A 144,179-nucleotide genomic window follows, 5' to 3' on the forward strand; every position below is an offset into this window, starting at 1 on the left:
CGAAGAGATTGCCCATAACATTTTAAATTACATGAAACCAGTACATATTTATATAGACATGATCAAGAAGAGAAAGAAGGTTAAAAAAAGTGTGGATCCATACCTGTTGTTACTTTGAAGAGTGTTGTTAATTCATTGAATGAAATCGTAACTGAAATGGAAGGGACCGTAGACAGATGAATAGTCTCAGTCCTTGCCCCTTAGATAGGACTTCAATCAGTGAAGTTGTATTGTGCCTTCTTCTTCGTTTTGTCTAAGACTAGGTACCTATTTACAATAATGCAAAACCTAATACACCACAAAATTCCAAATCCTAAGCAATTTTGATTTACGATTAAGTAGCCTCCAAGTTAGCGCTTAGGATTGAGTATCAGGAAAAGGAAACACTAGAAATTTCCAAATCCTAGACAATTTTTCTACTCCAACTTTAACTAGGAATTCAATTTTTTCACAAACTCGTGATTTCTGTCAATTTCTGGACGCATTACTTTAGTATCGCCATTATCGGTTGTAAAAATAATAATAATTGTAGTGTAAGCATAAAATAATTGCGATACTCACTTGGAGGCTACTCAATCCTAAATCCTAGCTCGGAGGCTACTCAACCTTAAACCAAAATTGTGTAGGATTCGGAATTTTGTAGTCTATTAGGTTTTGCATTATTATAAATGGGTACCTATCTTAGACAAGACTACGAAGACAACTTCATTGATTGAAGAGAAATTCATCTCTCTACGGTTCCTTCCCTCAGTTACGATTTCATTCAATGAATTAACAACACTCTACAAAGTTACAATAGAGTAAAACTTTCTTTTATCGATCTTGATTCGTGTATAAATTTCGAAACTATGTACCTAGCTGAACCGGAGAGCCCTGAGAAGTCCCACGATATCATAGAATTATGTTAGGTACCATATGAATAGGCCCGAGAAAACTCCTGTATAGGAATTCATCATCAAGATGGATTGCCCTTACGCGGTCAACGAACTCATACTAATGCTAAGACTTATTAGAAGCGAATTCGGAAATGAAAGAAGTCTAACGAAAGCCCTTGGTACTTGTCTGATCAATCACACTGATAGCTTCAATAGTTACACTTTTTCTTTTTTTTTACCTTCTTCGTGTCTATATAAATATGTAGTAATTTCATGTAGTTTATAGTGTTACTAGAAATATCTTCATACTACATTACATGCAAGAATGAGTTCGAGGTTCTTCAAGAATAAATTAAATAACGTAATCTCTGTTTAATAATGTTTATAATCCTGCTGTTGATGCATGATGCTTACAGCTGCTGTCTTCAAGATTTGAGTGCTTTTATTCATTACATACATACATCATATACTATGCATATATCCACAAGAAAACTATTCCAGGATAACACCAAGATACATCTCCAAATTACACTCCCAGACTCCTTGCATAATTAAAGTTTAAACTTTTACTTAGTGTCAACAATTAAATTAAGAAAGTGTCAACCATAGTTTCACTTTCACATGTTCAATAATTTAGCAATTGTAGTATAGTATACTATAAATTATGCATTTTGATATAGGATTATTTATTGAATGATTCCTTGTTTATTTATTTATTCGATTCAATAAATTGTTACATTAAGTAGATCATTGTTATATATGTGTTCTCAGCTTATATAGTAGATGATTTGGTGTATAGAGTTTAAGTTTATACACAGAAAATTAAATCATCCGTTCTTATAAGTGAAAGCTATAATTCACAAATCGTAGATGGAAATTTGGACAAACCATCAGAATGATTGTAGCACGAGATTAAATGCAATTTATCTTGATTACGAGAATTGTATAGTTCTAACTTCTCGTGCTAGTGCATTTTGTATGTATTGAACAAGACCGAGCAGAGATAGTTGTTTTTGGATTGATTGATAAAAATATATTTTCTAAATTATTAAATGTACTTATATTCTCAATCTTGATATAATTATTATGATCTGTATATATTATTTATCGTTTTGATTTATTAAAAAAGGCGATATTTTGAGATGAGTCAATATTCATGGTAGATTGGATGATAATAATATATATTTGTGAAATAATAAGTTAGTATGATACACCTTTTTTGAAAAACTTATAATTTTTATATGTAAACCCGGGTGGTGGATTTATGAATCCGACAAATGAAATAAGTTAAGCATTGCTCTAAAGAAAATTAATCATTACATTGAATTTGTCGGTAATTTAATTTGTTGATTAGTATTTGCAATTTTAACATGGGAAATTATATAAGTGTTTAATGAGTGACTTCAAAATAAAATTAAAGGAGTGCAATTATGAATTATTAATGGAATAATTTATAATTTGTTATGATAAGAGTAATTCAAATTAGTATTTTGAATCATTTCCATATTAGGGAGCCTCAATAATTAATTTTGTGGCCCTTATCGAGCCCATATATTAAGCTAGAACTCGAAATCCTATTTTCTATGAGAAAGGAGAAGTCACCGTCGAGTATCTCGAAACAAGAGTGTTTTTTCTTTTTCATCTTAGCTTGGGAGGGTATTTCTATAAATAGGAATTTCCTAGCCTATCCTAAATAATCAGTTTTCTATTCAGTACTTATCCATTCAAGTATTGAGAGAGTTCGACTGTGAATTTAGGATTATTTCGAATCTGCTCATGCTTCAAGAGGTATTCCTGATTAATTTCAAACATTTTTTGCGTGAACTATGCATTTATGTAATTATTTATAATTCATGCAATAGTAGGATTCTGATATACTTCCGTTGTGTATACTATTTTCCAACAATGCCATCTGGGAATCACGTTGTTTTATGAACATTATAGTCTTTAGGATGTATAAAAAGGCAAAATTTTACGTTACTTATTTTCAATCAATCTAAACCTACATAAATTAAATTATGGCGTTGTTTGATTCAGAATAAATTATCTCGAGATAATGAATTCTGCAGTTAGCTATCCTTGAGACTTCAATGATGAAATAAATAATTTCGAAACTAACTAATACCTCTAACCAAATATAAAATAAAATAATTATACATTAAAACTATTACTATATTTTACACCTCGCAAATGATAAACATCACAAATAATTTTAGCTCAAATAAGTGCGAGTAACCTGAACAGTGAACTCCATCGTAATAAAAAAGATTGGAATATCACACATTAATTAATGAAAGAAAGATTAAAAGAAACATCACTTCTTTGAAATCCTTCCTTTGTTTGAATAAAACCAAAACAAAAATAATTGAGGGGTCACCGTCATGAGAATGTGGTTGAAAAGTAAAACTAGCCATCATCAATGAATATACAAAAGAGCAATTTATCACACCTTATTATGAAAGACCTACCAACATCATTTGCCAGACCCGACCCGAACCGACCCGACCCGACCCGACCCGGCCCTCCGTTTCTCCAGCTGAAAGTGTACATTTCTGACCGTTGAGATTCGAGCCAACAAAGTGTTTCAGCTACTTCAGGTATCTTCCCAGATTGACATTTTTGCCCTTTTGGTCTGTTCAAGAATTTCTGTTCTTTGTTTTTTTTGTTTTCTTGAATTTGAGCTCAATGGGGTTTTTTATTTTGTAGTCTAGATGACAGATTCGTGAAAATTTTAACCTTAAGTTTAATGTTGCTGAATTGGGTTTGTAGTTTTGGTGTTTCTTGAAAGAGTGGAGTTATTTAAAACCAAATTAAGCTAAAAAGCTTTGAACTTTCTGTTTAAGTTCTTGATTTTTTTACATCAAGATTTAATTTTTGATGAGTTTATAGCAAGTGTAGACCTGTTAATTTTGGTTTAGCTAACAGAATAACGTTTTGTTCATGTTTTACAGGGTAAGGGACCAGGGGTAGGGAGGTCTTAAAGTAACTTGTATGTGTTTCTTGAAAGTGAGGAGTTACAGTTAAATCCACATTAAGCTAAAAAGCTTGAACTTTCTGTTTAAGTTCTGGTGTTTTTACATCAAAGTTCAATTTTTGATGAGTTTGGCTAACAGAACAATGTTTTTTCATGTTTTACAGGGTAGGGGACCAGGGGTAGGAAGGTCTTTGTTCGACAGATGGACCAAACCCCACTTGGGTTGATTGGCATTTTGATTTCTAGTCTGTGATTGGTTTATGAGGTGTGAGAGGAATTTCTTTTTTAAGCTCAACAAAAAATACATAATATCTTGCTTGCTGTGTTAGGTAGTGGATCTTTTGCTACTTGTAATCTTCTGTCCACAACAACATGAATGTTCAAATGGGTGATGATTCGGGAAAGCAACCAAGGCACCGTAATCTAACCCTGTTGAGGATGCTGAGGGGTATTTTCTGTCTAATTGTGTTAGTACTCTCTGCATTTATGGTGTTAGTGTATTTTGGCTTTTGGAGTGCTACTGGCGTGCGAATGATTAGTGTCCATTTTAGCAGAGCGGGAACATCCTTCTTTTTCGGATGTTGGTTAGCTTTGTGGCCCTTTTGGTTTGAAAAGATTAACAAAACCAAAGTGGTTATCTCTGGAGATTCTGTTCCATCTGCGAAGCGAGTCTTGGTAATTGCAAATCATCGAACTGAGGTTGATTGGATGTACTTGTGGGATCTTGCTTTGCGCAAGGGATGTATAGGCTCTCTCAGGTATATACTTAAGAGCAGTTTGATGAAATTGCCTGTGTTTGGATGGGTTTTTCATATCATGGAGTTCATACCTGTTGAGAGAAGATGGGAGGCTGATGCATTGAAGCTTCGTCAGATGCTTTGCACCTATAAAGATCCTCAAGATCCACTGTGGCTTGTTGTTTTTCCAGAAGGCACTGATTTCACGTATTTCCTGTTCCCTTTTAACTTTGACTTTCGAATTCTATTTGTGTTAATGTTAAGTGTGTGCCCATATGTCATGATAAATTAGTGCCTTTTCTCGCTAGCACTAGCGTTAAAGAACTTACTGACTTCCTTACTTAAATACAGAGAACAGAAGTGCATTCGGGGTAAAAAATATGCTTCTGAAAACGGATTGCCAATTCTGAACAATGTACTTCTTCCAAAGACAAAGGGTTTTTATACGTGTTTGGAGGAACTGAGAGGTTCCCTGGATGCAGGTACCACTTCTTTTTCCTTCTTCCTTGTGTAATTATTTGGCTGATGTTAGTAATAGTTTTCCTATTTTTGACCTTCCATAAATCAGGAATAACTTTTTATGAAGCTAAATTGAATTAATTTAGTCGCATATGTTCTCTATTTTCTCTGAATATGGATTCCATATCTTGAATCTAGTATCATTCCTCCATGTTTTCACCAAGATGATCCAAGTATTTGCTATTAGTGGACTTATTTAGATGGAGTTTGCTTTTGGACTAAATATAATGGCAGTACACTAACATCATTTGTTTGCACTTAATGGAGGTCTGAATCTGGATGGTTTAGACTTCAGACCATTAAGTGCATTTGTTTTTTATTAAGGTTTTAACTCTTAATAGCTCTGAATAGGTCTTAATCATTCAGATCTAGAACCAAGTCTTAATAGGTCTGAAAGAATATTCTGAGGCATAATACATAAATATGACCATAAACTTGACATCAAATTATAACTTTGAGTAAACTTTGATAGTGCACAAATAGGACCTTTAACTATTCAATACCTGAACAAATATGACCTCTAATTTTGCAACCCCCATGCGTGAGTTTCACTCGCGCCTACGTGGAAAGCTCATCCAATCACACGGTGCCACGTCGTTAAAAGGGCTGACTTGGAGGGAGGTCATATTGATGCAGTTTTGAATAGTTAAAGGTCATATTTGTGTACTATCAAAGTTTTACTTTTTGTGTTAAAACGACGTTTTTATTATTATTATTACTAAAAATTACACAAATACACAACTTATGTTTCCAATATTACAAAAAATCTCAACTCCCTAAACATATTACAAAAATCCCAACATATACATAGAATGCTATGTATATGTCGGTTATGTTATGCATATTAATAGGGAGAGAGAGTAAAGTAATTTAAAAAGTGGGAGAGAGTGTAATCACTTACAAAAGAGTTGGTATTTATTATTATTATTATTATTTTATTTATTTATTTCTATAGCAGCAGCACCTAGCTTTTTTTTAATTAAAAAAAAAGTCACTAGTAGGGATCGAATCCGCGCAGTAGGCTGAAGGAAGCGCCCAAGAAGAGCAAATAACACCATTAGGCTATCTAAGTGCCTTGTTTCATGTGGTTCAACATTAATAGACGTACATAAATATGAATTTTCTATCTTATATATACAACATAATATTTTTACCGAGGGGGTTCGGGTGAACCCCATGACAACCACATAGGTCCGCCCCTGCGTTAATTTAATAACGTTTGGTAACGGTAATTTAATACTAACATTTTAATAACGTTAATTTAATATACTACTATTAATATCCTTAATAACATTAATTTAATAATATTTTATTAAAATATAATTTGTTTTATTATTAGTATAGTTTCATCTTTAATTTAATATTTAAATAAATTATATTTAGATATATTATATAACATAAATTCGCCCTTTGCTTTATAATATATATACATACCCGCACGATTTTTTCGTATGAGGCTGACCCACCTAATTAATAAATCTTCAATATTGCTCTTTTTCCGCAATGACAAAAGAAATTAGATGTCATTTTCATCTTTGAGCCGAAAATAATGAAAAAATAATAGTGAAAAGTCATTTAAAGGTCATATTTATGCAGTTTTGAATAGTTAAAGGTGATATTTGTGCACTGTCAAAGTTTAAGGTCAAAATTATAAATTTGGTGTAAAGTTTAAGGTCATATTTATGTATTATGCCCTTAGATTTTAAGCTGGACGCGCCCAGTTTTGCGTGATGAACACGCGTTTTTCCACGTAGGATCGGAAGTCATATTTGTGCAGTTTTGAATAGTTAAAGGTCATATTTGTGCACTGTCAAAGTTTAAGATCAATGTTATAATTTGGTGTCAAATTTAGGGTCATATTTATGTATTATGCCATATTCTGATGTTGGATAATATTCGCCACTCTATTCATAATCAACAGTCACCACCACTAACCACCTCTGTCACTGTCACCATTGTCAACCAGCACCCACCACCAACAACCACCTCCACCATCACAACCACCATCGACAACAAATACTGCTACCAACCACAATTGTCAACAGCTATCACACCTACTACCTCTTTTATTTTAATTATATTCATCGCTACCACTGCCGTCAACAGCACCACAATCAACAATCACTATCGGTCAATCCCTACTACCAACCAACTCATCTATCACAACTAGCACCACCACTAATACATCACAACCTCTACACATTCTTTGGCCACCGCCACCATTATCACTAGTAATGCCACCTCTACCACCACTTCTATCAGTACCATCACTACAATTTATCTCTACTAACAACCATCTCCACCATCACAACAAATAACATCTCCAACTAGCGTCAACACATCGTCAATCATCATGCATTCATGTTTCAGCCAACACAATCAACACCTTAAACTACTAACATCAAGCAGCGTCACATCACAACAACCACCACCACCATCAATCGCCACCATCATAATAGTCACTACAATACCAACCATCACAATTATCACCACTAACATTATTAGTCACTAACATCAATCATTGTCACCGCAACCACCATTATAAACCATCTCTACTATCACTAACAAAAATAAATGTTTTTTCTCAATCAAATACTAATAATTTTGTTGTATTAAATTACAAACTTTTTTAATATATAATTAATTTTTTATTTGAATTGTATTTTTTATTTTATTATGTATACAAATAAATTTTTTACACATTCAGATATTGAAAAACAAACAGTCTTAATCGTTCAGTTTTCAGATCTAGAGACAACATCTTAATCATTCAGATGTACATTCAGATTCAGACGTCTGAATCATAAAAAAAACAAATGGAGCCTAACTAATTTCCTTCAGATATGGCTGTGTTTTGTTGCATTTGGTTGTCAGTTGTATTAGAGGAGGAAAACGAGGTTGGGCGGGAGGAGATGACTTTGTAACTTAATTTTTGCGATATCCCGGACATCTTATATTCTGTAAGCAAGCAACATTGCATCTTCTACAGGTTTTTGGTAACTTTAGAGGTAGAATATAAGTCGCGATTTCCACCATGAAGTTAGAATCTGCTCATCTTATTCAGGGATATTCTTAACTCGTAGGTTTACTGTGGATACGATATAGTTGGTATGTTAGAGGCTTTTCATGGGACAAGGGTGTCTGATGTGGATAGGTTTAGTATCTTTTGCTGTTTTCTTTTCCTCCTGATGTATGTGGCGTTAGTGCCTCACATATCAAGTTCTATCTTTTTTATATATGGATAGTTGCGGTCCAGTAGTCCACTCAAGAGAGAGCAGAGTACCGTAGAGCAGATATCCGTCTTAACGTCGTTACTAATATGCCATGCTTTTAATTGCATATGCATTAGCATGAGAAATTCACATGAACCAATGCTGTATTCATCATGGTCATGCTCTATTGGTTTTATAATTCTCATTAATATTCAATTACATAGAGTTTCTTCATGCAGTTATGTCACAAGTATACTTTCATTTGGTTGCTAGTCCATAAATGGCCATTCAATGAGACTATCATCACGCTTCTTTTTGACTGTCCCATTTCGTGCTCTTTCAGTTTATGACATCACAATTGGCTACAAGCATCGTTGTCCTTCTTTCCTGGACAATGTTTTTGGGGTTGATCCAGCTGAAGTTCATATGCACGTACGCTGTATAGCCATAGCGGATATACCAGAATCTGAAACCGAGGCTGCTTCATGGTTGATGGATACATTCTGTGACAAGGATAAATTGCTATCTAATTTTCATTCACAAGGTCATTTCCCTTGCGAAGGAATAGAAAGTGAGCTGTCTACGGCCAAGTGTTTGGCAAACTTCATCTTTGTGATGACATTGACTGCAGTTTGTACCTATTTAACGTTTTTCTCGTCCATTTGGTTTAAGATATATGTTTCTTCTGCCTCTGCATTCTTGACAACAGCTACATACTTCAATTTTCGGCCTTCACCCATTGTATCTTTATAAATGTAGTAATTGCCTTTTATAGTGAGCCTTAATTTAGTAGGACTTATCCTGTGATGTTGTGTTGAATTCATTTTCCGTTGTGATCCCTTGAAGTTCCTTTCGAGCTATATGAATCTTCACTAATTATGTTTATTAATCATAAATTGACTAGTTTTATGTTGGTTGCGAACCTAGCATTGCAACGTGAGCAAGTTCATACCGGTAGAGATTATTTTCAGAAATTTGACCATTACCTTGATGCCACAATGAAATCCAGAAAATAAAGAAAAGCATTGACAAAGGCAGGCAGCTCAGCATATATCATAAGAGTACTTTTAACACAAATATAATAGACTAATTTGTGATTTTTTTTTCATGTAAAAGAATAAATGAATAACAAACAAAAGCTAGTAATTGATATACTTTAAAAGAATCCAAATAAAAATCTTATTATTCATGGTATAAAGGCTAAGGAGTCCTCTAACCATGAGATCTGTTTCAGATTAAGTTCACATATTTAGATAAAATGTTCAGTGCTTATGCAAATTTCAGCATCATGTAATCTCGAATTTCTTCAGTGATTTGGGGGTTTGATGATTCTTTGTAAGATAACAGTCCTGGCGCGACGAATGTCCCTGCTACACACATCGGCTTGCACTCCAAGATCTTCAACATTCTTCATAAAAACATCCAACTTTTTCCTGATCTCTTCTATAGCAATCTTAACAGCATTTTCATCGATAGCAAACTCAGTTTTCTTCAAGAGTGATTCAATCTCAATTTCCAATCGATCTATCAGCACCCTGATACTGTCCAAATCCTTAATTGTGATAAAAGTACCTACTTGCATTGTGCTGACCAATTCTTTCTGCCCTTTGACAGCATCTTCGTAGTTCTTGAGAAGGGAATCTATCCATTTGCCCATTGAGCCCAATGGTATAGACGCTGCAGCAGCCAGAGCAGACGCGACTGGAGGTGCAGCTATAGCAGCAGCCACTACTGAGCAAATCAAAACAGCTGCAAATGTAGCCACAAATATAATGTTTGACACTTTCCTCCAAGCATGGATGTACTTAAGCCTCTTATCAAGCTTGTTCTTTTTCAGCTGCAGCTTTTCGAGCATCACCATTTGCTGTGTATAAACAGACTGGAAAATATGGAAAAACTCCTCCGTGAATGGATCCCCTGCAGCTCTGAAATTCTTCAGTTCCTCTAGAGTTTTGGTGTATCGATTCCCTTCAACCCCATTCTCCTCTTCAAATTGTTGAAGTGCTACAAGAATCAGCAATTGGCTATCCCGAGCTCGCTTTAGGCATTTCTCTAAAGCAGCCAGAAAATCCAGAGTTTTGAGGCTGTTGTCAAAATACTCCTCAACTAGCTCAAACAATTCTTGGTTCTTCCATATGTCTTTCTTGCAATCCAGTATCACCTTTACAACTTCCTGATTCATTTCCAAAAGACATCCAGTTACTTCCTTTAAAGAATCAAACGAAAGTGCTCTAACTTCAACACCATCAGCAAGGGTATTGATAATATGACTGGTTCGAGCTTGTAGAGTTGTATCAAAGGTCTGTAAGTCCGTGTCAGCCCTGCACGCTGCTTCATATGAGTTCAGCTCGGTCTTGTACTGCAGATTGTCGATTGCAGCTGAAGTTTCACCAGGCTTTTTGCTCATGTGTCCTCCCATGTTTTCTCTCAAAGCTCAAATTCAGTACAAATCTCTACACAAGCTGCAAGAACGCAAAATTATTAGAAATAAATTTCACAACTTACGACTGTGACAGAAACCCCAAACAAATAGTCCTCCTTTTAATTTAAGCTAAACTCCAAATTCAGTAACTAGACAAGGAGATGGGAACCAAAAGAAAAACCTGCCAGAACATAATTTTCATACATATAACATCAATAACAAAACAACAAGAAGCTGCAACAACTGAACAAAAAACAAACAAACAAACAGAAGTTTGGAGTACCCAGAAATAGAAAAGATCAAATCTTTATCCTAACAGAATCATACTTCATAGAATCCCCAACTTTGCAACAACATATTCATCAAGATCACAAATGGGCAACTGATAAACTTTCAAGATTCTCAGCTAAAATAAGAAACTTTGTTCAAGAATCTTGAGTTTGGGGAACAAACTAATAAATGCCAAAAACAACAAGGTCCCACCCCCCTAAAAAAAAATCACTTTCACAACAGAACATCAAATCAAAACAAACAACAAACACACAAAGATCCAATCTTTATCCAAAAAGATTCTTACTTCATAGATTCCCCCAAACTTCCCAGCAACAAACTGACCCAAGATCACAATTGGGCAACTCAATTTTCAGCTAAAAAAACAAATTACGGTCTAATCAAGAATGGCTTTTGAAAAACGAAAGAAGGGTAAACAGCAGGTATTTATAAAAAAAAAAAAAAAAAAGGGATGAAGATATTTAGGAGAAGATATTAAGGCTATGGATAAAGGAAGAAATGAAAGCATTAAGAGCCAAGCAAAATGGTTTGATGTCTTTAAGGGGGTTTGAAACAAAATTAGAACAAATGGCTAACTTGCACGCATCATGGAGTTTAATTAAGCTAAATTTAGCAGATGGAAAACACGGGAAGCAATGTTGTTTCTGGTTTAATTTCAGTGTAGATAGATAGATATCTACAAAAATATCATGTATGTATATAAAGAGAAAGAGAAATGTAAAGAGAAGGTATAAAGAGTTAGTTCAAAATTAATGCGGAAAGCAAGGAGAAATGATGAAGCATACCTCATTACATAGTACTTAAGAAACTGTGAAACTTCAGCTTAAAGAAAACAAAAAGAGTAAAGGGGAGAGAGAGAGAGAGAAAGACTATAGAAGAAACCATGGGTCTTTTCTTTTTTAAAAAAAAAAATTAAATAAAGGGAAAAATCTAGGAAATCATTAAAAGCCTAAACAAGGTTGTCTTTGTTATTGAAATGACAAAAACACCCTATGTAGGGTCCGATTCATCATAAAAATAAAAAACAAGTATTCTATTTTGTTTGATCATAGTATTTTCAAAAATATTTTAGACCTTTGATGTACTACTTTATAAATATGATTTATAACCTCAATTTCTAAAAATTAGAAAATAACTCAAATTAATTTTTGCAGCTCCACTATAATACACAAAGTAAATAACATTATTATTGAACATTAAAAAAAGTAAATGGAGCCATGTTTCCGTCTTCCATAACATCACTAATAAACCAAAAATTAAAGGTTGGGGCAGTATTTTAATTTGATTCGTTGTTTTTGTACAAAATAAAAAGTTGGGATAGTATTTAAAAATAAAGTGAGAGAAAAATTGAATCCACAAATAGTGAATATGCCTCAAGAGGTGTTTATCAAAAAATAAAAAATTATGAAAATATATTTCGGAATATGTTTTTGATTTTCATTGCCAAACAAATATTTCAAAATAAAATAAAAACGTATTCCAAAATATTATGAATAATATTTAAGGTCAAACGCCTACTTAAAATTTTGGAAGTAATTTCATTATGAGTTAATTTTTTACGTTTTGAATCTTTTTACTAAAAATATCCATTCAATAGTGCTATTATCCATGCATTGATTTTGTTTCTTCGTTTTTTTTTTCTTTTCATTCAAAAATATAATCTAATGATCAATAAAATGGATTAAAAAACATAACATCACAGATTTAAATTTCAATAAAAATAAAAATATTAGATAATTTCTCCTCTATCTCTCATGACTTGCATCACATTATATAAAAAGAAGAAGATTGTTGTATCCTTAATATTGAATTGACGGGTTCTAATTAAGCTATAGGGTGGTTGATGACTTTAATTTGATGTATTCAAGAGTCAACCTTGATGACCAAGCATTGGATTTTATGGTCCATGACTAAGAAAGTAAAGTTTGGATTAAATTTTTTAAATATCAAATTAAATTAATTTTATTGATGTTTAACTCTGTTAATTCAAATCAATAAAAATTGAGTTTTTCAACTTCAAATTTCTTGGGCTTTTTGTTAGTAAAGTCTTCATCCAAATTATGTAACTTGTGCTTTAAATATTTCTTTAGCCTTATATAATGAAAAAAAATAGAACAATTTACTTAATAGTGTTTCTTAAGAAAATAACACAAAATGAGAGATGAGTGATGATGCTGTATTAAAATATTCAACCAAATAGACAGTAAAGTCGCATAAAACCTATATTACTAATTAATATAATTTTAAAATACTAAGTCATGCTAATGTAAGTATGGTTAATAAGTATCAATAAATGACTAAGTATAAAAAAAAATTGGGAGAATATCCACGAAAATACTTGAACTTTGATCGAATTTTTAGTTGAGCATACTGAATTTTGCGGGGGTTCTATTACCCCCTAGGCTTTTTTTTTTTTATATATTTTAATGGCATATATCAGCCCACTTTGACAAGTATGTGTAATCACGCTTCTTGAGCGCGTGAGAGTGATTAAAAACGTTAAAAACTTTGTTTTTGGGTCAAATAAATCCTCAATTTGCTGACTTTTAAATTTTTTGTATTTTTTAATTTATTTTTCGTTCTTTCTCTTCTCTTTCTTTCTTTTCTTCAATGGAGTTAAATTGGTGCTTCATTGTTGAATTGAAAATAATTTCATCACGCATACACACCCTCCAAATGAGTCATCTTCAACACACTCAATTCAATTACATCAATTTTACCCAATTTCAACACACACACACCAAATGAATATTCTCCAATTCCATCAAAAATAGCAAAATTAACCCACCATTGCCACCACCAAGCAACCCACCATTGCGATTTATTAGGTATTATATCTATTTGTATTTTAATTTATATACATATGATTAGTGTTTGATTTGGGATTTGTAATCAATCGGAAAAAAAGAGAAAGGATGGAATCCCTAATAAAATTTGTGGAGAACTTCATATTGAGATTAAGTTTGCTCGAATTGAATGAAGTTCTCGCTGTTTGGGTTGTTTACACCAATTGTGGTGGCAAAGCTGAAACTGAAAATTGTGTTGTGGCTGCTTGATACTTGAATTGGTAGTATATTGAAGTTCTCTTTTATTAAAGTTGGTCTCATATGAACCTGAAGAAATTTGATTGCAAATAGCACACTAAGGCAGTAGCTAAATACATACTGGAATTTATAAGCATCATTTGCAATGAAGTAGAAAAAACTTTTATCCAGCTCAGAAAAGTTATGTATGCTTTGAAGTAGATCATGCATATTAATGTCTTCATTTGATATAATTGTTATTGTTATTGCAATTGTACTTATGCAATGAATATGTGAGCAAACTATGCTGGAACTGTATGAATTGCAATTTGAACAAAATTATTGAAGAGAATTTTCGATTTGAAATTTGGGAAAAGATTTTCTTAATGAACTAAATAAAAGTCAAATTTCAAGAATGAAGAATCAAGAATTTGGTGAAAAAATGGTGAAAATTTATATTGTAGTATTATCAATGTTGTTTGTAGGAGTAATATGTCTGTAATGGTGAAAATAATGAAAATGGAGAAGAAAGAGCGTGCGTGTCACACCTCCGACAGCCAAATTCGGGTATAGAGTTTTGGAGGGGGTAATAATTCCACTTTAAAAAAGTCTAGGAGGTAATAAGACCCCCGCAAAGTTCAGTATGCTCAACGAAAAATCCGGTCAAAGTTCAGGTATTTTTATAAGTATTCTTCCAAAAATATATGTTATGCATTTTGAATGTGTAAACAAGTGCAACACTAAATAATAGATATTCATCGTTATTGTCATTTTTAGCTGTCTTAAAATTGAATATCTTTTGTTAATATTAACATTGATTTGATTTTGATTTGAACTTTATATGAGCTACAAACATTTCAGGGTATAAAATTTCTTAGACCATTTAATTTTCAACAAAAATCACTATCGAATTGTTTTTTTTTAGGTTTAACTCGAATTATCAATTTGATGCGGTTTATCCTTTTCCTAATACACCATTAAATGCAAATTAGTGCCTTTTAGGCGTGTTTGGTATAAGACTGATTGAAATGTTTCACAAATAACTTTTTAGAAGAAAAAGCTTTTACAAATTACAAAATTTACTTTTCTACAAGCACACCTCAAACACGCATTCTATTTTGTATAAGCACAAAACTTAAACTTAAATTCAATTAAAAAAAAAAAAAAAGGTTTCCATTTGCACAATCTAGGTTGATGGTTTCATCTCTACCCCAAACAGCCCACCCCCACCCCCACCCCCTCCCCTTCAATTCTCACCACCACCATTCTCGAGTCGGACTAAAATACTACGATCTGAATGAACATTGAATCTAACGTAACTTAACCACAAACATTAGCTCATAAAGTAAGAATTACACATCATTTATCGAGCTAAAGACCTATTCCCATCTCTCCACATTGAGTGTGTGTGTGTATATGTGTGTGTGCTGGACAAACTCAACACATTTCCTTTTCTCGTCATAAATTTGTTTAAAAGAAACCATTTTCATTAGCAAAAAGAATACATTATAGCTGAGTGATGCTACATTTTTGTTAGGAACAGCACATTAATTAAGAAAGATCAAGATCATGAAATCTTTTGATCAATAATTCTTTGGTTCACCTATACTACAACTCTGATAATCCACACTAATTAAGCCACCGATTTACTAATGCATGTTGCAAAGGGCATACCATTCTTTGTTAATTCATAAATGTACTAAAGAATTAACGAAGAAAACATACCGATGATAATTAATCTCAAAATGTTAATCCTGAGTCGTGCTTGAGAAGAAGCTTTAGTTTGCTATAGCTGTGGCTTTGGGTAAAAATTATGATGGGAACCAGTAATATTTATAGGCAAATTAGTTATGTGGAACACCAAGCTAAGACAAGTGACTTGCCATGAAAGTCATTAGTTGTTGCTTTCGTTTCTTTTGCCCTTTTTATCTTTTTGGTTCTTTTGTTGTTCAAATAACAGTTGTCATTTTTTTTTACATGTGTCAACTCTCAAGTCTGATTGGAACGGTTTTAAAATCTGTGTACGTAATGTTTAGGTAGAATGGTTTAAGTATTGCTTCATAATTTCCACAATTAATTATGCAAAATGAAAATTTAATTATTTTGGTGACAAAATATAAAAGAAGTTTCTATTACCTGATGAATCGAAAACTACGACGACAATGCAATTATTGCTAATTAAGTTTTCTGCAAATACACCTCTTTATTGTGGCAATAATGTCACCATCCACATTCACTAGATTTTCATTTGTATCAAACGTTGGGCCATCACATCAACAATATTTGGAGAATTATTACTCATCTCCAATGCATGACTCAAATTTATTTAATACATATGATATTCATTATTTAAATTTGATAGATTCCACCTTTAAGTTTCTCATTGAACACATCCTACTTACAATTATATGTACAAATCTACTATTTATTATACACATTTTAAAAGAATATTCACATATAAATCTATATTTTAAGTCAAAAATATTAAATTCAAATGAATTTAGAAGCCTGCGCCGACATATATCGTGTCACAAAAATCTCAATAAATATTAATAAGTGTAAAACCAAGAAACTGTTGGACTAGTAAACACCGCCTGCCCCACCATAAGCTTACTTATGTCCCATCAGTCAATTTAGTTTTATTTAAAGGACAAAAAAGAGTGTTACTTATTCAAGAAAAATATATATACTATTTAACCCAACTAAAGAGTCACTACTTTTTAAAATTAATTATAAACATATCTATCAGTGTTCGGAAAAAGTTGATAATGGCATATCCGTAATTTCAGTGAATTCGAGGGGTATTTCTTTTGTGCCTTTAGAAAAAGGTGGAGAGAGGAGAAGCAAATCAGTTAATGTAACAAAACAGTTAAATCCGCGTGCCTTATTTTCCGTTTCTCAGGGGGATGACACGTCATCAGTGTAGGACGCGTGTCAGTATTTCAGTGGTTGATTATTGAGGTAGGATTTAAAAGGATCCTGCGGTACGTCAAATACATAATACAGAAAACCAATATTTTGGACTACTATTTCTTCTAATTCACGTGCTTCATAACGTTTTCCTTATTCTTCTCTTCGGTTCTCCATTTTTCTCTAACTAAATAAATCAATCAAACATTCATTTCAATTTTCATTCTAGATGGTTTATACACGAACTAAGGAACAGTAAAGATACAACTGGATTCCAATATGCTTAGTAAGGTTTTAAGTTTTAATTTCGTAGAAAGTTACTCTCTCCATCTCAAATTTTCTAATTTGATTTCTCATTTTACTTGTGTTTTTCATTAATCACAATTTTTTTTTTCATGTTTTACCCTTTTCATTAATTACTTTTTCTTCAAATTAAAATGAGGTAATATGGTAAACTAATCATGTTATTAATTATTTTTCTTAATCAATGTGTCATCATCTCAATTTAGGACGGAGGGAGTATAATAAGATGAATAAGATTTTTTAATTTTTGAGTAAGGATTTTGAATTTATTTTTTGATAATAGAAAAATCCTGATAAAAAAGTGGTGGATAATGATTTGCGGCCATATAATAGTAGCAAATTTTTATGGCAAATAAGAAATTTATTACAAAATTTGTTATGTACAGATCGAGCAAATCCAACAGAATACAGATTGGACATAGCCCCAAAATCTTATTAGTCTTCTCAACGTCTATTCAACTTTCCTAAACACTTAGCTTGAAAATAAGTTATTTAAAAATGAAAAAAATGATTTTTTTTTTTTAAATGAAAATATGAAGAACAAGTTCGTCTAGTGTCATTCATGTTGATTGTGTCATTTTTATATTTTAACATACCTCGTCTTCATAAGCTCCTCGTAATACCTTATCCCGATCGCTTCACCCCTACTCCTCACCTCACTTCTCTCATAAAACTTTTCTAGACTATATATAAATATTTTTAAAGTGGTATTTTTTTCTTACTTACTAATGCAAGTTTGAGTAGCAAAATTAATATCAAGAATGAGAGTGTGAGTTATTTTGGATATCAAAGTTTTCAATTACCTATTACGAGCTTAAAGCATCATAAAAAAATATCAAAAGAGCTTTTAAAATTCATAACATATTCAATGGATTTACGAGGAAAGTAATGATAACAATAGATGTCATCAAGGATTCTGGAAAATTCTTTTCATCAATTGAATTGAATTTTTACTATTATTTATCACTAATTTTTTAATTGAATTTTTATTTTTATTTATTATTTTTGACATTTCAAGAAAAAGATAAATTTTCTTTGCTATTTTATCCTTAGTTTAAACTAATTTTACGACACAATAATAACGACCAATTAATAGGGATGTTGTAGTAAAATAATCATATTAGTATTTTCTTTATGGATGTGTCAAGTCAAAATATGACAATTAGAAGTAAAAAAACAGTAGTAGTTATTTTTGCAAAATTAGTGTAAGTTATCTTTTGTTCTTCTTATTAAGGTTATCTTTTTTTTTTTCTTGGTAATTTTAAGGTTATCTAATTGTGAAGATATAGAGAAAGACTTTCTGTATAAATATATGAAATAATTTTTTTGTATCTCTTCAATGAACTTCTCTTCAATACTTAAATAAATATTTTCATGTATAAATTCAGTTGCTTTTTCATTGGATTAAATCTAATCATTAGTATTATTTTAATATTTAATTATCGTTTCTTTTATTCTAAGTATATATATTTCTGTTATTGCTATTTTTCAATCATATCATTATCATCACATCTTGATTGTCTAACTATAACTTAGTTTGTTATTATTACATCTAAAATCACATATAACATATAAAACACAAAAAATAAAAAATAAAAAAAAAATATTTATTTCTCTAGAAGTATTTTCCTTCCCCGAATACACCCTTTTCCTTTTGTCTTCGTAAGTTAGGAACGTATGATATGAATCTAGAAAATAAATTTGTGAGTTCAAATTGAAAATGTTTAGTGATATGATGCTAATATACATATGGTGGTTACTTATAGGGAAGGTGAAAGTATCATGAATAGTTTCTCTTTAAATACATAGTATTACTTAAAGGCTTACATCACCTAAACTATACTCTAATCCATCAGGAGATGTATGGCGAATATTATGGACTTATTTAGTCATAAAATATGGGAGTATTTTTTAGGAAATCTTTTTTACAAAATTAATTTGGCTCTAGATAAAAGGATTTTTCTTACAAAATTAATTTGGCTCTAGAATTTATCTAGTTTTTGAGAAATTTTAAAAGTCAAATTTTAAAATCTCAAAATTTATTAAGAAAATTGTTTTTGGATAGAAATATAGCTACTGATTCTTTTTTTTTAAAAAAAAAATATTTACCGTAAACTTTTATATTTCATAGAAAAATCCATTTATTTCTTTGACACAACAAATTTCCATCCATCCTTTTTGTTCATCTGATTTAGAAATGCATGTTTGCCGTGAAGAAACTGTTCATAAAATGTGAAGAGATTATATTAAAAAATAGCTAATTACTATCGGTGTTATTATTTTGTTTTTTCACCGAACTAATTGTAATTTGACAAAGTGGCTAATAAGTTTTTGATTAGCACATTTTGTTGAATTACTGTGTTATAATTGTAAGATAATATATTATCTAGTTCAGTATAAAAATGATAATTATGTACCAAAATCGTTAGTATTTTTAATAAGTTTTATTACTTTATAATTATAAGTCATGTTTTATGTTACTCAACAAATAATGTGAAATATATTTAGAGGCGTCTCAATAAAATTAGTGGCCTAAAACCAAATTTTGATAGGAGGTCTTACATACATAAACATACATAAAAATACTACTCTTATAGTTTAGAGTTGTCTTATTTGTTCTTGCATAGTAATTGTTTCGATGTATTATTTTAAAAAGGCACTTAACCTTTAACTTAATATATTAATATTATTATTAATAAAAGTGAGGATTAGTTTTAGTTAATGAGATGTTAGCTATTTGTTTACAATGCATTAACTTGAATGTTGTTGTTAAAACTTTATTTATTAATGTAAAGTTTGAGTTGTTTAGTTCAAAGTTCTAAAATATTTCTCGTAAAAATGAGATAACTTTTTTTTTTTAATTATTATTATTATTATTTAGATATTTTTTAAAAATGTATTTCACAATCTTCATTATTATTTCAAGTGAAGTTGAAATTATAGAGTTTACTATTAAAACTATTGAGGCCTCAAAATTTTGGGGGCTTAAAGCAAAGATTTTACTAGTTTAAACCTTAAGCCACCCCTTAATATATTTCTAAGACGGAATACATATACAGATCCCCGAACTATTTTACTTTTCCCGTATAGGCACCTTAATTAAACCAGGTACCTATTGAACCCTTTACTCCTTCACAAATGGTTTCAATTGAGCCCCATTTGCTGACGTGGCAAAAAATGTAAAAAGCGTGTAATACACATGCTGATGATGTGGCGAAGTAACGAATTAAATAACGACATGTGGCATTTTAATTTAAAATAATTATAAAAATAATTTTTTAATAAAATTTAATTTAAATTAAAAATAAATAAACTAATAAATCCCCCAGCCCTTCTCTTCCAAACCCCCCAACCCCCTTCTCCACCCCATATCCCTTCTCTTCCAAACACCCCTCCCCCCAGCCCCCTTCCCCACCCCAGCAGCCTTTCTCTTCCAAACACCACCACCCCCTTCATCGATTGAACATCCCCCCTCCCCCTCCCCCCAGCCCTCTTTGCGGATTGAACACAGAAAGTTAAAAATAAATAAATTGTATCTTGTATTTTTTTTTTAATTTCTTCAATGTGTGTTTTAAAAAAGTCATTAATGGAGAAGAAGATACGGAGAAACCATTAATTATGGTTTCTCACTCAATTTATATATGATTGATTTTTAAAGAAACCATTAATGGAGAAGAAGATATGGAGAAGAAGATGATGGGTATTTTTTTTTTTTTAATTTATTTATAATTTGTTTTTTTTTATTGGTTGATGATTTTTTATGTTTAATTATGTTGATTAATTGTGGTTTCCCACTCAATTTATAAGTGAATGGTTTTTAAAGAAGTCATGATGGAGAGAAGATACGGAGAAGAAGATAATGGTTATTTTTTTTTTAAAAAAAAAAATAAAATTCTTTTAATGTATTTTTTTTATTGGTTGAAATTCGTATGTTTAATTATTTTAAATTAATTATGGTTTCTCACTCTCCCTTGGGAGAGTGCATTACACATGCCACATCATGTCAGCGCCACATCAGCGATTGAGCTCGATTGACACATTTTATGAGGGAGTAAAGGATTCAATAGGTACATGACTTAGTTGAGGTGTCTATGCGGAAAAAGTCGAATAGTTAAAGGGTCTGTATATGTATTTAGCATATTTCTAAGAATTGTGACAAACATATTTTGAACTTCAATCCAAATTTCACTGAACTTGTTTACTAAAAATATTTAAAAATTTATGACCAAAAGCTAGCTATAATTAGAAAATAACTGAAACTTTACCCCTACCCTAAGTTTAATTATGGTTTGAATGACTGAATGTCTTCTAGAAATCCACTTTGAAATGATGAAATAAAGAGTAAAAAGTCTCGTAGAAATGATGGTACTAATTCCATTAAGATTTATGGGACTTGCCTAAGTTAAATAACCTTTTGTTTTTCTTTTCTGTTAACGAATCAAGGGCATAGTACTCCTATTTTTTTTATATTAACAAGTAATTAGTTCTAAAATAATTGAAAAATCGTACCTAATCCAGTTAATTTGCTATTTTTTCAAAAATACATTTCACTAAAATTCGCTAAATTAATATAAGTTAAATAGGGAAGTTTAGGCGATGAGTATGTAAATCGTCTTTACTAAAGAACAATTTACTCTTCATTGTGGGATACTAGTATAAATTTAGTCGAGTTCCGATACCAATACCAAATATCTAACTGAAAACAAAATAAAATGTTGAATTAAGAAGGTTAGACTTATTTAACTAATTCTAATCCAACGAGGGCAGAAGACAAATATATCCTCAATAAACATTCATGAATTAAAATAGATAGGATTTTAATTAATGTTTTTTAATGACCACTAGTTTAATCTCTTTCGTACTTAAACTTTCATACTTTTAATAAGACTCACAAGGCCTAAAGCATTCCCATTTGTGAGGCGAAGACCCAATCCAAAGGTTGGCAGAAACCCAATTCAAAAGGTTCAAAATTTTGCCTCATTTTTGTCACTAATAATAAGTAATTTAATACCAACTCTTACTTCCTAATTTAGATTTCTCCTTTTGGGTGGGTTTAAGATATTTTAGATCATATACTTGTCTTGTCCCTCAATAATTGCTTGTATAAGGTCATATTCGTTGATGTTTCAGTCTATCGTCCTAAATTTTTGTGTTAGATGCTCATATTCTTTTTATATTTAAAAGTTGGCCACTCTTTTTGAAATCAGACCACACTGGCCCTAATATTAGTTTTGTTTTTTGAACTTAATCTTCAGACGAGGTGACTACTTTTGAACTTTTCTTTTTACTCATTATGTTTCTAACTTCTAAATATAAGGCCATAAGTGGTTATTTGTGTAAATTATCCCATATTCTCTCACTTTGGGCTTCTTTCTCTCATCCAACCGTTGGATCTGTGTTGGGCTTCTCTCTCAATCCAGCCCATCAAACAACTGACCTGGTCCAGTTATAATCTAATATATTTGGGTTCCTTAGCTTCCAAATTATGATCAACGGCATTAATCTATGTTTTTAAGTATCTAATTTACTTATTCTGCTCAATTTAACTCATAAAATTGCATGTTTATCCCTTCAAATGACTGGTCTTTAATTTTTATCATTTATCATTCGAACTTATGCCTAGTAGGACATAAGTTCTTTAGAAACTGAGTCATACCTGGACATAAGTTGAAGGAATGCCTAGTGATCCATAAGTTCTTTAGAAACTGAGTCATATCTAGACATAAGTTGTAGAATATTACAACAATAACATACTCAGTGTATTTCCACAAAGATAAGTTGTAAAGATATTATGATATGAAAATATAAACTTATACTTTTCGAAAAAGTTTATTGTGAGAGGCATAAGTTAAAGAAGAACCCCCAAATAGGGAGCAAAAGTGCAAATGGCAGCACTTGATTTACTTTCATTTTGTTGAACTTTAGAATGCATGTTTTAACGCATTGGACTTTTAAGACATTTGATCGTGTAAAAATTATATATTTATTGGCTATTATTTTGATGAGCAATTACGCCGTGTAAAAATTATTCATTCCAAGTGTCTGTACAAAATTGAACGTTTGATACATTTATTTTAAACATTATTTCACAAGAATCTCAACTTATATTTACAAAATAAGAGAGAGTTTATAGTGACAAAGCTAAAATTTATTAAGGATGTTCAAGACTTCAGAATATATCTCTAAGAAGTTATTTTGACTTATATGCACAATATTATTTTCTATTATACATAATATAATGTTTCAACAAAGGGTGTCCGAGTAACCACGATTCAATCAATTTAACTACGCCATTGAGCGTCTGCATGAGAAGTGTGAACAACATAACGTAACTGGTTTCACTGTAGTTCAATGCTAAAAGTAGAAGGGTCAAAGTTATCATATATATTAATTAAAATCATCACTCTCGTGACAAGTAAAGAATTATTGATAAGACAGGCAAAAAGCAATATTATAAAAGCTGGATTACTTGTTTCTATTCTAGTATTAAACAAAGTGTTTTTTTTTTTTTTTTTAACTGCAAAGTACTATTATTAGTCCGTGATATATGAAGCCAATTTTGCCAACTTCCCCTCACATCACAAGTGATCACGAGATATAAAGTGCCACTAATCAGCACCTCAATGCTTGTTCTTAGTTGGTGTCGAGATTCTCTCTAAATTTATTCCTTAATCAATAGTTTTGATTCGCACTCAGAATTTAGGAGTCGTGGGTTCTCACAAAATTCAAATACATATATTGTCATCCAAAAGTTTAAGGTTCTAATTTCTACATGAAAATCAAAGCACTTAGCTACTTTTTTTGGTTTAACAGGTGTTTTTTCCCATCTTAAACTAATTTTTATACATTTCTTATATAATTATACCTATTCTGCATCGGATTTAACAGATGCCGAAGCATCAATATTTTCAACTTAGGTCCACCCCTATATTATATGTTAACTCATCATGTAATAATTTATTCTTTTTCTTTATATAAAAATTATAACAGAAAAAATCACTCAACCGTTGAAATAAAGTAACAATCACTTTTTTCTTAGTTTATAATGGGGAAGTAACTTTATAATAATTGCTATAATCAGGGACAGAGTTTGCCTTAAAGTTATAATCTCGATAGAATCTAATAATTTTGATTCAAATCATGTCTTTATATAATTTTATTTATAATTGGATTAATAAGGTAAAATGTAGCTCGATATTTTTCTATTGAGTTTCTCTTTTATAATATAAATAATAAACTAATTCTATACATCTCGCGTAGTGAATTTAACGAGTAATATAGAACTACCCGATCTGTATATGAACCCCATCTGTCTCACATAAAAAGAGACCAATCGTTATGCTTTCCTAAACATTGTACTAAATCATTATAGTATATATTATCCTGAGACATGTCATGGTGTTGCATGTGAAATGTCATTAACAATAAATAAATAAAAAGAAAATATATAATTATCCCGATATTGTCCGAGATTTGTAAAAAGATATCTAAACTTTCTTTCGACCTATTACCCCATTATTCTTCTTTATTTCGTTGCAAACACACCATTTTGACCCTCTGCGCGTATACACGTGCCACAGGCGCGTGAAATGGCTCGAATTTGACCTTTTTGACCAATTAAAAACTGCCATGTGTAAAATAATTGATATATAATTTATATTCTTTTTTTTTAAAAAAAAATAATATTTATTTTTAAAAATTATCCCTACCCCCTAGCCCCCAATCCACCCACTCTTTTTTCTTCAACTCAATTCACCATTAAAACTTCTCCATTGAAGCTTTTTTTTTTTCAAAAAAAAAAAAATAATTCATTAAAGCTCCATTTTATAATTAAATAATAACATTTAACTACCCACCATTTCTTCTTCAATATAATGTCTTCTTCAACACCATTAAAGCTCTTCAATACAATGTCGCCATTAAAGCTCCTCCGTTGAAGCTTTTTTTTTTTTAAAAAAATCATATCATTAAAGCTCCATTTTCAATTAAATCATATAATTTAACTATCTTTAAAACTCAATTCAATCATAAAACTATTTTTTGAAGTGATTTGAACAAAAAAAAAATAGGCAGAAATGCTGATGGAGTGGGGGGTTAGGGGGAGATGGTGATGGGGTGGGGTGCTGAATGGGGGTGGGGGTAGAGGGAAGCTGCTGGACGCGGGGAGGGCGGTTGCTGGATGGGTGTGGGGTGGGGGAAGAGGGGGTGTGGTGGAGTGTTAAATTAAATAAAAAGGAAAATTTTATTAAAAAAATATGGAATTAAACGTATTTAACACGTGGCAGCACCTGATTGGTGCATGTGTTCTCTCTTTGTTGTGACTGAGATTCAGCGAAAAATGGTGTGTTTGCAACGAAATAAAGAAGAATCGTGGGGTAATAGGTCGAATTCAGAGTTTAGGTGTCTTTTTGAAAATCTCGACCAATATCAGGGAGGTAATTATGTATTTACTCATAAAGAAATTAGTTCTTCATAATCCTCTATATAAGCCCTTAACCGCATCCACAAAAAACACCACCCAAAAAAAGCAAAGCTCTAAAGTAGTACTAAGTCAACATGGAAGCAAAACAAAAGCTTGTCATTTTTGCAACATTGCTCATGGTCTCAGCCATTGGAATTGAAATGGCCCCTGCAAACAATTCCTTTTGTGGCTTAACCATTAATGACTTAATGACATGCAAGCCAGCAGTATCTGGGGCAAAACCATTGCCACCATCTGATAAATGTTGTGCTGCTTTAAGCAAAGCAGACTTGCCTTGTCTTTGCACTTACAAAAACAGTCCAATGTTGTCTGCTTTCAAGATTAATCCCACTCTTGCTATGGATCTTCCATCTAAATGCGAACTTGATTCTCCTAATTGCTCCCCTTAATTAATTAGAGACGGAACTAGGATTTGAAGTTTCGTACTGAGACGTACCCCTCTCTCTTTTATTTGCTAGTGATGAGTAGTGAGTGGTGAATTAATGTTGGTTTAATTCGTTGTTGTTGTGATTTAAGTGTGATGTTTCTAGTCATATGTTTCGTTTTATTGTTTTTACTTTTTTCTTCTTGGAGAGGGGTTTCGATTTCATTTTATGTTGATCAACTTTGTGTAGTTGATCTTGATAGTTATTTTAATGAAGTTCGTCGTTTTGTTTGTTGAGCTATACTTCCAATTCTTCTTTAACCACTTTCAAGTAAAATATATTGACGCATAATATATTCAATCTTAAACAAGGTTTTCTATTTATAAGAACAACACAATCAATCTCATCTCATAAGCAAAGTCACTACTTATTAATTTAAGTAATATTTTCAACATCTATATTCTAAATTACTTTCATATGCATGAGTAGTATTCATCATGAGATCATTATCGTCTAATTTTAAACTAATTAAATAATATTTATTTTTATTTTATGTTTAGAAAAACAAACACTTTCATCAACAATAACAATAAGTTGAACAAGAAGAAAGTGATGTTTGTAATCGGAGCAACAGGACCGAAAAAATCTCATTTTTCTATTGATTTTGCGAAAATTTTTAGCACAATATCATTAAAAAGTTTTACTATACCACTAATGGGATGATCATTCATAGTCATACAAATTTTCAATACTTGTTGTAGAGTACAAATTTTAAGAGTACTTTTTTAAAGAACTATATCTCAAAGTGAAACGTTATCCATAATTAAGATGAAAAGGGTATGTCGAAAGAGTAAACTTTTTGAAACGTACATGTACTATATTTTGAGGAAAGACAGCATCGACGCGTCTGTAGTCCAACGGTTAGGATAATTGCCTTCCAAGCAATAGACCCGGGTTCGACTCCCGGCAGACGCACTTTTTTTTTTTTTTTTGGCTGTTGTTTTTAAAGGAATTTTTTTTTTTTTTTTTTTTTTTTGGCTGTTCTTTCTAAAGTAATTTTTTTTTCTTTTTTTTTTGGCTGTTGTTTCTAAAGTAAATTCTCAACTTATTGGGGTCGTTTGGTTGGGAAAGAGTTATCTCACCATATATATAGGATAACATATTCCATCACTATACGTGGAATAAATAATCTCGATATTAAGTCATACCTCCAACCAAAAGCTGTGTAAAATAATCCTGCAATTTATTCCGAGACTATTATGCCTTATACCTCACACCAAACTACCACTGAGTATCTTCTTCCTTTGTTTTTTCTTTACCATGATTAAAACAGAACATACTCTATCTATTCAAGTTCCCTTTCTTTAATTTGGTTTTGACTTTTGAATATGAAAAATCGTTGAATAGACAACACACATGGGGCTTTATGCCAACTTGTTAAGAATTCATGCCCTACTGATTTTCTTATTTTCGCCTAACTTTTGCTTATCGATGGAACGTGTTGCTTGACGTGTTCCACTGACGTGTTTCAAGGAAGCAGTAAACAAAAAGTAAAGAACACAATGATTTTTACGTGAAAAACACCCGGCTCAAAAGGTGTAAAAAACCACGACCTGCACCTCTACAGGATTTAACCCCAACTTCACTAAAAAACTCTGAGCCTCAACAACGACTGATTATAAAACTCTTGTAACCAACAAATAGAAATTATAAAATCTAATTCCTATAACTCAACAACTAGGAATTATAAACTCTAATCCCTATAACTCAATAACTAGGAATTATAAACTCTAATTCCTAACTACACCCCCCCAAGGTATGTATTCCCAAAGTCTCTGAGTTTTCCCCAACTCGAAGACTAGCTCCTAATTCAGTTTATAACACACTGAAACTAATATTACATGAATAGCTCAAACACAATGAACAACTCTAAAAATCAACGCTAAAACGCTTAACTGGATTCTGTACTGAGGACCAGGTTTTTCAACGTGTTTCTTCAGTGATTGAGTAGCACTTCGTGAAGTCAATCTGTCGATTGAGCTTTTCTGCTTTTTTTAAGTGCATGAATTATTCTGGTTGCTGCATCTTCTAGTTAAACACAACTCTCCAAAGAGTCATTCATTATTTCAAACTCCTACTTTAATTAGAACTCTCATTGCATAGAGTTCTACTTCAAGTGAAAATCCTTCTTCAATTCCAACTCTTGTCTCCTCAGTGTTGTAGTAAAACTCCAACTCTTTTGAATTCTTCAATTTTCAGAATCTTTCTCCTTCCACACATTGGACTCTTAAGGATATGCTTAGAAGTGAAACTCCTTCTTCACATAGGACTCCTTTTTCAACTCAACTTGCTTTCCCTTATCATCAAGTGATTAAATCAAATTCAACTTGTTTTATTCATATTGTCATTCATCAAAACTTCAAGGTTCCAACAAATTCCCCCTTTTTGATGATGACAGACCTTTTGTCTTTGTGCATTCAAACATCTTAACCTGTTGGCACTAAAGTTTAAAACACTAGAATGACACAAGTTAGTCAATGGGTTATAAACATTGCATAACCCTCTTATCTTCCCCCTTTTGGCATCATCGAAAATTATTTCAATGCAATAATATACTAGCCAAAGTGATTTATTATGCTATGCATGGCCACTGGGACAATCACCAAAACAATCAGACAAAGATTTTAGCCAACATAATAATGTATTAAAGAGAGCAAAAATATGAGTCAATTTAGCAAAGATAACCATTCCATTTAACTGTCAGAGCATGTTCCTCATTAAACCTAAGCTAGTACTGAACAAAGCAAAACAACTAAGCATTTAAAAAATATGATATAAAAGTGGGACATGGCTAAGGATACAAAAAGTGAGGAGCTGATGAGAAAGGTGAAACAGGTGGTATCAATTGTGTCCATTTACGAATGACTTCAACATTTTCATTCCTTTATCAATTAAGGTCAAGTTTCAAAGTCATGATCCTAGCCTTAAGTACCTCTTATTCCACTTCATGACTATCTTGTGCAGCTTCTAGTTCAATTTTTTTTCCAGCTAAAGTAATTTTTTTATTTTAAATGAGTGTTAGCTCCTTACTGAAATAGGTAGAGTAACACAGTTCATCTGTAGAAAAACATCTATTGTTGTTTTATATGTCAAACCTGAACTTGGACTGAGAATTCCCCAAAAAATAACCAATTAGGAGCTAAAAAGGAGATCATATCCCTTTTCATTTCTCAGAAAACTTATGCTGCATGTGATTGATGATCAAGCTTGGTAAATCCATGGTACACAACTGATATTTTGGTTGAGAAAGAAGAAGGAATTTCTGGTATAGGATTAACACACTTGTGCATACCCATTTGGAGAGAATCAAAGAAAATTTGGTCAACAATTCATTAGCTTTATCAGACAATGAGAGGATGAAGTGTGTGGAATTGAACAGGTGTGCTCAACTGTTTCAACTTAGATAGCCTATGCTTATGTCAGTGTAGAACATACCTGATAAGAAGAACTTTGTGGTCACAATTGCTTGTTTGTACCTATTTTTCTGCACAATCTAATACAAAATTAGGTTTAAAAAGTCAAAAATCTGGAATTGGGACACACAACTAAATGTGCAAGACTGAATAGAATAACTTTTTAGCTAATAAGATTAAAAATAAAAATAATTATTCTAGTCAATCATTAAGGGGAGTTCATGCAATTTTAATCATCCCCAAGTCTAACCTATTCCTTTCAAAATGCTCTCTACTTAGTGCCGTTGGTGCTTCTCCAGTCAATTAAGTAACCCACATAGTCAACATTTTTATAGCTCTCAAGAGTGAAATTACTTTCATTTGAATACCATAGTCTCAAGCCATTGATTCCCATGAGATATCTCAAGATTCTTGTGACAACACCAATTCTTATGAATTACCAACAAAATTATCATGAGCTTGTGTTGGTGTTATTGATGCATCAATTTCTTGATTTGTTGTTCCCCCTGTCAATATGCCCTCAGTCTGTATAACAGTTGAACCAGGTGGTACAATATGTTCCCCCTGTCAATATGCCCTCAGTTTGTACAACAGTTGAACCAGGTGGTACAACATGTTCCTGTGCATGCACATTAGTTTCACAGTCATCCTCTTTTTTCATTTTTTTAAACCTCCCTTGCTTCCCCCTTACACAAGCACCATAAAACTAGCCATATTTCAAATGATCCATTCCCCCTTTAAATGTGGTGAGTGAAAGAAACTTTATTTTCTTCTAGTCTTATGCCTTGAGAAAGCCTTATCTATGTATAAATTTTGCTTGCCTCCTTTCACTCTCACCTGCAAAACAAAATAGGGGTTAAATTTAGGCACCCAGACAAGCTTGGGTCCTTTCTTATGAGTAAATGGATGAATCAGATTTCTTCTAGTCCATGCAGGAACAGGTTACATGGCTGTTTCTCTGATCAGGTTTACTTATCCTTTTCTTGGTCTGAGATAGTTTATTTGCCAGATTTAGACTGCTAGATCTGCTTTTGGCAGCAACTGAACATTCAGTGGTTGCATGTCCAAGGTTGCCACAAATATAACATAAATCTTTAAGAACATCAAAATTTTTGTGGAATCCTAATCCTGTCTTTTCACTGTAATTTCTTTCCCCCAATTTATGAACAATTCTTGAGGAGTTTGTCCACCTATTTGCCCTTTCAAGATCACGTTTTAGTTTAGAAACTTCTTGACTCAACTTATTTATTTTTTCAGTTAGATCATGACATTCTTGTTTGTATCTAACTAGCTCAAGTTCAGCATTTTCTTGATCTTTACTCATGGCCTTTTTTCCCTTTTCAGAGAGTGTCAATTTTAGAACTTCAAACTTAAGATCACTGTTTGAAGAATCAAGTTGCTCAACCTGTTTCTTGAGAGTGCAGTTTTCCTATTCGACAATGTTCTTGGAAGCTTCTAAATCAATAAAATCAAATTTGATGCTTGCAAGACTGTTGAACAACTCATCCCTATCAGAAGTTGATTCTTGGAAGTCATCAATTAGTGCACTCATCAATGAAATAAGTTTTGTTTTAGAAAATAAATGCAACTTTTGTTTAAGTTCAAGTATACTTACCTCAGAAGCATCATCTTCTTCCTCCAAGTCTGAATCTACAAGAGCCATGAGTGCTGCTTCATCAACTTCATCATCATCTGAGTCAAATCTCCAAGCTGCTACCATTGCATATTCTTCTCTCTTTTTGATTTTTTTTTTCAACTCCTTTTCAGCCCTTTGCTTTCTCCATTCTATTTCCCAGACAGGACAATTCTTGATATGATGATCAGTCTTACCACACTTGTTGCATCCATTTAGATTGTCATTTGACTATTTCTTACTACCTGTTCCCTTCTTCTTTTTGAAGAATTTGCTGAAGTTCTTAGATATAAAGGCAACTTGTTCTTTATCAAGTTCAATTTCTTCTTCACTGTAAGATGCCTTCAGAGCTAAGATATCCTCTGGGGCTTCAAGAACTTTAGTTCCATCAATTTTCATTTCATAAGTTCTTAAATTCCCCACTAATTCATCCAGGGTCATGCCTGCAAGATCCTTATTTGCTTCCCTGATCGCAGTCACCTTAACATTCTACTTTGATTTTAGTAATACCCTCAGTACCTTCTCGACTTGTTCTTCTTCAGATATAGCTTTTCCCAAGGAGGTCAGCTCATTTGTTAAGGTAGTAAGCCTTGTCATCATCTCATGCAAGGTTTCATTCTCCTTCATTTTAAATGCCTCATACTCAGTAAAGAGAAGAGAGATTCTGAATTTTCTTACTTGAGATGTGCCTTCATGAGCATTTACTAGAGCATCCCAAATTTGCTTAGCAGTGGTGCATGTTGATACCCTGTTGTATTCAGCAGGTCCTAATCCACAGGCCAAAATATTTTTGGCCTTAGCATTTTTCTTTAATGCCAATAAGTCATGAGGAGTGAATTCACTTCTTACTTTTTTGACCTGTTTCCCATCTTCTAACTTTATTGGAATAGTAGGACCATCAGTGATCCTATCCCATAACTTGTAGTCTTCCCCTTGAATGAATGTTTTCATCCTGATTTTCCACCAAATGAAATGAGAACCATCAAAAAATGGAGGTCTAATAGTGGATTGACCTTCACTGTGACCAGTAGGTGGTGCAGAATTCATCATATTGATCTTTGTCTTAGGTGCTAGCCCTTTTTAAGACAACCTCGCTCTGATACCACTTGTTAAGAATTCGTGCCCTACTGATTTTCTTATTTTCACCTAACTTTTGCTTATCGATGGAATATGTTGCCTGACATGTTCCACTGACGTGTTTCAAGGAAGCAGTAAACAAAAAGTAAAGAACACAATGATTTTTATATGGAAAACACCAGGCTCAAAAGGTGTAAAAAATCACGACCTGTACCTCTACAGGATTTAACCCCAACTTCACTAAAAAACTCTGAGCCTCAACAACGACTGATTATAAAACTCTTGTAACCAACAAATAGGAATTATAAACTCTAATTCCTATAACTCAAAAACTAGGAATTATAAACTCTAATCCCTATAACTCAATAACTAGGAATTATAAACTCTAATTCCTAACTACACACACACCTCCCAAGGTATGTATTCCCAAAGTCTCTGAGTTTTTCCCAACTCGAAGACTAGCTCCTAATTCAGTTTATAATACACTGAAACTAATATTACATAAATAGCTCAAACATAATGAACAACTCTAAAAATCAACGCTAAAACTCTTAGCTGGATTTTGCACTGAGGACCAGGTTCTTTAACATGTTTCTTCAGTGATTGAGTAGTACTTCGTGAAGTCAATCTGTCGATTGAGCTTTTCTGCTTTTTTTAAGTGTGTGAATTATTCTGGTTGCTGCATCTTCTATTTAAGAACAACTCTCCAAAGAGTCATTCTTTATTTCAAACTCCTACTTTAATTAGAACTCTCATTGCATAGAGTTCTACTTCAAGTGAAACTCCTTCTTCAATTCCAACTCTTGTCTCCTTAGTGCTGTAGTAAAACTCCAACTCTTTTGAATTCTTCAATTTTCAAAATCTTTCTCCTTCCACGCATTGGACTCTTAAGGATATGCTTAGAAGTGAAACTCCTTCTTCACATAGGACTCATTTTTCAACTCAACTTGCTTTCCCTTATCATCAAGTGATTAAATCAAATTCAACTTGTTTTATTCATATTGTCATTCATCAAAATTTCAAGGTTCCAAAACAACTAATATGAAATAGAAGAAATAACTAAGACTATTAGGCTTTGGATGTCAACTAAGATCCTACGATAACATGTCCTACTCAAGTCTCAACATGCCCAAATTGCCTTTGTAGTTCAATGGTTTGACCCTGTGCCACTATCTTTGTCGTTAATTAATCTTTCTTCTTAAATTATGTCCGTTCATGTGTATAACTAAAAAATACATTTAGGATAATATTAGGTAAGTATGTAACAAATTTAACCTATAAAATATATAATAATTTATTTTGTTTGATACATTATATATAGTCATAAAAAGGAAAAAAAATAGCTTTTATTAGGCACGTTAAAAATAATGAACATATAAAAGAAAAATTAAAATTCAATAAAACTTGAACTGGTTGATCTACACCCCATTTTTGTGGCGAATACATTATGATTTGTTTAGATTTTAGAGTTTAAATTGTATGCACCATCAGTGTATAAGTTTTTTATACTATCAGGTAACTTTAGCAGGTCACCTATTTTCCCTAACTCTTTTCTCTTTTTTTTTTTTTTAAATTTAAAATAAAATTAATGAATTAATTTTACCTTTTCCCTCTCTATTCCCTTAAAATCCCCAGTTTCCATCTAAAATAATTATTTCCTTTCCTCTGATTCAGTATAGAATTTTCAATTACATCACGAATGTCTTCTCCAAAAATTTATTGTTTTTTCGATCTCAACTTTCAAGCTTCCAGGTAAAATTGAATTCTTTATTTCTACTTTCAATTGCTTCTCATATTATGCATAGAATAATGTTTCATTAAAATGGCTTCTCATCAACTGTTTCTTCAGAATGACGTTAATCGTGCTCTTTATATTCAAGACGCCATTGAGAAAACTTGTAATAATAGGGCTGGACCGTGTTAGGAGAGGACAGGGTCCAATCGTCATGAAAACTATGGGTGTTATCATATTCGTCGTGACTTTGAATTAATCTAGTTTAATCTAGCTTCAAAGATTAGTCAAATTGATTCTCATGAAGCGAAATATGATAAGTAAAAATAAACAGAGGTGTTTTTTTTTGGTTACTTTTGTTGCTAATATTACAGAATGTGTACTGGGTGCTCAAATAATTGTACCTTATATAGATAGAAGTATCTATATCATCTTTTGTTAACTGTATTGAGGGAAGATGGAATTTTCTTAATAATGTTTTGCTGCCCTACTTATATTTATGCAGTACATGATTAATTTCTTTCTTGGTTATTGATGTCATTGTCCATTACTACAAATTTCTTTCAGAGTAGAAAATCTGGTGCAAGTTCTCCAATAGCTTACAGTGCATGTCTCAATTGATTATAATGGTTCTTTTCCTATTTCTACTGATGACTTCTTTCCAGATGTTAGTTGATAATTTGATCGTATGCCATTTCAATTACCCAATGTCACTTTCTCAATTCTTACGAGTTTTTCCAAGTTGACGTTTTTGTACTTGTTTTGCTTGATTTATCGATCAATCAAAATGGTTGTGTTGGGGTCGAATTTCTATGATTTGGTATGAAAATGATCGCGATCATGATGAATCATGTGATCGTTATGCTGTTTGGTCGATGAACCAGTACGGTGAAATGGAGTCATGGACTTAAAAATTTGTAGTGATTTTGGAGGGAGGATATCATATACTATTGGGTTCATGAGAAATGAGGAATTTCTGGTAGAAAATCATGGTGGGGTTATTCTATCATATGATCCCGAGAGCAAGGGGTGCTACAACTGATCCTGAAAACGCGACTAGTGTCCACTCTCGAATTCAATATGCACACATTAAGTAGCACCACATATTACACTGGTTTCATTCCACTAATAATATCTAAGATTTTCCTTTCCTAGTGTGTGATTAGGTTGCTACAGGAATGATGCATGAATGAATGTTTTATATAAGAGCCTAATTTTTTTTCTTTTTGGTACACTTAAAGTGCAATGTTTATGAATTATGCCTTTGGAATTGCTTGACCCAAGGATATATGAAGTTGAAGCATAAATCCTCGTAACCTCTATATGCCTTTTGGCTTTCAAATCAAGAATGCTTATCAAAGCTCGAGTTTTGTCTTTATCAAAGATACTCAAATGCTACCTTGACCCATTTCTTAATCACCTAATCAACTATCTCGGATTCTCCAAACGAGAAGCTATCTCTGTTTCTGCTAAGTTTAGTTACCATATAAATTTATTTAGAATCCTGATTTATCTGTCAATCTCTTCAAACAGACTGATTTTAAACACACATCAAAATCTTGGTTTCCAAGTACCTCAGTTATTCTTTTATTAACTGCAAAGTGATGCTTCTTTTATTATTTTTTAAAGTTTTTTGAATTCAGTCATTCAATGAATTGAATTGTTAGTTATATCTAATCAATAAGTTGCAGATTTTCTTGGATGAAAATTAGCTAAACACTTAAATAGTAGGGACCAAGTAGGCATAAAAGATATGTACAAGTTGTTTATATGACTTAAATTCATCCATAGGTACCTATGAAGTTTGCCAATTCTCTATAAAATATTATATTCTCACATTGCACAATAATACAAGTTAAATGACAAGGATCTTTTCAGGGACCGAAAGATCCTTTTTAGCTTTAATTTTCTGTCTTTTAACAATTTTACATCTGCAGGTCTGTGTCTTAAATTTTTTCTTAGCAGCACTAAAGGATGGTTGTTGTGCAACATCCAAGCGATCATACATCAGATTTGAAGCAGGGGCTTCTACAGCGAATATACAACTCCCTTGTTCACCCAACCAACGTATATACTCTATGAGATAAACGTAATGGAAGATACCTCAAAGAGAAAAAAGAGACGTTTTACACTTTCAAGTATAAATGTATTAAGAAAATGTACAATTGTAAGAAATGAAATTTTATTTAAATGTATTTAGACTTGATGGACTTGTTAGAACCTAAATATGTAACGTAATACAAGTCAAGATTTTTATGTTTCTCGTGGTACCATCTTGGTATTGTCTATTAACAAAAAGTTATTTGATAAGTGATTTCACATATATTTTATGATCTTTGCATATATCTCTTGTTTTTCCATTTTATCCATATCCGCTTTTGTATAATGTTAAGCAATCTTTGAACTTTTAGAGCAACATACTTATATTCCTCACAAGAAATAACATAATCCACATTTCAAATAAATTTTGCAAAAACACAGAAAACTCATAAGCACCATAAACACAAGTGCACAAATGTGGAATAATCAGTTCGCACATATATTTTTTTTCTGCACATTAGTTCTCTCACCCAAAGTCTCAATCAATATCAAGCTTCTATATGGCAGATTCTAACAAACACTAGTTAACAACATTTAGAGAGGGTGTTCACTAAAGTAAAAACACAATATTTATGAAGACATAATTAATACTTTAACAAATGTGAGCATACCTTACAACTAATTCGTGGAGGTAGAGAGAACTTTCACACCCATTATTAAATAGAATATTTTTTACTCAAAAATAGATGACAAACTTCTATACTGTTCAGTTACCAAAACTATTTTTATAACATACACACGTTAAAATAGATGACTAAAGGATTATTGAGAATTCAAAAGTAAACCAGAGAAAAACTAATAAACTAAAGTGTAAGGAACTGTTTCTTCCTACTTCCTTTGTATCCTAAAGCTCTAAATCTTCTGTCTTCTTACTCACTAACTAGGATGATATTGTTGGAATGGTGTTGAAGCTGCTTTCATCAGATTCTGAAAGAAAGAGTTATAATTCATCAACGTACATCTCAACATGTTAACAACATATAAATGACAAGATCAAGGTAAGAACAGTTCTTTACCGTAAATGAGGTGGCATAAACACAATCAGTGTTCTCAATATGTCTTTGATAAAACTCTGAACATTGCTGAAATTGATTTCAAATTAAATGAAAATTTTTGAAGGTATTTTGTTATTTGAAGAGTACGGTACATGAAAATAAATCAATTAACAAAAATTGCATATAATATTTTTTACCATTGCATGAGCCTCGTCAGATGTTGTTGTAATTTTGTTTTGACTTCGCCATTAGAGTTTGAACTACATATAAAATTTTAAAAATTATTAACGGAGTAACTCCAAATAAAAATAATATGCATCGTGCAAAGAAAATTTACCTTGTCCCCTTTCTCTTACGCTTAGTACTTTTCGTTTGCATTTTTTTGTTTTTGAGTGAAAACCTTTTTGACCTTTTGAGAATAATCTTCTTTTGTCTTTTGAGAAGAAATTGTTTTAGCCTTCTTGGTAACTTCTATACCAGCTTTGTTTCTCAAAGAATTCAGACGTCCTTTGATTATCACTACGGGAGGGTCAAACAGTCTAGTATCTTGTATTATTTCACATGAATTCATTTCACAATCTTTCTCATGAACTTGACTATCCGGTACGCAATCTTTCTCAGATTCATAAGGAAGTTCATCAAGTTCTCCACATAATTGCAGTAACCTTTGATGTGCAAATTGATAATATTTTTCTGACCTTGTAGCTCATTCGGATAGTCCCATAGACTGCATCATAATATTATTAAACAATAAAGTAGAAGGTTTAAAATTTTTTTATCATTTGGAGGATCATTAACTTTTTCTTTGATTGCATTTCTAGTCCATCGATCTAATAAATAATATATCGGAAGAGAGTGAATCTATTTCTTGATGAATATCATTAGTACATGTCCACATCAAATTTCCATGAACTCAAACTTGTGGCACGAACAAGCAACTCTTTTCAATGCAAGATCCAAACTGACGATATATGTAGGCTTTTGTCTTTCACGCTGATGAACTTTATAGAGGTTTATTTCATCCCTGACCTCAATCTTTTCACAGATAAATTTTTTAGACTGAATTAGTTCTTCTTGAAAAATCTGAAACATTTTTTAGTGTATTTCTTTGCTGCTTCATCCTCCATAGGATACGAAGTTTTCAAGATAGGTTTTTAATATTTTGTCTTGTAATCCTTCTCCCTTACTTTATCATATCTACATCAATAGCCTTATCGTATTGCACCACAAATACACTTATACGAGTACTAGAATTTAAATAATCTTTAAAAAATTTATTCATACTCTCACTTCTTTGACTTGTTGACATGCCTGCACAAAAAGTAGTACGCACATATGCTGGTACCCATTTTTCACGAATCACATAAATCCTTTGTAACCCACTATTTTCTCCTAAATCATACATTTTCATTATTTTAGCCCGCTCTGCTTCAAATTCCACAGGAGTGATCGTTTCATGAATACACCAACTAAACTTACTACTAAAATCGTCATTCTAACGGTAAACATGATTTAAATATTCTAGAATCTTTTTCGTTATATGCCATATACAAAAATGGTGTGCACTATCAGGGAATACTGCTGCAACTGCATTTATTATGGCAAAATCCTGATCTGTTATGATTGTATGTGGTGCAACCCCAAACATTGCCTCTTTTCAAGTACGAAGTAACCATTCGAAAGTATCTTGAGTTTCATCCTAAAGTAAAGCACAACCAAACAAAATAGATTGATGATGATTGTTAACCCCGATAAATAGAACAAAAGACATCTTATATTTATTTGTCAGATATATAGGATCAAAAAATAACTACTTCTCTAAAATTCTTATAAGCAATCCTAGATCTAGCATCAACCCAAAAACAATTTGCTAAACGGCCATCTACATTCATCTGTATTGCATAAAAGAAACCCAAATTCTCAGATTGAAGTCTTTGAAAATATTGCAACATCAGTTGTGCATCTCCTTTCTCGAGATCTTTTTGTCTCCTAGTTTGCAGATAATTATGAATATCTTGACCTGTCAAATTGAACCGATCTATACCCCCCGGCTTGAGTTATCAACACTGAGCTATTTTACCTGGACGGACTCCAGAGTTATCAAGTAAATAAATAAGATTTTTCTGGGCTTCAAATTTTTTTCTTTTTGACCGCAAGAACGTTTGACTATTTGGAGATGCAAGTTCATGATTGTGCTTAGCGACAAGCCTACAAACAACCCATTTATCTTCTTATTTCTTCGATATATATAACAACGCTTTGCATCCTTCTCTGGTTTCATCTTGTGATTTATTTCTTTCTAAATCTTTCTTTGAACGAAATTCTTCCTTTGAACAGAGAAACTCTTGACCAATTATCGATTTATCTTTTCTTGATCTAGTCATACGACCTCAACGCACACTAAAATTAGTATGATGAGCATAATCAAGATAAAACTTGAATGAATCATCAAGTGACTGAAATTCCTTATCGATATAGGGGTTGGAAACAATCTGTCCAATTTCATACATGTTAGCTTCTTCTAATGAAACGTCCACTCCTATATTTTGATCATCTGATTTTGAGTTTTCCATTAATCCTGCAAAATACAATTATGAAGTTAGAGAACTTACAAAGTCTATCTGCTTTAAACGTTAATTATAAATCAAAGTTCTGAATTTTACATGTTAATGAAAATGTATCTAGGAGAGTTTTCTAACTATCTCTTAAACAATCAACTATATTAACTACTTCATCGTTCGCCTTTACGTATAGAATTTGATGGTACAATTTTTTTCTGAAATTTTTTGCTCTGCACATTTTCGTGACATTCAAACAATTGGTTTTTGAACTAATTACAGCTTAATGAAGCTTCTAATAATCTTCCACTATCAACAACTAGATTTGTTATGCTAGTAAACAAGAAAAGAATCTAAAATTTGTTTGAAATGTATGATTACATACCGCTAAGAGGAAGAAACTTGTTGTAACCTTTGAAACTTACTTGAAAAATATTTTTTTACAAGATTTCAACCTGTGATGCCTACTTGTACGATGAAACATACAAAAACGTTCACATTGTATTAAATTTGAAAAAGAAAATACTTTATCTATGGAAATAATTTTGGTTGGAATCCAAGTAGGATTCTACTTGCCATAAATATCTTCTTTTTTTTTTACATTTTTTGATATTCTTTTTTTATATATAAATGTTAAAGATAAATTATTGTGGTTCAATATCACCAAAATTACCCGATGGTGTAAAAAACTTATACACTAGCGGAGCATACAATTTAAACTCTAAATTTTAACCTAACACGTCCATTTGACCTGCCCAGAGGGAATCCCTATATCAATAGGTAAATAGTTGAAACAACAGGATCAAAAAGTGAATTTGAACAAAACTAAGGGGTCAAAAGGATAATAGTAATAGGGTTCCCTTTCACATTTGAACACTATATAAACCATCGCCGCACAAACAACAGTACTTGTCTGAAGAACTACTTGACAGCAGCCAGCTAGGGTTTCAACTTTATCTCCATTTTCTCTTCATATTTTTTTTTCTTCTACTTTTTTTTTTTTTTCTTATTGTATATATTGGGTATGTTGTTGTTGTTTTGATTTTAAATGGTAAATGGCCTTCATAATCCCAAATAAGCTGAGTTAATACAAGTGCTTATTTGATTCATGGGAGGCCTAAATTAAACTTAATGGTGGTTTCGCTGATAACGCCTTTTCTTTTTCTTTTTTTTTTCAAGCAGGCGTTTACTAGTAACCATTCCCATACATATTATTATTTTTTTTTTCTCTTTGAGCTCTATTTGACCTTTATTTTCTGTTATGTTTAACCAAAAGAAGCAACTTCTCTTGTGGGTTCAAAATCAAAAGAAAGTAAATACATGAATTTAGTTGAAGTAGATTAATATCTACTACACAGAGACAAAAAAATTAATTATGTATAAATTGAATAATCTTTCGCTGTGGATCCAAATAACTTGTGAAAACTAGTGTTAGTGGAGTAGTTTTATAACTAGAAAAATTAGTTTGATTATTTTCTTGCAATATTATTATTAGTTCCACGACCTCCGGTCAAATTAAGTAAATCAAAAAAGTAAGTGGCCTTAAGTGTTTTACAAAAGATTAAAAAAAAGTAAAAATATAAGTACTAAAAAGTGTTTTAAAAAGTTTAATCTAATATAGTAATTGCTACACAAAAGTATTCTTTTAAATTTTTATTTCAGACACAAATCATTTCTTACACAAATTACATTCGAAAAAGGGTCTAATATAACCTTCAGAAAAATGGTACGCAAATATTCTCCTTCCATCTTTAGGCTCAAAAATATTCTTTCATCCAAAAATGTCCTTCGTAATCTATTGGTTCAAAAATACTCTTCCATCCACCTATTTGAATTCAAAATGCTCTTAATATCAAATTTAAGTTAAAAAATGTCTCCTCCTTTTAACAAATTCTGATGTGAAATATAATTTTATTGGGAAACGTGGGAGTTGGGTAGATTTTAGGATTAGACTTTTTTTCTAAAGTAATAATTTAAATAAAATAAAAATGATAAAATTTATTTAAAATTAATAAAATATGAATAAGTTAAGTAGTTAATCTTAGAAATATGACTAAGAAAATATTAATATTACTAGATTATTTATTTAAAATTTAAAAGAAGAAAATAAATATATAACTTATTTTAATACGACTCTATTTTTTGTAGTTTTTCAAATTTTAAAAGCAATCTTGTAAAAATAAGATAAAAATTAAATATATATATATATATATTAAACACTAAATGACGTAAAACATTTAGTTTGGTAAAAAATTATGTGTTTACAGGAGGGTATTTGTGTACCATTTTTAATAGTTGAAGGGTATATTAGACCATTTTCCGAATTACATTTAAGGACCAAATAGAACTAAAGCCCATACATTGAAGAACATTTTGATCATTTCTCAAACATGACAACTCGCCATTTGACGACATGCCCAAAAGAGAGCATACCGACAGGGAAATTGTTGAAACAATGGGAGCACTCAGTGAAATTGAATAAAAAAGGGGTAATATTAATTAGGGGTGGCAATTGGGTGGATTAAAATTGGTCAAGATAATAAATTAATATGAAATATTTATTTTTAGTAAGATGATCAATTGAAATGATACAGAGGATGTGTAAGATTCGATTGTTTTATTGTTTATTTATAAATTTTATTAGTGAATAAAATTATTTTTTTAAGGGCAAACAACATAAATTTCGACAGTTTAAAGGTTAATTATAAAATTTTTTGACATTTTGAATAATTATTGAAAATTTTAATTTTGGGTGTTGGAATACATAATTAGCTTCTGATACATTCAACGAAAATACATTTTTTTCTTTGTAAGGATACATATTTAAATTTCAATACATTTTTTTGATTTTGGATATGTCGAGATACATAATAAATCCAACGATGTAGTAAAGATAATAAATCAGCTTTTGATATATTTTTTTCTATTTTAAAACTATCGAGATATATAATTAATTCTTGATATATTCAATGAAGATACATAATTAATTGTTATAATGAGTAAGGTGTATGTTTATGTTATTTTTCCCAAAAATTATAGATCTAACTTTCTTTTCTTCATTAAAACTAAAAATTAGCTCACTTAAAAGAACTTTGCAATTAGTGATGTCTAATGTGTAAGACTAAATATAAGGTACTTTTATAATTCAGATTTCGAGAAAAGTTCGAATTCACTTTACTGTAATAAGGGTTGTCTGGTTTGAAAACAAGTTATACCGAGATTAGTTATGTGGAATAAATTATGATGATATAAGTTATATTGGGATTAGTTATGTTGGAATTATTTTTTATTGAGTGTTTAGTTTGTTATATTCAGAGTAACATCCATGGTATAATTTTTAGGAAAAAATTGATTGATTACCAAAATACCCTCCATCTTATTTAACTTTTTTTATATATATATTTCTTTTTAAGCTTTAAATATTCATTCTTAAATTTTTTTTTTATTTTTTTAGAGAAATTAAAATATATAAATAAACATAATTTATATATTTTACAACCATTTTAAACGGTAAATTGTTCAAAATTTATTTATTTATGAATATGTTATACGTTAATTAAACATAATTTATGTTGTGTGAGAATATATTACGTTATATATTATGTTATATATAATTAAACTATATAATTAAACATAATTAACATAATATATTATTATTAAATATATTAACATAATATATATATATATATAATTAAACATAATTAACGTATATATATATTCATAATATTATACGTTATATATTACGTAAGTACGTTATATATTACGTAATATATTATATTCATAATTAATGAATATATTATACGTTAATTAAACATAATTTATGAATATCTAATTTATATATATTTATGAATACATTATACGCTATTCATAATATATATTTATGTTCATAATATATATTATACGTTCAAAACATAATTATTATACAGTTTACCAGTTTATGTTAATTATTATTATATATATATAATTTATTTATGAATATATTATACGTTAATTAAACATAATTTATTATTTATGAATATATATATATATATATATATATATATATATATATATATATACTAGTTTAATCGCATGTGTAAAGTTTGATTATTTAAAATTAAATAATTTTCTATCTATTGCGGAGATTTTTAATAAAGTATAAAAATTTAAATCACTTTTCAAAGTTTCTTCACACTTTTAGTATAATAATGTAAACATAAATATATATTTTAATGTAAGCACATATATATTTTACCATAAGAAGTTTCAAGTGGTTGATGAATCATCACTTTTATGTTTGTCATGCGGTAGCTCTTTCCATTACTGTCAGAATCTAAGAGATACGCATCAATTTAAATAATATTTATGATACGATTATTTTTTTATTAATCCCTACTATCTAGATAAGATACATCACTATTTGAATTATAGGTAAAAACAAATTCAAGATGTTGTAAGCAACATCCTTACTATTAGATAAGACATGTGATTATTTCAGTTATAGGTAAAAATTCATCCAAAATGTTATAAGCAAAGATTTTTTTTTAAAAATCCAATTAGCAATTGTCTATGAAGATTACACAATTAATTATTATTGTAAACCTCATGAATAAGCTAAAAATTTTAAAAACTTACCTCAAATTACAAATAAATTTGTCACTTCAATCCTAAAAACTATCAAAATTTCAATTGATAAAAAACTCTAAATCCAAACATATTTTTTCCCTACGATAGTTTTAAAGGAATGGTGTTAGGACTAATTAAAGAGACAATTTACATAAGTGATATTAATTAATGGGTGATTTTTAAAACTACACAAAAATCATTTACAATAGTCATTATAATTTGTTACCAAATTTTTTTTCCTTTTTTGCCGTTATAATTTTCCGAGTCCTTTTTTATGTACACAAGAAATTTCTTTTTAAACCAAAATTAAGTCTGTTTATTTTTCTTTTACCATATGTTTAGAATTTATTAATTTTAATGACTTTTAATAGGAAATGTTTTATTATAAATATATCAAGTGATATTAATTAATCGGTGGAAAGAATTCAAAGCCTAAGTAAATTTTAAAACTACACAAAATCATATACAGTAGTCATGTACGTGCCATTGTTACCAAACTTTTTTCCTTTTTTTGTTATTACAATTTTAGGAGTCCTTTTTTGTATATACATAAGAAATTTCAATTTAAACCAAAATTAAGTCTGCTTATTTTCTTTTACAATATGTTTGAGATTCATTAATTTTGACGACTTCTAATAAGGAAATTTTTTATCATAAATGTATTTAATTAATTTTTAACTCTTAAATATTAGTAAAAAATAGTGAAAAGACGATTTTGTCTAAAACAGAGACTTTTAATGAAGGGCAAAAAGTTCAAATCACTTTTATAAACATCTTCACACTTTTAATATTATAAATATATATATATTTACAACCAAATGAGTGAATTACATTTTTATTCCGGAATTATTGACTCTAGTCCCGCAAATCAAACAGCCCCTAAGAGTGTTAGATAAGCCGAGAATCTATTCAAAATTGCTTTTTGGCCTTCAGAAGGTAGGGATGTTGTACTACAATATCACTATTGATCAGATAATCTTTGCAAAATTTAACACAAAGTAAATCAAGCAATAAATGAGAGAAACGGCAAAAACTTGCCAAGACCAAAAATTCCTTGGGCATTGTATCCATGAAATTATAAATGTTATGTAATTTCAAATATAAGTTCCCAATAATCTCCTTTGCTGCTAAAAAAGTAAAACTAACTTTTTCCGTTCCAAGAAACACTAGATCCTCTGTTTCTAACTTAACAAGTTAGACCATCAAATACAAAATTTGCACTTGATTCTTCATAACTCCAGCTGTCTTTGCAGCTACTTGTGGTAGAGATATACCAAGGAGAAGATGAAGAAACCACCCATCTATCATACAAAATATTCTTGTGAATGAACAACCAAAATATATCATCTTAATAGCACTTCTTTTTTAATATTCCATGCTAGAAAAGAGTAGGAAATAATCCAAGCAAATCATAAAGACAAAACGTTGCGATCATACTGAGTGCATGTTTCATTTGGATCCCCTTTTCCACTCCAACATTTTAAGAGGACAAAGCAATTATACAACAAATACTTGACAGACAGTATATACTTTAGAATCTAATCCTTTCTTCTAAAATTAATTAGTAATCTAAGACTCCTCAAGTGATACTTTCACAGTAGGATGTCCATCTACTGCAACAAATTTTCTGGATACTCAATTTCCTGCGATAATTATGTTGAATTTACCACCATATCTGTACTTTTTAGGTGTTATAAGTTTGATAAATGCTTTCATTAAATCAGATAACAAGACTCCTAATACTCTTTAAGTCTGGGCAACTTGAGGAGGAGTTTGTCTAAACAGAATAGCAGAGGGGTTGGAACTGTATATACTACATTAAAATATGCTGATGGTAAATTAATTGTAATGCATAACAGAGAGGGGGGGAAGGGGGAGGGGGGAGAGGGAGAGAAGTACCATAGAGAAGGATGCTCCATAATAAGGAAAAGCAGCTGTTATAAATCTCTCATATTCGTTATGTCTGAAGGGTCGAACAGGAATCTGCAAAGTAAAAAGAATTCCCCAAGGCATTAACGCAAATGACTATACGAGGTGCTGTCAATCACCTCCTTTTATTATATTATACATCATTGAATTTCGGTAGAAGACATAGTTAAGATCAATTAAATGCAAAAGTCGTTTATCTTGCACTTCAAAGTTAAAGCAATATTAGCTGTTACCATTATAAAACACTAAAGCAATATGGAGAACACAGGCGTCAAGTGCTTTCATAGCTCAATCTCTTAAAACAAGTATCTTTTATGAACAGCAGGGCACCGAAGAACAACTACATTCACTGCTTTCACCCAACAATGTATAGGAACTAGAGAAACAAAACAACACAAAGTGCAGATATACAAATAATTTTGTCATAACCTAATAAAAAGAAAAAGAATGCTTTCATGATGAGGTGTGCTGCTGCTACAGATACATTTTAGTAAATGGAAGCAGACTAGTGTGTTCTATAAAAGAGTATTAAAAGTGGTATGTATCGCTTTGTAGTTATAAGAGCACCTTAGTAATTCTCTCACATAATAAATGTCCTATTTAAACTTGTGCCCAGAATGTGACTGATACAGAATGTATATCAACTCTTCACTACAAAACATGAAAACGACGACTGCCTACTTCTTCAAGCAAACAACCAGCTTGCAGTGTGGTAACTAAAATATTTTAAAGTTATAGACGCCTCCATAAGAGACGGTGCCTATAGATTTCGAAAGAACGCACCTGTTTTGCAAGGCTCAAGCTTGTCACTCCTAATTTCTTGTACTCAACCTTAAACTGGAATACTCCATAAACATCTGGAACCTTGAATGATGTATAATAGATACCCTGTAGGAATTGAAATTAGAAATATGAATCCACGTGATGAAGCAATTCTACCATAAGGCAATTCTGGAGAACTTAAGAGTACCTTCTGGTCGGTTGACATGGTTTTCAGAACGTAGGGGCTCATCATGTAAAACTGAACTTGAACATCATCTGCAACATAAGGTTCCCAACTTGTTCCAGACCATTCATAAATCTCAAGAGAATATTCCTTTGATCCAAATTTAAGTTTCAGTACACATCCAAAACCATTAAGTATACATGATATAAGATCAACAAATTAAAACAAACTTGTAGTGTAGTAGTACCAGTTCATCATTGATTCTGTATATAGAAGGTTCATCTGCCTCCCCAACTTTGTGATGTCTTACATTCACAGCCTATTTATGAAAGTGTATAGACATAAATTACTAATTCACATATTGAGAACAGAAAATATGGATACCGAAATGCAACCAATTGAAGTGCATTCCTTTTATGACTACGAGAATGGCCAAAGTAAAATATAAAAAAAGAAGCAAGTGGGTCTGAATTAAGGAATTATATCTGATACTGCACCTTGAGATGGCCTCTTTCATGGAAAACCCACTTGCTAATTTCAGTCACAAACTGCTCATTACCAGATCTCCCATGGCTGTGATAATGGGATAAATTTATGGTCAGTGAAGTCGGAAAGCATAAACAATACTAAATCGAGTTGTACATTACATGGAAGAGGACAGGAAAAGGCAAAATTAGCTTCAAGTTGTTGCTTCTCTAGAAGCTTTAAGTGAAAACAAAGGAAATTAAAAAAGAAATCAAATCACATAAAATTACACAGTGGGCAAACTAAAATTGTGCGGATCCGCATAACGGTCCGGTGCATAACCTTCTGTAACCCGACTTCCACATGTCCGCATAACTTGTGCGCTCTGCATACTTGAGTTCTGCGAACACTATATGTATATTAAATTTAGACCTTTTCGCCTTTTGATAAATGATTTTCCTTTATGTTATACTTCATACAACAATCAGCTGAAATTTTGAGTTCAAATTGATCAAATGTTACAATACTAAACTACTACACCAACTTAGAATTGAAGATTGCTTCACTTGTAGACAAAATTTCAAATGAATTAGATGACACAACAACACATAGAAATAAAGGAAACAAATGGTAGAATAGAGAGGGAAATAGTGCCATGTGCTTCAATTCGATTGTGAAAACCATGACACTGATGGCTTCAATTAGCCATATAGAATTGGGCTAACTCAAGAGTTACCGAATGCTTCCACCAAACAAGAAAGATTCTATTCAACATAATCAAATGCTGACATGATTCAGGTTGCAAAATACTTCACAAATCTAATGCAAACTCTATGTGGTCCAAAAGCTAGGTGAACCAAATGTTTATGAGCTATCAGTTGGAGGTCTTCCCATTTTCACCCCCAGCAAACCTCTATCAAAAACTAACTCTAGAGAAAGAACATCCTACTTCTTATTTTTTGAATCAAGTAAAATTTCATTAAATGAGGGCAAAAGACATGCCCGTATACAATAAGAGAATACCAAGTAGAAAACCTTACAATAATTCTAGTTATTGTTCTTATTACTTCCTCTCAATTTACAACAACGAAGGACCTCCCAACATCCAACAAGTATGAATTTTTTTTTGTGGACCTCTTTCTGGTAATCACAACATGAAATACAGGTTCATATAATGACACCAATAGTTGGGAAACCTTTTCCCAGATGATGGATATCTAACTCACATTTCAATGATGTTCTTAGCTCTTAGCACCTGCTTCTACTAGAACATGAAGTCTCAGAGAAGTCTAAGGCTTTTAATTTTTGTTCCCTTTTTCATTTTCTAAGTCAATTCATGTTGAGGCTTCTACACGCATCAGAAGCTCAAGGTACTATCATGTCAAACAAACAGAAGCAACAGAGTATCTACGAGTTCTTACTTGATAGTGCTTCCAGCCTTTTGCACCCCAGATCTAAAGAAGCTGCACATAAGAAAAAGGTTTGTCAATTCGAGCATATCAGGTTAGATATACTCCACCCAAAGTCTTAAAAATTACTTACCGATTGCTAAACATGCTTAAGGAGCCAGATATAAGAATTCGAGCATTATTTCTTGCCTGCAATTTGAAACAAATGTCATTGACCCTTTTTTTTTTGACGTTGTTGTTGATCTTATATTAAACATCATTTAATTGTTCAGCAACAAAATGAAGGACAAAGATGAACTGGGAGTAGCATTATGAGGCAAGGATTGTCAGCAAAGTATTCAGTTTTTACATATGAAAATTGCCATGGTACTTCGTCACCATACTGACCAGATAAAATACATTTCATCTAAAAGTTATCGCTACTGCAAAAGGTCCAATACTTATTGCCTACACCTTCCCAAAAACAACATACCCAGTGTAATCACATAGATAGGGTCTGGGGAGTGTAGAGTGTATGCAGACCTTACCCCTACCTCGTGGAGGTAGAGAGGTTGTGTCTGCCTACACCTTTAATCTTCCATTTTTCTTTTATTTTTTAAAAAGTAAATTATGATTCTTTTTCTGCTAAACTTCCATGCAAGCAACCCTGCATGGTATCATTATCTTTAAAAGCTAAACAGCGTCTGTTGAACAACTTTTGGGATTCAAGGTAGAATTTAAAGAAAATGATTAGGCATATTAATAGGCCACATGTTGGATGACACACCTGCACAACTGAAACAAGACCGATTGCAGATCCAGTTAGTGTTGGTGGAGTTGATAATTTGGATTTAGGATTCGCTGAATACGCTGCAGGAGAAGCTGAGAGGACTTTCAGCACCTGCAAGCATGATCAATGCACCCTTCAACATTCAATAACTATACAGAATATGTCCAGAAATAAAGAACTTGCAGAAACTTACCAAGCTATTGGCCGGATTTACAGAATGACCAATTCCCTTGAAGAGCACAGGAGCCTAGATTTATTAAGCAGAAATATGTGTTAGAAGCATGCTTCTCCATCACAGCAGGACTAGAGAGCTGTATCATCCGATACACAATCACAAGCCCAATGTAAAAAATGAAGAAAGAAACTGGGGACGTTTGTACACACAAAGTTTATGACTCAATATCAAAATAATACCATAAATGCCTCAAAAATGCACACTGTAAAACTCAAAGGTCTGTGTTAGGAGCTTATAGAACAGATGTCGTTAGGTATGATCACCTCAAGAAATTAGTTCCATATAGTTTTATGAGGACTTTGGCCAAATAGTTTCCTTATTAAATTAAATCTATTCCATAGAGACATTATAATGCTACTACTGCATCCACTAGGTCAATCTGGTGGGTTGTATGCGCCTAGATTTAAAGTAGCAGCTTTATTCCAAACTCATCCTCTTTTTTCCGACAATTTCATGATTTACCTTCATTTCATGATTCATGAACTAATTTTAATTGGAAATTTGAGGTTAGCTATATACCTGATAAGTATAGTGCATTGAAAATTATTGAAGATATCAATTCAGAAGCATTTGTGTATTATGGCAAGAGTAGAGAAAGTTCAATTGGTCTAATTTGGCACCTAAGGTTAGATCTAACTCATTTGACACACATATGATACTGTCCCAGGGAACCATGAAAGTGTGGCCTAGGAAGGAATCCTGACAGCTGAGAATTTGAGAAAAAGGAGGATCACAGTCTCTCTTATTAACAGAAATCAAAGATCTAGTAATAAATATTTTCAACCCAAAATGGGAATGGGGTGCCACGCTTATGAACTAATATTTTATTGATCGAGTTGATTCCATGATTAAATAGAAGATTTAACTCTAAGATCATGATTATCCTAGATGAAATGTAGTGCCTTACCTTGATCTTTTCTTTGCCCAAGATTACATCAGACTGAATGAAATTGTCACCAGCAATTAAGGTATGGTCTCCTTCTGTATCAGAAACTGCAAAGCTTGTATGATCAATGACCATAGCTGCCTGATCCTATTATGTAAAACATAAAGAGTAAAAAAACATGAGTCAGCATATCATGCTTAACCCGAGAGGAGTATAGTACACCTATCACAAGGATGCAATTACCCATAAGAAAGAATGTGATTGACTAGATGTAGTGGGTTTAGAAAATCAAACTTTTGTGTTCATCATTTGTTATTAGAGCATGGACCCAATTAGCAACATCCCCATCCCCCCAATGGCGAATCCCATATCAAATTCACTTAACGACAGTGAAAAAGTTGAGCAATGGTTCAATATATGCAATAATCATTCACTTAAAACACACGATTGTGTGTAAACACACGATTTAACCCACATTTGTGTATAAACACCTTTTATAAACTATTGTACAATTCATACAAGGTTGATACATTATATATAATGCTTTTCCCCAAGTATAATGTTGTATAGTATTTTAAATTGAGCTATCTGACATAAATATTTTTAAAAAACTGTATATTCTTGAAAATTTCCCTAAGAAATGGGCCAAATAGATACAGATGACCACTAGGTTGCTGGTCGGAGGTGGCAGGTTTCCTGTGGAATTAGTCGAGGTGCGTGCAAACTGGCCTGGACACCACAGTTATCAAAAAGATACAGATGACCACTAGTTAGTTAGCGATCAAGAAAAAGCTGTAACTGATCAATCGAAAAAAATGTAAGCAACGGAAACGTATTCCGAATACCTCATCAAAATCAACACCACACTCAGTAGCAATCTCTCGAATTAGGTCAGATGCAGATGCATCCGCAGCAAGGATCAAATCATGGCCAGAATCAACAAAATCCAAAATAGCAGCCGCATTAAGAGATCCACCTAAACCTTAAATTTTTTTTTTGAAAAAACACAAAATTAACACTGTAAACTACTGCATTCAGGTCGGATCTATATACATATATAACATAAAACACCAATCAAAACACGTATAATTGAAATCTTACTTTCAATTGTCGGGGAGAAGAGAATTAAGGCGTCATATAAATACTGGCCGTATCTTTGCAAAGCGACTCTAGGATCATCAGCGAGTTTGAAATCCAGATCGTAACCACGGCTTTGGAGTGATTGGAAGTAGAGAGAATGTGATGATTTGACGGACAAATCGTCTAGCAATACCAATACTTTCCGATCTGTAGGGTTTTCAGGGGAAAATGCATTGCAAATAATCGATAGAAAAAGGAATGTGAGGAGCGAGAGCAGAGGTCGAGACATGTTGAAAATGCTCGCAAAGCCACCACTAGGGTTTAGCGAGATTTGAAGATTATAGTTAAAGAGGGATCCCCTTTCACTTCACTTCTCCAGTTGACCCGACGGGAGTTTTTCAGTCTTCCTTCAGCGATAACAAGTCACAGGTTAATGTAATTTCATCCAGTTACTTATCATTAAAATGTTTAATTTTAACAATTTTCACTTTATTCCACCCAGGTCACTAATTGTTTTTTTTTTTCTTGAATAACTCACTAGATTTTACTCCCTAATTTCGCACGCCTATTAAGAAATAATGATTGTGATAGCGATTTTTCCATATTACCTCTATTAGTTGATGTTTAGTAATGGATAATTAAAAATAATTTAGAGAATAACTAATTAATGTTAAGGTTAAAATATGTGATTTTTTCTTGATCTGTTAAAAATGATAAGTAAAAATGAACGTTAAATTAAAAAAATAGTGACAAGTAAATTTGAACAAAAGGAGGAGCACAGTAAAAGACTTGCTAAATTATTTTTTGTTATTAGAAAGGTCACTAGAATAAAAACAAAAGATCGGTAAACTTGAGTGACTTTTTAGTTAAATAAAATTATTTAGTGACATTTGATGATACTTACGCAACACAAAGTTAAGTGATTTAATTATTAGAAAAAGTAGTTTAGTGGCTTTAGTGCAAGAAAATAAACATTGCGTGATCGTCAATGAAATTGAACCCACAAATGTTTGTGTTACCATTAAGAATAGAGGTAGAATTCAGCATAATGCAATAGCTTTCGTTCAACTTGTATGTTTGTGTGCAGTTATTAACGCTTGAAATCGGCAGTTCAAATTCTATACATTCTAAGGTGACTTCTCTTCCAAGGTTATCATAAGAAAGTATTTCTAATAGCATCAAATTTTTGAAAGAAGGCTCATTTAGAAGCTCTATTATATTTAGATCACCAAGACTTTTCAAAACAATAGAGCCCAAAACATATTGAGAAATGGAACACAAATCATAGTTTATTATTTATCCCTCCCCCAAACCCACCGTAGGATCTAAAGATCAAATAAATAAATGGAGAAAAAAAAAAAAAAGAACAAGGACATAAATTACATGTAGGGTATTTTCTAAAGTGACAAGGGTAAAAGTACAATTCATATGAAAGATCTTAAGTTTACTCTTTGGTATATACTTTTGAGGAACATTCACGCCCTTCACTTTGGAGCTCTGTTAAAGGTAAAGGCAAATATAAGGTGATTTGCTAACGGCAAAAATATGAATGAACCAAAGTATAACAAAAGATAAAATTAAGATATTTCATATTGTAGAAGAGTAAATTTGGACACGTTATTCATTTCTAAAAGCGTGAGCAGGTAGCGTTAAGTAGTGGCGGAGTCAATCTTTTAACAGTCACTGCCATGTACTTGCCCTGGTGCTCGGCCAGCGCCAACTCTTGCTCACTAGGTTCCCTGCTACCATCTCCAGAGAAAGTTCCCGCTCCATATGGAGAACCTCCTCTTATTGAATCCATTCTAAACATTCCTGCTCCAAATGTGTATCCTATTGGAACATAGAGCATCCCATGGTGAGCTAATTGAGTGATTGCTGTCCAGCTGCATATAAGAAAAATGAAACATTTCAGTATGTTCCACTGGATCTTCGTTAGCAGATTGTCGTCGACCAGGCTTTGTCCCTCGATAAGTGGATCATCATAAAGAAGAAAAGAGACAAGAGAACAGAAGACAAGGATCTAGAGATTGCATAAGAGCACAGCACAAACTATGTTAGTCTGTGGAGAAAATGTCCTGTTTAAGGAGAAAGCTATGTTATTGTCAGACTACAATACACAGAACTGTGAGAGACAGAAGAAGGGAAAATAAGAGAGATTCAATCAGCCATGCCTCAACCCTTTAACCATGAGTTCTATTCGTGCCCATTTCGTTCAACAAGGGAAAGGTAAAAAAGACGAGAGAAAGAACAAAAAGGAGACAACCAAGACTTCGCAAGGTTGCAAAACCAGCAAGGAAGCCACAGTTATCGAATGACAGTTATGCTTCTATAAGCATGATTCCAAACTATGGACAGGCTTTTTCGAATTATCAAACAATACGTTTGCATGCATATGAACATTAAAATTGTAGACTGTTATCATCTGCAAATAATAAATTATCTAAAACACCTACTTAGCCAAGGGAGGTACTACAGTTATAACAAAAATATTTGATCAATATAACTCTGAAATGACTTGTGAACCAAATATGGTTGGAATGACAATACATACAACTATGGAGTAGTGGCTACAGCTACAAGTTTCTGTCAGTATTACGGATAGTTACTATAGCAGTCAATCAGTTTGCTAACTGAGATTCTACAGTGACCAATTGTTAAGTGCTCTTGATGCCTTAGTTACGTATTACAGAAAAATCTGGTTGCAAGGTAAATTAAGTCCCTTAGGCCTGTTGGAAGATCAACAAACTAAATTTCTCAAAGTATTTTAATTGTTGGAAAATCAATTAGACTGTACCTTCTTCCTCAATTATTCCTTACAAATCATTGATGTGACGGGGTTACCTAAGTTTATTAGTACCAGTTAATCTGATCACCAGTTGAAGACAATCCTTTGGATGCTACGGAAAGATGCATACAAATTTTGTATCACTGGAGAAATGATATTTCAGACTGGTTACTGTATGCACTCTCATCAATTATGTTATGGGTTAGTCTGTTTCTTCATCGGCAACAAGGTGAGGCAATTATCGGAAGTGCATCTATCAATCTGAGTATGTACAACTTTGTCATATTACTCTCCTCTTTTTCGGTTTACATATATGTCACATACACCTTAGCCATTTCCAAATGCATTAACATTCAACTGAAAGTTGCAATTATCATCACTGACACAAAAGAGACGATAATAGTATAAACACAAGTAAGGGATGACAGAAGTCTGACTTACGCGGTGGTCTCCTGTCCACCTCCTTGTGTACCAGTACTCACAAAGAACCCTGCAGGCAATCCAGCAAGCTTTTGTTCGTTCCACAATTTCCCTGTCGAGTCAAAAAATGCCTTCATCTGAGCTGCCATACATCCATATCTTGTAGGAAATCCAAACAAGATTCCATCAGCTTCCACCAACTCATCCACAGATATTACTGGAATCTCATCACCTTTTTGGGGGACTCTCATTTGTTCCAAAACATCTGGTGACAAAGTTTCAGGAACCTTATACAAAACCCCTTCAACACCTTCAATACCATCAACCCCTTTTTTCATCCTTCTTGCCAACTTCTCAATATGTCCATACATTGAATAAAACACAATGAATATTCTCAACTTCTTGAACCCCTCAGCTTCAGATCCTGTTGCTTCACTTATAGGAAACTTGTTCCTGCTTGGCATACAACCCCCTCCTTTACCCATATAGATGGATTCAATCAAGAAACTTAAAATTGTCACAACCCTTTATCTAATTGTGGCTTGTGAATCACATAAAGGGGAGGACAAAGTTATCAGTTTTTTCTCCAAATGGGACTTTTTCCAATTCTTGAAATGAGAATTTGATTGGAACCTTTAGCTATTTTAGATTATCTTGATTCTTGGGTTATTTTGCTGAATTGGAGTTGACACAAGCAGAGTTGACCAGAAGTCCTCAGCTGTTTTTGGAACTTTCTACTTGAAGCTTCGCTGGCAAGTGCTAGACTTGCTGACAACCTCAAAAGTGGATTCCACGATTCAAATGATTTTGAAAGATTTACTCACTCTAGTGACAAATTCCTGTAATACAACTATTCATATTTGATTATGACATATAACTACCTTAATTTCTCTTTAATGAAATATGTAAAAAAAATTATTTCCCTGTCGTTAACAAGTCATTTCGTATTTGCTATTCACGTGTATTAAATTTATGTTGGAGCTTGCTAAAGCAAAAGCAAAATACGAGACGATTTACAAACAACAAAGTTATATACGACCCTAAAGTATAAAACTGATGCAAGTAAAATATTTTGTATTCTAGACGGAACAATATTTTTGACCTTCTTCTTATCGATATTTATCAATTAATTAGTCCTCAATATATAGAGTTTTGTTGTATCGAGTCGTTTGTATCTGTTTAGAAGATCCAATGTAATCATATTATTTTGAGTTGACAGTTAATTCACTGCAATCAGAGCAACTATATTCTATTATCTTAAGATCAAGTTCGTAAGTTGTCAAAAGATTTCCTTTGATACTTAGATCTTAAGAAGACAGCTAATAGTTTTGGTCCTTTTGGGAGTATGATAAACTTGTGGCACATGTTCTGCCAAATTGTTTTAGCTGGCCAAATATCTCACCTATTATAATTGAAACCACTGCAGCTTTATAGCTGTGTAAAACAAGGCACAGGCACTATAGTTGCAAGTTTTGCGCCTTAAAAGGACAACTCAATTTACTAAGCTCTCGTTATGCACGGGGTCAGGACATAAATCATGTTGTATCTATTGTACGCAGCACATAAACAGGAGCTTCATGTAATCTTCTTTATCTAACATAATCACAATTGGCTAGAATATGCTGCAATATAGCATTGTTTAGTATCCAGTCCAGTGTCCCCATCTACTAAAGAGGGTACTAACACTGGCTTATGCAGGATTTTGCTCAAGTGATGTTGGTATATTTGTCATAATTTGGTTTAAGAAAATTGTTTGCCAATTGCTCATACTCGTGCAAATTAAATTTCTACCATCGGAGAAACAAGAACCTCTCTGTTTTAAGTATCACATAAGAAAAGGGCAGAGAATTAACAAACAAATACATTTCTGGGACTCAAAACACTGATGCAGACATTTGATCTTCGGCAGAACTTGTAACACCAGAATCTGAACTCAGAGAATGTGCATAAATCACCACAGGAAAGCCACCTCAGCCAGCGAGCAGGCCCGAGAATATTTCAACAAGCTCACGAATGGCTATACTTAGCAATGTATTCTGACGAAGAAGTCAGTATTCACACAGGATTTCCATATAGAGGATTGCGAAGACCTTATCCTTCCTTCAAAGACCTGCTTCTAGATTTTTTGGATTCCCAAGGAGGCAGACAGCCTTTGTAGTGAGAGTGCAAGAACAGCGATGATATTGATACTTCTTTCTCACCTTGACGCATAGAGATCGAAGACAAACAGTTGAAAGAACTTCTTAGTTTCCTCTTCTCACTGTCATAGTTTTGCGCATTTGTGCCATGTTGCACCGTAGAAGCTTTGAGGGCTTCTGGAAGAATGCAGTTGCACAATGAACCTAGAGGAATAGCCAAAAAAGTTCGTTTTTTTACTTTTGAAGACAAGAAATATACAGTTTTATTAAGTAACAAAGAAGAGATCAATAGAATTCACTTTTTTGCTCCTTTGCAAATTTACTATGACTTCAGTTCAACAAGCAAAATGAAGACAGACAAGATACAAACAGATAGATCGGCTCTGCCACAGCGATCACTTTGTTATAATTCACGTCCATGTAATCAAAAAAGTTGGCTGACATATGTAGCTTGACAGTTGGTTCGTCATATAACTCAGCTTTCCAAATAGCAGACAAGTAAGAGGAGAAAAATGAAACAAAGAAAGAAAGGCTAGCTAAAAGAATGACAATTGAAGTTAATATTTGAGCAATCAGAGAGGCAAGGCAAAGGTTTTGTTTTAGCACGTAGCATTTAAATATTGGGAAATAAACAAGAACTAGAAACACAGTGCAGATGATTGATTACATACCTACTCGAGCTAGCCGATTCACCCATTTAGGTGTCCGTTTCCCAGTCAACCTGTAACAGATATCATCTGAGAAATGATTACAGTTCTTAGCAATTAAATGATATGAGTCACCATTGTAGTTTGCTGATTGGCGCTCAATGAATTCTCTAAGCTGGATAGGATCCAGATATGTTGTTCCCATGAACACCGACTTTCTAAATTTAAAGCCAGGGCACTGTCGAGGTTCAAGCTCAAAGACACCACTTGTTGGATAGTCATGTGCTCCGAAAGCATATTCAACACCATGAACTGCAAATACGATAAAAGCATTTGAAAATATACTAATATTTTATTGATGAAGAGCATTTTGAGAAAACATGTACCAGAATATATTATTGTCTCATCATCTCAAGGAAAAAGAAAGTAGACTAATTGAATTTGTACTTCACTACGGAACTTTTACAAGAAAAACATAAATTCTTACATAATCAACTCTTACACAGATAGAAAAATATGTATTCACGAAGAGAAAATCGCGATGGAAAAGAGTGAGGAGAATTCTCAATTCTGAATTTTTTGATCCCATGCTTTCCATTGGTCAACAACCAACTAAAGTGCTCTATACATCTTCACTACCCATACAAGGTGGAAGAAATTCAGTCCCTCTCTCTCTCTCTCTCTCTCTTTTTTTTTTTTTTGGTGGGGGGGGAGTGAGAGGGAAGCAGAGCAGTCAAAGAAGCCAAATTGTTCTAGAGTGGCTATACTTCACAATTGCTCCTGTGATGCTGCGGAACCATGGCAATTAGGATCTCAAGACGCAGCAACACAACTACTGCTCAGATTTTCCATTATAGTGCTACACAACATACAGCTAGGTGCATTCTCCCTATATTTACTTATTTTGTGTTTTATTAAGTAAGAATGGATTCTTCCTATGTGTCCTTAAGTATGATATGCATGCCAAAGACTAAGGGTCAAACACTTCTGGTGGATTTTTGACAATTGTGACACCTCAAATCAAATAATAACTAATTCATCTTGATCAACAATTGAATTTAATCATTACGCTTAACTGTTCCTGCCTTCATAAAACATCGCCAGCACCATGTTTTCCCTTTTTGAGAGAGTATGTTTCAGCTTTGACTCTAATACTATATGACATGCAATAACTTAATTCTGATGTAGTATCATCACTACAATTGTCATGCCATTATTTCATTGTGTTTACCTTACTCATCAGTGAGATACACAGATGCACGCACACGCGCGCAAGAGAGAGTTCTAGTGAGCTACCACTTTTGTCGTCTTCACTTGTCATTAACACAAGTATTTTTGTTGCTGCTCTAAATTTTGAGAACCATTTAAGATTATGAGTTTCCCAAGGATGGACTTTTAGGCCAACGAGCTTAACATAGAGTAGATGCTCCAAACAAACAAGATGAATGTATCAAGAACCCAGACCAAAATAAGGTCTTGATCTCAAAAACATACATCAAAAATTAAATGTGGACTCACCTTCCACCCCTGTATGGAAGACACCTATGCCTGCCCAGTAGAAATAGCCATTAACGGGTGTCAAGTCGTACACATTAAGGTAAACAGGTGTGTTGCCTGGACTACAGCAAACTGACTTCACTTTGGGAAACATGCAAAAACGTGTTGCAGATTCACCTTGTAAATGAAGAGGCACCGCAGAACACAAGCCATTCTTTAATTTTGATTTCATGATCAAGGCCAAACTAGGAATGCTTCAATACCTAGTTTCTACCTGCAACAAGGAAAACCAACGGTCAACCACTCCAATTTCAACCAATGTAGGATGCACAATCCCACAAAATTAACACACAAATATGTTCGTATCTTATATGTCCACAAAATTGACACACAAATAAGCACAGTGATATCTGAAAATGTTCCGTACAGCATCGTCAAATGATACGGTAATCGAGCCTCAAGTTGGTTAAACGCTAGCTGCATTTTGCTCAGTTTGAGGTGCACAACGCACATGGTAAAATCACATACTATAGGACTAGATCGATGAAAAGATGACACCTAAAGAATTACCTTTGGACATGAGACATCCGCTTTCTTGCATGGGAACAACATCTCTACCCTCTACAGACCCCACCTATGGGACTACTAGGTATTTTGTTGTTGTTGTCAGACAGCAGGGAGCAAACATGTGACTGTATTTAAGTGCTATGGTCTTTGGGAATGTCACCTCAAAGAAGTTTGAATAGTTGGCAACATGGAACTCATATCTAAACCTAGACACTAACTACATCTTAGATCAAAACATTAGCTTTTTTCCCTTTCCCCTAATAATAGAATTGCATCCAGTACCTGAAAGATTTCTCTATTCATTACGGTAAAGTGGACTTAAAAGGAAGGCAGCGAAAATGGTATAGGTACTTTTGAGTAGAATCTATTCTACTGAGATATTTAATACATACAACAATCTAACCAACCTAACATGTAAAGTTTGAAGAAGTAAAATCATCTTTCTAGCTCTAATTTTGCGAAGGAAAATGGACCTGGATTCACCGGATAACACAAACAGAAACAAACAAGTGAAACAGAAAAGGAAAAACATCAAATAATGCGTCGAATCATAATAAGTTATAGGTCTTTAAAACTACACCAACAGCCAACTGGCATAATACTTTGCCGAGCTTCTTTCTTTTAAGACTTCAAATGGTAACCATTTTATCCATAATGAGAACGGAGATTACTGAACTTTGTGTGAAGAACTATTTAACAGGAACTTAAACCGAAGGAGCTTTGGGATAGACAGAGTTCACTGTATTGTCCACAGTAAGAAACGGAGCCAAGATTTGAACTTTATGGATACTAAATTCTAGGGTAGCGTCGTAGCGACACAAGGTGGTAATGACTGCATTATGAATTTAATTTTCATATATATATATATTTAGTGAATTTCTTAATACAAACACGCGGTTTGAACTGAAACTACTGGATTCGGCCGAACACATACATTAGCTTGTACCTCCACTCCACCCCACAATGGACAAAAAAAAGGGCAGTCCGGTGCACTAAATCCACCGCTATGCACAGTGTTCGGGGAAGGGCCCACCACAAGGGTGTATTGTGCGCACCCTTACCTTGCGTTTCTGCCAGAGGCAACAAATAACTTTACCGGTTACTCCAAGGCTCCACAATGGACAAATAACTAGAAAAAAGATTCACATTACTGTAACCGGACAAGGCAAACAAGCATAATGGACTTACTCATTCTCATTTTGGTAAAGTACTAAATTTGGATCTGAACAGAAACATATATATATGCAGTTTATTTTCAAAGAACTCAAGAAATATAACTACACTGAGCTGATGAATCTTTGATACAAGTAGATCAAGATTTACAAAAACAAACCCCAAAACAACAATCTTACAGAAATGCAGGTCACCACATACATTAATACACTAAAAGATACCCAAAAACTACAGAACCCCAAACAACAAAATAAAAGAAAAAAACAGATAAACCCAAATTACCTTTTCAATTTTTTTTGGAAATAACACTCATGAAGGCAAGAAAAGAATGCCTATAACCCAAGATTCCAAAAGGGTGTCCATATCTCAAGGTAAAAAGAGCAAATGTGACTGAAAGTGAATAATTTGTTCTTGAAAAAATATGCACATTGTTCAACAACAGTCCAAAGAGCCTGTGATTGATTTGACAAAAAACAAAGCTGTGGAATTCAGAGAGTAAAAAAGAATTAGGCCAGGTGGGGGGACAATGGTCATTGTGTAAAAAGGAAAGTGAAAGGTGATTTATAAAGGATCCAAAGTCTTTATTTTTTTTTTCATAGAAAGGTACAAAGACTTGCCATTTTAGAGGTCCAAAAAATGAGAGAACATAAATTCTTTTCATGATCATTTTATGCACCTTTTCACAAAAGTAATGAAACTTCATTATGACAATGACATCGCTTAACACAAAAGATTGCTCACATTTATGGAATATTATTACTACATAGTTTTCAAGTCTTTTTAATACAATTTGTTTTCAGTAATAAATGGAATTATCATAAATTCATAATTACAAAAACAAGAAATTTAAGGCCTGTTTTGGTATTGAGGTCGTACTACCTCCGTCCCAAATTTTCTAAGATAAATTTTTTTTTCGTGTTTTACCCTTTGTATTAATTACTTTTTCTTCAAATTAAAATGTAAACATCATGGCTACTATTATAAACTAAGCATATTATTAATTATTTTTTTAATCAATATGTTATCTCAATTTGGAACGGAGGGAGTACTAGATACTGTTGGATTTGAGAGTATACTTACTCTAGTAATCTCTCCGTTCGATTTTACTTGTAACATTTTGAGTTGATATAATTAACGACATAACTATTTTACCATTGTACCTGTTAAATGTTGTTTACATTATATCTTGAAATTAATTTGGAGAAAAAACAATTAATGTTAAGGGTAAAATGGAAAATAAAGTTGTTTTCTCTTAAAAATGAAAAGTAAGAGTAGAAATTCAATTAGGAAATTAGTGACAAGTAAAAGCGAACAAAGGGAGTATGTTTGATTCTGTGATAAAATTTGAAATTAATTTTATTTTATATTTAATTTGGAATATTTAGTTAATTCGAAATAATTTTTACACCAAGGGATCATTTGGTTGGGAAAAAATTATTCTGAAATAATTAATTCTGAGATTAGTTATTCATAAATGATGAGATAAATAATTTCGGTCATACCTAATACCTCCAAACAAATATGAGATACTAAAATAATCCTTTATTTTATCATGAGATTGTTTATTTCTTATACCTCATCGCAAACGAGTAGTTTGTTAGCTAATAAAAATATTTTATGTATTGTGTTTGTTATATTGTTATTGATTCTAAGTCGAGGGTCTATCTCAGACCCTACTAGTTGAAAATATACTAAGTATGTTGTTATCTAATAAGCGGCCTCCTTAACGTAACGTAGTAGTGATTGTTGTCGAAGAATTACTTTTTAATTTTATTTTTAGAGTAATATTGAATTTTGTGTCTCAATCGTGTGCTAAAAAAATAAACAAAATGGAAAGAATAATATTAAAATTTTCTATTTCTTTGGGGGTTATGGAATTACTTATTTTGTCAGTAGTACTATTGTTCTATCCCTATTTCTGTCTTTTACTGTTGACCCTAATTCATAGGTACGGAGTGCTTAATAAAAGTTCAAAGCATGGAATCTTGGACAGGTGCTTTTTGACGAGTCAATTACTAAAAGATGGATTGCTAGCAATAAAATTTACATATATTTTATTTTTTTATTTAGATTTTACTAATTATGTTTTTCTTTAAATTGTTTACCAGAGAAGGTTATAAATATTTTAACTTTTTGATTCAAGTTCAAAGAAGTCATGTATCTCAATAAAAAAGTGACAGGGTTATGGTTTTCCAAATCCCAAAAGGTATAGGAAATTAAATGAGAATCCTTCAATAAATCAAAAAACTAATAATTAAATTTGCCGGTTAAAATCTTAAATTGAATTTGACATGAAGAAGTATTCCTTGTGACATACAGATTTCATGTATACTTAGTATATATATAATGCACCTTTTAGTTTATTTGCATGTTTTCTCTTTAATAATAATAATTCTTCTGGCCTATACAATTTTGCAGTATAAGACATATCCACATAGATTGAACAATGATCAAAGTCAAAATTCCGGTAAGCTTAATTATCACATTAATTCTTGCCTTTATTTATTTGCTTTATTGTTGGATACTTTAATTTAATTGATAAGCTATGTAACCTTTTGAAAAATAAAAATAAAAATTACCCGTTGTAGATGTATGTTTAATAAACTTCTTAATGTATTGTCCAATTTCTTATATGGTGTCATTAGTTGCACGTGTTTTTTTTTTGAGCGGAGAGGAATGAAATGAATCTCACATCGGTGAAAGACGACAATCCTTCTTTCCTTCATATTAGAATTGGGTAAATCTTTTCTTTTGAGCTAGCTTTTAGGATGTAAATTAGAAAACCTAATATGACATGCTATCAAAGTCAAGTTCGATACCATCCAAGAAAATTATGAATAAAACCGAATATGTTATTATTTTTATTCTTAGTCGCAGGTGGTGTTAGTTGATTTATAGTGATTGAAGACCATGTACTTTGTGTTTTGGTCTACGTAAGGTTTACATGAGGAAGGTGTAAATAAAAATCTAATAAATGAAAAAGGTTGCCTAAGAAAGTCCCACACAAAACTGTCCTAGCTTGTTGGGGTACTAATATGATGGGATTTAAGGTATATATACTAATGGTGTAAGTTGTAAAGTTATTTTTATAATATTTTAACATGTTATAATAAGTAAATTTCCATCGACGGCGTAGTTACTTTTTAATTAAAGGGGTTCAGCTAAATCTTGACTAATAAAAATGATAATAATAACATTTTTTTTTTGGATAAAGAGTGTTTAAAAAATAATTACAAAATAAACTTCCATTTGGACATGATATATATAGATGTTGAAGTTGAAACATGAAAATTTAATATTTGAAAAGTCTCAAAATATAATGTTAGCCAATTTTCGGAAACAAATATTGATAAAATCTGATCAAACAAATATTTGAAAATAATTTTTAAAAATCGCTATCAAAATTTATGGTCAAACGCTAAGTGAATTCACATATATAATTATTTCAGGATGCCGTAGTGGCCACTGAAAAATCTAAACAAAATGATATATTAATTGAATTGAACTTGAGGACCGAAAGTCACAAGGGAACCCATAAAGGTGCAGAATGTGATGCTCAGTCTCCAAAAAGGTAATTCTTATTGACTATTTTTTTCACATTTTTACTTGTTATTTTCTTGAGTCATGGTTCCCTCTAATACACTTGGTATATTGTTGTACATTTTCTCAATGTTATTGGCTTAATTTTTATTTTACTTTTTACTTTTCAATAGAGGGAATGAGGATCAATCAATTGATGACAATTCAAAAACTTATCAAAGAGTAGGTGCATATGAATTTTAACCTACATGCTGTGTAAATATATTTTTTACATTCTTGTTAATCCTTTCTTGTTGGTTGTTTTAATTTCACTTGTAGGAAAGTTATAATGCTTTAAAAGCAAAGAGAAAGGAATTGAAGAAGGAAAATCATATTCTTACTTTCCAGATTCAGGAGTGTGCAGAATCCAGCAGGCAACTTAGAATAGAGAACAAGAAGTTGCTGGTCAGATCTCCTCTCTTTTATTTATGAATTTTAGTTATACACACTATTTAATTAGAGACATATAAACTTAAGGGATTACTTAATAAACTGATAAAAAAATGGTAATTAACAAGTTATAACTTTTGTCATAATTAACGAGATAGTAATACAAGTTATATAACATGTGAAAATGGAGCAGAAGGAACTGAAGCAAATATGCAGCAAGGACGAGATCGCAAAACTTGAAGCCATGGACCCTGATAGAAATTCATCACCTCTTGATGATGACGATGAAGAGCAGCACCAGACTTGTTCAGAATCATCGGGCGAGTTCAACCCTTCTCCAGATTCCCATTCAGATGAGGAAGTAGGAGATTCTGATTCACACACACCCATGCAAATGGAAAAGGAATGAACAAATTTTGCAAAACAGAATGATGCACGATGTGCTTGTATGTTCATAGAATTCTAAATACACTAGAGAAGTCATTCATACAATCTGTAGAAGGTTTTAATTTACCCTTTTGTATTAGAGTTTTTGACAATGCTCTTTCTCTCTACACTCTGCATTTCAACTATTTTATCGGACTTGTTACTTTCAACTAGCACAAATATGAGATAACATCAGCTAGTTATTTTTTGTTCACAAACTTTGGTGATCCGTTTCTGATTTGGATCAGATTACAGCAAGAACATTAAGATACACAATGGAATTTGAATACTTTGGTGACCTGGTGACCTACAGCTTGGATTGACACACAAGCATGGTGGCACCAGAGTATACAGACCCTGCATCATCTGCAAAATAACAACACCTGGTATTATCAAACATTATCATTATTAACAAACCTTATGCGAATTGATCTTACTGCAATCCGTAAAATATGGTCGGTCAACATGTGTGTAGCTTGGGAATTATGAAGACGGGACTAGCACACTTAAGGTGAACTATCATTGCTTCTACAGAAAGCAAAATGTTCCATCCTCTACGTGTAATTCATCTATGTTTTTCCAGAAATGTAGGAAAGGATCCAATGGAAAAAACAAAACCAAAAGGAAACAAAAAGGAAGAAAGAGGGAAAAGAAGATTCTTATTTTTTGAGGGAGAGTAGTTGGAGGAGAGAATATGTTCACAATTTAAGAAAACCATGCTGGCCTATTTACGTGTTGTATGTCCGCAATGTGAATTGAGAATGTGTATAATGTCATGCATAAACATAGCACATAATGTGAATATACCTGCTAGTTTGGCCAAACAATACTCATCAGGGACATTGCTTTCTACTTCAACAACTACTTTAGCAGCTGCAACCCCTACTGCTATACTTTGCATGACATCTAAACCAGCACACAAAGAAGCTATTGTTCCGCCAACTAAGCAATCTCCAGCACCTGTAAGCCTCACTACTGAAGCAGCAAGTGCAGGAAAATGGACAGCAAAAAGATTTGACATAGGCTCGCACATTGAAGCACCAAAAATTTGATCCTTTGGGCAAACTTTATGAACAACTTCATACAGTCGTCTACTGAAGTAAGGAGGTTGGTTTCCCCGGAAAGAAAGTTTCTGAAGATTGGACTTGCCTTTGGAGCATAGGAGTACCCCTTCTGATCCAAGTGTTACAACAACTACCTTAACACCTTTGTCTAGTAAAACCCGAATAGCAGGTTTAAGCATTTGGAAGAAAGATTCCTTGGACAGTTTACCACTACTATGATCTCTCCGAATTGGTTTAAATATGTCTCTACCAGATATTGCATTTGCCATGGCTACAAGTTCATCTTCATTAGGTGATGCAAAAGTTACCTGCAAAAACCTTATTATTTTGTTACTATAACAATGATATTACTTATCTAAGAAGAGAAAATCATACAAAAGAACCTTCTGTGCCTCACAAGTAAAGATATACAGCCAATCCAAAAAGAATCTTTCTGACTCGTGCAATTTCCCAATGCTAGGAACTACTTAGATACCAATGTTTTCTGTTAAAGTGCTTTACGCCAAATTGCTATGAGTTACATTCGTGTTTGAAGCTTTCAAGTTCTAATATTCAGCACAATAAAGAAAACTTAGCAATATATTCTTCAATAGAGCATGAATACAAGAAGTTTTCTCGAGAGTTCTTGGCCTCTAAAATGTAAAATAACCCACCTCTCTTTGTCTCATTCACAAAATTGGAAATACTGTGCTCACCTCAAAATTTAGCATCCAGATTCGGTCTAACAATAGCAATGCCTACATATGTTGTTTGAGGAAGCACGCAGAAGGCAAAAACTGGAAAATACAGTTGAAGGGTTTTGCATTTATTATCATATACCAACAAGCTAGTTATCTTCACAGATTTTTGAACTATAAACATGCGGCACACTCTTATTTTCAGGTCTTCTATTCAATACCCAAATGAAAAAGGCATATGAAAACACAAGTGTCAAGAACTCACATACTGGACAACTGAAGCAACTCTTCTAGATTTGGCAACTGATACAGGCTCAAACCATACTGGAGTATTAACCTGAGCGGCAACTGAGAGGAAAATACTTCAAATAGTTCATAAATATCTAAAAATATTACAGAAGTAGTAGATAAAGAGCAAGCAACATTGAGTGCCTTACGCTATTTACATACAAGACATATTAGCGACCCAATAGATAATACAAAATAATCGGCTCAGTATTTGTCCGGTTACATATACACAATGGACTGCATACATTTTACCCTCCCCAGACCCCACTTTGTGCGAATACATTGGGTTTGTTGTTGTTGCTGTTGTACATATACACTATGGAATTACTACAGTGACATTGTATAGAGGGGGAATTTACTTTGACAAGATGCTTCAAGAGAAGAAGGCGTCAAGTTTGCATCAACCATCAGTATTGGAGTGGAGCTTATATTGCACTTGAACTTTTCTATCCACCTTGGAGTGAGAAATTTTTCCTGTTTTACAGGCATTAAACACACATTAATAGTAGGTAACAGGGATATTAACTTTTAACTGCTTCATATATTAAATCAACTCACAATTGATTCTACATGAGCTACACCAGCTGCCACTTCACCTTTTTCATCATAGATATGACAAACAACAGCAGTTTCAATATCCTGATGTCTCTGGATACCTAATCAAGGATGACTAAATCAAATTCTGCAACTGATCTTTAATACATGAACCCTCTTCCCATGTAACATAGTTCAATGGGAAATGCACATATAGGTTGACTTTTCATTAAAAGTTACCCTCTATAGATAATCCAGCAGATTCCCAGTGTTCCAGTAGCATATTTCCTACAAAATTAGAAATACCACGTCCAAATCCTCAATCAGAATATTTTGTTGTTCTAGAACGATGAGACAAAAAGGCTTCTAAACCTGAGAATGGGAAGTTCACAAAAAGAATATTGCAATGGACATAGGAATAAATTTTCCTTACAGGCTATCTGAAAACATTTACGTTATCTCATTATTGGAAATTTCAATGCGGAGTTATATCATAATAAACATATGTGCCTGTAAGACAGTGCTTGACTGTAGATTCCACCCGTAAGGTCATAGCCATGGATAAGGTGGAAATTCAAATGATCTATTTTTGTGCCTGTAAGACAGTGCTTGACTGTAGATTCCACCCGTAAGGTCATAGCCATGGATAAGGTGGAAATTCAAATGATCTATTTTTGCATACTTTGCTTTCACTTGGCATGATACTCCAAACTATAAGATGGAGGAGAACATAACCTACTTACATCATTCACACTAAACGTTGAATTTTCTTGGAATGGATGATTGATGTAGTAACACTTACGAAGATAGAACACCTTTCCAAACCTGACAGCATGTTCTTTCGACAAATCCCATCAGTGAGGATTGTCGAAAGTATCTAACCATGTTTGAGGGAAAATGTATCAGTTATTACCAGAAAACCAACTCAATAGTATATGGGACGAGTGGCAACAGAACCGTGATAACTGTAGAGAGAACTCACCTGGTAAGTCAAATCCAACAGCGCTTATCATAAATGGTCTTGCTTCAAGCTTCGAGATGCAGTCAGCAACGTTCCTAGCCACACCACCCAATGAAAAGATAACCTGAATAGCAGAGTAACAGATTAAGATGCGAATCTTTTTGCGGGCTGCGCAGAGGCTGGTAAAGAAGCCCATTTGCAAACCAGGATTTACAGATTAGGCTTCTGTCTTAATTTAATAACTCTGTAGGACAAATACATATTTTCAGTCTAACATTTTGAATCTAAGTTGCTCGGACTCTTTGAAAATGTCATCGAGTGCATGTCGAATCCTCCCAAAGTAGTGCATTATCAGAGGATCCAACAAGGGTGCGGCAACATTTTTGGAGAGCCCGAGCAACTTAGTTTTGAATTATCCCAATTTAAGAGGAAACAATAGAGGAAACGACAGTGGAACAATCATGTGTGATTTCTATCTGCATGTACTGACATTTAATTGTAGTATTTTCTTGTTGTGGGGTATTTTTAGCATCTTCTTTTGGAAAACTGTCTGATGGCTTTTAATGAAAATTAATGTGTCCTAGTGGTCAATGAAGTGGGTGCAAACCTTGGAGATCAGGGTTCAAATCTCAACATAGAACAAAAATGCAAGGTGATTTCTTTCAATCTGCCTGAACCTTTGTGCTGGTGTGAGATCCAAGGTACGCGATAGAATGATTGAGCTGCATGCAATGTGATCTGGACATCACTGATGGATGACTCAGTAGTCCTTGTATGGACTCATTGTCTTCCCCGCATCCAGAGTTATAGAGGAAATACGAGTGGACTTCAATATGGACTTTGGAGCAAACCATTAAATATTGCAAGCAAGTCGAATGTATAGCAAATGAAATTCTTAAACAATCTCTTAACACATACCTTCCTAAATCAAGCAAGATTTAAGAATTCATCCATTAACTACAAGATACCATATGGCTCCACCATAAAAAGCGAGCGCCAACGACAAGCCTTATTGAAAATGGCCTTGTAAAAGATCTATCTTTCTAACTAAGCAAGGGGCAGCAGCAGCACAAAAGCTCTAGATTGGTGCAAATGACTTTTGGGCTTTTTTTATTTTTCATTGATGTTTCAAAGGCTTTTTAAGAAAATTTCTCATGAACATTTGTGCTGCATCGTCCTTCCATATTTACGAATTTAAGTTCCTCAATAGTTCATTGAAACAAAAGCGATGGTTCATCTAGTTTCTTTAAGCTAGAGGGAGAGATTTCAAGTAATTAACCTAGCGAGAATATGACTATCATTAAGTAATTCTATCACAAAACAAGGACTACTTTGATTTGTGATAGGAAGAAATAAAAAGCCTTTCCTTTTGCACTATATGTATGAAATGTCTGTCGCTCCATTGTGTATTCTGTTTTTTTTTTTCAATTATCTTAACGTTGTTACAATTCTCGAATTGATATATTGACCTTTCATCTGTAAAACCAAAACTATGTAGCCTAGGCCCTGGTGCTTCAGCAGCCGTGACGAGGCACATCATCTGTAAAACCAAAACTATGTAGCCTAGGCCCTGGTGCTTCAGCAGCCGTGACGAGGCACATGCTGCAATTATCCAAAGCTAACCAAATTTCACACACTAAAGTACAATTATTGGACAAGATTGATATATTGTTGAAAATTTGAGTATCAAGCATTAAACTTACAGCTTGATTGGATGGTTGTTACCTATTATATTGTGTTGTTAGCTTAAATATAATGTTTGTTTCGATTTTTACTTAAACTTTATTATATCCTATCATTAAAACCATCGTTAGGTAACAACAAAAGGTCCAATTTTGTGCAACGAACGATTTTTGGTGTGATCTCGTCATTACCTTATATTTTTCTCTATCTTTACTTATTATTTAATAATCCTATTTTATCATTTATCTTGTCTTTTTACACTAGCTCTGCCATGTACACTACTTCTCTTCGCATTATATAATGACAAAAAGATACTGTGAAAAATATGAGAGAAAATATTATTGAATTGTTGTATCTAAATTATTACATTGAGACCCTATTTATAGACACTACATTCCAATCCTATTCCTAATAGGACACTACATTACAATCCCTTTTTAAGTAGAATTCAATATGTTATTCCTATTCATATTCTAACACTTCCCCTCAAGCTGGTGCATACAAGTCATATGTACCAAGTTTGTTACAAATGTAATTAATACGAGGACGGGTGAGGGACTTAGTGAAGATATCTGCAAGTTGATCACTCGACTTCACAAATTTTGTAACAATATCTCCCGAGAGTATCTTTTCTCTGACAAAGTGACAATCAATCTCTATGTGCTTGGTCCTCTCATGGAACACTGGATTAGATGCAATATGAAGGGCTACCTGATTATCACATATAAGTTCCATCTAACCAGTTTCTCCAAATTTTAATTCTCTCAGCAATTGCTTGATCCAAACTAGCTCGCAAGTTGTTGCAGCCATGGCTCGATATTCTGCTTCGGCACTAGATCGAGCAACCACACTTTGTCAGGACACCAAATTACCTCCTACTAAAACACAATATCCAGATGTAGAACGTCTATCAGAGGGTGATCCTATCCAATCAGCATCTGTATATCCAATGATATGTTCATGGCCTCGATCCTCGAAGAGTAGTTCTTTACCTGGAGATGACTTTATATATCGCAAAATCCGAACAACTGCATCCCAATAACTATCGCAGGGGGAGTCATAAACTGACTTACAACACTCACAGGAAAAGAGATGTCAGGTCTAGTCACTGTGAGATAATTCAACTTTCCAACCAGCCGCCTATACCTTTCAGGATCACTGAGTGGCTCCCCCTGTCCTGACAGAAGTTTAGCATTTGGATCCATAGGAGTGTCAATGGGTCGACATCCCATCATTCCTGTTTCCTCAAGAATGTCTAAAGCATACTTGCGTTGAGAAATAACAATACATGAGATGGACTGAGCAACCTCAACACCTAGAAGGTATTTCAATCTGCCTAGGTCTTTAGTCTGGAAATGTTGAAAGAGATGTTGCTTCAAGTTAGTGATACCATCTTGATCATTGCCGGTGATAACAATATCGTCAACATAAACCACCAAATAAATACACAGATTTGGTTCAGAATGGCGATAAAACACTGAATGATCAGCTCCACTTCGAATCATGCCAAACTCCTGAATAACTGTGCTAAACTTTCCGAACCAGGCTCAAGGAGATTGTTTCAAACCATAGAGTGACTTGCGCAATCGACATACAAGGCTACTAGACTCCCCCTGAGCAACAAAACCAAGTGGTTGCTCCATATAAACTTCTTCCTCAAGATCACCATGCAGAAAAACATTTTTAATGTCTAACTGATAAAGAGGCCAATGACGAACGGCAGCCATAGAGAGAAAAAGACGAACAAATGTTATTTTAGTCACGGGAGAGAAAGTGTCACTATAATCAAGCCCAAATATCTATGTATATCATTTGGCAACAAGGCGAGCCTTCAGTCGATCAACCTGACCATCTGGACCAACTTTGACTTTGACTGTACAAACCCAATGACAACCAACAGTAGATTTACCTGCAGGAAGGGAAACAAGCTCCCAAGTACCACTTGTATGTAAAGCAGACATCTCATCAATCATAGCCTGTTTCCATCCTGAATGGGAAAGTATTTCACCAGTAGTCTTAGGAATGGAAATAGAGGACAAAGATGATACAAAAGCATAATGGGGTGATGACAAACGATGATAACTCAAGAAAGTATAATATGGGTTAGCATTACGAGTGGATCTTATACCTTTTAAAGTACAACTAATTGACTAGGAAGAGGCAGGTCCGCAGAAGGGAACGCGTCAGGCGCAGGACATGAATCATCTGGGACTGATACTGGACGTGGGCGGCAGTGATAAGTCAAAAGTGGTGGCACTGTAGCTGGAGATGGAGAAGTAACCGTAGATTCCTCAAAGATTGGTGTGGGTAAGACTGGAGGTATGGGTAAAACCTCATAGATATTAAAATGATCAGAAGATGTATAAAAAGGTTGAGATTCAAAGAATGTGACATCAGCGAACATAAGGTAGCGACCCAGATCAAGTGAATAGCATCGATACCCTTTTTAAACTCGAGAGTAACCAAGGAAGACACATTTGAGAGCACGAAAGGCTAATTTATCTTTTCCTGGGGCTAAGTTATGAAAAAAACATGTGCTCCCAAAAACACAAAGGGGAATAGAGTAGAGATGTGACTGAGGAAATAGAATGGAATGGGGAATCTTATTCTGGATCGAAGATGATGGCATTCTGTTAATGAGATAGCAAGATGCGAGGACCGCATCGCCCCAAAAACGCAGTGGAACATGGGATTCAATGAGAAGAGTGCGAGCAGTCTCAATGAGATGCCTATTTTTCCTTTCTGCTATACCGTTCTGTTGAGGGGTGTATGGACATGATGTTTGGTGAATGATTCCTTAATGAGTCATGAACTCCTGAAACTAGGAGAATAAGTATTCTAAGGCATTATCACTACGAAAAGCACGAATAGAAACACCAAATTGATTTTGTATTTCAGCATAAAAACTTTTGAATATAGAGAATAACTCGGAACGGTCTTTCATTAAATAAACCCAAGTACATGTTGAAAAGAATCATTGATGAAAGTAACAAAGTAACGAAATCCTAAGGATGAACTGACTCTACTAGGACTCCAAATATCGGAATGAAATAATGAGAAAATAGACTCTGAGCGACTCCCAATACTACGTGAAAAAGTAGCACGGGTGTGTTTCCCAAGTTGACACGACTCACAATCTAAAGTGGATAGACTAGACAAACTAGGCACCATCTTTTGTAGCTTAAATAGACTAGGATGTCCCAAAAGTTTGTGAATAAGGTCGGGAGGATCTGTAGCGGAGCATGCTGTGAAGGAATTTGAAAAGGTAAGATGGTAAAGGCCCTGTGATTCATGTCCTATGTCAATTGTCTATCCCGTTTTGCGATCCTGCATTATAAAAGAATCATCAAAAAAAGTTATACTACAATTAAGGAAACATGTCAAACGACTAACAGATGCAAGATTAAAAGGACAATCAGGGACATAGAAAACAGAGTCTAGAGTGACAGAAGATAAGGGTTTGGCTTGTCCAACTCCTTTTGGCTCTGTTCGAATTCCATTAGCTAAAGTAATAGCAGGAAGAGATTGTAAATAAACAATATCAGACAGAAGTGATTTGTCACCAGAAATATGGTCAGAAGCACCCAAGTCCACAACCCATGATCCAAAGGTAGGAGATTTTGCAGTTGAGGCTATTGGTAGAAATATATGCTTACTTGCTTGATACTGAAGATACTCATTATATTCCTTGTCAGATAAATATACACGTTAATCACCTGTGGTGTTAGACTGAGCAATATGAGCATTTTTGGATGGTCGACCATGCAAAGAATAGCATATTCCACGAGTATGTCCAAGCCTTTTACAATAACTACACTTAGGTCGAGAATAACATACATCACGAGTATGTCCAAACCTTTTACAATAACTACACCTAGGTCGAGATCTTCGACCTTCCCTTCGTTGATTCTTCATAAGCTCTGACATCTGAGTTTCTGATCTCCTCAGATTTAATCATGAAAAAGAAATATTGTTGGAATTTGGCCCCAAAAAAGGAAAGTCCCCGGATATAAGATCTGATGTTCGAAAGTTGCTCGGAATCAGAAAATAATCATATAAGCAGCCTCGAAATGAACAAGCGAGGCTAATAAAAAAAGAAACTGCCAAAAAAGTCGCCGGAATTTAGGTTCCGGTGATCGAATCTTGAAAGACTTGTCGGAATCAAGAAAAAAACATTCGAACAGCCTTGTAATGAAGTGGCGACCTAGCTGGAAAAAAAAACTTGGCCGGAATAAACCGCACGCATCGACGCGTGAAGCGCGTGAGGCACAGATCTGAAAGTTCCGGCAGTGCGTGGCGGCACGTGGATAGCTGGAGATAAGATTCGAGCACTGGGGTTTGCTCGCCTGGGTGTTTCTCACCTCGTGGTGGTGTTGGTTTTCACACACAACACTTAAAAAATAGGCGAGGGCTCAAATTGGACGAAATTGAAGTACCGGGCTGTCTTATTGAGTTTTCTTCCCAGAAATTTTCTCACAAAACCTGATTTCATACCATGTGAAAAATATGAGAGAAAATATTATTGAATTGTTGAATCTAAATTATCAGATTGAGAATAGACACTACATTCCAATCCTATTCCGAATAGGACACTACATTACAATCCTTTTTCTAAGTAGAATTCAATATGCTATTCCTATTCATATTCTAACAGATACAATTTATCCAAATATTATATTCATTACAGCAATACAGTATGATACAATGCTGATACATTGTGAAGCAATACGTGACAATCATCCAGAGATAGTGTTCAAATTGGTACCTTTCCAGGAGTGGTGGTCCTTGGATTAGAATGCATGGAAGATGTGGCATTTACATCTAACACCATACCCCCAATGATTACTGGTTCTACACTACACTTTATAGCTTGTCCTTCTTTGCTAAAACCCTAAATTAAATATAGATTAATATGATTTACGAACAAGGCAGTGTATAACAGCATTTGAACAGTAAATATTCAGTAGAAAAGTAGTCACCGGTTGAACGCCACCAACAGTTTTATTTGCCGGCGAACTCATATCGGGAAAAACGGTTAATTTGACTGAGAATGTTACTTTCACTGTCACTGTGAAGCTGATTTGGGTAGGTGGAATTTGGAAGAGAAATTAACATAAATTCTAACTATGCATGCCTATTTTTTATTAAATTACAAATTATTTTTTTATTTTTTTATTTTTTAATATATAATTCGCATTCATTAGAGTTGCCGACCCAATCCATCCGAACTAACCTACACGGATTTAAATTTGACAAGTCTGGCCAGGCTGGTCCATTAAAATAATAGGTCAAAAAACACCGAGCCCACGCCATTACTTTGTGGGCTACGAGCCTTACGGGCCAATCCACTTTTTAAAAAATAATATTTTGTAATTTAATTTTAGAATGTTAATAAACATAAATATTACCAGGCAATATTACATGGTATTAATACTTGTTAATTGAATCTCCAACACTCAAAAAAAATACTTCTAATAGCGAAATTATATAACTTTTGACATTATATCTTTCGAACTAAATAAAAATACTAATAACCAATCTAAATAGTTGCATGTATTTGACTTTTTGGGCCACGGGCTTATTGTTTCGGGCTTAAAAGCCATGTTCTTAAATAGACTGAAAAAATTGAAGCCCAACTTCATCAAACTACAGGGTGGATCGAACCGATCCAACAGGACTAGCCTATATTGACGAATGTAGCATTCATTACACATAGTTTTAGACTTAAAATATTGTAATTAATAACTATATTTTTTGTCAAATACATAATTAGCATCCATATACATAATTATGATATTGTGATATATAATTTTAAGAAAAAATACTACATTAATTATGTATCCAAAAATTTATGAATATATTTAGATGTTTTTCAAAAAATAAAAAATTTAGGTAATTAATAAAAAGAATATTAATTAATTTTATAAAAGTTGGGATGTTATTAAATTTTTTCAATTTTGGAATAGTATTCCGATCGATTCATATCTGATTATGGGCCTTCTTAACCCATTCAGGTTTTGGGCTTTCCTTTTTTGTCTATAACTTTGGGCTTTTTCATCATTGGGCTAAAAGTCCAAAATCCAAGAAAAGCAGATAAAATTGACAAGTAGTTAGACTGTAATTGGAAAATACTGGCTACTGTTGTAGGGTTTTAAATTCTACGGGGGAAACCGAGCATCACATGTGATATTCACTTGAAACTTTATGATAATTGACTATTTTTTCAAAAAGTAGGATAAAAAATTGGCTAATAAACACCATTTCTACGTCAAAGCACAATTTTTGGGGCACGGGAAAATAAAGAAATTGCGTTCGTCAATGTTTAATTGTCACAATTCAAGTTGTTGCCTAAAACTTGGTAGGTAAAGATACTATTATATATGTTAGAGAGAGATAACAGATGTCCGATGAAATAATCAAGAGCGTGGAAGTTTGGTGCGCACATATTATTATCAAAGAGAAGGAAAAAAGAGCAATGCACTTGAAAAAGAAAGTCAAAGAGTTCTTTGCAGTATGGCAATTGACTAATCCCAAAGTGTAGTATGTGTATGTGTGGGTAAGCATGAAAGTAGATAATTTGTGATCTTGCAACAGTCAACAGTATGGACTTACTGCACAATTGTCCCTAATCAAATTGGATTTTAGTACATCATCTATGACTTTTGACTACTTTAATATTAGTCTTCTGTGTAACCAACAATAATAATAAACATTGAGCATCTCATATCACTATTTATTTATTTATGTATTTTAAAAGAAGTAAACTATACAGACAATATAAACGTTATTTTTCAATCTCTGCATGATTTATTAGTTTGTCGTGTCCGCCATTTGATTATTGTATACACTACAACTCTTGTACAGTCTAGCTAGCCGCAACATGCAAATTGTAACCATCAAATATTATATATGTCCAATTACAGAAAATATATTAAAATATTGACTAATAGACTTTAAGAAATAAATGCATGGCATCAACTTAACTCAAACACAACATAGAATAACCAAATATCCTCTTTACATGAACCTATGAAATATAGAAACAGGAAAAATATCATCATTTTTACTTTAAAAAAATAAAATAAAACTCTTCCTCCGTCTTTCATTTGAGTCGGATCCTAATTAAAGGCACTAGGATATCTGGAAAAAATTAAAATCAAGTTGATTTAGGGTATTTTCAACCTGATGTTGTTGAACAATACCTTCATTAATTACTTGAATCAAAGTTGTTGAGTCATTTTACACTCTTATTCAACAACCAACTACGTAATAAACGTCCTTTTTTCGTAGTATTTAATTGTTACGGTCTCTGGTTAACTTAACAGTGCGTGCCTTTATTGAATCTTAATACACAATTAAGTATCTAACTAAATGAGTTACCACAGATCTTATAGTCCTAAATTAAAATTATGTTAAATGTACCAACTGTCCTTTAATTTTGTGATCTTAAATACGGCATGTGAAAAATTAAAATTAAATATTATTAAAATAAGAATCGTCCCTTTTTAAAAAATAAATCATGTTTTTGAAAATGGATCAAGTATTTATTTTGTGTGCAGGCAGTCCAAATCAAGGCCCCAAAAACGGGGGTGTCTTTTATGATATATGACAAGATAATAAAGTTGGCAGCAAGACTTAGAAAACCAGCAAACAATATTCTAAGCCACGTGAAGTGGACTTAGGACTATTTTTTGGTGAAATATTCAAATTTCAAAAGATTCAATTGTCCATATAACCCCACAGTTTGATACGTAAGTAATACTCATAATAGCAATCATTTTCTATCCTTTTCTGCATTTAATTGACATACTTTTTAATTAGGATGAAAATGAATGATATGCAGCTTCATTGCATGTGGCTAGTAAAGTTTATCAAACGTACACAATAATAGACCTTAATATGTCTTTAATTAATCTAATAAAACAACCTTTGTGAAAGTACAATTACTAATTGTTAGATTTAGCAAATCGTTTGACGCAAAATATTATTGATAAAGACAAATTTAGCTTAATTAATTCTTAATCGAAGATACTCTGGGTCTGGGGTAGGAAAAATTGGTGAAACTCCTTTCATTTTAGCTTCATTGTATCAAACACGTCGTTGAGTCATCACAATTAGTGGCAGATCCAGAATTACTATGAAGGGGTTCAACGATTGATTGATGAAGTGAACATACGAACGAGTCGAAAATGGTTCAACCTTTATTATATATACATAAAAAATTATTTTAATCAGATTTAAATTAAATAGTATAATTTTTTACTGGATATGTTTGAATGAACCCCTAAACAAAAGGCGGCTCCGCCCCTGATCACAACGCTCTCAATAAAAGTATTTCACTCTAATTCAAAACATATTATACACGATTCTGTCTACACTAATCAACCTGAAAGGGGAAAAAAAAATTAACATAAATTTTAAGGTGGATATAGTTGGCCTACCAAATACCAATCTTACTTTTGAATATTTTTATAACTCCTTAAATTGTCTAACTTGCCAGAAAGTTGGCAGCTATAATTATAATTATATCAAACTAATTAACTAAAGAAAGGTATTCTATGATTGAAACACATGACTCATCATAATTTGGTTGACTAGAAAATACAATTAATGTATCCCCAAACTAATTATTACGTGAATGATTTACTAATTGCAATATATGGAGTATATTTTTCCTTATTTCATAGAAAAATGCACTGTTATTATGAAATAGACATTGAATAAATAAAAAGTAAAATGAGAATGAGTCCCTGCTAAAATATGTGAATTAATTAAGCAAACCTAGACTTCTTAATTAAGCTTAATTTGTTTCATCAAAATTTGTACCATCTTTATTTCGGATTATTCATTGTTCATGTGGAGACGTCTTTCCTGGATCCTTCTATTTTCATTTTCCTAACCTACAAATTCAGTTATTTATTGTTTTTTGAAAGAGACTCTTGGGTGCCAATATAATTGCACCTGCAACTACTAAATTATTTTTTAAAAAATAAAATACATTCCTTTGACCAAGAAAAATGAGAAAATTTCATGGGTGGTCAAGTAATATTTCTATTATTGTTGGAAGACATATATTTTTTATTTTATCATATGAAAGTCATTTAACTATTCATCAACGTATTTAAAAATCACTCTCATGAATCATGTTTGAAAATTTACATCACCCTCCAAAAACTTGTTAAGTACAAATACCGTTAACAAAAAGCACACATTTTAATTAATAAAGGTTAAATGTGCTGAAGCAAATGCTACAAAGACAAAATTTAAAATTTATTAATAATAGTTGTGGGACTAAAAGCATTAATTGAAATTTATGGGTTATTGATAAATTTACTGATAAATAGGTTGGATACATCTGATCGATCATTATAAAAGTGGATCAAATATGAACAACTCATATTATTCATCATAAAATATGAATAACCATATTATTCGTTTGTTGATCCATTTTCATTCGTATCAAAATGGATGAGTTGAATATTTCATCCGTTTATCTGTCATGTCCAACAATCCCACTAATACGCAAACTAGAGAAATGTTTCCAGTTCCCAATATATGTGATGAATCAGTTGTTTCGATGAATAGTTTATTTTGAAAAATTGACTCATGATGAGACAACAAATTCCACATTTTGGTGAACTGATAATACGGACAGATCATAGTCTACTTGCGATAAAGAAATGGACCTTGGGCCTAACACAATTTCAAAAGTTAGCTCATGAGGGAGGATTGTCCAAGACCATATAAGGAGATCAATGATCCTTTAACCCACCGATGTGGGACTCCAACAAGTTGTAATACAAAGGAAAAAAATACCAGTTGTGTTAGAGTTTTTGCCCTGATTTTCTTATCAGATTTAAGTTTTATTTTCTTAGAAAGAAAATAAAAGTAAAATCATAATTACTTCTATTTTACCTAAAAGGAAAATATAATTTTTTTTTCCATATTTGGCTAACCTCTTTCTTTGAGAAAAATTTTTAGAATTCTATAAATAGAAGATCCCCAAAATTTCTTCTAATAGATTTAATATTTTTCTTTATTAGTTTTTCATATGTAGATTGTTTGATCGAATCATATTAATAATATATCTTTTTAGTATACTTTTCTTCGTCATTTGAATTGTCATTCTATGATTTACAAATTTTATAATACCCTCACAATTTCAAACTCAAAAAGCTATACGTAGTAATCTTTGAATTTAGGGAAGTCCCGTGCTCTACTGACTATATTTTGAATTTATTAATAAGACATCCACCTGTCCAATTTATAAATATCCCCTGTGCTCTACTGGTCTATATTTTATTTCTTAAGTACTATACTCACATTATGATGTATTCGTTGGGACTCTACTCATTTTTTTCTTTATATATACGTGCATCAATTGGTATTAAACTTGAATATTCTGTCAGATGATTCACCAAACGACAGACATAGTAGTTGAGTGTCAAAGAGACCTACTTAGCAGACATCGATGATCGATCCCTTAAATATTACGATAACTCACAAAAGTCTTGAGATTTTCAGTCATAAATCTTGTTATGAGGATTTTATGAACTAAAATAATTCGATATAAAAGCATATCTTAATGAGCATTGGCAGATCATCCTCTTCTAATTATTTTTAAATGTTAATCGGATGGCAATTAACGGTATGGCACTGATCTCAATCTTAACCAGCAAAATTTTAACTCACCTCGTCCTGACATCGTTTGGTTGGATAATCTTGGGATTAATTAGTTATTTAAGAATTACTCATTCCTTCTTAAATAATTTCTTAATCACTACAGTGTAAATAGCGGATAAATAATTCACAACTTAAGTTTTATACCACACCCACCCTCACCTCACTGTTCCATTATCATCCCTAATTTCATGGGCCACCCCCCACACACACCACCTAAAGAATCTTTTGAAGTCAAAGGATAAGTACAGTAGAAGAAGATACTATTATTTGTCATATCATGACAATTGAAATATTAAAGCTAAGAAATATAATACACAAGAGAAGCTGCGGGGAAGCCAGCTATAACAACTTTGGCATGCATAAAGGCCATACTACTTGCAACACTTGTATTACTGACTTGAGTAGCAAGTGGAGAAAAAATTTATCCACTATTGACTTGACATATAAATTTAAAAAATTAAAAATAATATAAATAATTTTACTGTATTACTTTTTGTATATAATGAATTTAATACCCCGTGAAATACATTGTGTGATAATAATATTTAAATATAGCAAATATAAAATAGGTAAAAATGGACGAAATATTCATTGGTTATTCATGCTGAACAAATATTGTTGGACATCTATTTTTATTATAGTGAACAAGTATTCTTGAATAGAAGTATAAAATACAAAAATTGTACCAAATATACCTTGATGTTTGTACTAGTTTATTGGTGATTCCAATAATATACTTGTAGGGGTCGTTTGGTAGAGTGTATAAGAATAATGCAAAATATAGTGCGTTAATACTGCTTGCATTAATTATGTTTGTATTAGCTATACTTGCATTAGTTATGCTTTTATTTTTCTTATACAGTGTTTAGTTTGATGAATTAAAAATAACATGAATTAAATAATTTTTAAAAAATAATATTTTTTTACAAAAATATCCTTCAAATATATGTTGGAAAGAAAGCGAAAATTCTTTTAAGAAATAATAGTATCTTTAGCAATATTAATGCATGCATTGGATTCCTTACATTGCTAATACTATAAATTTTGAGGTATTAGTAATATACACCTCAATATATAATAGAGTGTATAACTAATATAAACATTAGTTATTCATCGGGTGAAAAAGTATACCAAATAAGATATTAGTAATATATATTAAACTAATGAATGCATTGATTTTTTAACACACTCTGCCAAACCATCCCGTAGTATATCTCATGTCATTCATCAAATTATTTTGCCAACCAATAATGTATTTCATGAAACAGGGAAACATTACGAACAGTGACAAAGAGTCAAGAATTTTAACAAAAGACTTTACTACAGTTGGATTATGAACCTATAACCTAAACGATTTGTTAAATCACGGTGTCTACACATGCATCGAGTACGTGTCACCCTACCCCACAAAAGTGTTGGTTTCAAAATCGAGACGCGTCATGCGGAAGCTATTAGTTGCAAACTATTGTGCTGACAATTCAGAAGACACATAAAATAATATTAAAAAGCTTAATATTATTATATTATTTGGCCTATTTGGCTACTTGGCCTACATATAAAACCTAATATTAAAGACATAAAAACTAATGAGAGAGAAAATCTCCCCTAAACAAAGACTACATTGTGGATATTATTATGTTATAGTATGAGATGGGGATGTTCAATTTATAGATGTCAAAAACTTTTCTTTCAAGAAAGAGGTTAACCAAATATAGAAAAGAATTTTACTTTTTCTTTCGAAAAAAGTAAAAGTAATTATGATAACTTTTATTTTCCTTTTAAAAAAAAGTAAAACTTAAATATAGTAAAAAAATCAGGAAAAAAACTCTAACAAAAATTAGGCATAAGTATGCGCATATTCTATCCTCTTCATACTCCATTTATCGAATTGCATTGGTACATTAGTTGTTGATGTGTCGACACACATGCACTTTATATAATATAGAGAAATGAAAAAGTAACTACCATGGGTTGTGGTCCAATAGATGAGGCTACTCCACCATTAACCAGAGGTTGAGGGTTCGACCCTGGTATGAAAAAAACTTTGTTGGGAGCGCTGTCACCTTAATAGACCCTACAACACGCGATTTAAATTAATCGAAGTTCCAATACGAACATCAAATATCAAATAATAACCCAAAAAACAAAAAAAGAAACGAAAAAGTAGTAGTAGCAAGTTGTAATGTGAAAGAAAATATATAGTCAAATATTAAGGAATTTTCAAAAGAAATAAGTGTGGGTCATTTGCTTCATTTAGCAGTACATATCAAGCCCATCAGTGTTGACTCCACATATATAGCAGTAGATATCACCCAATACTTTCCAAATTGATTTGATGCACCCTCTCTGCCCCTTTTTTCCAAATTTTCTTTCCTCATGATGCAATCATAAACTTGACTTTGCTATCCTATTTGGAAAGCAACTCAATGAACTAATTTTATTTACACGCCCAAAAGTAGGGCCTTTATTTCATCTTTTTTTTACTTCTTCCGTTTAAAAATCAATGATTTACTTTCTTTTTTAGTTTGTTTAAAAAAAATTGCCCTTTTCTTTTTAGATGACAATACTTTAATTTCAACTTTTCACACGGTATGTTTATGATCACAAGATTAAAGGATATTTTGGTACATTTAATACTACTTTAATTTAAGGCCACAAGATTCAAAAATTTTCTTTATTTTCTTAAACTTTATGTCAAGTTAAAGTAGGTCATTTTTTTAAAAACGAAAAGAGGGAGTAACATTTAGATCACTTTTCTATTTCTTCTGCTACTAAATAAAATGGCATGGTGTAATTTTTTATCACATCAACTATTTATGTGACTCGATCATCATAGTATGGAACAAAAAGGAAGTATCTTACCTTTTTCCCAAGTATTATTAGGTCCAATAATAATAATAATAATAATAATAATAATAATAATAATTGCAATTTAGATATGCAATAAACTATGGATAAGCATCATTGACGTGTTCCACGAAAGCAACTACTGCTGCATATTACTGATGAATGATGAAATGCAACTAATCTTAAACATCTCAATAGGTCACTCAATTATGAAAAATTATGTAGCAAATTTATTTAATCTTATTTTATTTCGATAAAATCATTCAACTTCGGACTTTTCTCTTTTATTACTCAATCAAATTCGTTATAAAAAAAGGTTCAGTTTACCCCCTCAACACTTTAGGTTTGAAACATAATACCTCCTTATTCATATTTTGAATAGGAGAAAGATACCTTAATATAAAACTAGCATATTTGTCCGTACTTTGCGCAATCTTAAAATCCTATAACAAAAGATAATATAAGAATAACATTTTAAATTAAATATGAAAGCAACTTACTCAAATCAGTATATATAAATGCGAATAAAAAATTAACAGAAAAGAGAACAAATATCAATTTAAATATTTGAAGGATGTAATATGATTTAGCTTGTTATTTGTCTTTTCTTTTTTGAAGGCATTTTTAGTATTTTGTCTTTTAACATGTGATTAATACATCTATTTTCATAAATTTTTATATTATTTTCAATGCAAAATTAAAAATTAAAAAGAAAATGTAAAATAAAGTAATAGAAAAAGATAAGACATAAAAAGTGAGTAAAAAATCAATAAGATTAATTAATATGAGCAGTGAATCGAACTCATGAGACTTGTTCACGCAGAGTGGAATGTATTGAAGATATACAGAGCTGATTTTGACACAATATATTTGTCCAAACTTTTTGCTTGTCACCTATAATGCCTTTTTTCACAATCTTGATCATAATTACATTATTGCAAAATATTAAGTAGTAAAGAGTAAAGTTGTCGAGATTTAAATATATATATTAGGAAAATAATGTAGTGGGGCATACAAATAGAGATGAAAGATTTTCTACAACTGATGATATAATTAACTATTAATCAGAAAGACAATGGTATGAAAATATAATTAAATAAAAAAATAATGTATGATTCTTGTGGTATTTTCATTAGCCACGTGTAGTTGAAAAAGACAAATGTTATCATTAAATAATTTATCGAACGTAATATTTTTTACAATTTTTTTTAGATAGTAATTCTGGAAAGTAGTTTAGACCACCATATGATTGTAATAATATGCGAAAAGCTTAAAGTAATTTTTTATCAACAAAAAAAAAAAATGAAAACTCAAGGATTGCATGTTTATATCACAATATATAATTTTTCTATGAATTAAATTAAATTTTAGAAAGTACTGCAAACTAACTTTACTTTCTCATTTCTATCAGCAGGCTTATTTAAATTTATGTAGGGACACATATATAGTTTCTTAAGCAACATGCACGTATGAGTTGAATTGTCTTCTTTTCTCCACTTCGAAAACACAGTAACTTGAAGACATAAAATATTAATGTCATCAATTAAAAAATAACTAAGCATGAAAAATGTAAGAAATACTATAGCTAATATATAAGAATTGAAAGGGAAGGATGAACTATATTACAAATAACATAAACAAATTATATTTCTAAAACGAAAGTCAAAAACTAAGCATGAAAAATGCAAGAAAATATTATAGTTAAGAGTAAAAGGGAAAGGATATAATATATTGCAACATAGCATATTCAAATCATTCTAAAAATAAAGTGAAAAAAAAAAGAGACAAAATAAAAATTATGTCTTAAAGAGGTTTTTTATTCACACCTTGAAGGAGCCAAAATCAAAAATCTCTCATTTGTTGTTAGCACTTCAAAGTATACCATATCCAATATGACTCAAAATAATTTTATTTAAATAGGAATAACATTTATGTGGGATATTAAGGGTCATAAAATTATTTATTAAATAATTGAAGTAATAAACATCAAAGTTTGGGGAGTTATGAATGTTACTAATACTAATTAAGATTATATATTATGAAGATGAAAATACACGAGTTATATATAGATGATTTTTTATAGAAAAATAATTTAAAAAATGAGAAAAAAATAAAAAAAATGAAGAAAATAGATAAATAAGAATGAAGGTCATAGAGATGTGCCACATCACCTTTTCTGTGACTTTCCTTTATATTATATAGAGATTAAGTAACGGAAATGGTTGGATTATTTCATATATTTTTAAAATGTTAAAAACGGTACTCAGTTTTTTTTAAAAATTACAAGAGATGAACGAAATATTATTGTATTTCCATATAATTTTCAATTATGTTAAATAAATAATATTATTTCACCAATGCATATCATCGACCCAATATTTGAAACTGAGATATAACAACAAAAAAACTAAATTAACATATATAGAAAAAAAATAAGTCACATATCCTTATGGAATTATTTACGCCTTGCCATTAATATTCAGAAGCAAAATAAAAACAAGAAGAAATCTAATTACTATGTTTTTCTTGTTTCCTGGAAGAACCCAAACAAACAACAAGAATTACAATGGGACCAAATTAACACATGAAAATAAGCAAATACAAAACAAAATCAAATGTTGTTAATTAATTCAATTTGCTACGCCTAGGTCGAAATGATTTTAGTTAATTAATGCAACTTGCAGCTAGAAATATAATTAATTTATTTTTCTTACTAATTATTAACATGTGTATTAGTACACTGTTTTTTATGAGATCATGTGAATGGTTTGGTATATATGGTGCAAGTTATTTTCATTGGTTTTGATAATGACTGCATTATAGTGGTATAACATGTTGCTCCTGCCTACCAAGTCGTTGTGAAACTACTCCACTCTTAATTAAAAGTTTTGGGTTCGAGTCTTGGATATGAAGAAAATTTTATTGGGAGCGTCACCCCCAAATGGGCCTGCAATACACGATCCAAATTAATCGGGGTTCCAATATGGGTACCGAATATCGGGTGGGAAGGCAAAAAGAACAATTGTTCCTGCCAACTGTGTGGTATTCTATTCAAAGATTATTAGATTAGGACATGCAAATTCATGTTCGATCCCCAAGCTTTAAATTAAAGGCAATTCCCTTTTCAGCAAAAAAAAACAAACAATTAATTCACTATATAAGCTGAGAAAATTATAATTTCCATGCATTTGCAAGTAGACAAATGTGACAAACATATATACATAAAATGTATGTTTTTCCTTTCTCCTTGTGGAAAATAAAGTTTCTTTATACCAAGAAATTAGGAGTAGCAAAATCCAATTTAAAGATAGTATCATACAGCTTCACTATAATTAGCACATGGATAAATTATTGTTTTCTATAGATAATGTATACTAACTTTAGTGGTTACATCATCTAAAGAAATTACTCCTAAATAACTTATGTCTTGTGCAGTTATGGTTGTGTTTGGCATGAAGGGAACATTTTCCAAAAATAAAAATTCAATTATTTACCCCCCCCAAAAAACATTTTTGTTCAATTAATGTCCATACCAAACACACCCTAAGAGTCAAATACCATTGAAAATATCTTGATCACGCAGTTTCAATTCATGTTCGGACTACAATATTTCTCTTCTTAAATAAATTAAAATGCCTAGATTCAGAATCAGATTACAATATGCTCTATTTTCTTTTTCACTTGTTTCTTAAACAATATCTATTAAAAAAATAAAATTATACGTAAATCTTTTGAATTTCATTAAATTTTCTACAATGGAAGTAGTAATTAAAGACAACTATTGACAGAAGGAACCAGCTAGCCTAGCCTAAATGGAGCAACTGGATAGGGATATAGGTTCATTGGATCCCATCAGTTTTAAAACTAAAATACCCTCCTACGTATGGTGGAAATTAAATTCAAGTTGACTTTTCTAATCTTTTAAATGACCAATGAGTAACTTAGAGCCAGTTTGGCCAACCGGTTTGATCGTCTGGAGGCCAAAAACACTTTTTTAAAATAAATAAAACATGGTTTTGTTTAAAAAATCGGATGTGTTTTGGTTGATAAGTAAAGTTACTTTTAAGTAGAAGCATAAATATTTTTTCTATAATGTTCTTAAGATTTAGAGTGCGTCTAATATTAAGGAATAAATGTTTTTAAATTTTTAAATTTTTTATTGGTTAAAATATTTTAGAAGATATTTTCTTAGAAAAACAAGTACCTAAATATATATATAATGAGAGAAATGACCCTGATAATTTTTTTTTAAATAATTAACATTTCAAGTTAATTGTCTCCGCCTTACCATCCAACTACTACTACGACACCCCACTCTCCACGCCATCCCACCCCCATACTGTGTTGCCAGATTATACATAAATGATCTCGGGATAATTTATTTTTTACTCACTTATCAAATATGTAAAAATAAGTATCTAACTTGCGGATTTTTCAAAAAAAAAAATTATACTTTTTAAAAAATATTTTCTTCATAATAAACACACGCTAATTTTTAAACAATTCCTTTAATGACCTCTTGAAGCGCATCCGAGTTCCCTAGTTAATCTCATACATTTCACTCTTGTCATTGATTATCTTATCTGATCTTCAAAAGATTCACTTTTGAATACTACTTATTCGCATCGTTTCATCTCAAAAGAAGACTTTTGATTTAATCTTTCTTAAAAACTTTTGGATAAAATCTCTAACAAACTTAGTAATTTTTGCATACACACCAAACAACATAAATAATATACAATTTTTTTTGCTAATTGTTCCTAATGCTTCTGCTGCTCCATATATGGTACGTACTTTAGAAGATAATTTAGTCATTAATTGATCGACGTGGTTAAGTACCGTAGACCGGCCATCAAACTGGATGTCGGCATCACGACAATGTACAATGTGTAATGAGCTTGTTTTGTGGGGTTTCTTACTTGTTCATATTCATTTTTTGTTCCGACTAATTTAGAATCGTATCGAATAATTCTACTTGAAGAGTAAATCTTGTTATCGAGATTCAAATTCGAGAAATATAATTAAGAACAAAAACATATGTCTACATCAGAAAAACGAGTCAAGTAAAGATCCAATGAGCAAAATTAAAAAGTGGACCCCATAAGCTCAATAATTTAACATATTGAGTCAATATTAGGGGCCCTTTTTCTATATAAATAAAGGTGTGTGATAAACAAAAAGATGAAGACCATACACTCTTGAGTGACTCTTGCCAACTATACCTTCTCTTTCTTGCTTGCTTATTTTCTCTTCCAATAATAATGGCGGATGAAAAACTAACCCAAATAGCTAGAAATAGAATTCAAGATTTTGATCCTCCAAAGAAACCAAAAACAAACAAATATGCAATTGCTTGTTCTTTTCTAGCTTCTTTGGCTTCCATATTGCTTGGTTATGGTAACTACTTTTCTCCCTTCCTAACATGTGCTTGTTCATTTATTACTCCTATGTACTTTGTATGAAAGATACTACTCTTAGTTTTTACTTTCAACACGTTATGGAATTTCCTTAAAACTTCATATGTTAATATAAACCGTGGAAGATCTCTTCGTTGCAAAAACTATACCTTGTATTAAGAAAATTTTCTATGTATAGGTTAGAAATTACTTTTTAGATAGAACACTAATGAAGAAAAATTTTCGATATCCCTTTTAACTATTTATGAATATACGTGAAAACATGAAAGGGAACATAGAAATATATTTTTGTGAAAACAGCACAATCGTACTGTAAATTTTATTAGTTGGGGAATAAAACATTACGTGAAAACAGCCATCTCAAGTGTCTTTCATTAGTTTAAATCTTGAATCTGCTTCTGACGATCCATACTCTTGAATAAGAAATAGTGTGTCATAGCTATATAATTTACTAACTTATTTTGGTCCATGCAGATATTGGAGTTATGAGTGGAGCAATCATCTATATTAAGAAAGACCTCCATATCAGTGATATCCAAGTTGAAATTCTAGTAGGAATTCTAAATGTCTACTCACTCTTTGGTTCCGCCGCTGCTGGCCGGACCTCCGACTGGATTGGCCGCCGGTATACTATGGTGGTGGCCGCCGCGATATTCTTCGCCGGAGCTCTTTTGATGGGTTTTGCTACTAATTATGCCTTTCTCATGGTGGGTCGGTTTGTCGCCGGAGTCGGAGTTGGGTATGCTCTAATGGTTGCTCCGGTTTATACAGCTGAAGTCTCGCCGGCGTCTTCTCGTGGCTTTCTTACTTCCTTCCCGGAAGTGTTCATCAATGGAGGTGCGTTGTAAAATTTGTGATCTTAAAAAATATTGAAAAGTTTTACTGTCAGAAATCATAATAAATATATAATTAATCGGACATTTATATAATAGTCATTCGTCATTACAACATTCATAATAACAAATAATAATATAATTAAATTTTTTTAAAACCAATTCTTATACAATTTGTAATTATATATTGCTAAAGTAATAAACAAAATATTGAAAGAAATAATGTGGGACTTTGATTTTTACGTTGGAATTGTCGTTTTCTTTCGTGGCGGAAGGACTCAATAATATTGACAAACAACATGTTTTTGTCGTAACATTATTTTAAGAAAGAGAAAAATATGTAATCCCTCTGTAAAGAATGAACTCTCCACACACAATTTTTAAAAAATGCATTAAATATATCAAAATCTCTTTTATTTTTATGATTATTTCAAATATATCATGTAAACATTAAAATAGAAAAAAATTCAATAAGAAAATGAATTAAAAAGAAAATTAAACGGAGAGAACGTATATATATAACATCAGAATCTCTGGAGGTAGGACAAAGACCAGCTTTCCTGTACCAATAATTTTTTTGTGGATACAAATTATATATAATATCCTATAAAAAAATGTACTTTTGTCCGTAGTAATTAGTTGATTATCGTGCCCTCACCAACTCAAATTTATTATACTGCACTATATATGTCCATTTAAATTATTTGTCATGAAAAATTGTCTGTATAATAAACGTTTAATTTCTTCTTTATCATAATCTTCGGGAGAGATTTCTTCTATTTTAAAAAATCTTGCTTCATAAAGACGTGATGAGAGTGAAACTTTGATAGGTCAAATATAAGTGTGACAAGCTATCGCAAGTTGTCCAAGTTGTTGAGACTTATAATATATCCTTAAATAAATAAAGGCATCCGAATATATATTATGATTCCGTTTTTAGACTAGTCAAAGAAATATTATTACTATTTGCAAAGGTAAATGTCATTTTTCTCTAACACTGAAATATTATTATTGTTAATGTCAGGTATATTGCTGGGATATGTATCAAACGTAGCCTTCTCAAAACTTGCAACTAACCTGAGCTGGCGGTTCATGCTTGGAATCGGAGCAATCCCATCGGTATTCTTAGCTTTAAGTGTACTCGCCATGCCTGAATCACCTCGTTGGCTCGTCATGCAAGGTCGGCTCGGCGATGCAAAGAAAGTTCTCGACAAAACATCGAATTCATTACAAGAAGCTGAATTACGACTCGCCGATATCAAACAAGCCGCCGGAATACCTGAAAACTGCAGCGACGACATCGTTGAAGTACCAAAACGCCCTAAAGGTGACAGTGTATGGAAGGAATTAATCTTCTCTCCGACGCCGGCAGTTCGACATATCCTAATCACCGGTGTTGGAATTCATTTTTTTCAACAAGCAAGTGGAATCGACGCTGTTGTTCTATACAGCCCGAGGATTTTTGAAAAAGCTGGGATTAAATCCGATCACGATAAGTTGCTTTGCACCGTCGCAGTTGGATTTGTGAAAACTATGTTTATTCTAGTAGCTACTTTCATGCTTGACAAATCAGGACGCCGGCCGTTGTTGTTAACCAGTGTAGGCGGAATGGTAGCGTCGTTGGTACTTCTCGCTACTGGTCTCACTATCATTGAAAACTCAGATCACAAATTAACATGGGCAATTGCACTGTGCATAGCAATGGTGTTAGCTTACGTAGCGCTTTTCTCGATCGGTATGGGACCGATAACGTGGGTTTACAGTTCGGAGATTTTTCCGTTGAGGCTCCGGGCAACTGGCTGTAGTATTGGTGTAGCAGCGAACAGATTAACAAGTGGAGTAGTGTCAATGACGTTTTTGTCTCTGGAGAAGGCGATAACGATCGGAGGTGCATTCTTTTTGTACGCAGGATTAGCAGCGGCAGCGTGGGTGTTCTTCTTCACATTGATGCCGGAGACTCAAGGGAAGACTCTAGAAGAAATGGAAGCGTCGTTTGGAACTTTCTGGAACTGGAGAAAGACTGCGAGAGAGATGAGAGAAATGAGGATGACTGAGAAGAACAGTAACGATAATAACGGCCAGGTTCAAATGGGTACTGTTAATTAAAGTTTTAGCAGTTGAGAAAAATGTTTAGATGATAAATTATGGTGATCACATTGTTAATATGGGTTTTACTTAAGGGCTGATCTGTCTCCTAACTCTTGAGATTTCATGGGGGTAGAAAAATACAACTGGGAATCAAGCAAAACTATGTGTACTCAGTGAAGGAACATTAATTACTACCATATGAGAGGAGACAACAATTTCCCTATTTCCTATTATTGTGACAATTTGGGTTCCTGTAATTTTACGCCATTTTCTTTTCGTTTAAATTTATACCAGAAAATACAATATTTTTATAATTGAAAATAACTTAGATGGGACTTAAAATGACCATATTCATCCTAACATTCAAGTAGCACAAGTACTGCACAACTTGCATCGACATCTAAATGTATTGGTCTCTACGCAAAGTATATATATGAAACTATATGATAAGTAAGGGGTCGTTTGGAAGAGTGTACAAGAATAATATAAAATATGGTATATTAGTAGTGCTTGTATTAACAATATTGCTTGTGTTACCTATGTTTGCGTTAGTTATGCTTGTATTTTTCTTATGCAGTATTTGGTTCGATGTATTAAAAACAACATGAATTACATAATTTCTAAAAAAAAAAAAAAAATTTTTTTACATAATACCCTCAATATATATGTTGAAAAAGATGCGGAATTTTTTTTTAGGGATAATAGTATCTTTAAGCATGTTAATGAATGCATTAGATTCATTGCATTACTAATGCCATGAATTTTGAGGTATTAGTAATACATGAATTTTGAGGTATTAGTAATACACACCTCAATACACAATAGAGTATATTTGCATTAGTTATTCATAGGATAAAAAGGTATATCAAACAAGTTATTACTAATACACATTAAACTAGTGCAAGCATTAACTTTCTAATACACTCTACCAAAGGATTCCTAAATGTATTGGCTTCTATGCAAGTATATATATGAAACTATATGTGTTAAAAGAGGATGAAGTAGCTCTAAAAATCACATGAAAAAAAAGAAAGTCTGAAAGGACCTACCATCTCTTGGGGAATCAATACAATATAGCGAAAAATAAGACACAGAGAAGAATTATGTGTGGGGGCGAGAGAAAGATAAACTATTAATTAGTTGTGAATATATTGCAAGTTTATGAATTATATTTATAAGATTGATTTTATTTTATTTTTTCGCCTTTCAGATATTCTTATGCTAATAGGAAATATTGTATGAAGAACTTTTAATAATATAATATTGATCTAAAAAATATGACTAATGAGTATTCGTATAATCAATGCGAACATGGTGTTAAATTGGTATCACTTAAATCTCAATGTCTACTTGCAACTTATAACTCTCTTTTAGTTAGTCCCATCTTCCACATATCTTCTCCGGCCTACTTCCAAGAGATGTACCCCTCCATTTAAAAACAAATAACATACTTTTCTTTTTAATCTGTTTAAAAAAGAATGATTCCTTTCCTTTTTTGATAACTTTTTAATTTTAACTTTTCACGTGTCATGTTTAAGACCACAAAATTGAAGGACATTTTGGTACATTTGACGTATCTTTAATTTAATAATTTTTTAATTTTAACTTTTCACGTGTCATGTTTAAAACCACAAAATTAAAGGACATTTTGATACATTTGACGTATCTTTAATTTAAAACCATAAGATTCAAAAATCTTCTTTATTTTTTCTTAAACTCAATGTCAAGTTAAATTAGGTCTTTCTTTCTGAAACGGAGCATCATCATTTTCAAAAGAAAGAAGAAGGAAGAACTTTAGGCATCAATATTAGATTTGGTAAATGTCATTTTGTGCTTGAATTTATATGAGATTCCTAGAAGATCCTAAAGGTTCTTTGCCTTCGTGTCGTTCTGTTAAATGTATGACAAGTACATACAAAATTTTCTTGATATGATTGCTTAAAAGGCCTAGGCCATAAAATGGTGGTGGTCCTCCAGTCCTTTTACTCTTGCCATGTGCATGTATTTTAGCCCAAGTTCTAAAATTGTGGCCCAAATTTCATGGTCCAATTACTCCACCATCTTTGTTTCTCTTTTGTGTCTTCTTGTACTTTTTTAGATAGGGGTAAGGTATCGTTTAGGGTGTACATAGGTCAGGTTGGTTTGATTTTTCATTAAAATATAAATAAACCAACAATGTCAGTTTTCTAAATCTATAAACCAAATCAAACCAATATACAATCGCTTTTTATATTTCTGTTTTAATCGGATTTTTTTGGTTTTTCGATTTTTTTCTCGGTTTTTTTACATTATAAAGTGATTGAAGAAAAAATTAAATGTTTTCACTAAAAAGATTAAAAAAAAAAAAAAAAAACAATGGTCATAGAGTAGTTCCAATTGAAATTAAGTTGGCAAATTACTAAAACGTTTAAACTAATATCTCTCAAAGTAATATTATGTGGATACTCAGTGGTTCAATTTGTAAGTCACTAGTCACAATAGCTTGTCTGAAAGTTTCCTTCACATAAAATGTGAGCATAAAGAAGAATGAAGAATTAGAGACAACTTATTAAAAATTTAACTCCATAAAATAATTAACTATAACATAATTCCACAAGAAAAAAAAGAAAGAAGAGAAACAAACCTAAATCAAAACTTGACGAATGAGGAGAATGAGAAAGGTAAGATGAAAGTAAGATGAGGAAATAATGAGAACTCTCTGAAAACTTGGAAAGTAAAATGTAAAGTGAAGCAATTGAAGAGTTATAGGTTTTTATATTAATATTGGGTGTAGTATTAATCTATTACTAATGGATAAATATTAGGGAAAAGGACAGCAATAGCACCTAAAACTAAAATAATATCATAAAAATAGCACTCAAAATTAAATACCCTATAAATAGTCACAAACTAATTTCACTAGTTAACCTTCACTGTCATACGCTTAAACATAATCGAAAATGTTGTTAAAGTATCTTTCTCTTTCTTTCTTTCCTTTTCATTCACAATTTCATTTTCATTCAAACTCCCTAACCTCCGTTCTTTTACCTTTTTCGATACTTCAATTAATCTTTCTTATTCCATAAATTTTGTATAAAATCTCCAAAAATCTGCATTTAATTAGCTTCCTATAATTTTTTCTCATTGTAAATTTGCTCAAAATTGATACAAAATAATGGCTTCAACTTCAGTTTTAGTTTCAATAATGATGAAATACGGAGGTCAGTGGATATCTGATGTTGAATTTAAGTGTATCAATGTGGTAAAAAAAAGTATCAACTGAGTATAGGGATTGCATGTGCATGCAAAGAATTCCCTCTCCCTTTTTAAAAAAGTATATCAATGTAGTATAAAAGTGTATCAATGTGACATAAAAATGTATTAAATGGGTATAAAGATTGTATATGCATCCATAGGTTCCCCTTCTCTTTTTTTAAAAAAAGTGTATCAATGTGGTATAAAAGTGTATCAAACTGATATAAAGAGTATCAATTGGGTATAGAGACTGTATGTGCATGCAAAGGTTCCCCTTCTCTCTTTTAAAAAATGCGTATCAATCTGGTATAAAAGAGTATCTATTGGCATTTTTTTTTTATCTTTACATGCATCAAAATATCTCCGACTCACCGTGATTGAGTCAGCCTCTAAGAAGAACATCTCCGATTCACCGTGATTGAATCAGCCTCTGAGAAGAACATGGACCAAGACATGGCTTTTCTCTTACCTTGAGACCTCATTATTTTATTTTCTTCTTCTTCAAGTTTAAAGAACTATGACATTGCTTCAAGTACAAACCTGTATGTAATGATTCTGTAAAATAATCATCATTAACAACAAATTTGAGGTCAAAATTGACCGCTTTACCCGTTAATTTTAACTCTCCTTTATTTCCTATTTTTTGCTTAATGTCCATAGTTTTCAATGCTCCAATGCAAGAAACAACAAATCAATTTTTGATATTGATCATAAAATACAGTAGATTGATCTATGCATAATAGAGGAGAAAAAAAGAAGATTTGAGAAAGTATATTTAGAAAAGAAAAGTGATTTAAGAATAACAACTATAAAGAGCATTTAATTTTCTTAATTGTGTAAGGAGAGTGGTTTTGGGCCAAGTGGCTAAAAAAAGAAAATAAATTGGGCCAACTGGCTCCAATGGTCCATATTTTTCATAATGTGGGTCATTTCTTTTTAAAATGATCAGTTAATGTCCTTTTTCCTAAATATTATAACTGAAGGCCCAAGAATATATATCTATTTTCTGAATATAAAAAAATTTATAAAAGTAATTAGAAAGTAGATTATAAGTAATATTTTTTTACGTATAAAAAATTAAAATTATATATGTATTATGTCGGTTCGATTTAGGTTCGGTTTGATTTTATTTTTGCTAATACCAAACCAAACCAAGAATGATCGATTTTTTTTTTTGAACACCAAACCATAATTCGATTTTTTCCCTCGATTTGGTTTGATTCATCTGTTCGATTTGACTTAACGGTTCGGTTTGTACACCCCTAGGTATCGTGTACACTCTACCTCCTGAACTCTCTCTGTGAAATTCCACTGTCGCTATTGTTGTTGTTGTTGAAAAATAAAGAAAATAATTTCCTAAGAATAAGAAAACAAGTTTCATAAGTGGCATTACACTTTTCTCAGCCCCCTCGCCCCCCACCTCCATAGTGTATGCCTATATTATATACAAATATTTTGAAATAATATTTTCTGCTTACTTATCAAATGCCAAAAAATAAATCCATTATTTTTCAATAAAATATTTTCCAATAAGTTGTTGATTACTTAAACGCTTATCATGGAACATACGCTTCAAATTCAAGAGGTTGTTGAAGTTGGTACACTCAAACAAGGCCTTAGCATTCATTTCCCTTTCAAACCTCCAACTATAGTTTAACCCAACTAACAGCTTTGTTAGTACATCATATGGTTGATTTCTAAAAGAGTTTACTTAGTTTTAAAATTTTCATGCTTAATTAGCAAGTTAGATGATAAAATATAATCATTTACTCATATGAAAAATACTTGTTGCTTGGTTATGCTATTTTATCTGTCTTATAATTTCTTGTGATAGAATAAAGACCTACCATTATATATAACTAGTCAAGCATACGTGTTTTGCACGTGTGTCTCGCGTTAATTAATAATAATTTTTTATAAAAAAAATAATTATTGTGTGTATGTTAGAGTACTAAGTAAACAACTTTTTTAAAAAATAACATAAAACTTTTAAGATAAAAATTATACTTAAAGAAAAATATGATAACTCATCACCACATCTTTTCTCATTCGTTATTCTTCAAGAAGTAATTTATCAAAATCACTTTAACCTATTTTTATTTCCTGTCATATTGTCGCAAAAAGGAATGATTCTCAATTTATAAAAATTCAAATTCAAAAAGTTTTCCTTCAAAGAAAGTCACCAAACTATGAAATTTTTTATTTTTCTTTCATAAATTATTTAAAACACTTAATTCTAAACTATTGACGTGACTTAATATTTTAAAGTAACTATAATACAACTTTAGTTCATTCCATTTTGTTTTTTGTCAACTTTACTATTCAAGAATTTCTCTATGTTATTTTTTTTAATTAATTTTACTATACGTGTTATGGAATTAGTAATACCCTTTTTTCGTGCACAAACAAATTATTAAAATATCAATTTTATTTTTTGAGCTAAAGTAATTATTTTTCTACTATCATATATTTTAGGATTCTTTAATTATTAATCATAGAGAAAATCACAAAATCATAGTCTAACAATACAAAATTTATAGAAAATATAAATGAAAAAAATATTTGGATATAAACCTTAAAGAAACTAGGGGGTTTGGGCCACAGGTGACAAAAGAGTTTTAAAATGAGGTGTAGGTGACACACGTCTTAATAATTGAGTAGAGGTGATAATTATTTCATTATGGTTTAAGAAAGTTTGGAAAATTTTAAAATAACCCACAAGTTTTTAAATTTACACTTTGATTCAAATGTTAGTTGATATATAACGGGGAACGAAGGAAAAAAGGCATTTTTTCTCTCTCTCCTCATCCACTGTTATTTTCTCTCTCTTCGCGATATTTGTTGTTCATTGTTGATGCTGCTTTATTCATCATCTTCTGATTCATTATCATCATCTTATACTTCATTATCAACTTCATATTCTTCTTGTTGACAATTGTTGTTGTTGTTGTTGTTACCCCAACTGCTGCTCTTTGACTAAATTCTTATGTCAAATTTTATTTCGTAAATCACTTTCAACTTTGGAATTTACTTGAGAGGAGACTTTGGTAAGTCAGATTATGCTTTTTAGTTGAATCTGGGTAACTGCTAGTATGTTGTTTTTTCAACAATAGTTTGCACACGAACATGGATGCAATACAAGAGCAATCTGTTTAAACAGATCCATTATCTGCGGCACCAGATAAATGTTCTGTTGTAACAGTAGACTCATGTTGGATTCATGTTTAAGGGTTCTAGGTGCCCATAATATGATTATGAATCGAATAGATGGGTATTCTATTGCACCAGATTAGTAATCTGTTTCAACAGATAAATAATTTGTTTCATCAGATTACTAATATATTTTGAACAATAAAATATAGCTCCTGTTACACACAAAACCTAACAAATAACTCATATGTTCTTGCTATTGATACTAGAATCAAATTATTTCTTAATTGTAGACATGTCATTCGTTAAGAAATAGAAATAGACAGCATGAAAATTAAATAAGAAATAAAAAGACAAGTGCATCAAACATAATTTTTTATAAAACAAACAGAAAATAAATACATAGATAACAAAAAAAAAAGCTTAATTATCATTATCATCATTATTAACATCATTATTATTTGTTTGGCCAGCCGGCCAATCTTCAAAGGGCAGCAGCAACGCCCTCCGCAGCCTGCGGATCTCCCGCAGCATCCTTACTCTGACGTCGTCCAACTCCCAATGTAGGTCATGAACCTCCTTCTGCAGTTCCCTCATGGCGTCTCTTAAAATAGCGACATCCCACACAGTATCAGCCATATCTAAAAAATGCATAAGTTGACAAAACACACATGTACATACAAAAGTAAAGAAAAGAAAGAATTCGAATGTAATGTACTGTAATACAACGTATATTTACACAAAAACCAAGAAAAAAACTTACCAGAGACAGGAAAAAAGTATCAAGTCCTTGAAGAGAAAGTAGTTGAAGGTGTAACAAGAGCGAAGAATAAATAGTGTGTAGTAGAACGAACGTTTGAGTAAGGAGGGACCTATTTATAGAGGATTGAACTTGAATGAGTTAGGCAAAAAATCGCAACTGTTCACCTCCATTTATTAATGACATTCTTGATTACTGTAAAAAGTTATAACTTAATTAAATTAATCAATATTATGATAAGTCATGACTTTTTAGCTTAATTATTATTAATAATTAGTTTTTTCCAGGAATCATTTTTTTTTACACTGTTTTGGACAACAGATAATATATCTGTTGCATCAGATAAATTATCCATTACAACAGATATATCATGATTTACAACAAATAGATAACCTGTTGTATCAGATAATATATCTGTTGCAACATATAAAATATATATATTTTTAAAAAATATATTATCTTCATGACATCCAAATTTTCTGACTTTTTAATTATATAAATTAATAAAGCAGATTTAAAGGCACAACTGTTCACCTCCATTTATTAATGACATTCTTGATTACTGTAAAAAGTTATGACTTAATTAAATTAATCAATATTATGATAGGTCATGATTTTTCAGCTTTATTATTATTATTAATAATTAGTTCTTTCCAGGAATCATTTTTTTTACACCAACTTGGACAACAGATAATATATCTTTTGCATCAGATAAATCATTTGTTACAACAGATATATCATGATTTGCAACAAATAGATAACCTGTTGCATCAGATAATATATCTGTTGCAACATATAAAATATATATATTTTTTAAAAAATATATTATCTTCATGACATCCAAATTTTCTGACTTTTTAATTATATAAATTAATAAAGCAGATTAAAGGCACAACTGTTCACCTTCATTTATTAACGACTTCTTGATTACTATAAAAAGATGACTTAATTAAATTAATCAATATTATGATAGGTCATGACTTTTCAGCTTGAAGCTTAGTTTTATAATTATTAAAATAATTAATTTTTTGCAGCAACCGTTTATTTTTTACACTTAGTTGCACAACGGATTATATATCTGTTGCATCAGATAAATCATCTGTTACAATAGATATATCATCTGTTGCAACAGATAGTTCAACTGTTGCATCAGATAATATATCTGTTGCAACATATAATATATATATATCTTTTAAAAAAAAATTATCTTCATGACATCTAAATTTTCTGAATTTTTAATTATATAAATTAATAAAGAAGATTTAAAAACAAGAATATTTTAGGTGAGTTTTTTACGGTTTAAATTGTGTTTATCATTTATTTCCTTATTCTTTTCTGTGAAAAGAAATGACTTAATTAAATCAAGCTGGTGGTGACTTAATCTTTCCGTTTCTTTAATAACCATTTTTATTAATTGAGTTATGGCAACAGATTGTATATCTGTTGCATCAGATAACCCATCTGTTTCAACAGATACACCATCTGTTGCTATAAATCGACCATATGTTTAAGGAGCTTTTTTGATTTCTTCTAACTGATTCATAAGTCGAAACAGATGAGGAATTTGATGCATCAGAAGTGTTTTTTATTTTTGTTTGTTTGTTGAATGTATTTAGATAAAAGTCACAGTCACGACTATTCATTAACTTTTTTCTTAAAAATCATATCATCATATAGATATCTTAATTAAATTAATCAATGTTGTGACTTTTTTTTAAATTAAATAATCTTTATTTTACGATTATAATATCATTTAGTTCCTTATTATTTATTAACAAACCATTTCTAGGAGAATTTCTCATCATGACCGCATCCTTAACTCCAACCGCCGACATGTTTTGAATAGGGAATAAATAGAATGATAATTAAATATTGAATAAGAATTAAAAATTCAAAATCAACCAAACCAAACCAAGCATATACATGGATTTTTTTGAATCCCTTATAGGTAGATCGAATATAAAAAGGGGAAATACATACGCTAAAAGAAAGAAAATCTAATTATTATTATTATTAGTAGTATTACTATTATTATTGTCAACCTGACAATTTTCATCCGGCAGCAGCACGATCCTCCTCAGCCTTGCTCGGAAGTCGGCCAAATCCCTCTGGAGTTCATCAAACTGCCTTTGAAATTCCTACAATGACTCGATATGAACCTTCTTGTACAAATATGGATCTGACATATTAGTATTGTAAGTATAGTAGAATGAACGAGAGTGAGTGAGAGTGAGAGAGGAGGCCTGAGGGACCTATTTATAAAATGATTGAGAATTGGAAGGGACTGGACTTAGTCAAACAAAAAGCCGCGACTGTTCATATCCCTTAAAAGAAAAAATTATACAAATCCCATATTTAAGACACCATATTACACAATATCCCTTAATGTTTTAAAAAATTACATAAAATCCCGGATTTATATTTACTAGTGATACATATGCTATATGTATCACTGCTTAACATATGTATCACAATTCAAAATTTTGGGATAAAATGTAATTAGCAAACTATCCGGGATTTAATGCATTATTGCTGAAACTATCCGGAATTTATGTGTTGTGTGTGTTACTTAAATAATACTGGTGACTTTATTAATAAGTAAATTAGAAAAAAACAGATCTAAATACAACATTTTATCTTTTTTGTTGTATTTTCGAAAGATAAAGATTGGTAATCTGTTGAAAAATATATTCCACCTGTCAGATAACTTACAACATATGATTAATATGTTGCAATAGATGGATATATCAGTTTGTTTTTCCTTTAGCTGTGGCGTCTGTTGCAACTTGGTAGTCATCTGTTTATTCAATTTCATCGAGAGCAATCTATTTTTCTAAACACTTCTTGGCGAAATTCAATTTTTGCTCTTGGATTGCTTCTCTTTTATTCTTTGCATCCTTCAACCAAACTAAATTTTTGCTATTGGATTGAGGGCAAAAATTGAATTTGGAGGCCAGCTTGAAGGATGCAAAGAAAAAAAGAGAAGCAGTCTAAGAACAAAAATTGAGTTTGGCCAAGAGGTGTTTAGAAAAATCTATTGCTCTCGATAAAATTGAATAAACAGATGATTAGCAAGTTGTAACAGATGCCACAGCAGATGGAAAAGCAAACTGATATATACATCTGTTGCAACAGATTGTCCAAATGTTGTAAGTCATCTGACAGGTGGAATATATTTTGCAAAAAATTACCAATCTGTTTCTTTCGAAAATACAACCAAAAGATAAAATATTGTATTTAGATTCATTTTTTTTAATTTACATATTAATAAAGTCACCAGTTTTATTTAAGTAACACCACACACAACACATAAATCTCAGATAGTTTGCGTCGGATGTGGAATCTGTTGCGTCAGATATAGGGTCTGATGCAACAGATATGGAGTCTGTTGGAATACATAGCAGCCTTGCTGGTGGTTTGATTTGTTCCATCAGTTGCTCCGTCTGTTGCAGCATCAACAGCAATATAAACTATAAACAACAAATAAAAACATCAACAACAAAGAAAACAACAACATTTGTTCCAATAACATCATCAACTACAAAGAAGCATACATCCTATGTTCCAACACCATCAACAACAAGGGACGGACCCACATGGAGTCCTCCGGGTTCGCGAGCACAGACTGAACTCGTATCGAACTTTATATATGTATGTGGAAATAAGGAAAAAACATATATAATCTAATCAGTGAGCGCCCATAGTAAGAGTTGTTTGGTTAGCCTAGTTGTTGTTTATGGGTGCTTAAGGCTATTTATTTCTTTTGGTTTTGAGTTCAATTCCCACTCAGCACATATTTTTTAAATTTTGGTAACCAACTCCTCTCTTCTTATTCACTTTAAACTTTTTATTTTTTTCTCCCTTACTCCTTGTGTTTTCGGACTCCACTATTTTTAAGCTAAGAAGCACCCACCGTCTAACCACACCACAAGTTCCAACAATGCCAAACCCACCAAAAACACCACACCATATGTTCCAACAATGCCAGCCCCACCAACAACATCAATAACAGCATCAACAACAAAGAAACAAACAAAATACATATAAAAAATGATGCTGCCAACAAAGATTTTAAACTTCTCCCAACAGACAATTTTGTTTTAGCATCTTATAATAAAAATTTTTGGTATGTTTATTCAACAATTAAAAGTTTATTCAAATTTTTAAAATAAATATGATATGGAAAAATGGTAATTAAATAAACAAAAAGATGTAAATAAAGTTGCAAGAAGAAGATGAGAATGAAAGAGTAATAGTGAATCATATCAGACAATGTCAAAAGGGGGTTAAAACAGCAATTTCAGTCGAGGAATATAAGATATGGATATCGATCGGTTTAGATTCGAACAAAAATTTTTGGAAAGAGGAGAGAAAAAAAAGTCTGTGATAACCCTAAAGAGGATAGAAAGAAAAAAAATGAGAGATTTAGGGCTGAAGGAGGGGGGGGGGAGAGATAAGATAATTTTAATTTCTAGATGTACTACCCTTAATATTAAATGACTAAACAAAGTGTATTTATTCAAATTTATATTTACAAAGCATAATTTATAAGACTAATTTGGTAGTAAAATAAATCCCTAATTAATATTTTCTTGATGGGAGTGCCAAGTCAATATGAAAAGGAAGAAGTATTAGGGGTTTCAATATTATTAATTAATATTCACTAATAATTTGAGGGACACGAGGAAGAAAACGGGTGACATTGAAAATATAGGACAAGACTACTCAATGAGATTTTTGAGTTATCCAAGAAGTATTTTTTACCGCCTTTAGTATTACTACTACTTTATCTACTCGGACAATAGCTTGCTTTAAAATTAAAGGAAAATAAAAAGATTTTCAAATAGATATGTCGTCTGTTGCAACAGATTTAGATATCTGTTTGAGAAATCCCAACAGCTCAGTCATTTGTGACAACAGATGAAAATTTTTTTTGATAACTAAATCAAAAACGTCATCTGTTACAACAGATATCAATATTTGTTTGAAAATTTCCAACACCTCAGTCATCCGTCATAACAGATGCAAATGTCTATTTGATAATTCAATAAGAAATGTCATCTGTTGCAATAGATATTGTTATCGGTTTGAAATTCTCTAATAGCTCAGTTGTTTGTTGCAACACTTTTCATTGCAATTGATTTAGGATGAACCAGGGATGAAAGAATGAGCTCCTCATTAACTTAATGTTAAGATTAATAATAGTACCTACATCGATCTAGGTGGAACAAGGGAAGAATGAATGAGCTCATAGGGTCAATTATAAATCCAATTGAGTTGTTGCATTTGCATGGTGTTAGTATTGCATTCATCTCGACCCGAGTTATCGATCAACTACTCTGAGTTGAAATGTGTTCTCATTAACTTAATGTTAAGACTAATAATAGTACCTACATTGATCTAGGTGGAATTAGGGATGGATGAATGAGCACAAAGGGTCAACTACAACTTCAATTGAGTTTTTTGGCAATTGTATGATGAGACGGTACTACATTCCTCCCGACAAGAGTCATCGATCGATCACTCTGAGATGAACCAATTTTTACTACCTCGTATGTTCAACTAATACCTTAATTGAATAATCTGTGACTAGGGGTGAGTTCTCATAGGGTCAACTACAATTTCAATTGAGTCTTTTGGCAAATGCATGATGAGACGGACTACGTTCCTCCCAACAAGAGTCGTCGATCTATCACTCTGAGATGAACCGATTCTTACTTCCTCATATGTCCAACTAATACCTTCATTGATTAATCTAGGACTAGGGGTGAGTTCTCATAATGTCAACTACAATAGATGACAGCGCCTATTTGATAATTTACAACAGATGGGTAATCTATTGCAACATATGACCCAATCTATTTGATAATTTATAATAGATGGGTAATCTATTACAATAGATGACTTAATCTGTTTGATATTTTACCACAGATGTGTAATATGTTGCAACAGATTACATAATCTGTCTGATTTGATCCAACAGAAAAGACATCTGTTGCAACAGGTTGAGAATTTGTTTATATATAATTCAATTGAGTTCATAGGTTAGACTAATACCTTAATTGAATATGAGTTCTCATAGGGTCAACTATAACTTCAATTGCTTTTGTCAATTGCATGATGAAACGGTACTGCATTCCTCCCGACCAGAGTTGGCGATCGATCACTCTGAGCCGAACCGATTCTTACTACCTCATATGTTAGACTAATACCTTAATTGATTAATCTAGGACTAGATTACTAATACCTTGATTGATTAATCTGGGACTAGGGGTGAGTTCTCATTGGGTAAACTATCGATTAATCTAGGACTAGGGGTGAGTTCTCATATGGTCAGCCACAACAGATGGCAGCGCCTATTTGATAATTTACAACATATGGGTAATCTTTTGTGACATATGACAATCCATTTGATAATTTACAATAGATGGGTAATCTGTCGCAACAGATGACTTAATCGGTTTGATAATTTACATCAGATTCGTAATCTGTTGTTACTTAATCTAATTGATAATTTACAATATATAATAAATCTGACGCAACATGTTGAACATTTATATTTTACAATTTCAATTGAGTTCATATGTTAGACTCCTAAATTGATTAATCTAGTACAGGGGTGAGTTTTCACAGGGTCATCTCCTAGAGTACTCGGTCAACTACAACTTCAATTATTTTTATATGATTTTAAAAATTATGCATATATTTTATGATTTTAAAAATAATTAATATCATTTCGGACCAAATTAACATTTTTAAAACTACTTGTCATTCTTTTCCAAAATACAAATCAACCCATACAAAACATTTCATCATTTCAAATCACAAGGTCTGGCTCTTTCTCTCTCATTATCACTCAACAACACAGTATAAATAATAACTAAAGATTCGCTCAACCCTCTACAACAGATCTTTTTTCTTCTCATTTCTGACCATATAGGTGTTATTTTTGACATCATTCTTGCTTGTATCAATCATTTTCTTTGTCTTCGTAGGAAACAGAGTTCGAGAAGAGCTCTATATTTGTATTTTTCTAAAAAATAAGGGCTTTTAAATTAATGATGAAAAATAAAACTTTTAGTTGTATTATCTTCGAGAATGGGTTTACAATTTTGAGTTTTGATGGTAAAATTATAGGAATAACTCGAGAAATCCCTAGTTTTTGTTGCAGTGTTCCGTTGACTGTCGTGGTATAGTTGGATAGTGGTGTTGTTGTTGTTGGTGGTGGTATTTGTGGTCTTCGTGGCGGCACCATGGTGGCATTGGTTGGTGGTGTTTGTGGTGGTGTCGGTATTCGTGGTGTTTATTTGTTTGTTGGCATTGATTGATGGTGTTTGTGGTGGTGGCTGTTGGTGTGTCGGTATTCGTGGTGTTTGTAATGTATTTTTTAAAATCTATGCATACATCACTGTAATGTAATTTTTATTTTATTTGTCTGTAGGTAAAACATGTCTCCCAAAAGAAAATAAAGTGAAAGTGGATCAACGTCTGACCACTAAAAAAAAAAGCTACAGTACAGAGGGATTCAGAGGAGCTTCCTGAACAATCTCAGTTAGGGAAAAGTGAAGCTAAGGAGAGATGTGAAAACAACATTGAGGGAGGTGGACAAGGGTCTGTAGATGGTGATGAAGAAAATGAAAGTGAGAAAGAGGACCACATTATACGGCTTTCCTTGAGCTTTCATGGTAAAATTAATCACTAATTTTACTCATCCATTAATTTATATTGAATATAGTTATTATGATTTATTTTTTTTGCTTGCTTCCTGTTTACACTTTTTAGGCTTGGGCATTTGAAGTCATTCCTCCCCTCCAAAAGCAGTTAATGGATTACCCGGATGAGGTTTCTCATCCAAGGTTGTTTAGGTGGTTGGCTACAAAGAGCAACACCAATATTAAGGAGGTTGATCTCTTTAACTCTCCGGATGATGCAGTATGTCTTCTTCAAGGAAAATAATTCTACTCAAAGATAAGAAAGATATGGAACAGATGTTATATCTGGTGCATGAGATGTTATATCTGATGCATCAGATGGGACATCTGTTGCAATGAGGTATATCTTGCATCAGATTACCCATCTGTGGCTTTGGTTCTCTGAACCTGACTCCTAAAAGATTAACCATCTACTGCAAATTATGCAATAGATGTTTAATCTGATAACATATCGTTCATCTATTGTGAGGTACAGATCATCTATTGCATAACAGATTACCCATCTTGTGCAGCTGTTGCAACATATGATTGATATTTTGCATCAGATTATCCATGTGTTGCTCTGTTTCTCTGAATCAGACTCAAATGAATTTTAACCATATACTGCAAACTGTGCAACAGATGGGTCTTTTTTTTAAATGTAGCCCAAATGTGAAAATTATTATATTATATGATTTAAATGCATCTGTCTTTTCTTTATAGGTTGTGCATCCATGGATCGTGCCTACTGAGGAGGAGTCGGTGATGACTTCTTATATCACTCTTGGTCATTTTGATACCATTGCAGACCCAACGGTGGAGTTAATAAAGAAGGAATTGGCTAGAGCAGCAGCCATAAGAAGAGCAGTTAGGTAAGGTCAGCCTGATGTTGAGGCTCTTCATGACCAACCTTTTACTAAGGTAGATCCGAGTGCTTCTTCTGGTAAAGTTGTTGGTGTTGGTGGTAGGCATGCTGATGCTGCTACCAAAGAATAAATATGTTTGAAAACACCCCTTTTTGCCCTTTCACATGTCCCTCTCACCCCTCTTCACCCTCATGTTCTCGTTGCGAATGCGATGAGCGCAAGGACAGACAGGATAAACTCCTTGAAAGAGTAGAGGCTATCTCTAAAGCTATCGAGGAATTCAAATCCAAGAGGTGTGTCATACCATCTAAGAAGGTGAGGGAGCCACACACTCCTACAACATTGGTTAAGAGAAAGAAAAGAGTAATTAGAGACGTACTCTCTGCTCGAAAATCAAAAGAAATTGTAATTCGTCCTTCTCCAAAAGCTGTTGAAGTTTAGGGGCAAGTCAAGAAGGTGGACATATACGCGGAACTTGGCGCCGAAGAGAAGAGGGATCTATGACAGGCCAAGAATACCAAGCCAGGCGCACCAGATTACCCAGACCTCCCTTTTCTCCCAAGACTTCCAGACTATGACTGATATGCGTATGCTGTACGAGGACAAGACAAGTTTACTTTTCCTAACCTATCCCTTCTAATATACCCCATAAAGAAAAAGTTACGCAACAGATTTCAAATTTGTTGAAATAGCTGGGTATACTGGTGCAACTGGTTGTGGTTCTGTTGAAACTTATTATCCATCTGTTGCATAAGTTGCGTTGGATTATTGATTCAAAGAACCCTATGAAACAGATGGACTATCCATTCCATCTTTACAATTACTAACCTATTTAAAAATTGACTTCTTATCTCACAGTATGTTGACATAATTCTCTACCTCATGAGAAAAAGGCAATTAACGTACCAGGAAGATTATGACACTGGCGATAGGATAATGGACCTCGACTTCTGCAAGAAGCTCAAGGATAGGTACGATCAACTTAATAGAGAGGCGTCAACCCTTGGCGTGGGACTTGATTTCCTAGTTCCTACGTTGGTCTTAGATGAAGAAGAAACGTTAAGATATGTTAGAGGGGACAGGCCAAATTCACACGGCAAGAGCTGGACCGAGGCAAAAAGGATTCTTACAGTCATTAGCGTGAATGACATGCATTATCGGGCTGTTGAGATACTACTCGAGGAGGGAAAGATTAATGTTTATGACTCCAACGTACCTCTCGTCGATGATTTTGATATTTTTCTCCTTGTGGAGCCACTGATGGTGTTGTTGCCCATCTTGTTGAGGGAGAGTAAACTGATGAATCATTTGCTAAAGAAAGTGTTGATGAAGAAATCATGGGATTTTGAAGGTCGAAACAGGGGAATGATCCTTCCAAAAGATGATGCCGCTAAAGCGAGCGGCTTGCATGCTCTTGCACACATCGAATGTTTGCTGACCGGCACAGAAATGGTCGAGCCAATGACTTTTCTGTGCGATAATGCTGTGGCAAACCTGCAAGAGGTCTGGGCTTATAGGGTACTAACTGGATGCTTGAAGCCTGTGTATATAGAAGAACCTGTGAAATAAATTTTTTTAATTTCAAGTCACCCTTCACTTTATTACATGTACATGTAGTGACAATAATTTTTTCTGATGAAAGTTGAGTTTTTTATAATGCAATAGATTAGATTGTCAATCTGTTGCAACAGTGGAAAGACCTGTTTGATAATTTCTATGAATAATTTAATAATTTAAGTCTAATCTGTTGCAATAGTGGAAAGACCTGTGTGATAATTTCTATGAATAATTTAATAATCTAAGTCTAATCTGTTGCAACAGTGGGATGATATGTTTGATAATTTCCGCAGATGACCTAAATTTTACAACATATGCCTAAATCTTTTTGATATTTTCCAACAGTTACGCTTGAATATCCATGTGCTCGTCAACAACAAATCAGTAGCAAATACACACACCACCATGAAAATTTCAGCAATTAAGCTTCAATATCCATGTGCCCAACAACACCAAACCAGTAGCAATAACGGCAACAATGTAGTATCTTCTTGCTCGATTTTGTTTCTCTTCAGAAGCCTTGACTTTGTTCAACAAACCCCAGATTACACGATTTGCTGGTGAAAGGTGTCGTTCTTTATACCAATCAAAGTAATCGCATCTACCCAATTTCTATAAAAAAAGAGAATACAATTACAAAATAATTACAAGTCAATAATTAATCAATTAATAAAATAAAAAAATATTATCTTTGAAATCTTACAAGTAAAAAACCTACGACCCGGATTTTGTTGAGTCCAAGAAGTCTTTAACAGAGCTTCATAACCGCACTTATAATATCGAAAATCTTTATCACAAAAAATAGTGGAAGATGCGCTCGACATTGTCAAGGTCAGTTGGAAAAAATGAAAGTAATAATTTGAAGAATTTGGATAGATAAAAAAAGATGACGATGAAGAAGAAGATTTGGGAATTTAGGGTTAAATTTTAGGAGGAAGATGAATATATAAGACAATAGGGGAAAAAATGACCGTTGGGGGCCAAGTGACGGCAAGTCAGCGAAATGTGCCAGGACTGACACTAACACATTTGATGCCTATTTTATTTTACGTCTTTAAAATGAACATGTCTACTTGATGCCTATTTTATTTTAGGTGTGTGAACTGAACACCGTCTATGGGTTGTGCTTTTTTTATTTCAATTCACTTTAACCTTTTTAAACGTAGTGGCAATTTTTTATGTCCATCAAAAGTTGAATTTTTATAATGCAACAGATTCTCCATTCGTTGTAGCAGTTATCCTACATGTTCTGACATATAGTTTATCTGTTGTAATAGGTTGGTCGTCTATTGCATTATCTCGATGTTTTTATCTAAAGTCCATCTGTTGAAACAGTGGGAAGACATGTTTGATAATTTCCAACAGATAACCTACCTGTTGCAACATATGTGTAAATCTGTTTGATTATTCCAATAGATGTGTCGTCTGTTGCAACAGATAAAGTCCATCTGTTGCAACATGTCTAAATTTATTCTTTTTTTTTCAATAGATGTGTCATCTGTTGCATTATCTTGATGTTTTTATCTAAAATCCATCTATTGCAGCAGTGGAAAGACTTGTTTGATAAATTCCAACAGATCACCTACTTGTTGCAACATATGTCTAAATCTGTTTAAATTTTCTAATAGATGTGTTTTCTGTTGCAACAGATACATTATCTGTTGCAATATTTGAATCTAGTATTCATTTTCAATTAATAAGTTCAAATCTAAGGAATAAATAAAATTCGTAGATAAAATAAAATAAATCGAAGCCTTCATAAATTAGCTGAAATAAGTCAACGAATAAATGAAATGTAAAAAAATTGTTATGGGTACAGATCTCAATAAATACATCAATAACAATTTAAGTATACTGCCAAGGATTGCTTTGGCAGGCTTAATCTATAAAGATCTACTCAGTATGGACAAGTTGTTCTTCATCCGGAGCTATGGAATTTGGCTTTGCTCATTGTGGATCTTCGTTGTCGCTTGTGTATGGTTTCTGTGCTTTCTATTCTCCATATTTCAATAAAAAGAGTAGCAGATTGTCAATGCTGTGCAGCAGTAGCTTCTTCTACATCCACTTGGAAAGTCAGAATTGGTCAATGTTAATCACAGAGATAAACGAAAAAGGATAACTCATCCCTTCTAGCAAATCAAATAGGTCTTCCTCCATTTTAAATTATCCTAAAAATATTATATTTTTGTTGCAACAATGAATCAACTGTTGGGATAAATTTCTACATGAGGAAGATCCTGTGTGATAATTTCCAATGGATGAACCATCTGTTGCAATATATGAATCATCTGTTGGAGCAGATAGGTCATCTGTTGGTACAAATAAAAGTTGTACAGAGAGTTGTTTGATTTGCTAAAACAGACGAGATATATGTTGCATCAGATAAAGTATTTGGTGCAACATGTTAGTTAACTGTTGCAACAGATGTATATATCTGTTTGATAATTTTCAGTAAATGTGTCATATGTTGAAACAAATATGTGTCTTTTTATTTTGTCAGTTGGAAGACATATAATATATTCACCTTCTTCAGCTCGTGATGCTATTCTTTGGACATTGTACGTTGCTCAGTGCAAAACGCAGATAGAGAAGTTGTAACTTTGCTTTTTTGGATGCCTGATAATGCCCTGGAAATCACTCTCCTTCTCCTCTTAGCCCTAATCTCTAATGGAGCGGATAGTAATAAAATCCTCGTTGATGGAATGAGACCCCTCTTAGATGTCAATTCCTTTATAGAAGCAGTTAATGCATTAATAGCATTAATTACTACATCATGTTTCGCCCTGTAGTTTTGACATTTGCATGCAGAACATTCGCTGGGAGAGGCAAAATCTGTATAATCAATATGATCATACTGATAATGGTTTGCTTTAAATACTGTAAGAGGAGCATCATTAGCACCAACAGAAGCACCATTACCACCACCAACAGCTCCATTAACAACAACAAGCCCACCCTTCAAAATTATTTTTCTTGTAATGGCTGTTTCTCCAAACAATTCCATTTTTATTCGGTCGATGACCTTAGGGTCCGATAAAGTTTGCACAGACCGTAAAGTAAGAAAAAATTCCATCTTCAACTCTCGATTGGTCGGAACTAGCGACGGATGCACATTCTAACATAAGTCATTACATATATTTGAATGACGATTAGATCATTCAAAAAAAAAATTAATCAAAAGAAAAAAAAATTATAATTATTCTTACTGCATCCTTCGGGGAGTTGAGAAGATCAAGAAATTTTGCATTTTTATGAGTTTTGGCCGACAATTATCTCAAGATTCTTGGACAGGAAACTCCTTCCTGGTAGTTCACTTGTTGTCTCAAATAAGCAATGGCTTCAAACGCCCAAGCTTATAAAATAACCTCAATAAATCAAAACCATTATTGAGTGAAAAAAATGAATGATATCATAATAGAAGAAAGAAACATTTACCATGAAAGCCCATGGGAAGCCATATAAGTTGACTGTCTTTGGCACTAACGGAGTCAACAAATATTTGACAGTCATTTTGAAACTTTCATACCCCCATGGATAGCTGTTACAAGCCTCAAGATCCTCGGAGAGCTTTATTAAACAGAGGCTTATGTTGTTGTTAACGTCTCTCACCCAAAGAATATTATGTACAAATTAAACCAAGCACAATGACTGCTTGTGCTTCTTTGAAAGTCCTTTACCTTTCGACGCTTCTATCAAATTTTTATTTTTGAAGCTTGGACCAACAATGGACACCAGGTCATCACGATCACACGACTTGCCTTTGCCTTTTTTGGATGTGCGGGGTGCTTTTTTGGGTTAGAATAGGTATAACTTGAGAAGGAGGATAACATTTTAGTCCAGTAACTATGACAAACTCCTTCCAACCAAAACAAACAGGCATGCCACAATAATTTATTCACACCTCATCCATCTTATCTTTGTTTTCATACATAAACCTACGCTTGAGAAGTTCATATACCATTTTCATTTGAAAACGAGCATTGTTGTCCTCCGGCAAATCAAGATATTTCCCAAAGCAGCTGTCCCTGAAATAAGCATCCAATTTTTGTTCTCAAAGTATTTTTCTAAAGGCATCGAAAGATTTTCCCATGGATGACTTAACCACGAAATCTCCCGTTAAATCTGCGGCACCATCGCACTGCATTCTCACAGGATAACGATCAGTGCTGAAGTCTTTGACCAGCTCTTCGGTGGAAGGGCTATTAGCATCTGCATCATTTCTTTTGAAATATTCCTCCTTCCCGTGTTCATCATATTCTGCTCCCGATTGAGATAACGCTTGTAAAGCAAGCTCATAGAGTGGTGGATGTAGCCTAGCTGCTTCACTTATTCCTCTACTTGGACTTGATTTGGTTTTTATTCTTTTGGGAACCATATTATCTAAAATTAACAGGAGCATAAAATAATATATTATTGTTGATTAATGCATCGTTAAAAAAGGATAACAGTAAATCAAACAAGCAAAACAGTAAAATAATAGTTGCAACAGATCACCGATCTGTTGTACCAGGTAGTATATCTATTGCAGCATATAACTAAACTGTTACAGCGGATAAGTAATCTGTTGCAACAATACAAAACATACCACTCATCTTTTAAGACAGAAGAATGGTCTGTTCAACAAATCACACAACTGTTGTGACATTATCTATTGCAATATATGAGTGATCTGTTGGAATAATTAAATAATTCGTAGCAACAGCTGAGTAGTCTGTTGCGATAATACAAAACATATCACTCATTTATTGAGAAAGATGAATGGTCTGTGCAACAGGACACACATCTGTTGCAACACATGAGTGATCTGTTGGAACAGTTATCAACGATCAATATTGTTAAGATTTCTTCCAACATAGGGTCGTCTATCGTGGCAAATGAATGATCAGTTGGAAAAATCAAGTCTTGGACTTTTCCTGTAGGAAGAGTTGGTAGGATTTTATCCAACAGCAGGCTCATCTGTTGTATCAGATCATTAATCTGATGGTTCTTCCGTTGCACCAAATGGTTAATTAATTGCATCAGATTTTTTATTCGAAGCTTAATCTGTTGCAATTTATGGTAAAGCTGTTGCATCAGATTATTAATCTGTTGCATCAGAATTGTAATCTAATGGTTCCTCTGGTGCATCAGATGGTTTATCTGTTGCATCATATGATGAATTTGTTGCATCGGATGGTGAATATGTTGCACTAGATGGCTAATCTGTCGGAGGAAACAATAGCACGATTTTGTTAAATAAAAAACAGCAATTTCACCATTTTTACCAAGAACAAGAACAACAAATCAAACCAAATTGTCCTTTTATTTTTATAAACACAAACAATAAAAATCAAACTTCAAAAAAATGCAACAAACAACAAAATATCATAATTCACTTCGAAAAGAGAAGAAAAGAGAAGAAATATCAGAAATTAGGGTTTTATTCAGACCGCATTTCAAATTAGTGCAACAAATATTGAAATTGTTAACCAATACTATAAAAGAAGTTGGCTCAAGTTCCTCGTTTTCTTCAAAACTAAAAAGGCCATAAATTTTTACCTGTGAAAGAAAAAAAGGACCGATGAAGAATTCGAAGCTATTGTGGCCGGAGAGCAAGACTGTCACATCAATTGAAGTCGAAAAGAAACTGGAATCCTAACTATTTGTAGTCGGATGTTGAAGTCGCTGAGGATTGAAATAAGAAATTTGCAGAACAGTTGATTGGGAGAGAGTTGAGAGAAACTGTCGAGAGAGATGAGAGACAGGTTGATTGAATTGAAGAGGGGAACTCGAATCCCAATTATTTGTCGTCGGGAGTTGAAGGGAGAAATTTTGCAGAACTGTTGGTTGAGAGAGAGTTGACAGAAGTTGTTGAGAGAGACGAGAGAGTGGTTGATTTGGATTGAAGAGGGGTGTGGGTTGGGTTGATTTGTATTTTTGAAAAAATTAGAAAGTTTTAAAAATATTAATTAAGTCCACAATTAACTTAATCAAGTTTTCTAATGGTGTTTGACCCTATCTGTTGATTAATGTCACCAATCTTTCATTCAAGATTTAAAAGACACCTTTTCTTCAGTTTTCTCTAGAAACTATATATTCCTGTAACACAAATAGAAATAAAAAAGGCATATATGATCAATAGAAAAATCGAGAAAGATGAAGAATAATACACATATTTTAATTCTTTAATTTTTATTTACATCATCAAGAAACAAAAAAATCTTGAACAACAATAAAAAAAGAGAAATTTATTCATCATATATTTTAGAAATCTTTAATTATAAATCATAAAAAAATCATAAAGTGATAGCATAACAGTGCAAAATTTATAGAAAATATAACTGAAATTACCTGATTATAAACTGTTGAACTGCATATTCCTACAACACAAAATAGAAAAAAAAGAAAATAGAGAAAGATGAAGAATAATACAAATAATTATTATTTAATTTTTCTTTATATCATTAAGAAACAAAGAAATCTTGAACGACGATAACTAAGAGAAATTATACATAATTTGTAATAAATTAAATCTACATATGACTGATATAAAAAAAACTATAATATTGGGAGAATAATATCTCTATGTTGATGTGAAAGGAATAATAATCAATTTATAGAAGTCCAAATTTTTTTTCTTCTAATAAAAGGATTCTTTAAATATGGAAAAAAGTTATTTTTCTTTTGAAAAAAGTAACAATCAATTATGCTATTAAATTATTTAAGGTACTATGTTATGTTTTTAACCAAACAAATTATTTAGGGTAGTTTTTTTTTTTTTTTCTTCTCGGATCATAACACGAAACATGAAAAATATGAGGGGGGGGGGGGGGGGGGGGGGATTTAATATATTATATTATATATTTTAGGAATCCTTAGTTTTATATATTTTAGGAATTAATATTATAAATATAATTATATAACAAATTAATGATGTGAAAAGACGATTTTATTTATTTCGGAGACTTTTAATAAAGGGCAAAAAGTTCAAATCACTTTTGTAAGGGTCTTCATAATTTTAATATATTATAGATACACTACAGTCAAGCGTCTCCATACGCTATTTTGTTATAACAACATTTTACTATAGCGGACTGATTTTCTTCAAAATCAACTTTTCATATTATATTTTTACTTCTTTGTAACGATATTTTACCTATCACAACAATGACGTTTATGACAGTGGTACACTCTTTGTAAAATTGCCCCTCTATAACAACATAGACAAATATATGTAATAATATTTTGTAAAAATATATTATGTACAAAATAAAAAATAAAAAATTTTATGGTACACATCATTAATATTATGTAGATAGTAAATTTCAAGTATGAGTATCTAATTTCAAGAAAAAAAAAATTATATTTAAATTGTGTAAAATAGTTATTTCATAACTTTACGAAGAAAGTGCTACTAATTTTGTCTATTTTATATTCATGCTCTTTTTAATTTTGTATACATTAGTTTATAAGAGTTAAATGAGGTTGAATGTCAAATATCAATATATACAAACGTTGTCATGAAATTTTCGGATAAACGTTGTCAGTTAGGCAAGCCGCTTTACAATTATATATAAAAGATTGTTATTATCAAGTAGTTTGAAATTTCCTGAAGATGTCTTCGAAAGTCACTTGTGGAATTTCAAAATTATGATAATAGGAGTAGTATATTTGAATTATATGACTGAAGTGGCTATATGTGAAATTCAATGTATTATTCTGGTTTCTCATCCATGGAATTTCGTGTGCTCAAAAAATCATAAAGCCCATATCTGGCAGTTCACAGTAGTGGGCTTGTATCAAATAGCATAGACCCAACTCTGCCCAAATTCTTTTGGATTGTCAATGTGGAAAAAAGCCCACTTATATGCGGATGAATTGACACATTCTATGAGTAATTAAATTCATAGTTGCTTGTAAATATTATCAATCCCTAATACTGCCACTATAGATAGTGAATTTAGCCCATGAAAATATGATTCCCAACCCACCAAAGCATGAAAGGATTTAGCTAAACAAGTAGTAATTTTTAGTTATATGTATAAATAACATAAATACTAACCCTTTTAGAAGTAATTACATTCTCTTCCATTTTTTTTTAATTACTTTACTATCTTTCCCTATTAATATACATAATATAGCCGACATATACACAACATTCTGTGTATATATTAGGATTTTTGTAATATATTTAAGGAGTTGGACTTTTTGTAATATTGGAAACATAAGTTGTGTATTTGTGTAATTTTTAGTTATATATCCCTTTTTCTCACCTCTCTCCTCCTTTTCTCTCCCAACTCTCTCCCCTTCCTCCATTCTCATCCCTCTCTCTCCCCCCCCCCCCCCCCCCCCTCATTCTTTTATTTTTTATAATTTCAAGAATCGTATATTTGTATATACAATATGCAAAATATATATGTACACATTCAATATATATTCTGCAAATATATGTATACAAATATATAGTTATTTAATATACACTATGATAAATACAAACATTCAGATATACAATTAGAAAAAAAAAAAGAAATTAGATGTACATATACAATTAACAACTTATACATATATGACTTATATATTGACATATACAATTGACATATATGACTTATACACATACGACTTATACATATACGACTTATACAATTGACTTATACCTATACGACTTATACAATTACATCATACATATACAATTAACATATAACTTATACATATATGCATATATAATTGACACATAATATACAATTGATAACAATTTAGTTGTATTAAGAAAATAATGATTGAATTAAAAAAAATAATTTGTATATCTGTATATACATTATGCAAATGTACACACACAATATACATTCTGCAAAATGTATATACACAGATAAATAATTATTTAATATACACTATGATAAATACAAATATTCAGATATACAATTGATTAAAAAAAAAGAAAAAGAAATTAGATGTACATATACAATTAACAACTTATACATATATATGACTTATATAATTGACATATACAATTGACATGTATGACTTATACATATACGACTTATACATATATGACTTATTCTATTACACCATATATACAATTAATATACAACTTATACATATACGCATAATATACATTGATAACAATTTATAGCTTGTTTGGGATTGCTTATTTCCCAAAAGAAGCACTTATTTTGAGATAAAAATATTTTTTTTAAAAAGAAGGGTGTTTGGTAAACTTGCAAAAATGCTTTTAAAAATAAGCAGAAGCAGAAGCAGAAAATTATTTTCTTATGACCAAAATATCCCTATCACACACACACACATATATACCCTATTAGTCAATTAACATATTTTACAGGTTTGATTAATGTTTGATTTTTAAAAATTTATATTTTATATTTCTGTCATAATTCTTTATGATTTATATATTGTTGTTTTATTTTCACTCATTTTCTTTAAATAAATTTGAAATATCATTGATGATGATGACTAAATAATATATAAATTATTTTATTATTATTAATGATAATAATTGACAGATGAATCATGTTACAAGATTGTATTTTGATATCACATATAAATTTTTTCTCAAATATTTAATTTTAAATAAATAATTCATGAAAAGTGACATATTTGTTAAAATATAGAGTGTGTGTGTGTGTATATATATATATATGATGACTACTTATTCAAAGTAAATTTTGACACCATAAAAATGTATTAAAAAAGACTTTAACTATTGTGCTAACGAAGGCATCATCACAGAGATTTTAGAAGCAGACCAACCTTTTGGTATACATTCAGAAATACAAGACAGATGTTCTACAAGTATGGAGACATTACGTAATAAAATTAGGGATCAAATTGTTGAGAATTTTTTTGATGTATGAAGGTCTAATTATTTTTGTCATTAATTTTTTCATACATAGTGATTTAATTTATGAAATAACTTCTGTATTCATTTTTGTTTGATGTTTTAAGTAATATTTAAATTATTTAAGTAATATATCACCATTTAATTTTTTAAATGTATTTATGTATATAAATATTGATTGAAAATTTTAGAGTACGTACTTTTTAATTAAATTAAAAAAATTAATTAAAAATATTATAATAGATATTTAATATTTTTTTTTAATAATTTGATTTTAGTAATAAAAGTCTATTGATTGATGTCCTTTTTGGTCATTTATTTCAAAAAAGCACTTCTTGGAAAAAATTATCTAAACACAATTTGATTATCAAAAACGTTTTTTCGAATGAATTTACCAAACACAAACTTTTTTTTTTTTAAAAAACACTTTTCTGAAAAGCCATTTTATAAAAGTGTTTCTCAAATAAGCAGTTTTATAATAGCAATCCCAAACGGACTCTTAGTTGAATTAAGAAAATCTTCTATGAAAAAATATGACGAATGTGTAGGGGAAAATACAAATATCAGAAAATTTGGAAGAAGAAATAAAAAGAAAAATATTCTTTGATTATGTTAGAATAAACTTTGAGATCTGTTGAATTAGGAGGAATACATACTGCCGCTAAAACGTCCAATAAAAGAATGACCTATTACCGCTAAACACTCCAATCAGCTAAGTGATAAAACAAAAAGTTAATCATGAGAGAGAAACTTTTACTTGCCTTTGATATATATGAATTCAACCATATCATGTAATTATTAAAAATTATTAACTATGAATTGTAATTTTTTAAAACATTAATCATACCATGTAATTCTTAAACTCACCCAAGCATGAAAGGATTTAGCTAAATAAGTAGTACTTTATATATATATATATATATATTCACATAATTTAAAGAGTGTTAAAGTCATTGCGACTGAAAAAAGCATTTACAAACATTTCAATGTTTATTTTATCCTTCTAATTCTTCAATCTAAACATGTAATACTTCTAAAATCATTTTTAGCACTTCAAAATTATATTTTCATACTATCCGGGGTGGTTCCAGAGCTTTGGGTACGTGTCATTGGAAAATCAGTAGCTTTTGCTCATATCTTGTGTATATATATATATATGAAATTTTTATAAATATTTAATTGTAAATTCAATTATCACTATAAATTAATAGTATTAAGTATTATATAAATTCATAAAATTTAAATCATGAATTATACAAACTCATATAGGTTAGTCATTTAAGCAATAGAACAGATGCAAATGCATAGAGTACCACAAAATACTTATGTTGCTTGACCTCTTCATATATATTGTCGCACTTATATCAGATACTCTAAAAATACAATAACAACAAAGTAGGAGACGAGATTTTTGAAAAATCCGAGCAACTCACATTACATAATACTAGCTAATAGTAGAAATTTACATGGATAATGATGGAACCCAAACGAGATTATCAACTGGAAAAAAGTGACAAACAGGTGAACTTCCAGGCACAACTTTCAACACTGTAAAAGCAACATGATCATGATTCCACTCTTTTGTATCCATATGACATATTGCAGCTGCTTCAATTCTATCTCCATTTTCACCCAAAAGTGAAATCTTGAATAACTTATTTTCTCCTTTTTGCATATGGCAATAGAACACAGCATAAGGATAAGGCAAAGTGTGACAAGCAACTAACTTGGGCACTAAAATCTCCTTTGGTTTTTGCATGATTGTGTAATTTTGTAGAGTAACAGGAGACTTTTTCAAGAAATTTGTTGTGTAAACATCGAGTTTTGTACTAACTCCCAAGATTTCTCCAGCCCAATCGAGCATTGATTCTAAAGAAGTAGCACAGTATTTGGATTCACCATTCATTGCTGAGATTTCACAATGGAAAAATGTATCTTCCATAGCTTTTGCTTGAGGTGAATCTTTAGCAAATGAGAAAAATTCAAGGAGATAAGGAAGATGTGATGAATGAAATGGGATTGAACTTGCTTCATCTCTAGGAAGTAAATGAGGAGAACTTTTAGGGTCTTTGATAGCAAAAAAAAAAGGCATAGTTTTTCCAATCTTTAAATCATTTGGAGTGAAAAATATATTGAGTTGAGGATTTAGAGGCTCTTTTGGTGAAGGCTTTGCAATGTGTCTGGCTTTGCTTTCACCCAAAAACTGCAAACAGAAAGAAAAATAAACACAATACTCTTAATCTCATTGTAAAATGAAAAAAAAGATAGTAGGACTTTTCTATGATTACATTGTTCATATCGCTTATCAGTGTATGAACAACTATTTCTAGAACACATATATTTGTTTTATCTCAAAGGGAAAAAAAGAGAGAGGACATCACACATCTTCACATACCAAGAACCACCATCGTTATTTCCAATGAAATAAAAGATGGAACATATGCATAGGTGGATGTACTTTAGTTTTCAACTGGTTCAATTGAATTCAGTATTATTTCAAAAAAACTTAGGTCTATATGCAAAAAGACACTAAATTTTTCAACAAATAGTTTTGGTAATGAAAACGTAAAAGTTGAACTTATCGAATTTAAATTTTATACCTGAAAAAGAAGAAGTGCATGAAGTAGAATTGTAAGAGTGGGTCTAAACTCCATGGCTGATCAGTTTTCTGCTTCTACTCAGATGATCTTTGTGTCTAAAATAGAAAGTGAAATTCATGTGCCAATAAGAGTTCTATTTCTCTTGTCAGTCTCTTTATATATAAATTTGTTTCGAAGACCTTTTACTTTTGACTTTATTTAATAAAGAATTTAAGTTTTATATGCCGACAACGTAATAAAATTTGTATATTATCATATCACTTAAAAATATACAACAACAACATGACAGTATATCCAAACCTTACCTTACGACTTTTAAAACTAAAGTGGTTAGAGAGATTGTCTTGACAAACCCTCGACGCAATGTTACCTTAAAAGATTATTATAGGTTAGCCTACTATATTATGTTGAAATTATAATAATCATGTTGGAAAAAAAATATAGATCAATATATAAAATTTATTTTTTTCATCTTAATTTATGTGTCATTATTCTTTTTGATACAAAATTTAAAAATTAAAGAAAGTCTTTTGAAATTGTGGTATTTGTAGTCTGTAATATTTCTTGATCATTTGTATGATTATAAATTATCTTATTAAAAATAAAAAAATAAATTTAAAATTAAATTATTTTTAACTATAAGAAAATAACAATCTTTTTATACAGATTAAAAATAAAGTGCACCACATAATTTGAAATTTCAAATGGGGGAATTATTTTTTTGGATAAAACTATTGAAATGATCTTTTTCCAAGATGTTATGTTTGTTTTTTTTTCACGAAAAGCATGTGGTATGTGCTATCTTGGAATAATAAGCCAATGGGAGGAACATGCCAACTTGACAACAAAACTTAGCCTAAAACAATATTTTAAGTGGTAATCTAAGATTATTATATCAAATCACATACTATCAAACAAGTCAGCGCTTTGCAGGAGTAATACTATTTCTGCAAACATTATTTTAAATTTTCCTAACACTTGGTCAACTGAACAGTTCACTAGTAGCAATTGATGTTGAAACTTGAAACTAAAAACAATAAACACAAGCATATGTGTATCTGGCACAGTTTACTACTGTACTTCGTTTTAAAATAATTTTCACATTTCAGTTGTTAAAAATTAATTTGACTAATTTTTTAAAGTTAAATTGAATTAGGTTAGAATAATTTTAATCTATAGTTTAAACTTAAAATTTACATTAATATACTCAGTAAATTCCTCCCACTCAATGGGGTCTGAGAAAATAGAACGTATGCAGTCCGTACCACTACTTCAGAATTGAGGTGGTGAGACTGTTTTCGGTAGCCCCTCAATTCAAGACAAAATACTATCTAGATAAAACTATATAGAAAGTATGATAAATTATTATTTCTCTCATATCAATATAATTAAATAATGTATATCTTAAAATGTTGATTAAAGTTCATATTATTTGACTCACAACGAAAAAAAATTATTACAACTATTTTTAACGGAGAAAGTAGTTGTTGATAAAATGATCGCCCATGGACATTTTCTTCTTCTTGTAGATTATATTAATATGAATGGTTAATTAATAACTCCGATCCATATAATACACCAGTGGAAAGAAATAAATAATTTGAAATTGAAGGAAACTTAAAAGAGAATGCTGGCATTAACCATTTGAATTATGCCTAGTTGGTACTAATGACAAGTTGATTAGCCTGTTTATTAATTTTTTTGTTGTAGATTTTTTTTTAATTGCCTTTCATATTGTTTAATATAGTTAACTACAACTTTTTTGAACTTATCAGATTCAAAGATTGGTTATAAATCATTTATTTGCGCTTAATGGAGGTTTGAATCTGAACGGTTCAGACTTCAAACCATTAAGTGTATTTGTTTTTTATTAAGATTTTAGCTCTTAATAGGTCTGAATAGGTGTTAATCATGCAGATCTAGAATCAAGTCTTGATAGGTCTGAAGAGATCTGAAGAGGTATTCTGGTGTTGGATAATATTCGCCGCCACTTTATTCATAATCATCAATCACCACCACGAACCACCTCTGCCACCACCATCATTGTCAACCACCACCAACCACCTCCACCATCACAACCACCATCAACAATAAATATCGCTACCAACCACTATTGTCAACCGCTACCACACCTACTACTTCTATTATTTTAATTATATTCACCGCCACCACCGCAGTCAACAACACCACCATCATCAGCCACTACCGGTCAATCTCCACTATTTACCAACTCATCTATCACAATTAGCACCACCGCTAACTATCACTAATACATCACAACCTCCACACATTCTTCAGTAGTGGTGGACCCAAGATTTAAAGATTGTGGGTACTTAAAAAATTAAAAAGCTGAAAAAAATAAAAAATCACCTCAACGAGGTTCGAACACGGGATGTCCCTTTAGTGGAAAAGCTTAAGATCAACTTAAATATCAGTGCACCCAACCAACTTTTATTTCAGTGGGTGCATTTATATGTTTTATACTTATTTTCGTATATTTTTGATGTAATTATATCTATTCCGCATCGAGTTTACTCGGTGCCGGAGCACCCCGAAATTATATGTAGGTCCGCCCCTGCTTCGGTCGCCACCACCATTGTCACTAGTAACACCAACTCTAACATCACTTCAACCACTACCATCGCTCCAATTTGTCTCTACTAACAACCATATCCACCATCACAACTAACAACATCTCCGACTAGCACCAACACATCGTCAATCATCATGCATTCATTTTTCAGCTATCACAATCAATATCTCCAACTACTAACATCAAGCAACGTCACATCACAACCACCACCACCATTATCAACCGTCACCATCATAACAGTCATTACAATACCAACATCACAACTATTACTACCAATATTACTAATCACCAACATCAATCATTATCACCGCAATCACCATTATAAACCATCTCCACTATCACTAAAAAATAAATATTTTTTTTCAATCAAATAATAATATTGTTGTATTAAATAATATACTTTTCTGATATATAATTAGTTTTTTATTTGAATTGTATTTTTATTTTATTGTATTTACAAATTTTTTTTTTTTTTTTTTACATATTTAGATGTTGAAAAAATAAACAATTTTAATCATTCAGTTTTCAGATCTGGAGATAACATCTTAATCATTCAGATGTGCATTCAGATTCAGAATCAGCCGTCTGAATCTAAAGAAAAAACAAATCCAGCCTAAGTCTGTCAATTAATGAATAAATCCCCCTTTTCCGGACAGATTCGATTTCTTAATCCAATAAACATAGAATTTTAATTATATGATTTTTTACAAGAAATATCAGCAATAAATTAACAACAAACAAAACATAAGAAATCTTTTGATTGTTTGTTGTGGCACAATAATACATGTATTGTCTTTTGAAACAATAATAAGCATAATAAACCACTGAAAGAGTTTATCATGTAATAAAGTGTTCAGAAATTTTTAAATTTATATGCATTTAAAAAGCATTTGACTAAATTGTAAATAGACTTTTGAAAGCCATCATGGACAAATATTAAAACAAAGAGAATGCCAATTATAAAGGAAAAAGTAAATAACAATTATTAATGAAATCACGAAAATCGTAAAAACGATATATTCAGTTTAACTTCATAAGTGGAGTCTGAAAAGAAATAGTGCATACGTAGTTTTATTTCTTGATAAAGAAATGGATTTTGGGTCTAACTCAACCTCAAAAGCTAGCTCATGAGGGGAGAATTGCCCAAGACCATATAAGGAAATCAAGAACCCTTAAACCCATCGATGTGGGACTCTAACACCCCCGCACGCCCAGGGCTGGATATCTGGAGCGTGGACAATATAAGACGGGGGGTCCAACATCGAAAACAATGAACTGGGTAGGTCTAACTCAACCTCAAAAGCTAGCTCATGAGAGGAGGATTGCTCAAGACCATATAAGGAGATCAAGGACCCTTTAACCCATCGATGTGGGACTCTAACACTCCCGCACGCCCAGGGCTGGACATCTGGAGCGTGGACAATATAAGATGGGGGCCCAACATCGGAAACAATGAACTGGGTTGGCCTGCCTCTAATACCATGATAAAGAAATGAACCTTGCCCAAGACCATATAAAGAGATCAAGGACTCTTTAACCCACCGATGTGGGACTTCAACATTTCTATCTTGTTAAAATTGAACGAATATTTCTAAGTACCTGTTTGGATGGTGGTTTCCCATTGTATGGTATGATATGGTTACCAAGGGAACCATATTTGTTTTGATTGTTTTCTAAATGGTATGGTATAGTATGTTTTCATGCATGGTTTGATAACCATGAAATCCTTCAATTTTCAGAGCCACTGATTTGGTGGTATCCTAATATATTTTCATTTTTATGTTTTTCTGCTTAATCTCTCCTCTACGTTGTTCTCTTGATCTAGGTTCTTCGTTTTTCTGCCTTCTTCTTCTTCTTCTTCAATTGTTGCTGTGATACCCACATTTACCAAGTTAAGTTGAACGTTTTTATGTGTTGAGATCCTCCCATTACATATGTCTGTTTCCCTCTGTGAACATTGTGATTAATTCAACTATGGATAATTGGTTCTAAATGTTGTGAAGTTCATTATAAGTATTTGCATCATCTTACTCATTTTTGAATGCTTTGCGTAATATAGATAGAGATGGTTTTGTTTTTAGATAAGACCTGCAAATGCAATTATCAAATTGTCTTAACAGCAAACTTATTTTCTAAAATTTAAACTTTATAATAATTAGGAATATTTAGTAAACTTACTCATTACGATACATTATCATACCATCAAATCAAACAAAAAAATTATTATTAAACAGCAGTGAACGATACAATCTGTTCAAACATTGTATTGTACTATACTATATAGTACCATAACATACCATACTTACCGTTCATTATTAAATCATGGCAAACCACCATCCAAACAGAGTGTAAAAGATCCTCGACTCAAGTAAACCATTCGAAAAATCTGATAATTCAAAAATATTGTCTTCCTTGTGCCATTATCGTTGGTTTTCTAGAGCCTTCTCCCACTACTATTTATTTTATTTTAATCTTTTCTTCTTGTCTTTCAAACTAATGATTAACCGACAGTGTAGAAAAAATATTAATGGTAGTATAAATTGGCCCAGCTGACAATCATAACCCTTAATTTAGCCTAGCTTAAAACTATATCTTACAAGTTTTCTGTGTAGATGCACGTACTTCTATTAAGTATTTCACTCTAACAAACACTGCTTCTCTAATTATAAATTGTGAGAAGAAAAAGGGAAAAACGATAAATGGGCGATACCATAGTTTATATTTTCTTATAGTTGTATGAAGTGTTATTTTAATAATTTAGTTTTGGAAGGTGGTAGGTGTTTAATTGTCAACGTCCTAGCTACTTTTAGGCCTTAATTAATTCTGAAGTCCTAATCTTGTTAAAGCATTTTAATCGTGTAATCAGCTGCTTAGTGGTAGTAAGATTGGATAAGATGAAATCCAGTTGACATAAATGAATTCACTATTTTAAAAAGTGTCATATCCTCAATTATAAAGTGATGGAACAATTATAATTCTGAAAGTTAGTAAAAATTCACCAGTATAAATAATGTACAGTTTTGAATAATTGAAGGTTAAATATGCACAATTAGATATTATATAAAGACTGTAGTTAGAATTTTCCATATGACTTAAAAAGATTAGCATGATTTTAAATAGGAGCGTGTGAAAATACGTATTAAAGTAGAATGTTAGCAGATAATATTGTGTTGTCTTGTTATATGTTCGTATTAATAGTCATAATATTGCTTTTGTAGTTTGTTCTCCTTCGATTTTTATTACTATATGATATTTCTTGTACCCTGATTGATAGTATATAATTTATTATAGTTTCCGCTTCGTTACAATTTAGTAATTTTGTTATTATATATTGTTTCATGTATATACATTGCTTCTTTTTTTTTGAGATTGCTTTGAATTTGTTTTTTCTTGAGATGAGAGTCTGTCGAAAATAATCTTTCAATCTCTAAGTTAAACGTAAGATCTGCGTATACTTTATCCTCCAAACCTTCGTACAAATCCCACTTTATACTACCACACTAGATATATTGTTATGCAATTTGTTTTATGACTATCACTTTCAAATAAACGGAAAGAAGGCTAGATTAAGATAAAGCGATTGTCTTATCTTACTGACTTACTATATTTAAATATTTTCTTGCATCGAAGAGTGTGACCTAGTAGTTCAACGAAATTGGATATGCACCATAAGGTTTTGAGCTCAATTTCCGTCTCAGGTTCAATTCCTGGCGGAAACAAATATTAGGTCATTTCTTCTTATCTGTTCTAGCTTTGATGCACAGAGTTACCTGATACCTATAGCTGATGGGCAGTGGCTACATATTAGGTGGGGGTTCATCCAAACCACCTTCGACAAAAAATTATACTATATATATATGGTTAAAATTATTTTTTATGTATATATAGTAGATGTCGAACCACCTTCGGTTAGTTTGTATGTTCACTTGTAAACAGCCTTGGTGTCAATCCTAACTCCGCCATTGCTGATGGGGTCATAGTTATTCTGTGAAATTAATCGAGGTACGTGCAGAGTGACTCGAACACCATGACTATAAAAAAAATGATCTAAATGTTACCTTGATATTTCCCGAAGCCATCACCACTACGTCTTACTTCGAATTCTAGTATTGATAGCTGAGGCATATCTATGAACGCCATGAAAGGTTTATAAAGTAACCAAACTCATTATTTTTCTAATGCAAACTATGTATTTAAGAAATATATAATGAAATTACATTTATCCAATTACCAGTTAAGTACTATAAATCCTTCATTCGTTTTAAACCAATATCTTGTTAGTGCTATGTATCTTAATTAATGTCATATTTTACTCAAATCATATTTATGAGACCATATCGGATATGTTATAATCGCTATCCTACAAAACATAATATCAACGCTTAATAGTTGATTTTATAATATTTTATGGTGTGCTCTGAAAATTCTATGACAGCCACTGAAATGTTAATGAATTGCATTCTGCGTCAGCAACAGCAACACTATTTTTTAGTCAAAATGAACAAAGTAGTGCAGTACTAGCCATGAAATGTTGAAAGTACAGTTGGACTTTTTATTTTATCATCATGCTGTAAACTGTAGTAACAAAACAGGTGTACGGTGCAGTGTAATTTAAAGTAGTCTAAAGTGTACCCACGATATGTCATTAGTGGATATATTAAAAAAAATTAAAATTCTCAGTCCACTATATGATGTTTCACTTTATCTCACATTTTATGTGCTACTATGACTTTTGTTATCTCATATCCACAGTTGAGCTTTTATTAGTCAAAACTATGTGCAAGAGTCTAATTGAGGATATGTGTTATTTACTCTGTGTCTCTATCTATTTTGCGTTGATGTACATCTTCATATAGTTGACTTTAGTCTACGATAGCAACCTTACCTTCTCCACTAAGAAATCAAGATAAGTAAAAATTACACACACACAAAAAAAAAATAAAAAAATTCACTTTTTATGTAAATTATAAATAAAATTAGGTCATATCAAGATCACAACTTCAATAAAAACATGTCAGTTTGACGTGTTACTAAGGCTACTGAGTTTCAGGCAAACAATGTCCGATCTGGAGTTCGTTAGATTTCATACACAATTTTTTGAAATTTCAATCTCGACCCAAGAAAATTCCAATACAACTCAAATGATGATCTCAAAATCGGATATATGTTGTGCCCTTCGACCAAAAATTTCTTCCAAAAATAATGAAGACCTAAACCAACCTTTCTAGTTGTATGAGAATTAAAAACTACACAAAAAAACTTAAAATCAATGTTAATGGACGAGTCTCTTTTTTCTTTGTTGTAGTGATTGACACTATTACAATGGTGGGCTAGAGGGTCCAAAGTCCTTTAACTAGAGGATATATGTCATTTAGGTGAATGATAATTAAATATTAGAACATTGATGCTGTTGAGACTATCTCATTTCGCATTATGCTTACTAATGAATAATGACAAATGATAGAAAAGATTATGGTTTTTCTGCTTAAATTAATGTTAACATGATTAGGTTCAATCCCCTTGGGACAAAAAAAGTTAGTGTTTTTTGAGTTAGTGTCACTCAAACAAGTCCAAATTAAAGGTATTAATTGGGTACAACAAGTATGGAGTGGTGCCTAACGTAACAACTTTCAATAGTGGAGCTTTATTTTATTCATCAAATTAATTATGTTCTTCCATACTGTCAACTCGAATCTTCTAATCTTGATTCCTGTTCTTCATTTATTTTAATTTTTTTTTTTGTATTGTTCTAGAGTATCACTAGTGATCACTTATAAAATAAATAGAGAAAAATATCTCTTCAGATTTTTTATGTGTAAAAATATAAAATTACAGAACTTATAAGTAGTTCAGCCGTTGCTAAATTTGGCACATAACAGAAGTTTTAGTACATTGAGCTACACTAAATTGTAAGTGACACAAATCAATTTTCCCAAATGTTGTTATGTACTTGGATTAATTTGTTTTATAACAAGATTCGACATTAAAGAAGAGAAGAAGAAGAGAAAAAGTTAGTGGTTGACAGAGCAAATTGGTTTGTTTATTGATCTTGGTCCTCTATATTTTGTGCATATATGTGCTGTCATTTAACACCTGGCTTAAAAATAATTTAATTGCATGAAAGTATATTGGTAGTACTTTTTCTCATGTTGATTGGCCTAGAACTTTTTTATTTAAAGGTCCTAAATGTTGACTTTCTTTTTTCTTTTGTTGGTACTTTCATGATTTGTTCCTTTTAATCACGACAAAAACTAAGTTTTATTAGTTTATGCGTTAAGCCTAATCTCTTTCTTACTGGCCTTCAAAAGTCGAAACTTTGAATGTTAGCTTGAACTTATTTTTAGAAGGTGTCTTTGATTTTTTTTTTTTCTTTTCTAATTAGAGTAAAAATTGCGAGAGAATAGAGTGGATCGTCATAACATAATTAGGGCGTGTGTTAATAATCGCGGCATTATTCATAACCAAAAATAGGGGTGTTCATGGGTCGGTTTGGATCGGTTATTGATCGAAATCATAACCAAATCAACTTAGTCGGTTAACCAAACAAAAAAATTTTGGTTCTTGTCAGTTTAGTTCGGTTTGGTTCAGTTTATAACTTTAGTTAATGATAAAAGTTGAAAATTTAGAAAAACAAATCCAATCTAACATATGATATGTCAACCGAGTGTTGTATCTGAACCTTGAAACTAAAATGTCAACTGAGTGTTATGATTCGGTAAAGCCATGAACAACACCATATGAATGCTTCTAAAAAATATATAAAAACTATATTTAACAGAATGATATGATAAACCCCCAAACGTGAACACATAAACTTCTTACTCGACAAGGTTCAAAAAGAAAACTAAAATTAGTGATTGTTTATAGTCTAATGAATTTCAGTTGTAAAATTCAATATACAACAAGATATTATTTTCATAATTAGTATCATTTGTCACTCAAAGTGCGAAATTCATTTATAATCTCATAAGACATTGTCAATTGAATGAAGACATATGGCTGAATGTGTTACAAAGTTAAATCATGATTAAAATAGGCAAAATGCTCTATTGGACCCCTGTACTATGTCAGTTTTGTAAGTTGAACACTTCCACTTACATGTTTGTCATCTGTACCCTTGAACCCATCAAAAAGCAACATTTCGCACCCTTTGACCGTTGACCTTGCCTATGTGGCAAGGTCATGGTGACTAGAACAAAGAGAGTGTAACCACACGCCTAGGGGTGCGAGTGAGGGTCAATTTTTGGCCAATTTTATATTAAAATAATTAAAAAATAAATAAAGTAATGTTAAAATTTAAAAAAAAAAATAAAAAGGGTCCTTTTTTCCCTCCATCTTTTTTAATTTTAAAATATTTTTAAAAATTTAAAAATAACTTAAAATATTTTTAAATTTTTTTAAAAAATTTAAAATATTTTTAAAATTTAAAAATAAATAAAAAAAGGATCCTTTTTTTCCCTCCATCTTTTTTAATTTAAAAATATTTTTAAAATAATTTAAAAATATTTTTAAAAATAAAAAAAAACATTTTAAAAATATTTTAATTTTTTTTTTAATTCTCTCCCCACCCCACCCCAGCCCGTCCCCACCCCCCCCACCCCCACCCAACCCCTCCCCCCTCCCCAGCCCCCCACGCCATCCAACCCGTCCCCATCCCACCCAACCCAACGCAACCCCTTCCCTAGCCCCCCACCTCACCCAACCTCCTTCCTCCAGCCCCCCACCCCACCCCACCTAGCCCTACGCAACCACCTCCCCCAGCCCCCACCCCACTTAGCCCCTCCCCCAGCCCCCACCCTAGCACCTCCCCCCACAATTAATTTAAATTAAATATTTTAAATATGTAAATCATAGTTAAATTAATTAATTATTTAAGTAAAATTTATTTAAATTAGGTAAGAATTTTAAATTTGATAAATTAATTAATTTAAAATTTAATTAATTTAAATAAATTAATTAGTTAAGAATTTTAATTAATTAATTTTTTACTAATTTAAATTTAAAATATATTTAATTAATTAAATTAATTTTAATGTAATACTTTTTTTTTATTTTTTTATTTTTATTTTAAAAATGATTATTCAAATTTTTCAAATTTTAAAGGCATGATTATTCAAATTTTTCTACAATTTATAAATTTTTCTTATTTAATTAAATTAATTTTAATATTTTATTTGTTATGTAGCATTTTAAAAATGACTTGGAATTTAATGTAATACTTTTTCGACTTTTTTTTTTTTAAATGATGTGGCACACGTGGCAGATGATATGACACACTGACAGATGACATGGGAGAGTGTGTTACACTCTCCAAAAAAGTGTTTAAAATGTAGTTTTTTCATGGGTTCCGGGGTCCAGATGACAAATATATAAGTAGAAGTGTCCAACTTACAAAACTATCATAGTACAGGGGTCCAATAGAACATTTTACCATTAAAATATAAAATGTAACAAATATTTATATTATATTTATGAATAATATATAAATAATTATAATATATATATATATATATATATATCGGTTCGATTTGGTTATTTTATCAGTTATTCTAGAGTAAAATTAAACCAAACCAAATTAGTATCGATTTTTTAAAATTCAAAATCAAACCAAACCAAACCTAATCAAATATCTAACTTTTTAATCGATTTGATTTGGATCGCGGTTCAATTTAATTAAAAATCAAACCATGAACACCCCTAACTAAAAACAATCTTCCCAATAAATTAGTTGTACCCTAAATCTTCCCAATTAAATTCAGTTGAAACCAATTTTTTTTTAACGGAGATCATAAATTTATATATGAAACTCATAAAAATTATATAACAAATAGCAGGTCTAAACTCATATTTTCAAAATTAAGAATTAAATCACTGCTAAAATTTTAAGGAATAAACTTATAAAATTTAAATTTTGAAATCATTTTTAACCACAAACCGATACAAGCGAACAAAATAATAAGTTCTTCAACATTATTGTAGTGTGATTTCTGAATAAAATAGCAACTTCTGATTTACGAGATCAAATTTCAACGTTATCTTCCTCTGGAATGTTAAATCTTAGCAATAGATATATTAACTTTTAGACCAAGATGTGTTGTCTTCTTTATTTGTAATAACATAAAATGGCGAATACATATTGATAACTTTTTTTTATTATTAAAGAAAAAAAAAGACGACGAAGAGAAAAATTCATTCTTTTGTGGTGATTATAGATTGGCAATTTAAAATTTTACTTTTATCAGTTAGATTGCTAGTTAATTTTTTCTAGTTTCACTTTTTTTTTTCTGTGGCAACTACATATTTCATATTGACAGTTTTAAATTTTATTTCTATGGAGATTACACTTTGACAATTTTTTGGGGAAGTATTTTCCTTTTTTTAAAAAAATTGCTTTTTATATTGTTACACTTGGCATCGTTTATGTTACACTTGGGCCTTGGCATAGTTTAATTTATTTTGATTGACCATATTAAAATTTATAGACCTCGAAATTGCTCGACTTGAAGTATTGTCTTATAATTTTTTTATTTTTTTTTATATGATTAGATTTGCTTTTCGGGGGGATCACTACTTTGAACTTTATAATTTGATAGTTAAAATTAACTTTTTATAAATTTTTTGTAGTAATTATATTTTTGCATTTTTAATTTTGTTTTTTGAATCCGTTTTAATTTTAGTGGTGGTTGTATTTTGATAGTTTTATTTTTTGTGGTAATTATAGTTTGGCAGTTTTTATTTTTTGTGGTAATTATACTTTTACAATCTTAAATTTTATTTTTTTTAATGATTATACTTTGCCAGTTAATATATTTTGTTTCTTGGTGGTGATTAACTCCGACAATTTTTAATTTTACTTTTTTCGTGATTATGCTTTGAATCTTTTTATTTCTGTTTATTTGTGATGATTACACTCTGACAATTTTTACTTTTGTTACATGAGAAAATTGAAGGTTGGGTCTCTTTTAAGTCTTGAATGAATGATGACATTGACCAATAGATAGGGTCAAACATTATTAGGAAATTTAATTAAGTTAATTGTGGACTTGATTAATATTTTTAAAACTTTCTAATCTTTTTAAAAATACAAATCAACCCAACTCACACCCTCTTCAATCCTAATCAACCACTCTCTCCTCTCTCTCGACAGCTTCTCTCAACTCTCTCCCAACCAACAGTTCTGCAAAATTTTTCCCTTCAAACCCCGACGATAAATAGTTGGGCTTCAAGTTCCCCTCTTCAATTCAATCAACACTACAAAAAAAAAACTGCGTTTAGTAACGGATTTATAGCAACAAAGGCTTTTTCATCGCTAATTAACGACGGAATTGCAACGAAATAGAAATTTTGTCGCTAAATAAATGAAATTAAAATTAATAGCCTAATTAGTGACGAAATGGCAATGGAATATAAAATAGGTTGCTAATTTTTGGTGGTAAATATTGACGCCTTTATTTTGGTGATAAAATTAGCGACAAAAATGGGAAAATTTTTTTTGACATGGTGGAGACGGCAATAGCAACGAAAATATTGTCGTTGGAAGTATTTTACCATTTTTAATAATATATTAGGTATATATTTGATTAATGATTAGCAACGGATTATATATCCGTTGCTAAATCCGTCACCCTACCAACTTAATATTAGGGCTATGTCTTTTATTTCACTTTGTTCCCAAAATATAACATCATCCGCCTCTCTCTCCAAAAACAGTTCCCTTGCCCTTTTCTCTCCCTAATCGCTCAATATCAGTCGAAAAGAGTGTCAATCGGCGAATTTTGAATCTAAATTAGAGGTTAGATTTTATATCTCATAATTTTAGTTGTTTTTCCTCTTTTAATTTCTTAATTTCTATGTTAGAAGTGACGTGTCAATGATATGTTTAGGGTTTTTTGAGCTATTTCAGTTAGGGTTCTTCGATTATTGTGTTAAAAAAATTCGATAAATGGTTATTTACTTAAAATGGAAACCATATTTTCTTTCTCAGAATTATTTTTATGGGGTTTTTGATATTCCAATGTTGCATGTCTATGAATCTGAAATTTCTTCAACAAAATTTTTGGTTGTGGTTTAATTTTCAGTGTTTTGCATACACTGATTATGTTAGGGTTTTTGATTTTTTATTTGAAGTTCTATTTGTGGTTTTTTTGAGCTTTTTTAATTTTTTTTGTTTGATTGTTGTGTTAAAATGTTATGTTAGTGGTTATTTATTCAAAATGGGAATAATATTTTTCCTCTTAACTTCTATTTATGTTTTTTTTTGTATCTTCTGTTTCAGGTTCATTAATCTCTGATTTCTTCAACAAATTTTTTATTTGTGTGGTTTGGTTTTGTCTTTTTTATGTACATGTTTTTGTAAGGTTGTACTTAGTGTGTTGCATGTTGAAAAAAATTAGAAAACATAGAGCAGTTTGAGTCACTTTTGCTTATTGTTGTTCTGATTTTCTGTAAACAATAAAATGTAGTGTGTTCATGTTCCTTTGAAATTGTGTAATTGTCATAATCATTATCTGTTTTGTTGTGTTGATTGTTTAGCCTTTATCTTTCCAAAGATTCCATTTGTGGGATCACATTTGGTATCTGTTGTTGTTTTTTCTTAATCTGATTGTGATGTTATATTTTGGGTTTTTAGAGAGATCCACTAAGGATACCAGCAAGTGCCAGAAAGTGAGCTAGCATATATCTGGTACTATAACATTTTCCCTTTTAAATGATTTTCGATTAGTTTTTCATATGTTTCTCTATTGCCGTTTGTGTTCTTTATTATTCGTGAAACTGTCTTTATTTTTTTTTACTTATTGATTGAGGATTTGCTTTAAATTCGATTAACTTTTGTGATGTAACTTTGTGTTAAAGTTGTAGACTTTATTTGTTTATTTTTGCCAACAAAGTTGCAACTTATTTTTAGGTTTTGTTTAATGTTCAGATTTTAGGTATGTACTTTGCTAAAATTTGATGTCTTAATCTTGTTGTCGGGAGCTTTGCCTCATGCCTTATGATTGTAATGATAGAAGTTTCAGTTTTGTATGTAATTAAACTTTTTCGCTAACACTTATTAAGAAGGACAATGAATGATATGTTGTTTTTGTGATTTCTTGTTTATTTAGAAGAAAAATGACTGATATATTCTATTTCCTTGTAAAAATTGAAAGATATATTCCAGTTTGTTAAGATATTTAATTATTTCTTCACTTTAGTGGTAATTCTGGATATATGCATTACTAAAATATAAAACTCTAACTATGTTGTTTATGTCGACATTAATAGGAATATGAATAATCTAGAGCGTGGATGGATGTATGATAGGTTGGATGGACCAGGGGCTATAAACTCTAGATTCATTACTGGTGTGAATAACTTTATCCTCTTTGCATGTTCTCAACAAAATTGCATGAGTGGTAACAATATTAAATGTCCATGTAAAAAATGTCACAACATTAAATACAAGGATGTTGAAACGGTTAGATATCACCTTCTTCATGATGGATTTGTTAAGGACTATTTTGTTTGGAAACTTCAAGGGGAAGCAGATCTGATAGGTGAGATTTCTTTCGGTAATGATTTGATCAATGGTGCTCAACTTGAATTGGGATATGATAATCCATATCGACAAAATGATTTTGGATGCTGCTGGTCCCAACTTTAACCATGGTTACAATAATATTGAATCTGGACCATCTCATCTGGATGAACCTTCAATTGAGGAGGAACATGAAACTTCGATAGAGGAGGAGCCTAATTTAGAGTACCAAAATTTTTATGAATTGTTGCACTCTGCTGATGCAAAATTATATCCTGGTTCTTCCCTCTCAACTTGTAGTAATCTCTCGAATGTTAAATATTAAGATGGAAAATAATATGTCACAGAGGGGTTTTAACCAAATGATGCTATTGTTTAAAGAGTCTTTACCGGAAGATAACCTATTAGTTGATAGTTATTATCAGACTAAGAAGCTAGTGCGTAGCTTAGGTTTATCGGTTGAAAAGATTGATTATTGTGAATCAGGTTATATGTTGTATTGGGAAGATCATGAACATCTTACCTCTTGTAAATTTTATGGCAAAGAGAGGTATAAGTGTCCAGTTGACTCTCGTAAGAGGAAATTGGTCCCTTACAAAAGGATGTATTATTTTCCTTTGATTCTTAGATTGAAGAGATTATATGCATCCCATGCTACAACAGCTGACATAACATGGCATCATGAACATATAAAAGAGGATGGAGTAATGCGTCATCCATCAGACTCTGAAGCTTGGAAGAACTTCAATGAAAGTCATCCTTTTTTTGCCGATGAACCAAGAAATATTAGGGTGGGGTTGTGTACTGATGGTTTCCAACCATTCATTCAGTTTGGGAGAAAATATTCGTCATGGCCAGTAATTGTCACTCCATACAATTTACCTCTAGAGATGTGCATGAAAGAGGCTTATATGTTCTTAACTGTCATTGTTCATGGGCCAAATAATCCCAAACATAAAATTGATATTTATCTGCAGCCTCTAATAAAGGAATTGACGTTGTTGTGGGAGACAGGTGTAGAAGCATTTAATATCTCCAAAAAATAAAATTTTCAATTAAGGGCAGCTTTGATGTGGACAATCAGTGACTTTCCAGCATATTCTATGTTATCAGGATGGAGTACTGCAGGTAAGTTTGCTTGTCCTTATTGTATGGAGGAAACAAAATCCTTTAGATTATAACATGGTCGGAAAACATCATGGTTTGACTGTCATAGAATGTTCCTTGACCAATATCATCCATTTATGAGAGATCGTAAAAATTTTCTTAAAGGTCAAACTGTCAAAAGATCACCACCACCCTACAGAATCGGAGAAGAGATATTGAATCAAATTTGTGATTTGGAGATAAGAAAAGTAACACAGTTAGATGTAGAAGAAGTTAATCAACGAATATGTAGTTCTTGTGGATGGAAAAAGCAAAGCATCTTTTAGGATTTACCTTATTGGAGTTCTAACATGATTCGACATAACCTCGATGTCATGATCGAAATGATGATGGTGGTATCACCCATCCCGAACGATTATGGGGACAATAAAAAAAAGAGGAATCTAACTCTTCAGGAAATCAACGCTGCGCAAACTTACATTTTGCTAAATTGTGAAGGGGTTGAGCCATATGTGAGGTAACAAATTTAGTTGTATCAACTTAATTTTATAGGCATATTCATAAATCATGACTTGAAATTGAAATCTTTTTTGTTTAAATGAAGTATGTTTATGCAATGTTTGCAAGAAGAATTTCCAAATGTCTCTCAAGATCAAATAAATGAGAGCCTTGAAGCAAATTTATCTATATGGTTCAAGCAATATGTAAGGCTTCAAAAATTAAGATCTTTTATACAATTATGCACTTAAATTAACTTATAAAATTGAACTAAATTTTATAATCTTCTAAATAGGTTCGGCTCAATCATATTGAGAATAAATTCCTATGTAGTCTTGCTCGTGGACCATTGATAGGCGCTACATCTCATTTGGTGTATTTTGTTAATGGATACAAGTTTCATATGAATTTTCATGGTAGCGCAAGATCAACAATGAACTGTGGAGTTTGTATTTCAGATTCAACTTTTGGTGATTTCCACGGGTAGATAAAAGATATTATAGAAGTGGAATACCGCGAAACACCTTTAAAGTGAACTGTACTATTCAAATGTGAATGATTTGACCCTACTATGAATGTTGGTTTTAAAAAGCATAATCAGTATAAATTGGTTGATATTATCCATCGTCGCCGCTATAAAAAATATGAACCTTTTATTTTGGCAATGCAAGCAACTAAAGTGTGTTATGTGTCTTATCCTTGTAAGAAAAAAAACAAGGATGATTGGGTAGCTGTATTAAAGATCAAACCTCGAAATGTTATTGAATAACCCGTGAGGGAATTGAGACAGCTGCAGAACTAAATATTCCATTTCAAGTTGAAGAAGTTCAAGTCTAGAGATAGACATGAATGTTGCTACAGATGAAAACATATACTTACATGATGCAAATGGTGGCTTAATTGAAATGGATGAAGTCACTGATGATGGTTTATTACAAGAACATCATGACAACCAAGAGGATGCTACAGAAGAAGAGTATGAAACTAAGGAAACTAAGGAAGAAGAAGAGGAAGATTTGGAAGAAGACACAAATAGTGATTAGTGCTTGATAAAAAATATGTTATTGTATATTATTTTTATTTTGTGAGCAGCCATTTTATCAAACTAGTATCATTTTCTTTGTCTCGTTGTTTACACAAAACTTGTTGCTTCAACTGGTTTTATGCTCTACTTCTCAATTTTTGACTCTTTCATTTCTCATTCATTTTTTTTAGGATACAACTGTGCTTTTACATTTTCTAACACCTTATCTATATATTGTTGTTTGCTTCTCTTGGTATTATTAAGTTTGCATATTATTTCCACTTTAACTAATACAATTTTTTTTAGATATGGCTAGAGGTTGAGGTTGAGGAAGCATAGGGCGTAGAGGCAAGTCTGCAGTTAGGAGTAATAATGATATTACTGCAAACGTACCTACTGTTCCCACTCCTGCTATTGTTACTTCTCAAGCTGATGTCATAGGTGGTCAAAATAATACAAATCAAGTTCAACCATTGATTCCTCAAATTAGATCAAAGGTTCAAACTTCTGGTGATGGTAGCAACCATACAACTCCTTAATCATCTCCAACTGCTCCAAATCAGATCAATAGAACAAGAGAAGGTACATCTACTCGAAGGAACCAAATAGGTGAGCTTCTTAACCAATCGACTTCATCCTTAAAAATGGCTGAACATAATCAACTTCTGGTCTGCTTTCTGTCTACACATATATATATGTTTTATTTTTTTCTAGTTGATGATCTGTTGTTGGTTCTTTATTTGAGAGTTCTTGTGGATAGAATTACAATGGGAGTATTCTATAGCATTTTGGTGGTTCTGTTGGTAGTTCATGATCTGTTGGTGATTCTTGTTGTGAGTATTTTGGTGATTCTATTGGTGGTTTTTGTTCTGTTGTTGGTTCTTCATTTGGGAGGAGTTTTTATATGAAGAATTATAATGGGAGTATTTTGTTGTATTTTGGTGGTTCTGTTGGTGATTCTTGGTCTGTTGGTGGTTCTTGTTGTGAGTATTTTGGTTGTTGTTATTATGTTGGTGGTTCTTGATCCGTTCTTGGTTCTTATTATGAGTATTCCAATGTTACATGGGATTCCAGAATGACAGTGAGGTATGTTGCTGTGAGGTATTTTGTTGGATAGGATTTCAAAATTAGAATATTATATGATGTTGTGACTTTTTGTGCAAAATTTGCATCTTCTTTCCACTTTAACAAGTATAATTTTTTTAATAGATATGACTCGAAAAAGAGGTACAGGTCGAGGAAGCATAGGGCGTGCAGGCAAGTCAGCAACTAGGACTAATATGCCTGTTCGTACTGTAAACATGCCTACTATTCCCACTCCTACAGTTGCGCTGGAAACAGCTGGTGGCGTAGGTGCTCCAACTTCTAATCTTGGTAGTACGTCTCCTACTACTGCAAATCAGACCAACCCAACAACTGTAGGTACGTCTTCACAAACCAACCAAGTAGGTGAGGACATAGCTCGTAGCATCGTAGCAACACAAATGGAGAAAGTAATTCCAGTTGGAGCCATGTGCGGACCCTTATTACTATAACTTCTGCAGGGTTAGTCCATTTCTTGTCTATTATTATTATATATTATTTTTTATTTATAGTAACCTCTAAATAATGTCTTCACATTGATACAGATTGCAACCTTCTAAAGCGTGCTCCAATAGGATACACGAGTCTTTCAAAAGTGAACTTGATCACAATGGAGTCAATTGGAAAGGTGTCTCATGTGACATAAAATATGGCTATTTTAGGGAATTCAAGGTATACATCTTCATCATAATTGATTTTGTAAAGTGTACTCATTTTTATAAATATGATATTAATGTGTTATCTTGGAAATTTATTTCAGAAACACTTCTATTGGGATTCTTCCATTACTGATACTGCAGTAAAGAAACACTGGCAGAGTAAGGCAGCAACTGTGTATAGAAATTTCATTGCTAAAATCAAAGAGAAAGGGATTGGGCAAGATTTTATACATGAAGATGTCTGGGAAAGCTAGTAGCGACTTTGGGCAGATCCAAAGTGTGTTGAAAAGTCCAAAAAAATGCATAGAATCATCGTGGAGGCAAAGAAGTTGTTGCTGAAACTCACACGGGAGGATCTATCTCAATTGGAGAGTACCGAAAGAGACTTGTAAGTATATATTTCAAGTATTAAACTGTAATTTGTTGTGAGACGGTCTAAAATTAGTTCAACGTAATGCTATTGTTGCATTTCTGTTTACTGTTTATCTCAAGTGTTGATCACTTCTCACTATTTCTGTCTCCTGTGTTGTATTTGGTATATTGTGTTCTGTTGTTGTCTTGTAACCTGAAAAACTTCAATGTAAATTGTGCTTATATGTCGCAGAGTGGTATATTAATGAGGATTCGTATATTTACATATTTTTTTGAGATGTATTGGGTAGAATCAAGACCGTATGATTCTGGAAATTACTTGTCTATTTATGTGATTGGTTTTCATCTTATATAACCTTCACACTGGAATTTAACTGGAAATTTCTAAATGTTCATTATTAGCATATGTTCTCAGTAATTTTGATGCAATGAACTTCAGCAATCTCTTTCCAGTCATTGCTTAGTAAGAACAATGTTAATTGGATAACATAGTTCTGACCACGCGACTAATAATATTTACCTGATGACCAACTACGTTCCACTTGATATATGGATTTACAAACATTTCTGGCTTACATGAAATGTTCCAGCAGTTTTGTTCTAGTACAATGCTCAACACTTATTTTTTACAGGCTGCTAAAATGGGTCGAGATCCGACACCAAGTGAGTTACATTTGTATGTTCATACACATGGTCATGATGGAAAATCTTTCATTGATGAACGTTCCCGAATCATCCATGTAAGATTAAATCTTAATGTAGTAGTTTACTTAATTCTCATTTTTTAGTTTAAAGAACTTTTTGGTATCTAATCATTTGTAAGTACAATCCGTTATAATTTGACTTCCACTATTACCTGAAATATTTGAAGAAATATACGAGAAAAAAACATTATCAAAATCTGTTACTGATCAAATTGAAGCATATTACTAAGCTGCCGGAGGAAAAAAGAAGCGAAGAGTATTTGGTCTTGGATCTGATTCCAAAGGCTAATACGGCCAAACTCTGTGTATTTTTTGTGGAAAGACTTCATCCTCAGCTTCATATGAATTGGTACCAGTTGGAGATTCGGATTTGGATGAGTTTGTGAAGCGATTGATTCCTGCACTTAAAAATCATTTTTTTTCCTATTGTCATTAAAGAGGTACAAAAGTTGGTTTCTTCACGATCAGTTGTCACACCTCCGGCTACTCCTTTGGACGATCTTGATTCCTTAAATGATAATTGCAATGATCTTGATCAGTTGTGATACTTTAGATGATCAGTGCATTGGTTTTTGATGGTCTATTTTGTTGGTGTTTGATGGTTTATTTTTTTAAAACGTTTAAAATTGTGCAACAAAAAATTACACTAGATGGATGTAGGTATTGAGGATGTTTTGGACATACTTATGTGTTTAGATGTTGCTATGTTTGGTATTGAGGATGTTTAGACTTTTTCTATCTATATATATGGGTTCTTTTATATGCATGTTGGATATTATAAGAAGATTTTGCTATCTATATATATGTGGCTTTTTTTATATGAATATTGGGTATTGTAAGAATTTTATAATATTCTATTAATATTCAAAATATAAATAAAAAGATATTGAAAGAAAAGTAATGACGACAGATTTAGCGACAAAATTACTCATTGCCAAACTAAAACATTTGCAACGGATTGAGAAAAATATTTTTTGTCACAAAAATTGAGAATTTTTAGCGACAGTCTAGCAATGAAATATTTGGTCAGGAAATAATCAAAATAATGAAATACAACATGAAATTAGTAACGACACTTATAAATATAACAACGAATATATTCGTTGCTAAAATATAGCAAAGGATATAGGACGTCTCTATTCCGTTGCAAATCTAGCAACAAATTTTATTTTTCCGTTGCTAAATGGCTAGCAATGCGCAATATAGCAACGAATAATAATTTATCGCTGA

The 144,179-nt window shown here is 31.9% G+C and overlaps 10 protein-coding genes, 1 long non-coding RNA gene and 2 other non-coding genes across 26 annotated transcripts; 7 read left to right on the forward strand and 6 right to left on the reverse strand.

Annotated features, from left to right (window-relative positions):
• The first annotated feature begins 3,169 nt into the window (after positions 1–3,169).
• On the forward strand, positions 3,170–9,136 carry LOC107840389 (probable 1-acyl-sn-glycerol-3-phosphate acyltransferase 5). 6 transcript variants are annotated; one of them, XM_016684237.2, is made up of 5 exons: positions 3,192–3,472; positions 3,827–3,894; positions 4,014–4,793; positions 4,938–5,068; positions 8,661–9,136. In XM_016684237.2, the coding sequence occupies exons 3-5, from the start codon at positions 4,222–4,224 to the stop codon at positions 9,068–9,070; spliced, it is 1,113 nt and encodes a 370-aa protein (XP_016539723.1). In that variant the 5' UTR covers positions 3,192–3,472; positions 3,827–3,894; positions 4,014–4,221; the 3' UTR covers positions 9,071–9,136. The 6 variants fall into 6 exon arrangements, with proteins under 6 accessions (XP_016539722.1, XP_016539723.1, XP_016539721.1 ...); XM_016684235.2 differs by having other exon boundaries at positions 3,827–3,881; XM_016684238.2 differs by having other exon boundaries at positions 3,827–3,864.
• A 305-nt stretch (positions 9,137–9,441) lies between these two features.
• On the reverse strand, positions 9,442–11,957 carry LOC107840391 (UPF0496 protein At4g34320). Of its 2 annotated transcripts, none has more exons than XM_016684240.2 (2): positions 11,816–11,957; positions 9,442–10,779 (listed from the first exon to the last, which is right to left on the reverse strand). In XM_016684240.2, the coding sequence occupies exon 2, from the start codon at positions 10,734–10,736 to the stop codon at positions 9,624–9,626; it is 1,113 nt and encodes a 370-aa protein (XP_016539726.1). In that variant the 5' UTR covers positions 10,737–10,779; positions 11,816–11,957; the 3' UTR covers positions 9,442–9,623. The 2 variants fall into 2 exon arrangements, with proteins under 2 accessions (XP_016539726.1, XP_016539727.1); XM_016684241.2 differs by lacking the exon at positions 11,816–11,957 and adding an exon at positions 11,317–11,799.
• Positions 11,958–25,766: 13,809 nt separating this feature from the next.
• Positions 25,767–26,409, forward strand: LOC107879993 (putative lipid-transfer protein DIR1). The gene has a single exon (XM_016726917.2). It carries the CDS (start codon positions 25,823–25,825, stop codon positions 26,135–26,137), a length of 315 nt encoding a protein of 104 aa, XP_016582403.1. The 5' UTR covers positions 25,767–25,822; the 3' UTR covers positions 26,138–26,409.
• A 607-nt stretch (positions 26,410–27,016) lies between these two features.
• Positions 27,017–27,088, forward strand: TRNAG-UCC. Its single transcript has one exon. It is a non-coding gene; the product is annotated as a tRNA-Gly (tRNA).
• A 13,660-nt stretch (positions 27,089–40,748) lies between these two features.
• Positions 40,749–40,893, forward strand: LOC124886908. The gene has a single exon (XR_007044309.1). It is a non-coding gene; the product is annotated as a small nucleolar RNA snoR83 (small nucleolar RNA).
• A 4,427-nt stretch (positions 40,894–45,320) lies between these two features.
• Positions 45,321–52,567, reverse strand: LOC107840392 (dolichyl-diphosphooligosaccharide--protein glycosyltransferase 48 kDa subunit). 2 transcript variants are annotated; one of them, XM_016684244.2, is made up of 13 exons: positions 52,027–52,567; positions 51,771–51,907; positions 50,947–51,072; positions 49,998–50,051; positions 49,802–49,915; positions 49,169–49,224; positions 49,048–49,089; positions 47,659–47,734; positions 47,409–47,480; positions 47,186–47,311; positions 46,999–47,103; positions 46,186–46,269; positions 45,321–45,587 (listed from the first exon to the last, which is right to left on the reverse strand). In XM_016684244.2, the coding sequence occupies exons 1-13, from the start codon at positions 52,292–52,294 to the stop codon at positions 45,540–45,542; spliced, it is 1,308 nt and encodes a 435-aa protein (XP_016539730.1). In that variant the 5' UTR covers positions 52,295–52,567; the 3' UTR covers positions 45,321–45,539. The 2 variants fall into 2 exon arrangements, with proteins under 2 accessions (XP_016539730.1, XP_047251102.1); XM_047395146.1 differs by having other exon boundaries at positions 45,555–45,929; positions 52,027–52,456.
• A 795-nt stretch (positions 52,568–53,362) lies between these two features.
• On the reverse strand, positions 53,363–56,071 carry LOC107840395 (probable NAD(P)H dehydrogenase (quinone) FQR1-like 2). The gene is made up of 2 exons (XM_016684250.2): positions 55,232–56,071; positions 53,363–53,888 (listed from the first exon to the last, which is right to left on the reverse strand). The coding sequence occupies exons 1-2, from the start codon at positions 55,693–55,695 to the stop codon at positions 53,633–53,635; spliced, it is 720 nt and encodes a 239-aa protein (XP_016539736.2). The 5' UTR covers positions 55,696–56,071; the 3' UTR covers positions 53,363–53,632.
• A 906-nt stretch (positions 56,072–56,977) lies between these two features.
• On the reverse strand, positions 56,978–61,878 carry LOC107840394 (deSI-like protein At4g17486). The gene is made up of 4 exons (XM_016684249.2): positions 61,515–61,878; positions 59,514–59,766; positions 58,020–58,307; positions 56,978–57,552 (listed from the first exon to the last, which is right to left on the reverse strand). Exons 2-4 carry the CDS (start codon positions 59,722–59,724, stop codon positions 57,302–57,304), a joined length of 750 nt encoding a protein of 249 aa, XP_016539735.1. The 5' UTR covers positions 59,725–59,766; positions 61,515–61,878; the 3' UTR covers positions 56,978–57,301.
• A 2,825-nt stretch (positions 61,879–64,703) lies between these two features.
• LOC124886497 lies at positions 64,704–65,797 on the forward strand. Its single transcript, XR_007043792.1, has 3 exons — positions 64,704–64,994; positions 65,091–65,216; positions 65,395–65,797. It is a non-coding gene; the product is annotated as an uncharacterized LOC124886497 (long non-coding RNA).
• LOC107840393 (pseudouridine kinase) lies at positions 65,685–75,988 on the reverse strand. 7 transcript variants are annotated; one of them, XM_047395150.1, is made up of 11 exons: positions 75,600–75,725; positions 74,551–75,316; positions 72,963–74,161; positions 69,759–72,821; positions 69,173–69,275; positions 68,431–68,478; positions 68,215–68,312; positions 68,016–68,130; positions 67,638–67,716; positions 66,435–67,009; positions 65,685–65,993 (listed from the first exon to the last, which is right to left on the reverse strand). In XM_047395150.1, exons 5-11 carry the CDS (start codon positions 69,201–69,203, stop codon positions 65,935–65,937), a joined length of 1,005 nt encoding a protein of 334 aa, XP_047251106.1. In that variant the 5' UTR covers positions 69,204–69,275; positions 69,759–72,821; positions 72,963–74,161; positions 74,551–75,316; positions 75,600–75,725; the 3' UTR covers positions 65,685–65,934. The 7 variants fall into 7 exon arrangements, with proteins under 7 accessions (XP_047251106.1, XP_047251104.1, XP_047251105.1 ...); XM_047395148.1 differs by having other exon boundaries at positions 69,759–74,161; XM_047395149.1 differs by having other exon boundaries at positions 72,963–75,316.
• A 13,544-nt stretch (positions 75,989–89,532) lies between these two features.
• Positions 89,533–92,925, forward strand: LOC107840396 (polyol transporter 5). Its single transcript, XM_016684251.2, has 3 exons — positions 89,533–89,761; positions 90,256–90,618; positions 91,639–92,925. The coding sequence occupies exons 1-3, from the start codon at positions 89,626–89,628 to the stop codon at positions 92,718–92,720; spliced, it is 1,581 nt and encodes a 526-aa protein (XP_016539737.1). The 5' UTR covers positions 89,533–89,625; the 3' UTR covers positions 92,721–92,925.
• A 28,177-nt stretch (positions 92,926–121,102) lies between these two features.
• On the reverse strand, positions 121,103–122,551 carry LOC107879994 (BURP domain protein USPL1). The gene is made up of 2 exons (XM_016726918.2): positions 122,393–122,551; positions 121,103–121,995 (listed from the first exon to the last, which is right to left on the reverse strand). Exons 1-2 carry the CDS (start codon positions 122,444–122,446, stop codon positions 121,255–121,257), a joined length of 795 nt encoding a protein of 264 aa, XP_016582404.1. The 5' UTR covers positions 122,447–122,551; the 3' UTR covers positions 121,103–121,254.
• Positions 122,552–141,342: 18,791 nt separating this feature from the next.
• LOC107879534 lies at positions 141,343–142,127 on the forward strand. The gene is made up of 3 exons (XM_016726560.2): positions 141,343–141,644; positions 141,760–141,886; positions 141,975–142,127. Exons 1-3 carry the CDS (start codon positions 141,343–141,345, stop codon positions 142,125–142,127), a joined length of 582 nt encoding a protein of 193 aa, XP_016582046.2.
• Positions 142,128–144,179: the final 2,052 nt, after the last annotated feature.

The sequence above is a fragment of the Capsicum annuum genome, chromosome 8 (genome assembly GCF_002878395.1).
Source record: "Capsicum annuum cultivar UCD-10X-F1 chromosome 8, UCD10Xv1.1, whole genome shotgun sequence".
Classification (NCBI taxonomy): Eukaryota; Viridiplantae; Streptophyta; class Magnoliopsida; order Solanales; family Solanaceae; genus Capsicum; species Capsicum annuum.

What these genes read in the sequence shown, in the direction of transcription:
- LOC107840389 (XM_016684236.2), top strand. Translation starts at nt 4,222, where the DNA reads ATGAATGTTCAAATGGGTGATGATTCGGGAAAGCAACCAAGGCACCGT. An exon ending in CCAGAAGGCACTGATTTCAC is followed by an intron (nt 4,794 to 4,937) that starts GTATTTCCTGTT and finishes ACTTAAATACAG; the next exon opens with AGAACAGAAGTGCATTCGGG. An exon ending in GAGAGGTTCCCTGGATGCAG is followed by an intron (nt 5,069 to 8,660) that starts GTACCACTTCTT and finishes GTGCTCTTTCAG; the next exon opens with TTTATGACATCACAATTGGC.
- LOC107840391 (XM_016684240.2), bottom strand. Translation starts at nt 10,736, where the DNA reads ATGGGAGGACACATGAGCAAAAAGCCTGGTGAAACTTCAGCTGCAATC.
- LOC107879994 (XM_016726918.2), bottom strand. Translation starts at nt 122,446, where the DNA reads ATGGAGTTTAGACCCACTCTTACAATTCTACTTCATGCACTTCTTCTT. An exon ending in ATGCACTTCTTCTTTTTCAG is followed by an intron (nt 121,996 to 122,392) that starts GTATAAAATTTA and finishes TTCTGTTTGCAG; the next exon opens with TTTTTGGGTGAAAGCAAAGC.
- LOC107840392 (XM_016684244.2), bottom strand. Translation starts at nt 52,294, where the DNA reads ATGTCTCGACCTCTGCTCTCGCTCCTCACATTCCTTTTTCTATCGATT. An exon ending in GTGGTGTTGATTTTGATGAG is followed by an intron (nt 51,073 to 51,770) that starts GTATTCGGAATA and finishes TTTACATAATAG; the next exon opens with GATCAGGCAGCTATGGTCAT. An exon ending in GCTTGAGCCTTGCAAAACAG is followed by an intron (nt 46,270 to 46,998) that starts GTGCGTTCTTTC and finishes TTTACTTTGCAG; the next exon opens with ATTCCTGTTCGACCCTTCAG.
- LOC107840394 (XM_016684249.2), bottom strand. Translation starts at nt 59,724, where the DNA reads ATGAAATCAAAATTAAAGAATGGCTTGTGTTCTGCGGTGCCTCTTCAT. An exon ending in CTTCCATACAGGGGTGGAAG is followed by an intron (nt 58,308 to 59,513) that starts GTGAGTCCACAT and finishes TCGTATTTGCAG; the next exon opens with TTCATGGTGTTGAATATGCT. An exon ending in GAATCGGCTAGCTCGAGTAG is followed by an intron (nt 57,553 to 58,019) that starts GTATGTAATCAA and finishes CTATTCCTCTAG; the next exon opens with GTTCATTGTGCAACTGCATT.
- LOC107840395 (XM_016684250.2), bottom strand. Translation starts at nt 55,695, where the DNA reads ATGGGTAAAGGAGGGGGTTGTATGCCAAGCAGGAACAAGTTTCCTATA. An exon ending in GGTGGACAGGAGACCACCGC is followed by an intron (nt 53,889 to 55,231) that starts GTAAGTCAGACT and finishes TCTTATATGCAG; the next exon opens with CTGGACAGCAATCACTCAAT.
- LOC107840396 (XM_016684251.2), top strand. Translation starts at nt 89,626, where the DNA reads ATGGCGGATGAAAAACTAACCCAAATAGCTAGAAATAGAATTCAAGAT. An exon ending in TTCCATATTGCTTGGTTATG is followed by an intron (nt 89,762 to 90,255) that starts GTAACTACTTTT and finishes TGGTCCATGCAG; the next exon opens with ATATTGGAGTTATGAGTGGA. An exon ending in GGAAGTGTTCATCAATGGAG is followed by an intron (nt 90,619 to 91,638) that starts GTGCGTTGTAAA and finishes TGTTAATGTCAG; the next exon opens with GTATATTGCTGGGATATGTA.
- LOC107879534 (XM_016726560.2), top strand. Translation starts at nt 141,343, where the DNA reads ATGACTCGAAAAAGAGGTACAGGTCGAGGAAGCATAGGGCGTGCAGGC. An exon ending in GTAATTCCAGTTGGAGCCAT is followed by an intron (nt 141,645 to 141,759) that starts GTGCGGACCCTT and finishes ACATTGATACAG; the next exon opens with ATTGCAACCTTCTAAAGCGT. An exon ending in GCTATTTTAGGGAATTCAAG is followed by an intron (nt 141,887 to 141,974) that starts GTATACATCTTC and finishes AATTTATTTCAG; the next exon opens with AAACACTTCTATTGGGATTC.
- LOC107840393 (XM_016684246.2), bottom strand. Translation starts at nt 75,855, where the DNA reads ATGAGTTCGCCGGCAAATAAAACTGTTGGTGGCGTTCAACCG. An exon ending in TAGCTCATGTAGAATCAATT is followed by an intron (nt 68,131 to 68,214) that starts GTGAGTTGATTT and finishes CCTGTAAAACAG; the next exon opens with GAAAAATTTCTCACTCCAAG. An exon ending in TCTTGAAGCATCTTGTCAAA is followed by an intron (nt 67,717 to 68,015) that starts GTAAATTCCCCC and finishes TTTTCCTCTCAG; the next exon opens with TTGCCGCTCAGGTTAATACT.
- LOC107879993 (XM_016726917.2), top strand. Translation starts at nt 25,823, where the DNA reads ATGGAAGCAAAACAAAAGCTTGTCATTTTTGCAACATTGCTCATGGTC.